This window comes from Lissotriton helveticus, assembly GCF_964261635.1.
Source record: "Lissotriton helveticus chromosome 1_1 unlocalized genomic scaffold, aLisHel1.1 SUPER_1_unloc_47, whole genome shotgun sequence".
NCBI classification, from domain to species: Eukaryota; Metazoa; Chordata; class Amphibia; order Caudata; family Salamandridae; genus Lissotriton; species Lissotriton helveticus.
This window is the reverse complement of record NW_027611689.1, coordinates 1,091,399-1,235,577: the sequence shown is the minus strand read 5'-3', so window position 1 is coordinate 1,235,577 and position 144,179 is coordinate 1,091,399. Positions and strand designations below refer to the sequence as shown.

General features: G+C 48.7%; 1 protein-coding gene and 1 pseudogene across 2 annotated transcripts; one reads left to right on the top strand and one right to left on the bottom strand.

Moving 5' to 3' along the window:
* Positions 1-14,846: 14,846 nt before the first annotated feature.
* Positions 14,847-18,089, bottom strand: LOC144806126 (uncharacterized). The gene has a single exon (XM_078672556.1). It carries the CDS (start codon positions 17,802-17,804, stop codon positions 16,122-16,124), a length of 1,683 nt encoding a protein of 560 aa, XP_078528682.1. The 5' UTR covers positions 17,805-18,089; the 3' UTR covers positions 14,847-16,121.
* Positions 18,090-51,443: 33,354 nt separating this feature from the next.
* Positions 51,444-133,832, top strand: LOC144806116 (uncharacterized; annotated as a pseudogene). Its single transcript, XR_013605697.1, has 3 exons — positions 51,444-51,530; positions 81,707-81,798; positions 130,695-133,832. The product of XR_013605697.1 is annotated as an uncharacterized LOC144806116 (transcript).
* The last annotated feature ends 10,347 nt before the right edge of the window (positions 133,833-144,179 follow it).

Sequence of the window (144,179 nt, the reverse complement as noted above, 5' to 3'; positions counted from 1 at the left end):
GCAATGTGGCCCCAGGAAGGCACCGGAGAGGGAATCAACCGGAAACACATAAGGCGGGCTCCGAAGAATGGAATGTGGGCCCCAGGAAGGCACCGGAGAGGGAATCAACCGGAAACACATAAGGCGGGCTCCGAAGAATGCAATGTGGCCCCAGGAAGGCACCGGAGAGGGAATCAACCGGAAACACATAAGGCGGGCTCCGAAGAATGCAACGTGGCCCCAGGAAGGCACCGGAGAGGAAATCAACCAGAAACACATAAGGCGGGCTCCGAAGAATGCAACGTGGCCCCAGGAAGGCACCGGAGAGGGAATCAACCGGAAAACACATAAGGCGGGCTCGGAAGAATGCAACGTGGGCCCCAGGAAGGCAACTGGGAGGGAATCAACCGGAAACACATAAGGTGGGCTCCGAAGAATGCAATGTGGGCCCAGGAAGGCACCGGAGAGGGAATCAACCGGAAACACATGAGGCGGGTCTCCGAAGAATGCAATGTGGGCCCAGGAAGGCACCTGAGAGGGAATCAACCAGAAACACATAAGGCGGGCTCCGAAGAATGCAACTTGTCCCCAGGAAGGCACCGGAGAGGGAATCAACCGGGAAACACATAAGGCGGGCTCGGAAGAATGCAACGTGGGCCCCAGGAAGGCACCTGGGAGGGAATCAACCGGAAACACATAAGGCGGGCTCCGATGAATGCAATGTGGCCCCAAGAAAGCACCGGAGAGGGAATCAACCGGGAAACACATAAGGCGGGCTCCAAAGAATGCAATGTGGGCCCCAGGAAGGCACCGGAGAGGGAATCAACCGGGAAACACATGAGGCGGGCTCCGAAGAATGCAATGTGGGCCCCAAGATGTCCCAAGGCACAGACAGCACAGAAATAGGATCCCAGAGTCACGACATCAACACAGTGACCGATGGGAGCGGTCTGACGGGACTCCAACCTCCACAAGGCGCTTTATGTAACTCCTCAATAAAAGTGTTGTTTCTTAGCTCAGTTATATATCATTCCTTTAGATTCTGATTGAGGTGCTCATGCTGACTCTGGGTGTCCTCTACTCAAAGACGCCCCTCCCCATTCTGGGAGGGGGAGGGGCTTCGCCTCATCTCATCTGCTGTGTCTGTTAATTTCCTTCATCCAAAGTCACACCGTGTCTCCTATAAGGCACAAACCTGTGAGAACATTGACACTACGAAAAGAAGAATAAAAAGCTTGTGGTGGGGAAAAGGCAGATAAGAGGAGAGCTGGAGCAGCCCCCTCCGCTCTCTCTCTGCGTGCTTTCAAACTGTTTATTTCCTTTGTTGGATTGTTCAGAAGTTATACATTCACTCATCTTCCTACATACTCTGACCCATGGGTGAAGAACAAGAATAAAGTTGTGGCGGATCTGGATAATGCAATATTATTAAAAATTGGAGGAAGCGCAACACACCATAGAAAACAATTTGTAAAATATAAAGAATCATTGTTTAAAAATCATATAGAGGAGTCCAGCTCCTTTGATGTTTACAAACTACAGGGGCGATCTCCAACTGCACATGAAGGATATTAAACCCAGACATTTTAAAAGATGGATGCTAAAGCAAAGACTAGGCCAAGTTCCCAATCATATAAACTGGGGGAAGGATAATACCTTAGGAATGGAGGGGTCTGAGACGGCCGTTTGTCCTTTCTGCAAGACTAGCATTCTGACAGTTTCCCTTGTGAATGTATTTTTTTTTTTTTTAAAAGACCTTTATTTTGTTTCTGCACATTCACACAGCTTTTGGCCTACAACCTCAGGGGCCGGCCGCCATCGTATCTCACGTATTTTTCATGTTTAGACCTAACACAGCCCATAAGCCACCAACCCGGAGGTGGGGCGGCGATACCGTACACTTATGCAGACGTGTCATTATCAGAGTACATAATCAAATAGGTCTAGTTTTATATATAATAACGATGAACAACATGAACATGGAGTCATTTCACACGGTTAGTGATATTACAAGCAACGGTTGTGATAGTCCTAGTCCGGTTTAGGGTACCTTATGTCTAATGTATGCACTCAGCTACCCTACCATGTGGCTTGCTGCTCCTGCAGTCATATACATTAGAGTAGTCCCTCACCGTGCTCACTAGTACGGAGTTACCGCCCCTTCGTCACCCATCCCTCTATCTGTGCCAAGGCGCAATCTAGAGTCTCTACCACCTCCACCCCTCTCCACCACGTTAGTCTTCCTCCCCCTCTTCATCTGATGTCAACTGTTCTTCCTCATCTAATGGTTCACATATGTCCCCTCTGAATTTATTCCATGGGGTCCATATTTTGTTCAATTTGCGTGGGCAGGCTCTAACAGTGTATACTGTCCTTTCTATTACCATGATCTTGTCCATATTTGTGCACCATTGTGTTAGCGTCGGGATAGTCGGCGCTCCCCAATTCTGCGCTATGTCGCGTTTGGCTATTGACATTCCTATCACTGCCCACTGCCGTCCGTGTCTGGAGAGGTCGTTAGGCCCCCATACGTTAAGTAAGCATTGTCGTGGGTCGGGAACCAAGGACAATTCTAGTGTTTGTGATACAGTACGCATGACCTGCCTCCAGAATTCCTGAATGTGTGCGCAGTCCCATATAGTGTGAAACAGAGTCCCTACTTCTCCGCATCCCATCAAGCAATACGGGTGTTGTATCTTGTGTATTGTGTGAAGCATCTGTCTCGTATAATACACCCTATGCAGGATTTTTAATTGCACAAGTTTGAATTTTGCTGACATTCCCACCTCTTTAGGTGAGGCTAGGGCCTCATTCCATTCAGAGTTGTCTAGTTCTCCAACATCTTCCTCCCATTTGGCTTTCAGTTTTAGGGTGGGATCTACCAAATTATTTAAGAGTTTGCGATATGTAAGCAATGTCGCTCTTTCCTGCATAAAGTCTGTGAGGAGGCGGTCTTCCATGGGCGACGCCTCCGGGACTTTCGTGCCTCTAGGGATGGCCGACAGCAGGGCGTGCTGCACTTGTATATATCTGTATAGCTCTGTGGGCCTAAGCTCGTATTGTTGTTGCAGCTGTTCGAAGGGGATCACCGTATCTTTGTCCCACAGGTCTCCCACTGTGGACAGCCCTATGTTGTCCCATGATGTGAACCCTTTGCTACACCGCAGGGTACCCAGGGCCTTTGTGTCCCACAGAGGGGTGAGTCGTGTGAGTTTCCCCTTCCACCCCAGTTTCGCCTGTGCCCTGTGCCACAATGACACGGTAAGTTTCGTGGGCCCCACGAGTGAGCGCATCTTCCCTTGATCGTACAAAGGCACCAGTAAAGTAGTGGTGCCTATTTGTTCCCCTCCGCCCTATAGGCTGGGTCCTCCTGGTGCACATGTAGCCATTGATTGATGGGTTTTAGCTGGGCGGCCCAATAGTAAAGTTCCAGGTTCGGTAGAGCAATCCCGCCGTCATATCACCCCCTTTGCAATTTGGCCTGCGCTATCCATGCTGGTCGGTTATTCCACATAAGGCCTGCTATCAGGGCGGATACTTTTCCAAAGTATCTCGTGTCTACCGGGTACGGTGTATTTTCCAGTTCATACAAGAACCGGGGCAAGGACACCATCTTATAGAGTGCCGCTCTGCCCAAGAGTGTCAGCGGTAGCGCCGCCCAGAACTTGACGTCCTGTTTCAGGCGGTCAAGCAGCGGTAGTAGGTTTTTCTGAAAGAATTCCGCTGGATTTCTCATGACGTGTATCCCCAAGTATCGAAAAGCGGATCCCGCTAGTTTAAGAGGGCAGTTGGCATCCAGAGTGGGATTCGGACCGTGCAGCGCATACATTTCAGATTTGCTCCAGTTCAAAGTATACTCTGATATTCTCCCCTGTTCGTCACATAGTGTCAATAGAGCGGGTATACTCCGTTCCGGGTCCGTCAAGTACACCAGCATGTCATCTGCGTACAGCTACAAACGGTCTTCCCATCCTTCCGACCAGGTGATTCCTTTCAGCAGTGGGGTGGAGCGTATTCGGGTCGCCAGTGATTCCAGTGCGATCGCAAATAGAAATGGCGACAGGGGGCATCCTTGACGGGTACCTCTCCCCAGCCGGAATGCTCGGGATATGTGGCCATTGGCCACCACCCGTGCCATTGGGTCAGTATATAGTAGCCGAACCCAGGCCACGAATTTCGGGCCAACCCCCATATGTGCGAGGACTTCGAACAGGTACGGCCATTCTACCATATCGAACGCCATTTTGGCGTCGAGTGCCAGTATTACCGCCTTGTCCTTCAATTTGTCCGCTCTAGCCAACACGTTATGCACCCTACGTAAATTGAGGGCGGTATTTCTATGTGACATGAAGCCAGACTGATCTGGGTGAATAATGTTCGGTAGGCAGGCCATTAGCCGGGTGGCGAGGAGTTTAGCTAAGATTTTAACCTCTGCGTTGAGGAGAGAGATAGGTCGATATGACGCACAGTCTCCTGGGTCTTTCCCAGGCTTGGGGATTGCAACAATGGTCGCCTCCCTTTGATCAAGCGGAAGTACGCCCCGGTCGAGGCTTTCTACGTACATGGCTAACATGGGACCACCAAGTCCCTCCGCCGCTGCCTGGTACCACTCTATCGGAATACCATTCAGTCCAGACGCCTTTCCCGGCTTGATGTCATGGATCGCCCTTTGTATTTCTTCTTCTGATAGATCCGCCTCCAGCTCTTCAGCCGCTTCTGGTGAGAGCGTCTGAAGTGGGATGTTTCTCAGCGCCACACGTGCCGACTCCGCTGATACTATAGTGTCAGGCGTGTACACCCCTTCAAAGTGGTCTGCTAGGGCCTTCAATATCTCCTCTGGGCTTGTGAGTACCGTTCCTTGGCTGTCGCTAATAAGTTGAATTCCCCTGGCGCTACCTCCCCTCCTATCCAGCTAGGCCAGCATTTTCCCTGCTTTATCTCCGACATCGTAAACCCTGTGTGCCGTGTCTATCACCTGAGACACCGTCCGTTGTTTTACGTGTTCCCTAAGTAGCTGCTGCTTTAGAAGCAGGGCCTGTGCCGTATCAGGTGTAGGGTTCGCCTCGTGTTCTACAGTAGCATTTTCTCGGTGAGTCCGTTCATGCCTATTTGTGTGTCGAGGGCGGCCAGCGGGTCGCCATCCCTCCAACCAGTCTGGGCCATCTCCGGTGTGTCAAAAAACATAGTGTGGTTTGATCAGATCAATTGAGACAAACCTTTTCTCTTGACAGCCAGCAAGGGGTGGAAGAAGTACAGATCTGGTACCTTCGACAGCCAGGACAGGTACAGATGTAAGATGGCCCATATTCTTTGTTTTCCACTATTCCCTGACCAGGTCCCCAATCTTTGGGACCCAGCCGGTTCTTGCCGGTACGACCTTCATTTCTCTAATGGCCGTGTGTTTTACGTGGATGTTGCTTTGTGCGCCCCAGAATTCATTGAGTTCCTGTAAAACAGCCAAGATTTCATTGGTGTCAAATGGTGTTTTTGCTGCCACTGCGCTGACATTATCGAGGTTGGCTACCCACATTCTCACACCAAATAGGATTTCATATGAAGGACGACACCCCCGGGATTTTCTTGACATGTTGTTGAGTGCCCTCTGGGCCCTATATAGGTGATTGACCCAACTATTTCCCGAGCCTAATACCCTTGCTGTTAAGGACTGATTTAAGTCACAGTTCATCCTCTCGACAATCGAATTTCCCTTGTAACGATAGGGGGAGGAGTAACGCAAGGCTATGCCCAAACTTCCCATGGCATCTTTGTAAGCCAAAGAGTTAAACACCGGGCCCTGGTCGGAATGTAGTATGTCAATTGCGTATGTCGAGATGAGGACTCGCAAATCTTTTATAACAGTTTGAGCGTCAGCCCAGCACTGCGGCCAAACCCACAGGAATCTGGACCTTGAATCCACTGGCACCAAGATGTACTTGTAAGCCCCATCTGAGAGTAGGGGGCCACAGTGGTCCAAATAGACACAAACCAGAGGCCTGACTGACATCAATAGAGGTGGCTGAGGTGGACGTGATACTGTTGAGCCCTTCATCTGCTGGCAGATGTCACATTTCAGGACAAAATCATTGGTCTGTTTAGTTAGACCTGGTCACCAATAGCGCAGCTTCAGTCGTGAAACTGTAGCAGCAACCCATCCGTGTGCTGAACCCAGACCCTCAGGTGCAGCTAGTATTAGTCTCAATCTGTGATCAGTGTTTGGTTTAACTCTATCCCCCATTCCTGGAATCAGTGCATTTGAAATGTTTTGTGCATCTCACTTGTAGGAGTACTTGAGTGGAAAGCCTTTCAGCAGGTGTGTCACGGCGCACAGCATTGACAGCCACCATGATGTTTCTGTCTAATCTCGCACTTGAACGAGAGATTGCAGCAATGACAGCAGTGCGGATGGTTGCCTTAGCGGCTTCATTAACCATGGAATTCCCGTCAACGTTAACACTAAAACAATGATGAATAAATGGTGGATAACATGAGCCCGCAGTAAGCATTCTTTCAGCTTTGCCATCTGTTCCCAAAGCAACTTGTGCATGATTATGCAACCCTTGGAATCTCAAAATTCATTTTGGGCTCAATAGTGAAGATATTCATTAGAGTACTGGACACAGTAATACGAATCACACACTATAAGCATGGGTAATGCATAATCTGTACTCTGTAGTGCCAGTATCAGGGCTTTTAGTTCTGCCAGCTGCGCTGTCTAGTCCCTAAGGGACTGCGTGCATGTTTTTTTTTTTAGGACGGAAGTTTGTAACACGCATACGCCCATTTACTATGGCACATGCAACGAAGTATTGATGTTTCGGCCCTACTGCAGGTTCAGCAGATTCATCAGTATAACTGATGTTTTATATCGATCTAGAGGCATTATTTCATTCGGCAGAGGATATTCTTGATTATACTGCAGGAATGCTTGTGTAATGTAGAATCAAATCTGTAATCTGTTGCAGTGAGAGAATTAGCCCATTGTATCAATTTGGGTGTAATGCTTTGGTATTTTGAACATTTGCTTTGGTAACAGTCTCTAAGGTTGGTACCGGGGTAACAACAATTATGTGTTTTCCCTGTGCTAGTGCTCTCTCTCTCTCACTACAGCAGTCTGTCCACTATGAGAATTTTCTTAGAAGGTGCAAAATGCATTTCCGAGTTTGTATACAAATGTGATTTGTATGCTATGGGTACCGTATCACCTTAATTGAAAGTGATATCGGTGTACCCAGTCGGTACAGCAACTACGAGGATCACCAAAGTTAGTTTGGAAGCTATCTTGTAAACTGTTTGTATGTTCCTGTGTCCAATGGCAACCAAGCTACACTACGGAAACCCTCCTGGGTAGGGCATTATTGGATAGAACTGAGAGTCAGGTCCTGGTCCTTGGTGCTGCACGACAACCAGGAGTAGTGGTCTGGTGGTCTGGGCTACCACTAGCCCTTAGCAGACCTCTTCAGCTTTTGTAGCCCTGTGCTACGAACAGTAGGTCAGCCAGCTGATGCTTGGAATCTCTTGCTTCAGCTGAGCCTGAGGAACAACTTCTCTATTTACAGGACACAGCGGGACCAGTCCCTTCTCCTTTGCTACCCACCAGAAAACCTGGTGCAGCAGAGCAGTCCTTTTCCAGTCTAGTTGAAATCGGAATTCAGGGTGCCCTATTTAACTTCAGAAAATGCCTTCACGGTAGTATGCGGTTGGTAGCCAATGGGCTACCAGGTTCCCTCCCAACTTGGCATCAAGAGCTCCCAAGCCCAACACAGAGCTGTGGGGACTAGGGGGGCTACATGCCCCTGGAAAACCAGTTTGGCAACTGGTTTCTCCTTTTCTGACTCTTGTGCCAGTCTGTCTACACAGACAATGCAGCAACCCCTCTCCCAAGTCAAAGCCTTTCAAAGGCAGATACTACTTTGAAGCTTGCCTTTTGGGCCAACACCAGTGTGGCTTCCTGCAGGAGAGAGATAACACCTCCTTCCAGTGAAGGCCCTAACTGGACCATTTCCTGGGAGTTGTTGGCATGTCTCCCCAGGAGGGCAGAAAGCTCTTGGCGACAAGACCCCATGTGCAACTGTTAAAGGCAAAGAGGATTAAAGCAACACTGGCAACTTTGTAAAAGTTGCACACCACAACTGGTTACATTAATTTCCACTTGAGACTCAATTCGAGCTCAATGTGATGATAGTTCGATACCTTGGAATATCAACTTTGGTTGTACCGTTCCAGAGTTAGCACAGCTGAGGGTCAGCGTGTAACTCTGCACTCATCATTTGGGTGACCAAGATTTTCCACAGTAAAAATGACAGGTTCACGTTTGTACTGTGAGAACATATAAAACAAAACCAAAGGGTATTAAGGACCGAGTGTTAAACATTGCAAGCACACCCCCCCAGTCAACTGATCTGGGTTTAATCCATCATAATTCTTTAGCTCACTCCACCACCCCAGTTCAGACATGGCCATTTGCAAATCAGTCTGACCCTGTGCCTCATGGGAACAGTCCATTCCGAACTGCCAAGCCATGTCTTCCCTGGACCGGAAACAAGCATCCTGGGACCGGTTTTGGGTTCATAACCTTCATCACCCATGAAATATGCTGTACCCTGCTTTAGGGCTCGTTAGGCCTGTTATAAAGGTTACTTACACCTATTACAGGGGGAGACTTGGCTTTGACTATGCTTTAAATGGTAGAATCGGGCCAGTAATTTAAAACTGCTACCACAGTCCGCAATGTCATAATTGGAGACTGGAAGGGTGGTACAACCAGGGCTGCAATCTCTGGAGTGACCCTCTGACTTACATGACGCGGGGACCATATACTAAAGACTTATAGGTAAGATAGCTTATGCAAATTCAGTACAAGCCAATTCGACATATACATTTTGGCGTCAGGGCACTGACAATGAGGTCTGGTTAGCAGGCCTCAGTGTACTCTCAGAATCAAAAAAGCACCTGCACCAGTCCAAAAACTTGGGGGTGGCCAAAAAAGCATTTGCAATGCAATCGGTCTCACTTTTGTGAGAGTTTAACCTATTAGCATTGTAAATGACAATGCCTTTTATTTATGTTTTAAAAAACAAAACATCAATAAAAGGCATTGTCATTTACAATGCCAATAGCTCAAACTCGCGTAAATGCCAGACCTATTGCATTGAAAATGCTTGTTTCAGCTTTGCTCCTGGGTTACAAAACTGATAGATTTGTTTAAGATTATGATATAATTAAAATAGGTTTTTGGTCATGTCTAAAAAAAACTTACGCACTTAAAATTCTCACAGCGCTTTGATACTAGATGATGTTGTCACTGTTAGGTTACACGAAGAGGCCAGCAGCAAGCGCTTTACCCACTGTGCTATTGTTCTGAATGCTAACAATGTGTACCCGGGTGGAACGATACAAGCGTTTTATTTCGTTAGCATTTTTTTCTGGTGAAACAAGCAAGATACACGTCCAAGAGTGCCATAGAGCTATGCAAAGCGCAGTATTACGAAAGCCTGATCTGTGACATCATGCGCAATTCGTTTTAGATGGTTCTGATTTACATAATCAATATGATACATACAAGTGCCAAGGACATAAACCACGCAGAAGAAGGACACGTGACTTATGCCTATCACCTGAACCCCGAAACGGCATTACTAGACCCTAAAACACGTTCCACCCGCGTATTTTTTTATACGTGAAAAAATTACATATGAAATACGTGTGGATTTCTTTAAATAAAACATTAGTTACAATCATTTTTTTCAGAGGAATTATGCGCGTTTACTGCTCTTGCATATTTATATATTCGTGTAGCGCTAAGTGTTGCTGTGAAACAGCTTCTGTGCTCTGTATGGTAGGTGATGTCCTGTTTGTGAAGAGCAACCTGTGGCGCTCATGCAGCCTCACCCTGCTGAATGAGTCATCTTCCCTGAATTATATATTTTGAAACCATTATCTGTGCAGTAACACCAGCCAAAGACGTAAAATAGATTTGCTGCTATAATATGATGACGTAGATGGTGGCATAGCTAGAGTAAGTGCCCAGTGCACTAAAACAACATTTTCTGTTAGGATTTTTAACATAAAGCCCAAACATGCACACTTGGCGAGGCAACACGTCTACCCAAAAACGGAATGCGATGTTATGAGAAAGAGTGCCTAAGCCTCATATCGAACAGAGGGAACTATAGCATCCTGACCCAGGACCCAACTCCTGAAATAAGAATAGAAATAGCTACCTTAGTGGAAGAAGCAGTGAACAATGACTGGATTTCAGAACAGGAAGGGCTCTTCTTTTGTAAAGATTACACGGTTTCTATACATTGCCCGAAGTACATAAACCCACCAGACTTGCACCAGGGAGACCAATAGTATCCGGTATCGGTTCATTTCTTGAACCGTTATCACAATTTTGTGATTTCTTCTTTAAACCGTTGGTACAAAAAATTGAGGCATATTTGAAGGACACAAGAGATGTACTGAATCTCGTAAAAGACATAGAATTTGACTCTACAAAAGAATTCCTGGTAGGCTAGATATCGATTCACGCTATACAAATATCCCTCAAAGGGAAACATTGAGGGTGGTAGAGGATTTACTGTATGCCCAGGATTGGACTCCGAGATCACTCATATTAAACCTAGCAGAAATTGCACTGACCAAAAACGTTTTTGAGTTTCAGGGAACCATTTACCTGCAAACCCATGGGACATCCAAGGGGAGTGCTTTAGATCCTAGCCTGGCTGTATGTGACAGCCTTTGAACAGGAATATATCTTTGCCCATGACAGCCCCTGGGTGGGCCATATAAAACTATGTCGCCGGTTCATAGATGATGTTCAGCTGATCTGCAAAGGAGATGAACAATCGATCAATGATTTCCTACACTGGCTAAAGAGTCGTAACCAATGCTCCCTCTAATTTTTCTTTCTTATGTGCGGCAATAGAATGTTGGTGTGCACTCTTTTATTGCCTGTGTGCGCAATGGAGTGATAAGATGTGCAACAAGGCAAGTCGATCCGCTACCACTTATAGGTAAATAACAAGTATTGACACTGTCAATAAGCCTTGCTTTTAATTTAAAGGGATTTCTTGGTCACTGATTGGTTTAAGCACTGAATAAGTCATCACACATGCACCCTGTCAATCATCCTTGCACTTGTGCATCTATAAATCACTTCTTGCATTCATCAACTTACACAACCACAATACAGAACATACACTAGTTGAAGCACATTTGAAAGATAAATTGAAAGAATAAAAGTAGAAAAAATACAACATGCTATCGGCTAAAAATGGCAGACATGTGTGCAATAATAAAGTTAAACAAAGCAGCTCATTTCTTGCCCTCTGTTTGTGCCTTCTCCTCTCATTTCTTGCCCTCTGTTTGTGCCTTCTCTGCTCATTTCTTGCCCTCTGTTTGTGCCTTCTCTGCTCGTTTCTTGCCCTCTTTTTGCCTTCTCTGCTCATTTCTTGCTCACTTTTTGCCTTTTCTGGTCAATTCTTGACCTCTGTTTGTGCCTTCTCTGCTTGTTTCTTGCCCTCTGTTTGTGCCTTCTCTGCTTGTTTCTTGCCCTCTTTTTGTCTGTTCTGCTAGTTTCTTGCCCTCTTTTTGCCTTTTCTGTTCACTTCTTACCCTGTTTCTGCCTTTTCTGCTCATTTCTCACCCTCTGTTTGCCTTTTCTGCTTACTTCTTGCTCTCTGTTTTGCTTTTTTCTGCTTGTCTCTTGCCCTCTTCCTGCCATTGTGCTCCTCCCACTGCCCAGCGCCCCTCCTTCCCCCAGGACACCTTCCCTGGTGGAGTTTAGACACAAACTCTAAACTTGGCTTTTTGACGGGGGCTTTGCATCCCAGCCCCATATATCCTTAGGGGTGCCAGCGCTGCACACTAAAAATGCTGAGTGATTGATTGATTCAAATAAAGATACTTTACAAAAGGGTTATGATTGTTTGAAAAATGTTGATTTGCAACGTTTCTAATGGAGGTGAGTGGGAGAACTGTGTGAACTGGTTTGTGGGCAAAAGCAAGGCCTATTGTTTGGGAAGTCCACTGCTAGTCCTTGCTTTCTGGCTCACGCTCAGAAGTACTCGACGTTTATTTTTATAATCTGATAAGTAATATTACGAAATCATTCCCCAAATGCCCCTTAATGCCTGATGACCTTAGTGCCTGGGCAAGTATTTTCAGTGGCCACTTAGAGTGTACTCTCTGCTAAGCCTAAAATGTTTGCACTATTTGTTCATCTTTTGCTTTGTCATGTTTATACAGTTTGCAATAACCTGTTTCACTAATAAAAGATATGAAAAGGGCACTCACTTGTTCCTGATCTGTGTGGGGCCCCAAAAACCCTAGCACTAGCCCTGCTGCTGTGTGTCATCGCTGCCTAAGTGTCAACGGCACATACTGTAGAGCTCCTGGCAGTTTCGAGAAGTGGAATGAAGAACTAACATATTGAGCAGTTTGAGGCGGGAGACACAAATGTGAATAGCAGCATGCAGTAGGGAGCATTTTAGGAGTCACTGCATATGTAACTGACTAACAATAACAGCAGAAGGTGTCACCAGGAGAGCCACTCTGGAGCCGGAAAGCTGCCCGATCCTCCTAGGAAGCGGATCCCGGATTCACTGAGGCTGCTCCATTCCCCCGAGAGGCACCACCAAGAAGGGAAACCACACAGGACAAGGGAGCGCACTGAAGTGGACTGCAGTTCCTGACCAGCCCCCAGGTAACCGTCACTTGAACTCGCGCTGCCGCTTGGGTGTGACTGGGCCGGCTGGGGGGGAATCACGGAGCTGCCGACCATGAGGCTGGAGCCGGGCTCTGGGAGGGCCTCACTTTTGTTGCACCACCACGCGTCGTACAAGGGGGTACCCTGAGGGAAGGGTTCCCCTGAGTTATAACGTGCATCTAGGAGAGCGTGGGCCATATTAAACTGGGCACGGGAACTCCCCCAAGGCAGAGCTTCAGCTGATTTAACAGTCGGAATTCAGCAACATCCTTTCGGACGGTGGGAGGTCCTGCGCGCTGGGAGGGCCGTGCCCAAGCTCAAGTGCTTCATTAACCTCCACTCACAACCTGTGGCACTTCCCCTGTAGATTCTGAGACTGGGGTAATTTCCACCCACACTGGAGACTGAACTGGCAATTGCATGAGCATTGTTCCCCTAATAGAAACTGCCAGAAGTTGCAGGATTATTGCCTCTTGCTAAGAACACTACCAACAGACTCATTTCCCCTGCAAGATTGTCCCCCAAAGACACTGACAACAAAATAGTACCAGTTCAGAGCTCATGATTCCTGTGGAATGTTTCTTTTATTGTTGATCGTGCCTGAAATATAGATAAAGGTTTTCATATTTTTATACCCTGGTGCAGTGTCTATTTGGGGTTTTTTACTGTGTTACGGTGGGTGGGTGTTGCACAAGTACTTTACACAGTGTCTCCTGAGCTAAGCCTACCTGCTCTGCACTAATCTACCAGAGGGTGGTCTAGGGTACTTTGAGACTCACCCAGACGGTACCGGTGGTCCCTACTTGGGCTAGGGTACATACCCTGCCAACCAGAGACCCCGGTTCCAACACTCCTAGGTGGACTATATAAAACTCTGACGCTGGTTTATAGATGATGTTCAGCTGATCTAGAAAGGAGATGAACAATCGATCAATGATTTCCTACACTGATTGAACTGTTGTAACCCCTTACTAAACTTTACATCTACCACAGGAACCAGACTACCGTTTTTAGATTTGGTGATTGTACCAAGGGAAGGAAAGCGGACTACACAGTTTTTTCATAAACCTACGGACAGAAATGAACCTTGTAGAACAACTTTCCCATAACTGAGTAAAAAGGCAGAGGCAGGTATCATCATTAGGTAGCCAAAATAGTCCTTATGCCACAGTAGGTTGGGAACAGGAAAAGAAATCTATCTGTTGCTATATGTAACATTTGAGTTCTGTTGAAGTTTGCTGCTCTCAGGAGTTTGCACATTGTCACCTCTGTGGAAAGGTCGAAGTTGTCCTGGGACCTATGCTTGACTAATCCTTCTGCACCCTCAATGACTGCCACTATTTCTGTTCCTTTGTTCCATATTTTTTCAGGTATTTCCTCCCCTATGTTGTGTGCAAATGTGGATTTTTTGACATAGCAAATGACTGTTTCAGATGAAAGACTTCACCATGAGTACATCTTAAATATGGGCAAACGTTTGATGTTTCATCAGCGAGTGCTTGGTAGGAAATGCTCTTTCATGTTTATAATGTTCAAATAGCTTTTCCCCAGTGTATAATTTCCGATCAACATTTAGCTATTACTTTGTAATGAATGTCTTGTCATTCTAAAGACAGATATGGTTTCTCCCGGAATCATGTTGACACATAGGTTCTTCCTATGAAGAAAAGTTTGAAAAAACAAGTTTCTTGTGCCAATATGGACTATCTGATCAGCATAAGATCACATTTATGGCTTCAGTTACTTCCCACTGTGGATTTTCAGATTCTTGAATTTATAGGCCCTTTGTAATGATGGCTTTGTCAAAAACCTCAGGAAATCATAAAAGTTTTACCAGACCTGCAGGTCTGATGACTTGATTAATTTACTTGATCTAATTGGAATGCTCTTGACCTATAAACTACTTTCAAATATGATCCTAAGCAAATATTTAAATTCACTGAGCTGCCATTTTCTTCCTTGTTAAATATGAGAACATCTTCAAATATGTTAGTTCAACATGTCTACTGTACAAAAACTATTTTGTATGCTTTAATAGACTAAACATTTCTCCACAAACAATGCAAATCTAGCTGCATACAGCATACCCCTGACTTGCCTCTTTGTTCATTAACAGCATTGTCATCAGAGCGAGGGCAGGAAGGTTTCTCAAATCATATTGAAAAATTATCACTTTTAATAAATACATAACTAAAGCATGAAGTGGCAGTACAGTGTCATTTTTAGTGAGCAGATTTCCATTGAAATGGTCACAAGATTTCCCACTGACATGCAGTTTTACTGATAACACTATATAGTGTTCAAACAATGTTTTGAAATGGAGTTTCTGCAAACATTTGTCATTTGCACATCACCAAGTAAAGTGTTCTGGTTTATTTTGCTTCTATTAAAATCTGTTTGCATCACTCTTCTGAATATTAAAAAATGTGATTTCATAATTCCTGACATTTTGAATATTTGTACTATTCATTTGCAAGTTATTTAAATAGTGTTAGAAAAAAACAACAGGCATCCTACCACCCTTTGTTTCACAATGATTGTTCAACAGCTACATTGACAAAAAACTCTGACTGTAGTAAGAGAAATGAAAGCAAACACAATTTTTCAAGATAAGCAGCTATTAGTAAAAAGACAAACTGACATTTGACCTCTGTCCTTGAACAGACAGTAAATATATCAAGATAAAAACAAGATTTAAAGGCACCTTTATAACTAATTCCCTTTCTGAATAAACAGAAGATTTGTACCTTTCCAGCGTAAGTTCTCTCGCCAGAACGAAGCAGTAGGTCCAAAAAATTGCCGCAACTGATAAAATCTGACTCGCCGTAGCGAGTGGGTGAGTATATTTTTCGGGGTCTGCTATGTAGTCGTTCTTGTTTGGAGGACAGGTGTCCAACTAGCAATGACTTTCTGATGTTGCATTAGCTTTGCCTTTGTAAAGAATGCCTTGCCACATTTAGAGCAATGATATACATACTTAACCATCATTACTTAATCCTCTGTGTTGACACTGTTATTGTATCAGCTGAGCCCTGCCAATAAATGAACTGTCACATTCAGTACATTTATTTGCTTTCTCTCCGGGGTGGATTGTTGATGCTGCTTTAGATTGGTCTTCCGTCAGAACATTTTATTACATTCTGTGCATTGATATGGTTTCTCTCCTGTGTAAACTTTCTGATGTTACATTAAACTGTGCTTTATAATAAATGCCTTGTCACATTCAGCACATTGATGATTAATTTTTGCTTTTCAATAAATATTTTGTCTCAATCTGTGCATTTGTACAGTTTCTCGCCTGTTAGGACTTTCTGATTCAGGGCTAACATTTGATTTGTAATAGAGCCCTTGTCACATTCTGTAGACCCCTGTTGCGGACACTCTAATGTTGCATTAATTGTGACTTTCTAATAAATGCCTTTTCACATTCAGTTCAGTTGAATGGTCTCTCCCCAATGTGAACTTTCAGATGGTGTGTGAAATTTTGCTTTGCAATAAATGTTTTGCCACATTCTGTACATTTATATGGTTTCTCCCCAGTATGGACTATCTGATGTACTATTAACCTTTGCTTTGTAATAAATGCCTTGTTGCATTCTCTACATTCATATGGTTTCTCCCCTGTGTGGACTCTCTGATGTACAATTAAACTATGCCTTGTAATAAATGCCTTATCACATTCAGTACATTCATATGGTTTCTCTCCTGTGTGAACTTTCAGGTGGTGTATTAATGTTTGCTGTACAATAAATCCCTTGTCACATTCCGTACATTTATACGGTTTCTCCCCAGTGTGGATTTTCAGATGTTTTGTTAGGTTTCCATGGGTAATAAATGCCTTGTCACATTCAGTGCATTCATATGGTTTCTCCCCAGTATGTACTTTCTGATGTCGCATTAGATGTGACTTTCTAATAAATGCCTTCTCACATTCTGTACACTCATAGGGTTTCTCTCCAGTGTGGACTTTCTGATGCTCCGTTAGATGTGCCTTTCTACTAAATGCCTTCTCGCAATCAGTGCAGTTGAATGGTCTCTCTCCAGTGTGGACTTTCTGATGTTGCCTCAGCTTTTCATTTGTTATAAATGCCTTGTCACACTCAGCACATTGATATGGTTTCTCTCCTGTGTGGACTTTCTGATGTTGTGCTAGGTATCCATTGGTAATATATGCTTTGTCGCATTCAGTACATTTATAGGGTTTCTCACAAGTGTGGATTTTTTTATGCTGTTTTAGATGCTTCTTTCTTTGGAACATTTTATTACATTCTGTACATTGATATGGTCTCTCTCCACTGTGGGCTATTTGATGTCGCTTCAGCTCTCCATTTGTAATAAATGCCTTGTCACATTCAGCACATTGATATTGTCTCTCTCCTGTGTGAACTTTCAGGTGGTGTATTAATGTTTGCTGTGCAATAAATCCCTTATCACATTCAGTGCATTTATACGGTTTCTCCCCAGTGTGGATTTGTTTATGCTGCTTGAGGGTTGTCTTGCTTTGGAACACTTTATTACATTCTGTACATTCATACAGATCCTCCCCAGTATGGAGTTTCCTATGTAGCTTTAGATAATCGTTCCATTTGAACGCTTTATTACATTCAGTACATTTATATGGTTTCTCGCCACTATGGACTTTCTGATGTTGCTTCAGCTCTGCATTTGTTATAAATGCTTTGTCACACATCATACATGGATATGGCTTCTCCCCAGAGTGAACTTTCTGATGTCGTTTGAGCTGTCTATTTGTTTTAAATGCTTTGTCACATTCATTGCATTTATATCGTTTCTCCCCAGTGTGGACTTTCTGATGTTGTGTTAGGTGCCCATTGGTGAAAAATGCCTTGTCACATTGTGTACATTTGTACCGCTTCTCACCAGAGTGGATTTTTTTATGCTGCCTTAGATTCTTCTTCCTATGGAACACTTTATCACATTCTGTACATTGAAATGGTTTCTCCTCTACAGGGACACTCTGATGCTGCATTAGGTCTTCCATTGCAAAGAATATTTTTCCACAGTCAGTCCAACTGTATGGTTTTTCTCTTGAATGAAGTTTCTGATGTTGCACTTGCTCTTTCTCTGCCGGTGTTGCCACATTCCAAATATTCATACGGGTTCTCTTCTGTGGGTTCTGATACCAGGTAAGCTCTTGCTTCGTAATGAACACCTCACCAGACTTAGTAAGTCAGTGTGTTAGGTCTTCAATAACTATCATCTGATGCCCAAGAGCCAAGTATAGACCTCATTGAACTATTTGGGTTTTCTATTGTAGAAAACTACTTTGTCGAGGCATTAGCCTCCAAGGAAAGTGATTTTGAGATATACTGTTTTTACATCACTTCCTACATGAGTAGTGTTTAATGGCTTCACCTTGTTCATTTATCACTGCATTCATTTCACCTGTTAGATTGAGAAAAAGAAACACTGAGTAAACTGAAATGCACAATCCATCACCAAACTCTATTAGCATTCAATAAGACATTTATTTGTCCATTTAGACCGGTGTGTTGAAGAACTTCTAAAATTACACTTTCAAAGTAAAGATGCAGTCTGCCGAGTAAGGGCAAATGATCCTTCCGTGATCTCCTTCTATCGAGGAGTGTGGACTAAAGTAGCAACCAAGACACCAGAGAAGGTCCCTTGTTCAGTGAGTGAGACACTCTCCCCACGACAGACTCCAATGTTAAATCCATATCAACAAAATGCCGCCCTTCTTAGCCAGGGAATGCTTCCTAATATCACACAGCCTAACACATAATACAAGATGGAGCCTTTACCAGTGAATGGACCATGCAACACAGAGCATCACAATAACAGCGGGAAGCATAAGCAACTGCTGCAAGGGAGTCCTTTATACTATCAGAGAGGCTGGGAAAGGACCCTGACAGGTCATCTGAGCAGCTTCCACGCTATGCAACTCCAGAGATAGAGGATCTGAACAGATCTACACAAGGAACATGAGGTCTACAACTATTATGATCACACTTTGGTGAAGTCAAGAAGTCTCACCTTTAAGATGTTTATGCTTTTCCACTGCTGCACATGATAAAATAGGAGAACAAAAAAGGTGCAATGATGTGGCTACTGTTGCATTATTCTGCAGGCATGCAGGTGTTTCTTCACAAATGTGCACACCTACAGAAGGACACATGCTTAATTTTCCGTTTTAGATCTGGTGTTAACCAAGATATTTTATTTGACTTAAATTACAAGTATATATGTACTTTAAGGGGCTTTAACCTCTCCATCCATTGGTAGGTTGTTGTGTCATTCAAATGTTGCTTTCACCCACTAAAGAATACAGAAAGGGGTGCAGTGGGTCTGCCTACTTTAGGCCCACTGGCTAACTTCACTTTGAGTGACAGCATTTTACTCTTTCACAAGGAGATAATTTCCAGTGTTTATTTTGTACTTCATATTTACGTTAGGGTTGCCTATGTGTTTAAGCCTTATGTGATAGCAGGAAGCTTTCTATCAGCTCTTCATAGAACAGGACACATTCCAGCTTCATCTGTCCTGACTCTTGCTACTGATGTTGTAAATTCATCTGGGGCTGCTTTAGTTTACCTGACTGCTGCTAAATCGGAGTATACCAGAAGTTGTTCTTTATAAAGTAATTCACTTTTTAGAATGTATGCAATGAAATGCATTTATACCTGCACTCTTGTATGTATTTTAATTGAGGACTACACCTATGCTTGCAAATCAGCTTAGTCTGCAGGTTTAGCTTGTATGTCTTCCTAGTTTGTTACCAGGGCTCTTGTTTGTCGTGCTTATATAAATATTTAACTATTACATTAATTTAATATGCGCTTTGCAGTCTATCTTTGAAATCCTATCTACCGCTGTGTGTGTGTGTTGATCTACGCCTCTACTGTTCATCTATATATGCATCTGCCGGTCTAACAATCTACGGTCCCTCTATCTTCATGACCCTCTATCTATTCAACTTCTATCTTTGCAACTTCATCATTCTATATATCAATGTATCTCCCTTTTCAAGTGTATCTATCTCCAGCAGCAGGGTTTCCCCTGTCAATCTATCTATCCAACCCAGAGGTGTGAAGTTTAATACAATCTCTACTTGACCCTGGGACAGGTTGCTTCATTAATCTGCTTGTCCCGTAACAAAATCCACGTGTCCCTTTGGTGCCATGTATTGTGACGACAAATTATGGCAATAATCTTATGACATAAGAGCTCTGATAATCGCCTCTCTGATTACGCCAGAGCTTGTACCATAGTAGTGTTTGAATGCTAGCAATTCCCTTATTATGCCACCTTTTCAGAGCTCTACATACTGGGCCTGGAGGTATCGGTTGCAGTAGTTCCCCACAGTTGGCATGCAGTAGTTCCCCACAGTTGACATGCCCATTTCAGTCTATGCAAACCTACTAACTTGCATATTTTATGGGTTTTATTCAGCTTGTCTCTAACATTTTCCCAAATAAAGAAAAGTTGGAAATTTTCTCCGGACAAGGGTAAACGTAAAACTTCTTCCAGGTTTGTGGAAAAAGTGATTGGTGTGATTTTGAACCTGTTACCGCTCAAGAGATTTTCGCATGAGAAAATTGACACAAGCATATTTGCTTGTGCTAACATGCAGTTCACAAATATTTTCTAGGAGTACGATTTCCTAATCTACTTCTGTAAATTCTTGTGAATTCATGAACAACATAATACAAGGACGTATAACATGGGTGCACTTTTGAGACCTTTTTAAGAATTGGGCCCACTATTTAGGTTGGGTGTTAACCAAGGCTTTATCATTTAATTAAAATTGTAGGTATCTCTCTCTGCTTACAGGCTGGCTTCTCTGTGAGTGGCAGCAGTCTGCTCTTTCACAAAGAGCGCATCAGCATGCAAAGTAGTTTTTTTCCAGTGCCAGGAACCACATTGGCAATGTGTGGTTTGAGACCAAAATTATTTTGGCTTTTGCCAATGTTTGCTATAATGATGGGCCTAGCGGCTCACACAACAGTTTTACAAAAACCATGTCAAAACAAGATAGGCTGACCACCAATGTCATACCCATTGGCTTTGCCAATGCTTATTTTCATGTTTGCTATACTTTTGTTGAAACTGGTTACATTGATTTTCCATTATGAATATTTTTGGGAAATACTAGCATGCATGAACACATTTTACTAAATGATGCTACAAAGAAATGACACCTACAATCTCACAGTAGTTTAGGAAAAAACTTTTTAACCCAGTTGCATTTTGTTAATAAACATTTTATTTTGAAATGAAAGAATCATGGTGGCCGACCACACTGGGAACAGCACCAACACCCACCGACCATGCACGCAACCTAGGATTCATCCTCGACTCCTCCCTTTCCATGTCTAAGCAGGTCAACGCCGTCTCCTCCTCCTGCTACAACACCCTCCGCATGCTCTGCACGGATCTACAAGTGGATCCCGACCGAAACAAGAAGAACGGTGACACAGGCCCTCGTCAGCAGCAGACTGGACTTCGGCAACGCACTGTACGCAGGAATCCCAGTCAAACACCTACGACACCTACAACGCATCCAAAACACCTCCGCCGACTGATCGTCGACGTCCCCCGCCACAGCCACATCACCCCCCACCTGAGAGACCTACACTGGCTCCCCTTCGACAAGAGGATCACCTTCAAGCTCCTCACCCACGCACACAAAGCACTCCACAACGCCGGACCAGCCTACCAGAACAGCAGACTCAGCTTCTACACCCCCACCTGCCAGGTCCGCTCCACCGGCCTCGCCCTCACCGCTGTCCCCCGCATCCAACGAACGACTCCGAAGGCAGATCCTTCTCCTACCTCTCCGCCAAGACCTGGAACACCCTCCCTACCCACATACGGCAGACCCAAGACCTAATTGCCTTCAGAAGACTCCTCAAGACCTGGCTCTTCGAGCATTGCAGCACCCCCTCCCCTCAGCGCCTTGAGACCCTCACGGGTAAGTAGCGCGCTCTACAAGTACTCTGATTGATTGATTGAATCATCAATCTTGCTTTAAGGCTTTTACATATATTTGCATTCTGGGAGTATTATACGTAGCCTCATATTGTTACTTTGCAAACGTGTGTACACATTTTTATATTGGAACCACTCTCAGGGCAGGAGATGGCGCTAGTGTGAGCACTCTTCCTCCAAGTCGCCATGCCATACGCGCAGGAGCTCTGACTAACAGCATTCGGTGATCAGCTAGCTGACCTGACCTGGAAGGATTCACACCTGGCAGATGTCCGCAGCGCTCTCGGCGGCATTCAAACCCGAGTTCCGGACATTTCTCCACGCTTGGAGCGGAAGTAGAAGGGCAAAAACCAGAGCCTGGATTTCTGTGACATTACTTTTTTTCTGCAGCGCGAGACTCGCTGCAGACAAGGGCCAGACGGCTGCCATTATCGCTGGTTGGACCCGAGAGTGCTTTAAGCTGCTGGGTAGTGGTAGCAGAAATGGTCAGGAGGCGCCCGAAGTATCGTCCTGGAGTGCACGGAATGACTACCCGCGGACAGAAGACTTATAAATTGAAGTCAGCAGTAACCCATGAGGAGCCGGAGAAGGACAAAATGGAGCAAACAGCTGATAAAATATACCCTCCTCCCAAAGGAAAAAGGGATGCAGGGACCACTAAAAAAAATATGGCGAGGTTAGGAGAGGTGGAGAAGTGTGGCTCACTGGTTAGAAGCGGCAGACCCTGAAGCAGAGGTCGACCCGGGACCAGGGTTCAATTCCCGACGCGGCAGGGTCTTGGGTCAATGTCCGCGGACTCGATAATTCTCGCTTAGGTGCTTACGCTAACCATGGGTCCCACTCTGCAACTCTGGGCAATAGCTTGCTTAATCTCCACAACGGCCCCAGCAACGCCGGGGATGCCTGGCTACACCTTGTGGTACCCTCTCACAGGGAAAGCCAGGACGGGTTCCCCAGCGGTATACAGCGCCAGGACACCACGTAACGAGGTAACAGTGCGCTTTACAAGTATACATACATTACATTACATTACAGGAGGGGCAAACATTATAAAAGAGAATGCAGCGGGAGGTGCTGGGGGTTCTCCATCTATCGCCATGCATTTTACTGTTCTTAAAGTGCCGTCAGCACCTACCTCCACCTCCACCTTTTTCTGACTTAAGCCCACCTGCTGGGGGTAACTTAGATAACCCAAAGCTACCTGACCCACAGCTACCTGACTGGCTGAATCTAGAACAAGGGGCCACATAACCAATCTCGCAGGCAGTCACGGATGATTCTAGTGGAGGGCCTCTAGCGCGTGAGACAGAGCGGGTTCTGGAAACTATTACCTGTGACCAAGATACTCCCACTGCTACTGCCACCGCTGCCCCGGACTGCGAAGTTGCAGGAAAGATTCCCTGGGGGGAAAGAGAGGCTGAGGAAAGAGGCTCCGACCACCTGAGCCCCAGACCGACAGATCCACAGACCCCAGATCGAATGGTCGAGAATTTCTTTTCTGTTTCAAATGGGTCTTTGTCTTTGTCTGGTACAGGAAATTAGTCCCTCAGCTCAACAGAAAGCAGCAAGTCTGAAGGAAAAGGATCCGACCCCACATCTAGAACCATCCAAAAGAAAAAGGCTAGGAGTAAAAGACATAGCCAATTGAAGTGGGACTATTCTGATTCATTTGGCCCACTGCCTGTGGGGGCCTCCAATCTTCAACATGAAGCAAGCCCGCAGCTAACCACTGAAACCCCGACTGAGCCCTCCTTGTCCTCCATTCTTGATTCCATCAAACAGTTCCAGGAAGAAGTAAGATCGGACAGTCTTGCCGGCAAAAAAACCTTCATGGCGGCATCAGGAAATTAAACAAAATAAGTACTGATATTGGCTATTGGGTCTCAATGGTCGAAGGGCGAAATGAGACCCTTGAAACTGATGTATCCCAAGTAAAGGAACAAGGAGCTTCTCACGAGGCCTGCCTCACGGACTTAATGTCTAAATTAGAGGAACAAGAAAATAGGGTACGGAGAAACACCCTGAGGCTGTTGGGGACACCGGAAGGCGTGGAGGGTGAGGACCCCAGAGGATACATCGTCAAATTACTCCGGGCCGCTTTGGCATCACAAACTAGTTGGAACTGAGATCAGGAGGTCCAAAGGGCACACCGTTTCCCTTTTAATTTGAAACAAAGGTGTGATGGCAGTAACTTTGGAAATAAGAAACCTAGGGTATTTTTGTTTTTTGGGGGAATTTTCTTTTAAGGCAACTGGTATATGACCAGGCCAGACCTAACTCTCAGAAAGAAGTAGATGGAATAAAAGTTTTCTCCAAACCAGACTTCTGCCATGCAACAGTCGAACGAAGATGGCGACTGTGCCAAATGATAACTCCCCTACAACAACAAGGGGCTCAAGCATTTCTAATGACCCCAGCAAGACTGAAAGTAATACATGAAGGATCGACCAGGGTTTTTCTATCATAAATTAAAGCTGGAGAGTACATATAAGATATTGTGGGGAGGAAGAAAAAATGAGGCACAAAGCTAAACACCCTGATATGGACTACTCAAATTTAATGCGATGGGGTTCTAACTGTTTTTTCTTACATTTTTTTTTGCATGCTTCCTTCTTTTCCTTTTTATGATTATTTTCATTTTTTTCTCTTCACTTGGAGGTCAGACTAGATTAATCTCGTTGACCAGCGGACCAAAAACTGAGTGGGTTGGCGGCTGAGGTCTCACACTTGTTCACCATCATTCAGGGTCCCCTGACTGCTTTTTCTTGGGGTGGGGTGGAGGGAGGGAAGAGGGGTCCGTATTGAATACAGTGGGGCTAAAAGTTAAAATGTTGGTCTTGTTAAAAAATTTCTGTTCGATATCTTAGGAAAAATTACACTTGCAGCAATCTGCAGGAGAGCGGGATGTGGAGGTGGGGTGTGGGGCTGGGGGCGCTAGGGGGCCAGGGGGGAGTGGGCGGGGGAGTCAATTATGAGTGGTTCAATCAGAGGGAAAAACAACTTTACAAAAAATACCTCTTTTGCTCTTTTGAGGAGATCGAAACAAACAGTAGAAGTGGGCTATGGTCCCTAAGAGCCATATGTAGACTATGCTTAAAATAAGACCATGAATACACCAAACAAACTTAGAATTGTATTAATAAATATCTGCGGCCTGAACGACTCTCTGAAGAGACAAAAAACTGCTCAGGCACTGCGATTAATGGGGGGCTGACATAGTGTGTCTTCAAGAGTACCTCAATCCCTGGGACCAGCGGTGGGGGCTAGGAGGGGCAACAGTACCTCAATGCCCGGGAGCAGCGGGCGGGGAGGGAAAATAGTACCTCAATCCACCAGGGGGCTGTGGAGAAGGGCAATAATACCTCAATACCCGGAGCAGCGGTGGGGCCAAGTACCTCAATCCCCGGGAGCAGCGGGCGGGAGGGGCAATTAGGATAACCAACCGTGCTTAAATTTCACAGACCGTCTGATTTTGATCTCACGCGCGTTGTTCGTGATGATTCCATTTACGGATGCCTTTTGTCTGTAATTTGGGAGTTTAAAGGGAGCAGGACTGTTCCCCTGAGAGATGCCTCAGCTCCCTGATGGGGTCACTTCGCACTCATCCTTGGAGCACAAGAGCAGCCTCACTCCACCCATTATTCGGTATGCCGGCTGATTGCCACATACAGAATGACAGTGGGCCAGTTTTAGCTGTTACAGCATGTGGTGGCCTCTTCCTGCTGCAGACCAGGGCTGGGCATTATGTTAGGGTTAGATGGAAGAAAGGTACATAAACGCCCATGCTGCTACATGAGAATCAAGTTCATCAAAAGAAGGCGGTGAGACACGTTAAAAAGAAGGAGTCATAGTTATTTCAAACTCGTCATTTTAGAACGGACACATTTTCAATATTATATTCAACTAAGCCATGGTTGCAGCTTTTAATTTTATGCAACTAACAACCATTGACATAGCTAATAATTCTGGCTTGTTGTAGGTGTAACGTTACTTGTTGTATTATATATGTATGCAAGGTGCCGAAGGCATGATTATGATGCCTCTGGTGCGAGCGTTTTGATGTCAAAGCCCTGGTGTTAAAGCTGATCTGTGCTGCATGGGAAATATGCACTTTTAAAAATCGCCGGTTTTTAATATTTTACTTTCATTACCACTGCTTTCAGACTTGTACTGTACTGTTTATTAGCCTCCTTACCTGATTTACGCTACCCCTGCCTAGTGCCCCGGTCCACCACGGGTGTTCCCGTTTGTGTGGAGGGCATGTTTGGCAAACAGCTGGTGTTCCCGCTCCCATTGGCCGGACTTGGTCAGGAGGGGCTAGAGACCTGGGATCAACCCTATTTAGTTAGGATGATTTTCTCAGTGCACAGCGGATGCGCACAGAGTTCGCGCGCCGAAGTCGCGCCTAAGTCTAGCCCGTCTGCGCCCGTCCGCGCTGAGGACGAGGTGGACGGGGAAACTATACATCTGGTTGGCTCTCTGGTAAGCTTGACTAATGCCTATCATGACCTTGGACTAGGATGAATCATGACATTAACGACCTAAGATGGACGGTGATATCTAGGGTTGAAAAAGACCCACGAGGCGGTGACTGGGACCTCAAGTTATCTAAAAGAGAGGCTTTTCTAATAGTCAAATTTGATACCGCGACATCAGGTCTGAAAGAACTTAGTGAGATCTACAGACTCTAATATAATGCGCGGTTCACCCGCTTTTGTGCTGTCACAAATTACGTTTATCCCCCCGTTTCTGTGTGTGTGTGCTGTCACAAATCTTGTTTACCTTGGCTGCCATAATTGATGCTCTAGTGCTGTCAGCCAACCTCTTTTTTCGAAGTGTCACGTTAAGTTATCCTTATGTCTCAGGTACAAGTCTGTACAACCGTAGCCCTTCCCTACTTTGCTACGTCAGACACAGTATCGTGAAGGGATCCTGTGATTGGTGAACTAGATCTTCCAATCCCTGTAAAAAGGAACTTGACTACGAGAAAGTTAGTTCACGCATGCGTGAAAGATCAGTGCTAAGGAGAAGGCCACCGGGATTACGAGCAGGAGTACAAGAAAGTAAGTCTATTCCCCCGCGCCTTTTGTTAGAACTGCCCTCACCGTTTTGCCAACGGTCCACATTACAAACATGGACTTCATTGTTTCCATTTTTTGCTTTTTAGAATGCGGCGACACCGAGATTAAACACAACGGTCCGCCTTCCCCGCTTTAGCAGTGAACGGGTGTTGAACAATCTCTACATCGCCCGGTAAGAGGGTTTCCGATTCTAACCGGCTAGCCTAGTAATCTTTTCTAAACCGAGACTATGTAGCGGTGCTGACGCCACCCTTAATTTATCTCCTGGTAGGCAAATAGCGACAGTCAAATGAGGACAAGCATGAAGATTCTTCCCTCCCGGTAAGAATGCCAACACTACAAGTTGGTTTCTTTTTTGTTCATAACCCCCCTGTATGGATGTGGAATGGGGTCCGAGTATACTCCTTAGCTTTACAACATCATACACTGCCTTGACAATGAGCCGTCCCCTAATTTTTCGCAAGTCGTACAACCCTTTGTTTTGTGCATCTCGGCGTGATAACGGTTCTAAAGTAAATTGTATACCCCTAGGTAATCTCCAGCAACTCTTATCTGCAACGAGCATCCCTTCTGCTGTAAACGGCCTCTCTGCTGAAAAATAAGTAAGTTGATAGCCCCAGCTTTTTTATTCAACATCCTTTAGTATAGCGAGTCCAGCCACTTAATTAAACACAGCCCAAGGTTTAAACTAGTTTTTCTTTTGCTCCAGCTTTTTGGAACAGGACCCTCTGTGTTTCCTTGTTCCCCACAACACACACGAAGTTTTTCACCTACATACTAATGAGAAGATATTGGTAAGCCCATGTGTTGACTTGTTGTGCTATTGCAATGCGGTGCTCCTGATGTGCCCAGTAGTGGTTTTTTAAATACTCTTTGATAATTGAAATAATTGACAGTGCTGATGCATCCTTCTTTTTCTTTTCCTTTCTCTGTATCTCTCCAGAGTTCTACATTAGGCCCTGAGGAGAATCCGTACCAACTGTTTCGGGATTCGAAACGCGTAGGCCCCGCCACTATGATCTACTAGACTATCCAGGCATTCAAGCAGTCTAACCTGGTGGTCCTAAATTTGTACATTACCTTTTTCTTGGTTATTGTAAATAATTTCACAAAAGTGATTTGAAATCCAGGAATGTACGTTGTATATATATAGAAAAAGTGTTTCACTGTATATAACTATTTGTAGATAGTGGCCTTCTCTCGCTAGTAGTTTCTTTGGATATTTTCTTTTGTGTAATTGTTTGACTCGAATCTGGCTATATGAGATATGTCTGTGGAACTGAATGAATGAGTGGGTGTATGTTGATTGTATTTATATTTATATTTATGTCTTGTTTAAAGAAGCAAAAATCGTTTTCACTATGCATTAAAAATGTGAAATCTGTTTAAAAAATACTTAAAATAAAAAACTATTAATTAGTCAATACCCTCTCATGAAGTTCTTCTCGTGCTTAGGATGTATATTTAGTATTTCAGAAAGTAATTTTGTTCAGTACTGGCACTCCCTTGTTATTTGATTATCATGACCTTGTGGCATTGAAGCCCACTACCTTACCGTGCCATCACAGATTCCCCCCAGAGGCTTTCTCTGGGTCACCTATTTGTTGTTGTTATACTGCAATCATGGAGCCCATATCACCTGATCATTCGGATGTGCGGGCCTCTGTTAAAATCTCCATCACCCCAGTCACAAACTCGGAAAGGGGCTTCCTTATTAATGCAAGATCCTTGGTAAAAAACAACATTGCATTTAGTAACTTTGTCACCGCCAAGAAGCCTACATGGGTTTTCGTTACTGAAACCTGGGCATCAGACTCCTCCGGTCCCGAACTAGTGAACGCTGTTCCAGAGGGCTATGCGTTAGCTAGACCGGACAGAGTGGGTCGCAGGGGAGGAGGACTAGCTATCCTATATAGGACTTCCTCCATCTGTCGTACTAAAACCCTTTCTTACCCCGCAGACCCCTTTCAGGCCACCCACTTCTCTATAACCTCCTCGCCCTCAGTGTCTTTCTATGGTCTCCTTATTTACAGACCTCCGGGTCCCAGATCCGGTTTTAGCCAAAATCTTCTTAAAATCCTAGAACCCTATTTTGGTAGACCCAATCTGTCAATTATGGGCGACCTGAATTTTCACTTAGAAGACCTAGCCTCTAGCGACACCCTCTCCCTGGTGGACCCCCTGGCCGCATGCGGCCTCCGCCAATTGGTGGATAGCCCCACCCATCTGGCCGGTCACACATTGGACGGGGTCTTTTCGAATGACCCCAGACTAACGACATGCCCCCCATTCCTCTGGTCTGGTCCGACCACTTTGCGGTCCCCTTGGAACTTAAACTCCCCGTCCACCTTGTCACGTGACCCTAGAAATAGGGAACTCAAGCGGAACTATAGGAATATCTCGAATGATACCCTGGCCCCCCTCATAGCCAATGTCAGGATATCTCCTGCGGGCGATGCCAGCGCTGCTGCGCTGGAGCTCTCTAACTCTATTGCAGGAGCAGTAGACGTCATGGCCCCCGCCTCGTATCGCTATTCAGCTAGGCTGAGACCCTCAGCTCCCTGGTTTTCAGAAACACTTAGGCTCCAAAGGCAGGGATGTAGGAAACAGGAGAGGCTCTGGCGAACGACCTGGGATCCGAGGGATAGAGAAAAACACAAACTCCTGCTCAGAGATTATAAAGTGATGGTCATTAAGGAAAAACAGGCCCATTTCACCAACCTAACGGCCTCCCTCACTTCCTCCAGGGAACTGTTTAAGATCGTGGATTCCCTGTGCACTCTGCAAACTCCCGACCCCATAGTAGGCTCTCAAGAGCTATGTAATAAGATCTCTCTTTTCTTCCATTCAAAAATACCTGATATCTACGCCGACCTTGAATCACAAAGAGACCTACGGAGCTCCCATCCCCTTCTGGTCCAGCCTCCCTTAGAATGTCGGCCAAAGGACCCCCCCCCTGAATCTGCCTAGTTTTCCTCCCCTTACCTTGCAGCAATTAGACCTGCTCCTGAATAAAACTAAATCGGGTTCTCCGTTGGACCCTTGTCCTTTGAAGATCCTGAAGGAGTGTAGGGAAGTCCTGCTGCCTCCCCTCCTTGAGGTGATGAATCGTGCTTTGGCAGAGGGCATTTTTCCATTATCTTGGAAAAAGGCAGTTGTAAAGCCTCTGCTGAAAAAGCCGACTCTTGATACGGAGACTCTAAAGAATTTCCGCCCAATATCCTTGTTACCAGCCCCGGCAAAAATGCTTGAAACCTACCTCAACCAACACCTTACTGCCTTCCTCGATACCTCTGGGTTTCTGGACCTGTCACAAAATGGTTTCCGGAAGTTCCATAGTACCGAGTCGGCTCTCACTATGGTTGTAGATAACATCCGTGCGAAGGTCGACCTGGGCCAGACCACCCTTCTGGTCCTGCTCGACCTGACAGCAGCCTTTGACACCCTGTCTCCCTCTATTTTAACAGCTCGCCTTAGGGAGATAGGAGTGGAGGGCTCAGCACTGAGTCTACTAACCTCTTTCCTTAATCAGAGAGAGCAGAAGGTTACACTAGGAGAGTACCTCTCCCCTGCCACACCTGTGCAATGTGGGGTCCCGCAGGGGTCGGCCTTGAGCCCCACCCTTTTTAACATCTATGTGGCCCCACTTGCCAGGCTGGTAATATCGTATGGGATCGAGGCGTGTCATATGCCGATGACACCCAAATTATGGTGTCTCTCTCCCACTCTGTGAGTTCCTCCGCTATCAGCTTCAGGAACTGCATGGAAGCAGTTTCAGAGTGGATGATTCTGAACTCACTGAAGCTGAACGGAGAGAAAACCGAGGTCCTGATTTTTGGCAGAGATCAGGACATATGGTCAAACGACTGGTGGCCCTCTTCTCTCGGAGCCTGCCCGCTACCGACGAAATCCGCCTGGAATTTGGGCGTGATGATTGACACCTCGCTTGATATGGCCCAGCAGGTTAATAGAACGGTCTCTACCTGCTGGGGGGTTATCAGGATTCTAAGGAAAATCTCCCACTATCTCTCCCTGCAAGCCCGCAAACAGATCGTGGTTGCTTTAGTCGCCTCCCGGCTAGACTATTGCAACGCGCTCTATGCAGGCATTAATAAAGGCCTGATACAGCGCCTGCAGACCGTTCAAAATGCGGCAGCGAGGTTTGTCCTTGAGGTCCCCAGGCTCTCCTCAGCTATATCAGCCAGGAAGAGCCTACATTGGCTCCCGATCCAGGCCAGGATCTTTTTTAACATCCTGTGCCTGGTTTATGGGACCTTGTTCGGCGACTGTGAGGAAAGCATAAGATCCCTGGTGGTCCCATACACCCCTAGCAGAAACCTGCGTTCCTCCAGTAAGAATCTCCTCTCTGTTCCTCGAGTTAACAGAGTCAGGTGGGGAGGAAGGGCCTTTTCTTTTGTGGCCCCTAAGTTGTGGAATACCCTCTGTTAGACCTGTCAGCCCTAGGGTGGTCTTTCCTTGTTTTTTTCGCCCTTGCCTCATTTTTCCCACCTTCTTTTTGTTGGCCCTTAGGTCTTCGGGCAATTTTTCATGGCTAATCCATGTTAGGGTGCAGGTGCTCTCTACTACAAACATGGCTGCCACTGGCCCCTGCTACTGCAGCGTGGTCTTTTAGTGTAGCACCCTAGTTGCCAGGAGCTGGCTGGATTCCCATACAATGTTGCAATGCCAGCCTCCCATCCCCTATCCATAGGTAGAGTGGGGAAGCTCCTGGAACCTTCCAGAAGAAAGGCGGAGCTGATTTTTGCCGCCTTAGAGAGTGGTCACCTGACCTGGGCATACTTAAGCAAGGGAGGGAACTTTTTCTAGTCAGTTGGGGCATCACTGACCTGGGGAACCCACGCAGGAGTTTTAGGCGGGAGGGCCTACTTAGGAACTTATGCCACTGGGTGTGACAGGATTTAGGTGCTGCCTCTTAAGCTGAGTGAGGTGTCCTAGACTAGCCCCCTGATCTGGCCCAGCGGTAGGGAACCCCAGGGTCCATTTCCAGTGACTGAGGAAAACTCATCCAGCCTCCAACTCAACCCCCCCCTCTTCAAGAAACCATCACCTAACGGCACAGAACCATCCAAGCGCCAAGAAGACTACTTGCTTTAACCAGCGACTGCTGGGGGATCGACCAGGTACTGGACTGTGCTGCCCTGCGCACTCCCTGCCTTCAATTGGGCCCACCTGGCCCTACCTGTCTCCTCCTGACTGGCTTGCTTTGCACCCCAACCTGCCTGCAGTCCCTGCTGAACTGAGTGAAAAGCGCTATCTCCTGCCCCCCTGTCCAGCGCTGGATCTGGGACTGCCTGTACTGTATAGCGCTATTGCCTCAAGCCCTGCCGTGCCACTGGGAGCGCCCCCACATCGAGTGCCCTCAAGCGCTTCACGGCGCTGTTCTGGCCCACGCGCTATATAGCCCGCGCGTTTGCCCCCGTAGCGCTCTGGGAATTAAGCGCACTGCTCAGGGTGACTCACCGCCACGGCCCGGAGCCGTTTGCGCCTTCCTGAGGCGCCGAGGAATCCCCTCTGAGGCGGCGGCATCAACGCCGGTATTGTGTACCCCCCTCGGCGGCCCCCGTGTGCCAGGAGAGGGCCGCCGAAATCCTCTGCAGGCCGAGCTGGGCCGGAAATCACCCTGCTTCTAGTCCCCCGGGGGCCCCTGGGAAGTGTCGCCTCGTCTTGTGTCCCCCGGCGGCCCCCGTAGGCCAGGAGAGGGCCGCCGCATCAAGCGCACCAGGCCGCGTTAGGCCTGAAGCCTCTGTGGCCCACATCACGTGACGGGGAGCGCCGCCGCATCACCGGCCGCGCCCCCGCCACAGCCGCGCAGCCATTGGCTGCCTGCACTGGGCCTTCGTCTGCGAGCCCCGGCGCCCGGGGAGCCCCATCTCGTCACGGAGGGGGCCGTGGAGCCAGGAAGCCCCTTCCGGTTTGCCCCGAATGCTGGTCCCGCCTCGCCCCCGGCGCTGGTGCCCCAGAGCTGCACCTGCACCGCGCCGGGTCGAGTGAGGCCCCAGGAGGGCTGAAACCCTTCCCCTCACTGTGAGTCTGCGCAAGGGCCCCGGAGGGCTGAAGTTCACAGGTAAGGGCGGAAGGACGGACCGGGCCTTGAGTTCGCCCGTCCCCTGGGGAACATTGAGACTGGGCCCCGTTGGCCCCAATGAGCCTCCCATGACCAAGAGGCCTCAGTTAAACCCCCCAGATGCCTCAATACCGGTTGACTCTGCATGCCTGAAGCCAGGCTCATACTAAAGTAACTGTGCATGCCTGGCTATCTGTTTTAAGCCTGCTGATGAAGTGGTATAATATTTCCCTGTACTGAATTTCTTTCAGGGGCGGGCTTCTACGAATCCTGATGGGGTCATGTTATGATACTGACTGATTTACTCCAGTACTATTTTGCTGACCTGGTTTCTGGTCTTGAACTGTTGATATTGACAAGAGGAAATGTTTATAACTGCTTCTTGAATGCTAGTCCATGGTTTATGAAAGTACCCTCTTAGCCTGCTGAAGAGTATAATGCGACAGGATGTGTTATTTGATGTTTTCTACTTTACTGAAAATACTTAATGAAATGCTTTAATGAAGTACTTTAATGAGATGCTAATGAAATGCTAACGCCTGAATTGCCTTGATCTAAAGCCTATATAAAAGATCTTGATTTTCAATCACAAACACTGGTGTGGTCTCCATTATTGCGCCCACTTCGTGTCTCAGTGGATGAGTGTGTTAAGTAGCTGCTTTACACGTAAGCCCCTGGTTGCCTCCCTGCTCGAGCCAAGCTACCCCCCGGAGAACTGGCGGTCCCAGTTCTTACACCCTCCCTCCTGAATTAAAACTGCAACCTTCTACTGTGCTGTTTAGGAAAGCTTTAAAGACATGGCTCTTTATCGAGGCATACCAGTAAACTCGCACCTGACTCCTTCTTTATATTTTTGTTAGGCGCCTTGACGCCTGTTGGGCTAAGTTCGCGCGGTATAAGTTGATTTTCATTCATTCATTCATTCATTCATTCATTCATTCATTCATTCAATGACAGAAGCAGCAAAATTCCAGTCAGGCAGCACACTATGCTAAGCACAGATTTTAGTTTAGGTTTTTTATCCCACTTAAAACCTTGGAAACAACATCATGTCACAGTCTTCTCACATCCTGCCACTGTGCATCATGCATGCCTCATGCCTTTCACATTTTCTGAATGCCTATGTGCAAGGGCATAGTGGAAGGGTGGAAGGACGGATAAGAAAAGATGGATGAGTGTACAGATGTATTGGGGAAATGGTGGAAGGATGGATAATGGATGGCTGAGTTAAAGGGTGGATGGATGGATGGGTGGGTGGACGAGTGTGCGGATGGATAGGGTGAAAGGGTAGAAGGATGGATAAGGGATGGATGAGTTAAATGGTGGATGGAGGGATGGATGAGTGAAATGATGGATTGAAGGATTCATGATGGACAGGTTTGCCAATGTTTGAATATGTTTGGATATGGATGGGCACACAGATGGAAGGACAGAATCAATGATGACAGACAAAATGATGGATGAAAGAATGATTACACCTTGTAGCCCCCGTTATCTTAAGTAACATTTCCTATACATTGACTTTCACATTTATATGTGCCATTGTCTCTATATAATATGTGTGCGATGTAAGCCACTCCAACACCCTGCCCTACATACTTGGGATAAGTAGCACTATAAAAGAAATGAAATGCACATGAGAGAGGGTCTATGTGAAGATGAGGGGCACTGTTGGAGGGTGGTAGAAAGGCCAGACTGGCAGGACCAGGTATCAGGCGTTTCCCTGGGAGGCTGGAAAGATGGGGGTGATTTTGTTAGTTGGGGCTGGCACTGCAAAGTTCCTTGTATATACAGCAGTTTTTAAGCAACAATAAAAGTGGCCTCACTTATATTCAGGTGGGGTTCACCAGGGTCTGGTGACTAAACTTCCTTCTGGAGATAGCTTGAATCAGCTAAGGTAGCATAGAGGGTTAATATTCCTGCAGCAAAGAATGCGTACCATGCATATCAAAGAATAGTATTTTACTTGCAGATCTCAGTGGGTTACTACTTTTGTCACTGCGATTCTTTTATTACTGTGCAGTTCAAAAATCCATACATAATCTAGCACAGTGAGCTATGAACTGCCATCAAAGAGCTGCATGGTACAGGCAACAAAATTATGTTTCTTCCCAGTCATTCATTATCCTGATGTTGCTAAAAAAAAAGGTTTGTTAGGGTAGGAATAACTTATCATTAAAGTTAACCCTGACCACAGTGTTATGTTCTGAATACTGAGTTTGTGCTTCTTCAGACCAAGCACTCTTAAACAAGCATTGGCATTGCCAATAGGTCTCGCTTGTGGGACCTTATAAGTATTTAGTTTTGCAGCACAATATCCTTGGTGCAACAAGGATATTGTGCTGCAAAACTAAATACTTATAAGGTCCCACAAGCGAGACCTATTGGCAATGCCAATGCTTGTTGAAAATTTTCTGAGAGGGAAACGAGAGCGCCGTGGGTGAATACATTTTCTTGATTTATTCTGACCGCAGGAGTTAATCATACAAGTCACATTGCTTGCAGGTAGTCTGTGAGAATAACTGTGAATTGAATTCCGACTATGCCTTTCGTTGAAAATGACGTTATACATAGGAACAACAGATGTCTAGTATGTAGGGTTTATCCGGCTGACAATCTTTGGTTATTAACCAAGCTGGCGAGTGTTAAATACCCTTCATTTTTTCTTTCGCAACCTTTTATTTACATTTTACTGAGTGTTTGTTATACGGAGCTATCGGCGCTTAATTGTCCCTATTTTTGAATTGATCTGTGCAAACTGGGCTTCCGAAAGGTGATGTCTCCACGTAAGCGTGTCTGGCTGTGGATCACAACATTTGAAGCCATAAAAGAGAAAACATGAATGAATGCAACGCACTAGTTGAATGTGCTGGCTACGACTGAATGTTTTCCAAACTTAAAATGAGGCAGTCGGACTTTGTTTCAACTTCAGAATAATAACTAATGCCTAGTTTATGAGCGTCTGTGTAAATTAAGATGCCTTGGGAGGTTTTAAGAAGTAACAAACAAATGCGTGCGCCGGGAAAGGAAGGCAGCTGTGTAAATTAAGATGCCTTGGGAGGTTTTAAGAAGTAACAAACAAATGCGTGCGCCGGGAAAGGAAGGCAGAGAAGAAGGGGGGAGGAGAAATGCGACACGGCGGGCAGGGGAGGGGGCCCGAGTGGGGAGATCGGCGAAAATGACTAATTAGGGGAGGAGAAGCCGAGAAGCCGCAGAGCGCACGCTGGGCGAAGCCCTTTGATGTGCTGTGCGGCAAATGCAATTAGGAGGGAGGGAGGCTGATGCGCGTTCGTGTTTGATCACGTGGTTCACGTGAACTTCATGAAAACGCCAGCAAAAAGCTGGTGGTTTCATGAGGATTTTGGCTACTTGAATTCTCGCTCCGCTCGATGCGCTTGCGCGCATCGATAGGTCGCGAGACCTAAAAATGCCTACCAGTATAGGTGACAGGCATCCTACACCTTGTAGTGCACTTTACCTATGCACTGATGTATATAAGTATGATTAATTGTCTCTGTGTGTGTGTGTGATGTAAAATGCTCTGATATCTTATACCGGTACGAGAAGGGCTATAAAATAAATTAAATACATGTGAGAGGGGCTGAGGAGAGATGGGAAGCCCTGCTGGTGATAGTGAGGGAATCATTGAAGAACCCCATCAGAGATTATCGAATCCTGCTGCACAGTAAAGTCAGTATTTACTATTCTTTAGAAGCTCATACAATTAAAATATAATGACAAATGTGTTGTAGAATGCACCAGTGTATTCCCAAATTTTCTCAAGTGCAAAAACAAAGGCTGTTTTATTAGCTGTCAATAAACAATACAAATGTTTCAAAACATATCAGCAGTTAGGAAACCACAAATGGGCCACTTGTTTGTAATTCTAAGTGTGCTGGAAACAAGAGTTTTAATAGAATCAAAACCATCAAGACACTGCGCTGCAGGTCCCAATTAGCTGCATCCTATGAGCGGGTCACTCGGAGGATGCACTTGAGTCCAGCACTGCAGGTCCCAGTTAGCTGCATCCTATGAGTGGGTCACTCGGAGGATGCACTCGAGTCCAGCGCTGCAGGTCCCAGGTAGCTGCATCCTATGAGCGGGTCACTAGGAGGACTGCACTCGACTCCAGCGCTGCAGGTCCCAGTTAGCTGCATCCTATGCACAGGTCACTAGGAGGATGCACTCGAGTCCAGCGCTGCAGGTCCCAGTTAGCTGCATCCTATGAGTGGGTCACTCGGAGGACTGCACTCGAGTCCAGCACTGCAGGTCCCAGGTAGCTGCATCCTATGAGAGCGTCACTCGGAGGACTGCACTCGAGTCCAGCGCTGCAGTTCCCAGGTAGCTGCATCCTATGAGTGGGTCACTCGGAGAATGCACTTGAGTCCAGCGCTGCAGGTCCCAGTGAGTTGCATCCTATGAGAGGGTCACTCGGAGGACTGCACTCGAGTCCAGCGCTGCAGGTTCCAGGTAGCTGCATTCTATGTGCGGGTCACTCGGAGGATGCACTCGAGTCCAGCGCTGCAGGTCCCAGTTAGCTGCATCCTATGAGTTGGTCACTCGGAGAATGCACTTGAGTCCAGCGCTGCAGGTCCCAGTGAGTTGCATCCTATGAGAGGGTCACTCGGAGGACTGCACTCGAGTCCAGCGCTGCAGGTCCCAGGTAGCTGCATCCTATGTGCAGGTCCCTCAGAGGATGCACTCGAGTCCAGCGCTGCAGGTCCCAGTTAGCTGCATCCTATGAGTGGGTCACTCGGAGGATGCACTTGAGTCCAGCGCAGCAGGTCCCAGTGAGTTGCATCCTATGAGCGGGTCACTAGGAGGTCTGTACTCGAGTCCTGCACTGCAGGTCCTAGTTAGCTGCATGCTATGCGCGCCGCTCTACATCTCACAATGTCCATCTGAGCAGAACTTCCCAGCCACTTCTCTCACCAAACTCGCCTGCTCAGTACCATGAACTGTAAACAAAATATCATCCTGGACACCCCAGTGCAGTAACAATATAATAGATTATTTCCATATGAAGTACCACAGAAGGACCTGCATAGTTGCTCCAAGCGGTGTGTGACTACTTAGCGAGCGTTCGAACCTTGAGAGTTTTTTCGTTACAAATACAGAATCCATGTTCCTTTACTGGCTGACAGCACCCGTTTCCATTGGGGTCTTTTAAACATAATTGGAACAGCCATTTTTTGCAGAGTAAGTCGATTGGTGGACTATTTGCCTCAATCATTGACTTTCCATAGTGCAAAAAGGTCATTTCTATCAACAAAAGCAAAGTCCTGAGGATGGTCTAACGGATAAAGACAATAATAGACCGAAACGTCGACTTTTACACCTATTCCCCACGTTATTGTACTAGAGGCAGTTTTGGCATTGTGTAAACTTTTCAGATTGCCTAGAAATACCTTGTGAAAGGGTTTTCACAACTGTGACAGTGAAGAATATTTAACTCTATGTATTGCTTTACTTCTGGTTACATTGTGTTGATTTCTTGATGTCTGTACTCTTTATAACCAATGATTTTATATAAATACAAAATTTGGTTTTAGAATACAAACACCTGTGATGTTCTTTCTTCCATGATAATGTTTTGATTCATTGACTAAGTAACTGAATTGTTTGTGGAGTAAACTAACCGTAAGCGACTTTGATAGAGCTTACTAAATCGTAATTGCCCAATTACTATAAATATACACTATTGAACAATTCCCTTTAGGCACACATACCTGTTCATTTAATTGCCCAAACCTCCAGTAGTTTATTGGGTTTCCCATTGTTTGAGATACAGAAGGAGAAGATGACACCAACTGCCTGGGCCGTATCCATACCGGCCTGTCCGGTACGACCTGCCTACAGCAAGGACCCCGGCGAATACAGCAGCTAGCAATTCCCAGAGCCCGGAAGACCTGCCCAGCGACCTTCCCACAGACTCTGTCTCCAGAGAGCACCAGATTTGCTCAACCAAAGACTCACCTCCACAATCCAGATTATGGTGATTCTGCAGTTCTGCACCACTCTGCACCAAAATACACTGGCGAGTTTGAGTGGCCCAACACCTCAAGGAGGTCTCTCGAGCCATCCTGACCGGGGATCTGGTGATACTCAATCCTCAAGACAACATCTGCAGCCTCAACCTGAATGGTCCCCCTGACCGTGTCCGGAGCTGGTAAGAAAGCCAGACGCCAGAAGACACCCCTGCACCCAACGCCTCACAGCCTTGGGTGGCCCAACTGACGGTGTCCAGACTTCCCCCAAGATCCCAACTTACCTCTCCAGCCCCTGGTCACCTTCAGGAAGTCTCCCTGCCCGAGCCTGCAGCAACTTTGTGAAACCGAAGATCTCCATTGGGAAAAACAGGGTCTCCGAACTCCGTTTCAAACCCTGCACCCGGATACCCCAGTGCCGCTTGTGGTACAGCTCCTGTGCTGGTGGTTGGCCCCTGCAGTGCTGACCTTAACTCCAGGAGCCTTGCTCCCTCACCCGAGTGGCCTGCTCATCAGCAATCCCTAAGTGAAGGCCCCCTTAGCCCCACAGGCTAACATTGGGCCCCTGCACTCTGCACTTGGCTGCCCCAGTGCCGCTGGTGGTGCAACTTAACTGCCCATCTAGACCTTGGGGAACCTTGGTCCTAACTCCCAAAATTCACCCTCGTAAGTTGAGTACTTACCTTCCAAAAGGATAACCCATTTTATAATATTTTGGGCCTAAAAGTGTTCCAAGTGTGGAACTGTTAATGTATGGAGAAAAGTGAACTCAGTTGCAAAGTATAAAAAGTTGTACTTACCTAGTATTGCACAAACGTACGGTGTAGTATCTAGGCCATACCACCCCTGGAACTCAAAGTAATCAAAAAGTAATCTGAAAGTAATTAACGTGTAATTCAAAGTAATACAAACCTGTAACAACTGCAAATTCAACCACAACTGCATGAACAGTCTTGCATTTGCGGTGTATGTTACTTTACCTGTGCCAAGTCGCGCTTGGTTCTAAAATAAAACATAAGTATACCTTATTTTGTACTTACCTAATTGGTCTGGATTCGGTCCCGGAGTGTGTGTAATCTTTCCTTGATTGAGTGAATACAATAAATGCTTAACACACCCTCTGGATAAGCCTAACTACTGGCCCATACTACTACAAAGAGAGCTGTTGGTACTTACCTAATTTGAGCCTCTGCTATACCTCTGGGGACTCACTGTACTCTGTGCACACTATACCTTAGTTTGGTAGCGTATATATTGAGTCAGCTTCCTCCCCCAAAAATGTTCAAATCTATTAAGGACATGAGGTGAGGATTATTGCTTCTTTTTCTTTACAGCAAAAAACATAGCAGCCAATAAAAAACGTTATAACATTACAAAAAAACCGACATTTCTCATGATACTTTGCTTACACCCACCAATCATGGTACAGCCTACCACATAAGAGTCACCATCATAAGAGCCTCATTCTTTGCTCTGAACAGTATATTAATCCAACAGCACTCGAGGGCCGAGTCCAACAGACATCCAACAAGTGAGCAACAGCTCATCCAGAAACCGGAACATGATATGTCACCATCAACATGAATATGGGAGAGAATCATTTCTGGTCTGAACCTAGAAGAAAAAGACGACCCGTAAAATCCACATAACACTGACTAAATGTACGGTAGGGTCAAATCATACACTCATACAATGACAAGTTGGGCGAGATAATCCTCGCCTCAACGTCCTTAATAGAATTGATAATTCTTGCTGTGAATGGCAGCAAATTTTTTATTTTATTTTAGGACCGGAGGCTCAGGTTATTGTTAGTTTAATGCTTATCAAATACCACAATAGTAATATCGCCCACAGGTTTAGAATAAAATTGTGTAAATGTAGACTAAGATGACCAATCAGCAGACTTCATAATATCTGGGATGGTTTAATGATTTAGAGGCCATTACCCAAACAGAATGAGCACCAAAGACTTGCGTATCAATACCAACTTCCACCATGATTGATCTTAACCATCTAGCAGTTGTGGCAGAGGAAACAGGTTTGAATGGTTTTTGCAAAGCAATCAACAATTGCGTAGAACCTTCAGGTCGCAAATAACGAGTACATTCTTCGTACGTTTTCAAACACTGAACCACACACAATTTAACATGATCAGAAAATGCATTATACTCTGTACAACAAGAAAAGGTTTTAGTCTTGCCAGTGAGGGTAAAGGAAACTCCTTCCGAAGAAAAATACTCTACTTGTTAAGTCCAGAACTCCTACATCCAAAGTACACCTATAGATAGATAAACATAAGAGCATAGCCAATTTAGCTGACAACTGCTTTTTGGACAAATTTGGATTGTCCACCCATCTTTTAAAGAGAGCCAGGACCAAAGATACATCCCACAAAAACGAATACTTAGCCTTTGGAGGATTAGCCACCAGGATGCTCTTAAGCAGTTTACAAACCACCGGGGGCACATCTACCGGCTCACCATCCACATAGGTATGGCCCGCAGAAATGGCTGATCAAAAATTATTCACCAACTCGTAAAACAAACCAATTGAAGCTTTGTCAGACAGAAAATTCACAACGTGGGATCATTCTGCCCCACAGGATCCATGTGTCGTTCCAAGCACCAACATATCCAGCAGCACCATGCTGGTGTATATCTTTTCCTGGTAGAAGGGGCCCAGGCCTTTTATATGAAATTTGAAGCTGTGTTTGAAATGCCTGGCAATTCCCTCTGTTGTCTGAAAGCCTCCAGACCATCAGGGACAGCTGTCCCAATAGTGTAATTAATGGAGAAAGTCTGTATGTTTCAATGCAAACCTTAGCTGGAAAATGTGTACAAATATATACATTAAGAAATCAGTACAGGCTTGCCTTGCTACAATAGCAGAGTGAAAAGCAATACCAACAGGGTTAACATTAGAAGGGAGAAAATAAATGTATGTTTTTGTAGACTAGAGAAACACAGTTAGGCAGCCATCACAGCTGTGAAGGCCACCGGCCTGCTTTGTAGGGAACACCTGTTAATAAAATATGTTGATAAGAGTAGAATAGACGTGCATGGCAGCCAATTTATTAGGCTTTATAGAACCCCAGACATATAGGAGTGGTAGCTCACGCATCAGACTCAGACAAGCCAAGGACACCAAGCTAGTTTCAGACCCCAGGTGCAGACTTTTATAATCACGTTACAGTTACTTTTGTAGAATAGAATTGCCTTTGTTAACAAAGACTTCTGCTGGAAGTTTCCATCAATAATGATTAAGCATTGGACGTATTTACCTTTGAACTGAAACAGTATAAATTTCACAGCGTGCTCTTGTGCCACGGGAAGTTTTGGGTCACATCTGATCAGTGATTTATATTCTTCCCCCTTGATCAAGAGAATTAACTCTGTGCTTTTTTGCTGAAATGAATGTGTATTTTGTTCCCTTTCCTCCCGAGAACAATAGTATCATCGGATGAGACAAAGGCAGGAACCAGGGATAATCGCCCGCCATTTCCAATAGGATCGGAAACCAAGGCTGGGATTTCCTAAGTTCCAACCAATTGCACAAAGTTCCCCTGGGGGTGGTATACACGTAATGTAGAGTGGACTATCTTCCTCTCTCTGAAAAATGGTTGTATGTGGAAGACAGGGGCGGGTGTCCCTTGTCGGAATTAAGGAAACTTCACACAACAGGTTGGTTCTATGGCTACTGTCACATTACCAACCGATTGCTTCGTGTCATCATCGGCTTCCTGCTCCTGCGTCAAGCCGGCGCTGCAATGCCTGACGGGTAGCACACAGTGATACACTTTGTTGGAGATCTTTTATTCCAAAGCCGATGTTTGAGTGAGTGTGAGGGGCCCTAGTAGTGAAGTAGTGAGCGTGGCGTGTGGTGATTCTAAAAAAAGTTAGTGTAGTCTACTCTGGGTATTTTATTCCTGTAGCTACCTACTTTGTTAAAATTCAGAGGGGTATGGGATTTCAACCAACCTATGTGTGGGAGGCCCGTTCAACCCTCATAAGTGATCTGGTCGACATGTTTCATGCCATCACGGCAATTCATCAGGACCAAAAAAGTGCTCATAAACTTAAAAAGGAGCCCATAGTGGGCTACAGGGTTAAGTGAATACAACCTGAGGGGTCCGGATCTGGAACAGGAGGAGTTCCTGTATCGTTGTCCGCCCCTCAGTCGCTGTTGAAGGTTTTCCCAGGCAGCTTGAGTAGGACCTGCGTAATCATTTTGTGATCTTGATCACGCGTGGAAGTTACCTCTCAACCTAGGTCCGTATGGCCGGCAAGGCTCGGTCATGAAGCAGCTGGTGTTTCCGAAGAGCAGTTACAAACACTATCTGTGTCGATTGATTTGGGTTGCCACCCTGGGAATGAGAATAAACGGGGGAAATGCATAGTTCAGATTTGTTGACCAGTCCTGTGAAAAGACATCCGTCGCCCTCGCTAGCGGATACGGCCTCTAACTGAGGAACAACTTTAACTGGTATTTCAACCTGGAGGCGAACAGATCTGTCGCACAAGGTCCCCAAATCACCTGTATCTATTGGAACATACACGGCTGGAGCTGCCAGTTGCTGTAGTCTGTCAGGTAACTGGAATTCCAGTCCGCGACAGCGGAGTCTTTAGCTATCTCCAACAGGGACGGCCTTGTATCCCCAACCAACAATGTATCTCACTGCAGATAATTTGTCCATCCTGAGAGGGATGCAACAAGACACCTGCTTGGGGAGAGGTTCTGTATCACAAAGGACCCCGCCAACAACTCTATACAGTTGAAGTGAAAAGACAATTCCTGGAGAGAACACCTGGCGCCGATGGCCATCTCTCCCCAACATGCACCCCAGCCCCAACGGTAGGCACTTGCGGTTGGGACCCGAAGATGGCCCTGCCATTCTAAACATCCACATGACCCAACCACCAGCGAATTTCTTTCCATACTTCCTCTGTCAAAGGAATCTGATCTGTATATTAAAGACTCTTCTGGAGATGTTGGAGTTTTAACCACCGCTTGAGAGCCCGGTAATGAAGTGGACCTGAAAAATGACTTGGATTGAAGAAGCCAACAGGCCCATCAAATGGGCAATCACTCATATAGAAACCACCTGTTGAGAGCGCACCGAAGTCGGTTCCTTCTTCAGATTTCGTTTTGGAAAGCTTCAGCTGTGCCGACTGAGTCGAACGCACAAGAAAGTCTATTGTCTGGGACGGTAAGAGAATCGACTTGGTTCCATTGATGATGAAACCCAAATCTTACAAGAGAAATGTTGTCATCTGTAAATGAAGACTGGCCAAGAACTGTGATTGGGCCATGATGAGAATATTGTCCAAGTACACTATCATGCATATTCCCTGTTCCCTAAGATTGGCTATCACCAGCTTCATCACCTGGTTAAACACCATAGGGCCGAAGAAAGTCCAACAGGAAGGACCAAATATTCCAACCGCCTGTTCTTCCACCGGAATTGAAGAAATTGCAGGTGAGAAGGACAGATGGGAATGGTCAGATATGCATCCTTGAGGTCCAGACTGAACATCCAATCCCTTTCCGTAGCAGTTCTGTTAACAGATCGATGCCCTCCATCTTGAAATATTTGTACACTATGAAATGATTGAAATCTCTCAAATTTAACACCAATCTCAGAGCACTGCTCCATTTCTGAACCAAGAAACGTTGCCACAGAAACTGCAGGTGCTGTTGTTGCAATTCGTCACTGCATGTTTCTGCAGCAGATCCTCTATTTCGGCATCTATGAAAGAGCACTCTTGTTGGGAAAAAGTAACTGCCAAGGAGGAAACTCTTGTTGAGGAGTCTGATAAAACTTCAGATTAAATTCCAGAACTGTCTGCAAAACTCATGCATCTTGAGGCAGAGTCCTCCATATGTGGAAGAAAAACTTAACCCGACTCACCCCCAAAGGCATATCTGAGGTATCGAGAATTCTTGCCTACTGAACTCTGGGACTGAAATTAAGCTCCATGTCTGCCTCAGTTGAAGTGGCATCTGGAGAAAATTTGCTGGGTTGGGTAGAAGGTGCCACCCCTGATGCAGTCCCAATCATCTATACTGTGACCATATCCACCTCTGGGTGACCTGGATGATAGTAATGGCCTAGTGAGTGGCCCCTGCCTCGCCCAGCCCGGTTAAGGAGGCCAGCCTGGAAGATCCTTTTGACATTGGATTTGGCTTTATCCAGTGATGTAAAAGTACCCACATATTTAGACACGTCTTTGACAAATTTATCTCAAAAGAGATTGCCTTCAGCCAAGGGACCCACTTCGGCCAAAGCAAGCTCAGTAAGGTTAGAGTCCATTCAAACAAAGAACGATTTACACCATTCAGTTAACAGGGTGCAATTTGCGTTCCCCAATAAACATATCGCTTGTTTGGTCTAGTCAGCTAATATATCAGGATTCACAGAAGTAGCTGTTTCCTTCGCCATAAAGGCCATTTCCAAAATCTTAGTCAAAGGCCCAGCCAAGTCCAGTCACTTATCTGTCAGCTGCTTCAGGCGCAGTCAGTACCCTTCTTCTGATTCTTTGCAAATGTTTTCAAGAATGTTAGCATGCCTTAGTTTACTTCTATGGTCTCAGTACCTGAAGGGGGTTACACACTTCCTTATTAAAACTCTTTCTCAGATTCTCATGTAGGTACTCTGACACTTCAGGAACAGGGGCTCAATCAGATGAATGGTGTTGGACTTGGGCCTTCTGGCAGGGTCACCCCTGAACTTTTTGCCTTGAAATTATAGTGATTTCTGGTCTTTGCGCACTTTGACACTGTGGCGCAGTGTAAAGTGCGTGCTCTCCCTGAGTGCGTGTGTGAGATTGGCCTGCCCTCCCATAGGAATGCATGGGGAATGTCTGTGTCCCTGGTAGTTCCTGGTGCGTGAGGTGTGCATGGTCAAGTTTGGTATGTGTGAACTCGGGGGAGTGAATGCTGCGAGATGGTGTGTGCAGCATGTATGTGTCTAGTAGGGAAGCGCCATTTCTAGACATGGCTGTACGTGTGCTGTGAGGGTGCTGGCGTGTGATTGGCTGGAGCTGGCTGGGATGCCAGGCTCCAGGAAGTCTGTGTGGGTCTGCCCCGGTGGTGAGTGGGAGATTAGCATGAGTGATGTGTGGGAGGAGTGTACCTGTGTCCTGGATGGGCTGGGTTTTCCCCACACAATGCTGGCTCCGCCCCCCTGTGGTGTGTCTGATGACCCTAGCCCTGCCTGTGAATAGAATGGGTGGTTGGGCCATCAACAGTACTCCCAGACCAGCTGCGACTGGTTCCGCCCCCACCCTGCCCTTAGACAAAGGATTTGTCTGTATAAAAGGAGGCTGTGACCTCTTGAAAAATGTTCTTGTTTTGCTGCTTGAATCTGCCAGGGGCGTGCTGCTGCTTGGGCCCAGGGGGAAGGCTTGCCTCCCCTGGGCCCTGCCCAGCCCCTGGCTTACTGATGGACCCTGAAGGACTTGCTACTGCTGCTTTTTGGGACCCTAGCGCCTGGGAGCGCTTTAATTGAGCTTGGCAGCGTGGAGCTGCTCTCTGTCCTGCTCGTGCTCCTCGCAGGTGCTACCCTGCCCTATGCCCGTATTTTCATTGGATTTATTCACGGGTGCCACCCCATTTATTTTTCAATGCCCCAAGTGCGCAGGAGCCTACTCTGCGACTTTGTCCGCCTTCGAGGGTGCCACCCCTCAGAAATGCCCCCGAGATTCACCGCCGCGGCCCGAGCGCCGCAAAACCGGAAGTCAGGCGGCCGGGTGCCTGGAGTGGGGCGGGACTTCCGCTTGCTTCAGGAAGTCCCGCCCGCCGCCGCGCCGTGATTGGCTGCCTGCCCGGATGAGGAGCCCCGGAGGAAGAAGCCGGCAGAGAAGATGGCGAGATGCTGCCCGGGGCTCCCTTGAGCTGTTGGGAGCCCCGGTGGTCCTGCGGAGAGCTGGAGTCCTCGAGAAGAGGAGAGGACCCCCGCGGGAACCGCCGCCTGGGAGAGCCCCGCAAGCCTGCCGCTTCCGACGAGCAGCCGCCCCAGATGAAGAGGAGTTCCCCCGAGAAGCCCGGTGAGTGAGGAAGGGCTGGGGGGGGAAGCTCCGTGAGGGCCAGTGTTGACTGTGCCAGTGCAGGCACAGAGTGAGAGCGGCCCCGTGTGCTCAGTGGGCCGCTCCAACGATTGAACCTCTCTATCAGGGGCCCCATGGAGGAGAGTGATCCTAGAGCCTGAGTGGCTCCCACCTGTTGTTGGCCCCATTCTTCCTAGAGCCAGAGGGCTCCATTGTTGGGGGAGAGTTCCTTATTGGAGGAGCCAGAGTGCTCCAGGGGACACATGAATATGTTTAGAGCCTAGAGGGCTCCAACCTATTGCGCAGTTTGGATGTAGTTTTGTTCCTGAGGGGCCAGTGAGGGCCCCTGGCGCAGATTTGTTTCCAGTTGCCCAGCAAGTAGTGGGCAGCTGCACCGTGTAGGTCTTTCTTTTCTAGGGACATGTACTATGGACTTAGGAGTGAGACGCACTCCTTCATCCCTGGCCTTTCCCCAGCTGCGCAGCACTTAGTGCCAGCTGCAGCGTTTAGGCCCCCCTGTCCTGTCCCTCAGCTGCCCAGCACTTTGTGGGCAGCTGCTACGTTTAGGTCTTGGCGCAGTGGCGCAACCTGGACTTTGTGAGTTCTACGCTAAAGGTTTAGATGCTGTTATGATCTATGTCCTATTGCTTTTGGGGTGTTAGGAAATGTACAATGTGTAGTATGTTTTGCGCACCCTGTGTTCTGCACCTCTGAATGTGTTGTTGATACATTATGTGCCCTGTTCCTTACACCGCTGAACGTGTGTTGATGCGTCATGTGTTCCTTACACCGCTGAATGTAGGTTCTGCATCATGTGTTTTGTCCCCAGGTCTATGCCCCTATGTGTATTGTGATACTGAGGTGGTTGTTCTTGCTAGTGCAGGTGGTGCTAGTAAGGTCCTGGTTCCCTGCGTGACCTGTTCCTAGGGTGGTTAGGATTGCGTAGGGGGGACTTACCAGTTACCAGTGGGTACTGGTTTTGTGCTTTATGTCCTATTTTGTGTTACAGTGATCTTCTGTTATAAGTGATATTCCAAGGGCTTGATACTAAGCTTGCCCCCTGACCAGAGTCCCAGGACCAGTGGACTCTATGGTGCCTTCCCTGCCAAATTGATGGGACTTGTCTGATCTCCCTGGGCCCCTGGGGCCTCGCTGAAGTGTGCCTCGCTCGTTCCCCTCGGCAGCTCGTGCCGGCAGCCCGTCCAAGCCTCGAGCAGCGCCGCTCTCCCCTGAGCCGCGCCGCTTCGCTGGGTCGCCCGCATCCTGCCTCCCCCTCCTCTCCTGAGCCGCACACATTGGTCGCCCCAGAGAAACGCTTGTACCATGCCGGCAGCCCGTCCAAGCCTCGAGCAGCGCCGCTCTCCCCTGAGCCGCGCCGCTTCGCTGGGTCGCCCGCTCAAGCTTACTAAGGAGGTCACTCGCATTATCCCGTGCAACCAGGACGGAAGGTACTGTCTGATAGGCTATGTTCTAAGTTCTAGGCCTACAAGTATTGTATTGTTACTTCTAAAAGTGCTGATTCCTGACAGTGTTCCAGGTGGCCCTGTCTTGTAAATAATCCCTTGTAAATTCTGCCCGTGCCTCTGGCACATTGTAAAGTGTGTGTTTTATCTACTGTGTTTTGGTGTAATACAAAGGCTATTTTTATATAACCTTGTGTGGAGTTTCCTTTGTGGTGGGCCTTTGGTTGTTGTTGCTGGGGTGCGTGCGCAAATACTTAGCCTACATCGCCTCCAAGTTTAGCCTTGCTGCTCGCGCCACGTTACCTAGAGGGTGAGTAGGGGTTATCTTGGCGTGTAACTCCCTTGCCCTGACTTGGGAGTGGTGGTCTCTGACTGACTTTGGCGAAAGCCCTGGCCAGCCGGGGATCCCATTTCCAACAAATGGGGATTGACTATATACAGAGGGTTGAAAGTAAAGGGATTGGAGGTACTCAGAACGGGAACAGGGGGCTTAGCTGAGGCAGATTTCTTTGCCTTTTTCTTCTTAGGTGGTTCACCATAATCTGATTGGGTAGAATCCATATCCGTAATGTTCGTGTCAGTATGATTCGTATCTTTGCGATGGACTGTGCAACTACGGAAGACGAGGGCACTGAATAACCATTGTTACCCATATGACCCTGAAGTAGATTCATCATAACGCCTCCGTGAAGCCACTCTGAAGACTTGGCTTTAGCTTTACTGGGCGCCTCTAAAGAACATGCTTGGGGATCTGGTGCTGGTGGATTTTGAAAGACATGTTGTTTCACAAAACGGTCTAATTACAGAGTGATAGGTTTAAGGGCAGTATCCAGAGCCTGAATCACTGTGATGGGGACAGCAGTCTCAATAGCCCTGTTGACTGACTGCTGTACAGAAGCATCCACAGTGTCAACTCAATTATCTTTCGAAAGGGGTCCCTGTTGTTCCTCATAATATCACTCTTACTCCTCCTCCTCAAAGGGAACCCAATCTTCCATTATTAATTATATTTATTAATAAATGAAGGGTAAATGCTAAGTCTATCCAACCAACGAGCCATCCAACATGCACACGGATCAACAATTATTCCAGCACTTAGCTCCTCAGCACCAGCTGTAGTCACAAATTATATCAGCCCCAGAAGTCCAGAACGTCACGACCCAAGGATTTAAAGGAGAGGGCACTCGCTCCACAGGACAGCCTCATCATTGCTACCAAGCGTGCACCAGGATCACACTGCATTCAGTTGTGCAGCGGTAAGCCGAGCGCCGAAAACCGCTATGGCTACTTTTAGAAGGATCGTGCATAGCCCAAAAACATCCAAAACCAGCCCATTTGGGCTATGCACGTTCGTCTACTCAGGGATCTGTTTTAATATCGGGTCTGATATCAGGAAAGGCACCGATGCGTGTTACACGGGAGACCACTATAATAAAAGACACTCTGAAGAGTGATAGAAAAAGCAAAACAAAAAAAAGGCGATTTTAGACCTCTCCTTAAAGCGGGAGGGCATGAGACACCAGTGAGACAGAGGCCGCAACGTGAAGCGGGTGCACAAAGGAAAACCTCAAGAAGGGGAGACAAGAAAAGGGCAGGCAAGCTAGGGCGCGGGGAAAGCGCTTGCCAGGGACAATTATGCAAAGTACAATAAAAAGTATACCACATACACATCAATCATTATCAGAAAAGAAGTGCCACTTATCTCAGCTGCGAGTAGCAAAGAAAGAGGCTTTTATGATGTTTATGATGACTCTCATATGGTCTCCTAGACCATGATTGGTGGCTGTATGCAAAATATAATGAGAAATGTCGTTTTGTGTTTAATGTTAAAATGTTTTTCATTGGCTGCTATGTTTTTTCCAGTAAAAAAAGAAGCAATAATCTGAGCCTCCAGTCCTGAAGTAGAATTGTATAACTAGCGCCCCTGACGAGGTGCTGAAGCGCTTTGGTTATATAAACTGTGGGATTCTAAGCAACTTATATGCTTCCTGTTCTTCTGTTCACTGATATAACAGTACATCAGAACTTTTTCAACAGGCTTAATAAAAGCAATAAACACACAGGGAAAATGCTCCTAAAAGGTACACAGCGCAGTATTTATTCACACATTCAGGGCTGGTTAACGGCAGGTGGCTGGATTTCCAACTGTCTGCATGTAAACACGCTCCTGATGCTGCATTGTGCAGGACCCTCCTGAGCTGCAGCTACTCACTCCCAGCCACCAACAGACACAACTTTTATAGCTGCGCCTGCTCTCCAGTCTCTTCAGAGGAGCCCAGAGACAACTTTACCTTTTTGCCACCCCCGCCTGTTCCCGATCACCCCCTGCCCTTCCCCACTCCTGATGATCCTACACAGGTTTACCTCTGCAACATCCTGCCTGCTCCACTGATCACCCGCTGCTCCTTCCCACCCTAGGGGACTCATACACAGCTTCACCTCTGCACCACCCAGCCTGTTTCCTCCACACCCCCTGCTCCTCTCCAACCTGAGGACCCATACACAGCTTAGCTTCCCAGATCACTCCCTCTGAGGACTCCATAAACGATTTACCTCTGCACCACCCTGCGTGCTTAGCAGATCACCCCCTGCCCTTCCCCACTCCTGATGATCCTACACAGGTTTACCTCTGCAACATCCTGCCTGCTCCACTGATCACCCCAGGGGACACCATGCACAGCTTCACCTCTGCACTACCCCCACCTGTTCCTTCAGGGTAGCACACTGGTCCCTGATCAACTCCTGCCCATAGAATCCTTCACCTCTCCCCCCCCCCCCCGGTGTCCAGTGACTCCCCTCAGCCTGGGTCTGGTCCACCGCTCTCTGGTGCTGTGAAATCCCATCAGCACAAACAGTGATGACGCTGCACTCTCCCCTGCCCCGGGGATCCTGCTCCGCCTGCAGCAAACACTGGGGTTAGCTGTCTGTGCAGCACACCGGCCGCACTGCGCATGCGCAGACCCCACCGTCCGTGGAGAGCACAACTAGTAGCCGAAGGTCTGCGCATGCGCCGTTATTAACATTCGCTCTTTTTGCAAACCCGTAACCCGAGTTCAGCGCATGCGCAGATCTCCATTTAGAACCTCCGGAAGTGACGTCCGCTAAGACCACAACCAGGAAGTGTGACCCGCAGACCGCTGAGCTGCAGCCCCGGGGGCGCCTCGAAGCTGAGGCTTCATTTGCAGGCGCTGTGAGGCCTGGTGAGTCAGAGGTGAAGCTGAGGAGGGGGGTGAGAGGCCTGGAGAGACAGAGGGGAGGGGAGGGGGGGTGAGAGGCCTGGAGAGACAGAGGGGAGGGAGGGGGGTGAGAGGCCTGGAGAGACAGAGGGGAGGGAGGGGTTGAGAGGCCTGGAGAGACAGAGGGGAGGGAGGGGGTGAGAGGCCTGGAGAGTCAGAGGGGAGGGGAGGGGGGGTGAGAGGCCTGGAGAGTCAGAGGGGAGGGGAGGGGGGGTGAGAGGCCTGGAGAGTCAGAGGGGAGGGGAGGGGGGGTGAGAGGCCTGGAGAGACAGAGGGGAGGGAGGGGGGTGAGAGGCCTGGAGAGACAGAGGGGAGGGAGGGGATGAGAGGCCTGGAGAGACAGAGGGGAGGGAGGGGGGTGAGAGGCCTGGAGAGACAGAGGGGAGGGAGGGGGGTGAGAGGCCTGGAGAGTCAGAGGGGAGGGGAGGGGGGGTGAGAGGCCTGGAGAGTCAGAGGGGAGGGGAGGGGAGGGGGGGTGAGAGGCCTGGAGAGTCAGAGGGGAGGGGAGGGGGGGTGAGAGGCCTGGAGAGACAGAGGGGAGGGAGGGGGGTGAGAGGCCTGGAGAGACAGAGGGGAGGGAGGGGGTGAGAGGCCTGGAGAGTCAGAGGGGAGGGGAGGGGGGGTGAGAGGCCTGGAGAGACAGAGGGGAGGGAGGGGGGTGAGAGGCCTGGAGAGACAGAGGGGAGGGAGGGGGTGAGAGGCCTGGTGAGACAGAGGGGAGGGGGTGAGAGGCCTGGAGAGACAGAGGGGGGGTGAGAGGCCTGGAGAGACAGAGGGGAGGGAGGGGGGTGAGAGGCCTGGAGAGACAGAGGGGAGGGAGGGGGTGAGAGGCCTGGAGAGTCAGAGGGGAGGGGAGGGGGGGTGAGAGGCCTGGAGAGTCAGAGGGGAGGGGAGGGGGAGTGAGAGGCCTGGAGAGACAGAGGGGAGGGGGTGAGAGGCCTGGAGAGACAGAGGGGAGGGGAGGGGGGGTGAGAGGCCTGGAGAGACAGAGGGGAGGGGAGGAGGGTGAGAGGCCTGGAGAGTCAGAGGGGAGGGAGGGGGTGAGAGGCCTGGTGAGACAGAGGGGAGGGAGGGGGGTGAGAGGCCTGGAGAGACAGAGGGGAGGGAGGGGGGTGAGAGGCCTGGAGAGACAGAGGGGAGGGAGGGGGGTGAGAGGCCTGGAGAGACAGAGGGGAGGGGAGGGGGGGTGAGAGGCCTGGAGAGACAGAGGGGAGGGAGGGGGGTGAGAGGCCTGGAGAGACAGAGGGGAGGGAGGGGGGTGAGAGGCCTGGAGAGACAGAGGGGAGGGAGGGGGTGAGAGGCCTGGAGAGTCAGAGGGGAGGGGAGGGGGGGTGAGAGGCCTGGAGAGACAGAGGGGAGGGGAGGAGGGTGAGAGGCCTGGAGAGTCAGAGGGGAGGGAGGGGGTGAGAGGCCTGGTGAGACAGAGGGGAGGGAGGGGGGTGAGAGGCCTGGAGAGACAGAGGGGAGGGAGGGGGGTGAGAGGCCTGGAGAGACAGAGGGGAGGGAGGGGGGTGAGAGGCCTGGAGAGACAGAGGGGAGGGGAGGGGGGGGTGAGAGGCCTGGAGAGACAGAGGGGAGGGAGGGGGGTGAGAGGCCTGGAGAGACAGAGGGGAGGGAGGGGGGTGAGAGGCCTGGAGAGACAGAGGGGAGGGAGGGGGTGAGAGGCCTGGAGAGTCAGAGGGGAGGGGAGGGGGGGTGAGAGGCCTGGAGAGACAGAGGGGAGGGAGGGGGGTGAGAGGCCTGGAGAGACAGAGGGGAGGGAGGGGGTGAGAGGCCTGGTGAGACGGAGGGGAGGGAGGGGGGTGAGAGGCCTGGAGAGACAGAGGGGAGGGAGGGGGTGAGAGGCCTGGAGAGACAGAGGGAGGGAGGGAGGGGGGTGAGAGGCCTGGAGAGACAGAGGGGAGGAAGGGAGGGGGTGAGAGGCCTGGAGAGACAGAGGGGAGGGGAGGGGAGGGGGGTTGAGAGGCCTGGAGAGTCAGAGGGGAGGGAGGGGGTGAGAGGCCTGGAGAGACAGAGGGGAGGGGAGGAGAGGGGGGTGAGAGGCCTGGAGAGACAGAGGGGAGGGGAGGAGGGTGAGAGGCCTGGAGAGTCAGAGGGGAGGGAGGGGGTGAGAGGCCTGGTGAGACAGAGGGGAGGGGGTGAGAGGCCTGGAGAGACAGAGGGGAGGGGGGGTGAGAGGCCTGGAGAGACAGAGGGGAGGGGAGGAGGGTGAGAGGCCTGGAGAGTCAGAGGGGAGGGAGGGGGGTGAGAGGCCTGGAGAGACAGAGGGGAGGGAGGGGGTGAGAGGCCTGGAGAGACAGAGGGGAGGGAGGGGGCTGAGAGGCCTGGAGAGTCAGAGGGGAGGGAGGGGGTGAGAGGCCTGGTGGGAGGGAGGGGGGGTGAGAGGCCTGGAGAGACAGAGGGGAGGGAGGGGTTGAGAGGCCTGGAGAGACAGAGGGGAGGGAGGGGGGTGAGAGGCCTGGAGAGACAGAGGGGAGGGAGGGGGGTGAGAGGCCTGGAGAGACAGAGGGGAGGGAGGGGGGTGAGAGGCCTGGAGAGACAGAGGGGAGGGAGGGGGGTGAGAGGCCTGGAGAGACAGAGGGGAGGGAGGGGGGTGAGAGGCCTGGAGAGACAGAGGGGAGGGAGGGGGTGAGAGGCCTGGTGAGACAGAGGGGAGGGGGTGAGAGGCCTGGAGAGACAGAGGGGAGGGAGGGGTTGAGAGGCCTGGAGAGACAGAGGGGAGGGAGGGGGGTGAGAGGCCTGGAGAGACAGAGGGGAGGGAGGGGGGTGAGAGGCCTGGAGAGACAGAGGGGAGGGAGGGGGGTGAGAGGCCTGGAGAGACAGAGGGGAGGGGGTTGAGAGGCCTGGAGAGACAGAGGGGAGGGAGGGGGGTGAGAGGCCTGGAGAGACAGAGGGGAGGGAGGGGTTGAGAGGCCTGGAGAGTCAGAAGGGAGGGAGGGGGCTGAGAGGCCTGGAGAGTCAGAGGGGAGGGAGGGGGTGAGAGGCCTGGTGGGAGGGAGGGGGGTTGAGAGGCCTGGAGAGTCAGAAGGGAGGGAGGGGGTGAGAGGCCTGGAGAGACAGAGGGGAGGGGAGGGGGGGTGAGAGGCCTGGAGAGACAGAGGGGAGGGAGGGGGGTGAGAGGCCTGGAGAGACAGAGGGGAGGTGGGTGAGAGGCCTGGAGAGACAGAGGGGAGGGAGGGGGGTGAGAGGCCTGGAGAGACAGAGGGGAGGGAGGGGGGTGAGAGGCCTGGAGAGACAGAGGGGAGGGAGGGGTTGAGAGGCCTGGAGAGACAGAGGGGAGGGAGGGGTTGAGAGGCCTGGAGAGTCAGAAGGGAGGGAGGGGGTGAGAGGCCTGGTGAGACAGAGGGGAGGGGAGGGGTTGAGAGGCCTGGAGAGACAGAGGGGAGGGGGGTTGAGAGGCCTGGAGAGACAGAGGGGAGGGAGGGGGGTGAGAGGCCTGGAGAGACAGAGGGGAGGGAGGGGTTGAGAGGCCTGGAGAGTCAGAAGGGAGGGAGGGGGTGAGAGGCCTGGTGAGACAGAGGGGAGGGGAGGGGATGAGAGGCCTGGAGAGACAGAGGGGAGGGGGGTTGAGAGGCCTGGAGAGACAGAGGGGAGGGAGGGGGGGTGAGAGGCCTGGAGAGACAGAGGGGAGGTGGGTGAGAGGCCTGGAGAGACAGAGGGGAGGGAGGGTGGTGAGAGGCCTGGAGAGACAGAGGGGAGGGAGGGGTTGAGAGGCCTGGAGAGTCAGAAGGGAGGGAGGGGGTGAGAGGCCTGGTGAGACAGAGGGGAGGGGAGGGGGTGAGAGGCCTGGAGAGACAGAGGGGAGGGGGGTTGAGAGGCCTGGAGAGACAGAGGGGAGGGAGGGGGGGTGAGAGGCCTGGAGAGACAGAGGGGAGGTGGGTGAGAGGCCTGGAGAGACAGAGGGGAGGGGGAGGGAGGGGGGTGAGAGGCCTGGAGAGACAGAGGGGAGGGAGGGGTTGAGAGGCCTGGAGAGTCAGAAGGGAGGGAGGGGGTGAGAGGCCTGGAGAGACAGAGGGGAGGGGAGGGGAGGGGGGGTGAGAGGCCTGGAGAGACAGAGGGGAGGGGGGTTGAGAGGCCTGGAGAGACAGAGGGGAGGTGGGTGAGAGGCCTGGAGAGACAGAGGGGAGGTGGGTGAGAGGCCTGGAGAGACAGAGGGGAGGGGAGGGGGGGGTGAGAGGCCTGGAGAGACAGAGGGGAGGTGGGTGAGAGGCCTGGAGAGACAGAGGGGAGGTGGGTGAGAGGCCTGGAGAGACAGAGGGGAGGGAGGGGGGTGAGAGGCCTGGAGAGACAGAGGGGAGGTGGGTGAGAGGCCTGGAGAGACAGAGGGGAGGGGAGGAGAGGGGGGTGAGAGGCCTGGAGAGACAGAGGGGAGGGGAGGAGGGTGAGAGGCCTGGAGAGACAGAGGGGAGGGAGGGGTTGAGAGGCCTGGAGAGTCAGAAGGGAGGGAGGGGGTGAGAGGCCTGGTGAGACGGAGGGGAGGGAGGGGGGTGAGAGGCCTGGAGAGACAGAGGGGAGGGAGGGGGTGAGAGTCCTGGAGAGACAGAGGGGAGGGGGGGTGAGAGGCCTGGAGAGACAGAGGGGAGGGAGGGAGGGGGTGAGAGGCCTGGAGAGACAGAGGGGAGGGAGGTGGTGAGAGGCCTGGAGAGACAGAGGGGAGGGGGGGTGAGAGGCCTGGAGAGACAGAGGGGAGGGAGGGAGGGGGTGAGAGGCCTGGAGAGACAGAGGGGAGGGAGGGGGTGAGAGGCCTGGAGAGACAGAGGGGAGGGAGGGGGTGAGAGGCCTGGTGGGAGGGAGGGGGGGTGAGAGGCCTGGAGAGACAGAGGGGAGGGAGGGGGGTGAGAGGCCTGGAGAGACAGAGGGGAGGGAGGGGGGTGAGAGGCCTGGAGAGACAGAGGGGAGGGAGGGGGTGAGAGGCCTGGTGAGACGGAGGGGAGGGAGGGGGGTGAGAGGCCTGGAGAGACAGAGGGGAGGGAGGGGGTGAGAGGCCTGGAGAGACAGAGGGAGGGAGGGAGGGGGGTGAGAGGCCTGGAGAGACAGAGGGGAGGGAGGGAGGGGGTGAGAGGCCTGGAGAGACAGAGGGGAGGGGAGGGGGGTTGAGAGGCCTGGAGAGTCAGAGGGGAGGGAGGGGGTGAGAGGCCTGGAGAGACAGAGGGGAGGGGAGGAGAGGGGGGTGAGAGGCCTGGAGAGACAGAGGGGAGGGGAGGAGGGTGAGAGGCCTGGAGAGTCAGAGGGGAGGGAGGGGGTGAGAGGCCTGGTGAGACAGAGGGGAGGGGGTGAGAGGCCTGGAGAGACAGAGGGGAGGGGAGGGGGGGTGAGAGGCCTGGAGAGACAGAGGGGAGGGGAGGAGGGTGAGAGGCCTGGAGAGTCAGAGGGGAGGGAGGGGGGTGAGAGGCCTGGAGAGACAGAGGGGAGGGAGGGGGTGAGAGGCCTGGAGAGACAGAGGGGAGGGAGGGGGCTGAGAGGCCTGGAGAGTCAGAGGGGAGGGAGGGGGTGAGAGGCCTGGTGGGAGGGAGGGGGGGTGAGAGGCCTGGAGAGACAGAGGGGAGGGAGGGGGGTGAGAGGCCTGGAGAGACAGAGGGGAGGGAGGGGGGTGAGAGGCCTGGAGAGACAGAGGGGAGGGAGGGGGTGAGAGGCCTGGTGAGACGGAGGGGAGGGAGGGGGGTGAGAGGCCTGGAGAGACAGAGGGGAGGGAGGGGGTGAGAGGCCTGGAGAGACAGAGGGAGGGAGGGAGGGGGTGAGAGGCTTGGAGAGTCAGAGGGGAGGGGAGGGGGTGAGAGGCCTGGAGAGACAGAGGGGAGGGAGGGGGTGAGAGGCCTGGAGAGACAGAGGGGAGGGAGGGGGGTGAGAGGCCTGGAGAGACAGAGGGGAGGGAGGGGGTGAGAGGCTTGGAGAGTCAGAGGGGAGGGGAGGGGGTGAGAGGCCTGGAGAGACAGAGGGGAGGGAGGGGGCTGAGAGGCTTGGAGAGACAGAGGGGTGGGAGGGGGTGAGAGGCTTGGAGAGACAGAGGGGAGGGAGGGGTGAGAGGCCTGGAGAGACAGAGGGGAGGGAGGGGGGTTGAGAGGCCTGGAGAGACAGAGGGGAGGGAGGGGGGTGAGAGGCCTGGAGAGACAGAGGGGAGGGGGGGGTGAGAGGCCTGGAGAGACAGAGGGGAGGGAGGGGTTGAGAGGCCTGGAGAGTCAGAAGGGAGGGAGGGGGTGAGAGGCCTGGAGAGACAGAGGGGAGGGGAGGGGAGGGGGGTTGAGAGGCCTGGAGAGACAGAGAGGAGGGAGGGGGTGAGAGCCCTGGAGAGACAGAGGGGAGGGGAGGGGAGGGGGGGTGAGAGGCCTGGAGAGACAGAGGGGAGGGGGGTGAGAGGCCTGGAGAGACAGAGGGGAGGGGAGGGGGTGAGAGGCCTGGAGAGTCAGAGGGGAGGGAGGGGGTGAGAAGCCTGGAGAGACAGAGGGGAGGGGAGGAGAGGGGGTGAGAGGCCTGGAGAGACAGAGGGGAGGGGAGGAGGGTGAGAGGCCTGGAGAGTCAGAGGGGAGGGAGGGGGTGAGAGGCCTGGTGAGACAGAGGGGAGGGGGTGAGAGGCCTGGAGAGACAGAGGGGAGGGGAGGGGGGGTGAGAGGCCTGGAGAGACAGAGGGGAGGGGAGGAGGGTGAGAGGCCTGGAGAGTCAGAGGGGAGGGAGGGGGTGAGAGGCCTGGTGAGACAGAGGGGAGGGGAGGGGGTGAGAGGCCTGGAGAGACAGAGGGGAGGGGAGGGGAGGGAGGGTGAGAGGCCTGGAGAGACAGAGGGGAGGGGAGGGAGGGTGAGAGGCCTGGATAAACTTCTGCGCTCCGGTTCGGCACCATATCTCCGAACCTTTTTGATGCGCCAACCATCATAAAACTCGACGGTGTTGTTTCTTGATTGTGTGATCTTCGACGCGCTCCTCACATATCCCATTCCGGTGGTCGCCGTGGGCCGCTGAGCCTATCAACGCCATTCGGGCCTACGGCTCATGGAAAGGACTCTGTTTAAAAAATGCCCCCAGTGTGGAGCTAAATTCCCACACAGTGACCACCACAAGGTCTGTAACCTGATTCTCTCAACAGAGTACGACAAGAATGATTGCCAGACCTGCGCCTCCTTTTGATCCAAAAAGACCATCCGTGATCGCCAGATTGTGTGGGGGGGTGGGCTTCCGATGGCGGGGGGCCTCCGGGTGTCGTTCCAGGTATCTGGGCCCATGATGAGTACTCCTGTTGTGTTTTTGTGCCAGCTGTTTTTCATCCATTTGGCGACGCTTCCATGCCTTCTTGAAAGTTGTGTCTGGCGGTATTGGGTTCGTTGGATAGGGAGAGGATGAGTTGGGTGTATGACACAATATTGGAGTCCGTAGGTTCTGACGATGGGGGGCGTGCGGAGCCATGTAGACGTTGAAGAGCGTAGGATTGTGAGTAGTCGAGGATGTTTGTTCTCTTCGATGAATGTGGTGAGTTGGCTGTTGATGGCTTTCTCAAATGCTGCTAAGTGTGGCTCTATGTTGAGTCCTGGCTGCGACAGTGGGCTAAGCTGGTATATTCCTTGATTTTAAGGCGCAAAGCCTGTTGTAACTCTTCAGAGTTTTGCACCCAAAGTTTCCCCTCTAACTGCAATATCTTACCTATCCACCTTCTCTTTTCATGATCCCGTAATTTGAGCCAGGGCCTCCCCCCGAATTACCGCCTTTTAGGCCTCCCAAAGTGTCCTACAGATCCCTCATGCTCTTAGTAATAGAAATCGGAGTTGTTAGATTTGGGGGTCTCTAGTTGGCACAGGTAGGTACTTCTGATAAGTAGGGACCCTCTCCTCTAGTCAGGATAAGGGGGATTACGCTTCTAAAATAACCCCTGCTCACCCCCATGGCAGCTTGGCACGAGCAGTCGAGACTTATTTCAGAGGCGTTGTAAGTTAAGCAGTTGTGACCACATACAGTAACTCAGTGACAACACTACAAATGGACACCACACAGGTTTTATATAAAAAATAAGTAGGCTTTATATAGAGTTACCACAAGACCATAAATGACAGAAATACACACTATGATTACTTTAAGATGGTAGATTTAAGCTTAGCTCAGTTCAGTTCTTAGATGCAGCACTCTGCGTCAATGTACCTTAAGTTGCATTGCGCTTCCACGACAAGCAATGTCGCAGCGATGGGAATGTGGCATAGTACTGATACAAAGACATAAAGACTTGAAGATCTTCCAGATGCGGCACGCTTCTCGGGGATGCGAGGTGCTCTTGATCGATGTGGTGCAATGCGACAGTTCCAGCAGCGACACCCTCTTCGGAGTTGTGACAGCAGGCATAGCGACGGCGACACGCTCCGACCTCGTTGCGTGATTCTTCTCCTGATGCGGTGCAGTGCGACAACTACAGGGGCGACACCCTCCTTCGGAGGTGCGACGGCAGCAGCAGCGACGGCGACACGCTTGCTCTTCGTTGCGGCACGCTTCTCTCCGATGCGGTGCAGTGTGACAGTTCCAGCGGCGACACCCTCCTTCGGAGTTGCGACGGCAGGCACAGCGACGGTGACACGCTTCTTCTCGTTGAGTCGCGCTTCCAGCTCTTTGCCTCACACAGTTCCTCAGAAGGCCCAAAACAGCAGCAGGCACTTCCACAAGAACTCTGGGGAGCTGGGGGTGAAGTCTGTTGTCGCTGATACTTCAGCAGGAGGCAAGCTCTTTTCCAAGCCCTTGGAGATCCTTCACAAGTTGAAAGCAAAGTACACAAAGTTCCTTTCTCCTTCCTTTGGTAGTTAGGCAACCACTGCAGGCCAATCCCCCAAGCAGCACTTCAGCTTGGGAATAGTCTCTCCTCAGTTTCTTCAGGTTCCTCTCCTCAGTAAAGGTTTCTTCTTGTAGTCCAAAGTGATCTAATTTCATGGGATCAGGGTCCCAATATTTATACCCCAAAATCCTTTGTTCTCTGAGGGGAGAGGGGCTTTTGCCCAGTCCAAACCAGTTCTGAAGTACTCTGTTTACCAAACTTCTCCTTTCCTTTCACAGTGCAGGGCAGAGACATCAGACGCCCCACAGAAGGGCAACTCCTTCCTCCCATCTAGATGCAGATCTCTCTATTCACCACTGGGTTACTCAGCCTGTCTCTTGGAATTCCCCAGCCCTGTCACTCACAAAACCAGACAAGGGAATACACAACCTAGCAGAGGCAGGTTTGAATGGTTAGACAAGCAAATACCTACTTCCTAAAAGTGGTATTTGCAAACACAGAATATTACAATAAACTTCACTAAAAGATGTATTTTATTATTCTGAGTTCAGGAATAGTAAACTCGAATTTCTACCATGTTCTCTGAGCCTTTTAGGATTATAAAATGTAACAATTCTAACAGCCCATTTTGGCCTATGGAGAACAGGTAGCCTTGCAATAGTGAAAAACGGAAATGCCTGTAAATCACTATTAGGACATGCCACACACATCAGGGCTTGTCCTACCTTATACTTACAATGCACCCTGCCCTTGGGCCTACCATAGGGGTGACTGATATGAAGAAAAGGGAAGGTTTAGGGACTGGGAAGTGGGTGCACTTACCCAGTCAGCATGACAGTACCAGACTGCACACAGGCTCTGCAATGGCAGACCGTAAACACATTTTACAAGGCTGCTTCGGTGGGTGGCACAACCAGTGCTGCAAGCCCACCAGCAGTATTTGGATTTACACGCCCTGGGCACACTCAATGCACTAGACTAGGGTCTGACAAGTAAACCAAATAGCCAAACATGGAATCACTGATTAATACATCAATTTACAATAGGGAGCACCTGCACTGTGGCACTGGACATCAGTGGCACAGTGCCCAAAGCATCTAACACAGCAGAAATACATGAGGCAACAGCAAAAATGGAAGGGAGACCCACGCCAATGGTGCCAGGTCTAACAGGAGTCACTCGTGATATTGTCCCTTATTGGTGAACCTTAAGATACCAAGGGTTAATCAGGGCCGTTCTTCCTGTAGTAGGCTTTCCCACCTCCAGTCGGCACCAAATGGGCGAGAGATCTGAAATACCCCTGGCTAAATTATGTATTTCATTAATACATTAATACTATCCATCTGGTGTGCCATCGTTAATATATAGTCAATCTGGGACATGCTATGTTGTGCCCCTGAGTAGAAAGTGTACTGCTGTTCCACAGGATGTAGTCTCCTCCAAACTTCCACCAGGCCCAGTGCCCCCAGGAAGCTATGGATCTGCATTCGGGAGTGAGGCAGGACCTTTTGGGGCCAGCGATCAGGGAGTCAGAGACAATGGAGTTAAAGTCGCCTCCGATCAGTAGTCTGCCCTCCGGCAACTCCAGAAGGAGACTCCCAAGGTCTGCAAATGCTTGGACGTGCAAACCCTGTGGCACATAGACAGAAACCAGGTTAATATTTTGCTCCTCCCATGTCCCTGAGGTCGCTACAAACCTGCCTAGGCTATCTGTTCGAATATGAACAATCATCATGGGAAAGGATTTCTGCATCATTATTCCCACTCCCCTAGAGCCCGACCCAAATACGGAATACCACCAGCTTAAATCCCCACCTCAGCATTGCTTTGCAGGCATTTCTGAGCAAGTGTGCTTCCTGTAATAAAATCACGTCGTTGAATGACTCTTTAAAAATTGGGCACCTTGCTTACTGTGCCACTGGATTCAAGCTAGCCTGGCTGAAGAAGGGTGACATACCCTGAAACTGGTCCCAGGATGCTTGTTTCCGGTCCAGCGAGGACCTGGCCTGGCAGTTCGGTCTGGACAGTTCCCATTGGGCACAGGGTCAAGACTGATTTGCAAATGGCTGTGTCCAAACTGGGGTGGCCTAGTGGGCTAAAGAACAATAGAGTTTACCCAGATCTTTTGACTGGGGGAGAATGTTTGCATTTCAGCATTTCGTTCAGCCTTTGTTTGCTGTAACACTTTTTGCCCTATGTGGGGTGGGTATGCCCAGACGGGGGCCCCTTGCTCACTGTGCCACTGGATTCAAGCTAGCCTGGCTGAAGAAGGGTGACATACCCTGAAACTGGTCCCAGGATGCTTGTTTCCGGTCCAGTGAGGACCTGGCCTGGCAGTTCGGTCTGGACTGTTCCCATGGGGCACAGGTTCAAGACTGATTTGCATATGGCTGGGTCCAAACTGGGGTGGCCTAGTGGGCAAAAGAATGATGGGTTTAACCCAGATCTTTTGACTGGGGAAGAATATTTGCATTGTCAGCATTCCGTCCATCATTTGTTTGCTGTAATGCTTTAATAATTGGAGAATTACTCCCCTCTTGATCTTGTCCCCCAGTCCGTTCACATTCCAAGGCAGCAATTTGAGCCCTTGCCTTACAGTAACCGTCATTGTCTGGGGTGTAATTCTGTGGACGCGAGAGGAGCTCCCCGTCTGCCCCACCGGTATACACTGTGCCCACTACACAACCCACCCTGTTGTACATCAGTGCATCGTTGCTAAGCATGCCAAGTAAAATGTCACTGGTATCACCTATTTTATCGTCCCTGTATATAACATAACTGAACTGAATTAAACTTCCCTTCCCCCCCTCCCGGCACGAGAATGTGGTGATCTCTTGTTAGCCCTCAGGTTATGTCTTGCAACTGAGAGTCTATGTGCACAGGATCCCACCCCCTTGAACATGTACAACGTATCCCCCTCCCTGCCTCCCTGCAAGCGGATCTGGAACCTCCCGACACCCCAAACTTGCAGAGTGTCTATCGCCCCCCCCCCTAGAACTTTGAGGTGCAGGTGGCCAACCGGTCACCCATTCAGCACACTAAAAGCAAGTGTTGGAGCTATGAATCAATCTACCCATAATTACATCATTACATAATGAATTGTCAGTCTCTCAACAGCGTATCATTCACTAGATCGTGGTCTGGCTGCGGGTATGTTCACTGAGAGGATCCAACCACTGCCCATCCCCAAAGAAGTGTGGTTGTGGGGCCTTCACTTTTACAACAGTGTATACAGACCAGTTCTCAATCGTCTCCTGTTGCTGCTTCACTTTCTCCCAGTGGGGAACTATCCTCTGGATCTCTCTGTGCCTTCTCTCATCCATTTTGTTGGTTTTGGTTTCCTTTTTGCCCTGCCAGGCACCAGCCGTCCAGCCAGTCCCAAGCCTCTTCGGGAGTGGCGAAGAACCAAACCTTCCCTTCTGACTCCACTCTCAATTTGGCCCAAAAAAGCATTACGTATTTAACATTCTTGTCTCATAGCGCTTTCTTTACTTCTAAAAAACTGCATCTCTGTTGTTGCACTCTGAGGGTGAAGTCCGAGAAGAAAGTCACCTTCCTATTCAGAAATTCAATTGAGGGTGCTGCAGGAGCTGTCTGCAGGATGATGTCTCTATCTCTATAGTTAAATATTCTTGCAAATATAGGTCTCGGTGGGGGGGGGCACAGTTTTCGGTCTGCCCCCGGGCACCCTGTGCGCTCTCTCGACCATGAAGAATTTTGACAGTCTTGTTGGTTTCAGGTAGGTAGTGACTAGGTTCTCAACAAACACGTCCGTAGATGGTTCCTCTGCTCTTTCCAGGACCCCCAGTATGTGGACATTATTACGCTGTGAGTGTCCCTCATACACGTCCAGTTGCGCCTCCAACCTCACACTCAGGGTCTGGAGGTAGTCCACCCTCCGCTGCAGGGCGGTCGTATCAGTAACAAGAGAGCACTCTGTTGATTCCATGTTCTTAAGTCTGGAATTCATGGAACGCATGTCTGCCCTGATAAAGGAGACCTTGACAACACCTAATAATGGTCAATCCTGGACTCCAACGACTTCCTGACCGTCGTTATGGCTGTAAGGATATCCTGCAGTGTTGGTTCTTCTGACCCCTCCGCTGATTGCTGCTTCTCAGTTGAGGCTTCACTACCCTTGTGGGTGGGGCCGGTGCCCTTGTCCCAGGCATATTTTTTCAGTTTAGCCTGCACGGAGGCCTTAGAGTTATGACCCAGCCGTGACCAGGCCTCGCAAGACCAAATGTAAGTAAAAGGAAAGGCAGTCAGACAATTCCTCTGTGGCGCATGGTACAACTCTGCTGGCTGGTACCCTCCCTTTAGTGTTGTGCGTGGTTCAGTTGAAGTATTTATTTCTGCCCCTGTGTCCAAGTAAGTATATTGGTACCGGAGGGTGTGCAGGTGCAGGATTCCCGGCGGGGTTGTAGGCGTTCTCCTAAATCTCTGGCAAGCACGCCAGCCGCAGGACAGGTTAGTCCAGTGTCAATGCCCACCTCTCCCTGCCGCTCACAGATCAAATAGGCCCAATCTCCCTCACTGTGCTGTCTTCAAAAGGCTTACGTCTGCTGTTGCCTTTGGCGGGCAGTAGTGGCAAGGCCAGGCAGCAGGAGACTCTCAACTTTGCAACTGCCTCTACGACTCACCGGTGTCCGGATCCCCTTGCTGCATCCGGATCATCGACGCTCCTCAGTGCGCAGTGTTTCGGTGGACGCAGGGCTTCTGGAAAGGTCCGAATCTGCAATGGCCACCTCCCGAACCTCCTGGGATGGCCTCGGCTGTAGTCTGAAGGATCACGGCACCTCTGCTACGGGAGAAGCCTACAGGGTGCGCCGGCCTCGCACTATTTTCCGATACGCCGGCCCGGGAGTTTAAGACAGACCCAGTGCCAGGATTACACATCCCCCTCACTCCAGCAGGCAGGCCTCAACAATGGTGGACTCCACCCTTCGCCTCCACTTTTGGGCTGAGCAGTCTCGGGGCCACTCACGTTCTTGGCGACCTGCCGGGCGATGTCGCGGCTTCTCCAACGTCTCACCGGAGCCTGTAGGCGCTCCGCTCCGATCCTCCAGTAAGGTGATTAGCTGCGGGCTCCACTTGTCTCACAGGATTTCCACGCTGGCGGAATGAGTGTGAATGTGGACCGGGGCCTGCGCGCCCCTCCCCCACCATCGAAGCGACTGCCACAGTCTGAACACGTCATCGAGTCTATCTCGGCCAATTCGCACAATCAAAAGACTCATGCTGGGTTCATGTGCACGAATCTGTGACTTATCCCTCTTCATGTACAGATAATTGAGCGGATAGTCACCAGAACGGGTACGCTCGGACGGAGCCATCTCAAGGTGCGGCCATGCTTCTCGGTGGTAGGCCACGCCCCGGCTTATAGTTTTTAAGTATAGTGACCTCAGAAGTAGGAAAATGTATATCTGTCGGAAGTGGTGCTAGCACCAGCTTACACAGTCTGCAATCGCAGGCCTGTAGTCACACTTTGAGTGGGCTGTCATGGTTGTCATAGTACATACTGCAGCCCATGGGAGACCCGTGGTGTACCTACGCCCTGGGTATCTCAGTACTATATACTAGGGAAAAATAGGGGTACACCAGTAGCTAATTGTGGCAGTACAGAAGTACTTGCCTTGTTCGAATTAGGGAAGAAGCACAGTGACTGGGGTCCTGATTAGCACGATCCAAGTCTGACTAGGCAAAAACTCACTGACACCAGGCAAAAATTGGGCATAACATGCTAGAAGGATTGTTCTTTCCTACACTGATGCACTGTGCTTTGCATTGCTTTACCACCATTTACTTCCTGTATAACATGTCTGGTCAGAGGGCTGTCTTTTCCCTGAAGCTGGTCGCCAATTCTTGCAAAGTGAATGCTCTGAAACGTTTTTCTTGAAGGTAAATCTTTATTGCAGCATTGCTGTGGGCAAGCCACTGAAAGCTCGAGCCACGCTCGAGCTTGAAGCCTGTCTCTGGTTCAGGTTCAGGTCCTGTTATAACCTCGAGCCTATAACAAGTCGAGCTTTCAAATGGCTTCTGCCTGCCACCCTCGTACTACCCAGGGTGTGACGTAACATCAGACCTGCTGACTGTGGAAGTGGGGGAACCAGATTTGAGTCTCTGCATCGGCTTAACAGCCTGTGATTCTGGCCAATCACTTTTCCTTCCTGTGGCAACAAACCATGCGCAAGTAAGAAATCCTTGATGAAGCTCAACATGGTGTCAGATTGAACCATAGTACTGAAATGGCTCTGGAGGTCGCATCAGAAGAGATCGGAACTATCTTGGATAATGATGCAAAGGAGGTTATGGTTCTCCGCGGTCCGTCTGAGGCCTTCAATACAGTGAGTCATTCATGGTGTCCTCATCAATTGCTTGGTCCAAATTGGGATTCACGGACCAGCTGTCTGTGACCTTTGTCTCTTTTCTTTCCAACAGGGAATAGTTTGTTGGTCTTGGGTAGTTCAGGTCAATCTTTCTCGTTTCTGGAAGCAAGGGAAAAAGCAGACCCGGAGTTTAAAGCTGCATCACTGCCTGAACTAGTCCCTTCAATAAATTCAGAAAGGGGTGCTGTCCACCTCAGGGTGCTGCCCATCTCAATGGACAGCTGCCTATTGACCATCCAATAAAAGATAGATGTACACACGATTGTTGAGAAGCAACACATATATCTCATTTAAAACAGTCAGTAATACATATTCCACATTTAGATGGTACTCTTGAGCTTTATTTTATGTTTGTTCAGAAGCGTTTCTCCTAACAAGGCTTCATCTGGCCAAATAAATATAATATATATCAAAGGAAGGTGGTAAGAAGAGTAATTCGTCAGAATAGGTAGTAATAGTCTGCAGTATCCTCATCAATTATTCTTGGAAAAAGTACTTCCACTTTGTGTCTTCCCTAAGCCCAAAGACAAATATTATCAATCCTGGCACAGTTATCACATGAGTACGAGTGCACCATACATCTTAAACATGTAATCCCCTCCTGATATTTCAAAGAGAGTATGTGCCAAGTACACCATGCCATTCCAGAGGGGTTATCTAGGTGCGTCGCCTGCCATTTCTGTTCGGTACTCTCGACCAAATTGATGAGAATACTGTTGACTACTACTACCTGCTCTGAAGAATTACTCTTCTTACCACGTGGGGTCCCCATGCCTGCTTTCCATTGCTGCTGTGACTTCACCCTTGTATGGTATATTGGAACTCGTGCTCTTTTATTTTCCTCATCACTGTTGTAACTTGTGATGTTTTACTTTTCTCATTACTATTTGTTTTCCTCTGTTGTTGTTATTTCCTGTATTTATTCAGCCACTCTGCCCACTCGCCTTCCCACCATTTTGCTTTCCCTCTCGCTTCCCGCCCCTAGCAGAGCCCAGCCCACTGCCTAAGACCTACATATGGAGGCGGTAGCATTCCACAGGCAAGCACGTCCGTGCACGTCCATGCCTGGACTGTGCCCAGCACCAACACCTCTGCCCCTTCACCCCGTACTGCTACAATGCCGCAGACCTCCGAACTATGGATCCCGGACTCGTCGACAACAGCCACTGCTGCAGGAAAGGACTCATGACCTGGTCGTTCGAATAATGAGATCACCACACAGCACTCCAGTGGCATGAGAGTCTCACCGACCAACTCAGACCCACACCAACTGACCACACACGCAACCTAGGCATCGCCCTAAACAGCGAACTGACCATGAAACAACAAATCAACGCAGTCTCCTCCTCCTGCTTCCACACCCTTCACATGCTCCGCAGAATTATCAGATGGATTCCAGTCAACACTAGCCCTGAGCGAAGTTGGCGTAGTGCCACTACGCGGAGTTCCTCGGAGTTATGAAAAAAATCTGTGGAAGAGGATCCCACATCCTGCGGACAGCAGAGGGCTCCGTGTGCCCGGGACGGGGGGTCTCTCGTGCCCGTGCAGGCTCCCAGATACCCCCAGCCTGGCTGCATTCAGAAGCAGGGACCGGTTCCTGGGCTTGGCCTCCGGCAGACCGTGGGGTGCTGGAGCCCATGTCCTGTGGCCAGCCGAGGGCCTGGGTATCCGTCACAGGGGACCATCGGGCCAGGGCAGGCCTCTTCCTCTTCGTCTGCATGTCAAGGTGCCTGCGGGCCCCAAATCAGAGTTCCCTCGGGGAGGCCCCCCCTTGCAGCTCGTGCCCGAGATCCAGCTAAGGGCTCTGAAAAGCCCCCGGGATGCAGAGTCCTTGAGCCCTTCAAAGGGCAGGCATGAACCCATCTGGTCGCGCCTTTCCCCTCGGTCATCTGGTCGCACGCAATGATTTCCAATGGGGCGACCAGATGGCCGATCCGGGCTGGAAGTCCTGATGAGGGCTCATCCCTGATCCCAGCCAGGGCTCCAGGAGGTCGGGCTCCTCCGTGCCCTGGGTCCCCTCCGTCACTTGCTGCGTCCGGGTTACCAGAAAGAAGGGTAGTTTTCCTCCGGATTACTAGAGACAGGGTACTCGGAAACCCTTCTCGGCCAGGTGGTCGTCAGCTGGTGACCTGATGGGCTAGGGCATGGTGAAAACCTCCCCCCCCCCACCCTAGGCTCCGTCCTCTGTTCCACCATGGGCTCGGGCCCATCGGGCCTTCCCCAGCTCTGGTGAGTTCAGGAGCCCTGGCCGGGGCCCTTGGTGGCCCTGGGGTGGAGGGTGCCCTCTCCACCCTGGGGTCCATCCTCGGGCCTGCCGCGTGGCATGGTGCCCAGGACGCAGGCCAGTGGATGCCTCCCTTGCTCGTGCCAGCCCGGGACCTCCAGCCAGACCCAAGGGACCAGGCTCCGTCCCCCTGCTGTGCCATAGTCCCAGGACTGGGTTCCATAGTGCCCAGGCAGGCCTCCCTCATGCTTGGCCTGCCTGTCAAGGTGCCTGGGGTACCCTCGGGTTGGAGGTCCATCGGGGACCCCCATCCGCAGCCCCGGGCACCAGGCCAAGTCCGGGTCTCTGAGCCCTCGGGACGCAAAGGTCCTCAGCCTGCCAATGGGCAGGTGAGAGCCCTCCTGTGAAGGCTCAGGGTGGGCAGATCGCATCCTTTGGGCCCAGCCATCTGGTCGCGTTTTTCCCCTCGGCCATCTGGTCCCGAACAATGCTTTTCAATGGGCCGACTAGATGGCCGGGTTGCCCAGTTCTGATGATGGTTCATTTGCCTCCCTAATCCCAGCCAGGGCTCCAGGAGGTCGGGCACATCTGCGCCTTGGGTCCCCACAGTCTTGCGGTGCGTACAGGTTACCAGGAAGGTGGGTACCCTTCCTCCGGATTACAAGGGTCAGGGTACTCCAGACCCCACTCGGTCAGGCGGTCCTCAGCCGGCAACCGGAAAGGCTAGGGCCGGGCGAAAACCTCCCCCTTGCCCAGGGCGCCGTCCTCCAGGCCCCCAGCGTGGCAAAGTGCCCGGGACAGGCTCCATCGGGGGGTCCTCCCATGGGTGTCCGGGCCTGAGAGCAAAGACCTGGGCACCCTCCCCCGGCTCCGACCTCCCCTTCGCCATGGGCACGGGCTCGTCGGGGCTTCCTCAGCTTGGCTGGGCTCAGGAGCCCTGACCGGGGCCCTTGGTGGCCCTGGGGTGGAGAGGCCTGTGGAAGCCTCCCCTCCGCGTGCCGGCCCGGAACCTCAGGCCAGGCCATGGGGACTGGGTTCCACCCCCCTGATCAGCCATGGTCCCAGGACGGGGTCCGTCGGGCCCGGGCAGGCCTCCCTCCTGCTTTGCCTGCCTGTCAAGGTCCCTATGGGGGCCCCGGGTTGGAGGTCCGTCGGGGACTCCCATCCGCAGCCCTGGGCCCAAGGCCCAGCCGGGGTCTCCGAGCCACCGGGATGCAGAGCCCACAAGCCTTCCAAAGGGCAGACGGAAGCCTTCCTGCGATGGCTCGGGCAGGCAGATTGTCGTCCTTCGGGCCCGGCCATCTGCTTTCCAATGGGGCGACCAGATGGCCGGGCTGCCCTGGAAGTCCAGATGAGGGCTCATTTACCTCCCCGATCCCAGCAGGGCTCCAGGAAGTCGGGCACATCCGTGCCTTCAGTCCCCTCAGTCTCGCGGTGCTCACAAGTTACCAGAAAGGGGGGTACCCTTCCTCCGGATTATTAGGGACAGGGTACTCCGGAATCCCTCTCAGCCAGACGGTCCTCAGCAGGCATCTGGATGGGCCAGGACGTCACTCAGGCCGGGGCTCCATCCCTTGGACCAACGTATGGTGTGATGCTCAGGAATGGGGCCCCATGGACCCAAGGAGGCATCTCCTGGGCGCGGGAGCCCTGATGGGGTCCAGGGGCCCTGGGCTCAGTCTCCCAGCCGGCCACTCCATCAGGGGGCATGAAACAGTGTTTCGCTAGGCCCAGGGACCCCCCCTCGCTTGGCTGGGTTCAGGAGCTCAAGGACCCCCTGACACCGGGCTTCGTCCTCTGGCTTGCTGCGTGGCAGGGCACCCGCCACGGTGTCCCACGGGCCGGGGTAGGCTTCCCCTGTGCCTCTGGGCCCGGGAGCCCCAGCAGGGCTTCTGGAACCAGCCGACTCCCGGCATCTTACTGCACTGTGAAGGATCTGTGCACACTTCACTTTATCTTACTGCACTCGGAGGAGTCTGGGCACACTGCCCTTCATGTTACTGCATTGAGGAATCTGTTCTAGTGCATTGCATGAGCAATCTCTGCTCCTGCACTGCATCTTACGGCACAATGATGAATCTGTGCACACTGGATTTCTGTCTGCTGCAGTATGATAAGTCTGTGCATTGCACTGTATCTTACTATACTGGTAACAGTCTGTGCCACTGCACTGTGAGGTATCTGTGCACGCTGTACTGCAGCTTATAGCACTGTGAGGAATCTGTACTCACCTTTTGCTCAGCTCTTGCTGTTTTTTTGTTGACTTGGCCACGGCTACCCCTATTTTCGAAGCATGTCCCGAGGCAGTTGACGTCAAGGCTACCCATGCTGCCTGGTGCTCCTTTTCTCTCTTTGTCCTGTTTCCATCTCTCAAACTAGGCATAAGCTTCAGTCATTGCATTTGTTTCTTGTGCCTTAGGTTGGCTTATGGCATTATCTGCTAAAGAGGTTGGGTGCCTGCTGCAAGGATTGTGTGTGTGTGCACAGACCTTGGGTGTGGAGGCCTGTCAAGCAGTGGAACGTATGTGACTGTGTTTTTAATGTATCTCCCCAAGGGAATGTGTGTGTGTAGGTTGGACGTGTGTGCATGTGAACAGGGTAGGGTTGTCTTTGTAGGCTGTATGTGCGCCTGTATGAGGCATGTCTGCGTGTGTCTCCTTGCAGGGTGTCTGTCTTAGCAGATGTTGGTGCGGCTGTCAGACACTCTTCTTGGCCTCCCTTCTCTGTACAGAGATCTTTAGGATCTCTGGCTGAAAAGAAGGTCTTCTCTGTGCAGAATAGTCGGGTACTCCTCGGCACACAGCAGACGTCTGAGCAATGTCACATGTGACGTTCTAGTTCTTCGCCATAGTTTAAATAATTAGCCAGATTTGAGTGAGACTTCAGCCCGACCTCCAAATGTGTGATTTCCCCGAAGCCCCCAGGATCACATGTGTGACAATGCTACAGAGGGTTGCTGCACTCTCCCATCATGCATCGATGAGGAGTGTACTATGATATAGGAGCCTATGTGAAGTCATTCTGCTCTGCTTGTCACTTCAGCAGGAAGGGGAGAACAAGATGAGTGAGCAGAAAAAGCAAGACGAGGCAAGAGAAGAGAGAGAACAGCACAAAGGGTACAGTACATAACAGATATCACCCAATGAAAGAAATAGGTATGAAGGGGAGGGAACCAGAGTTCAAAAAGAAGAGCAGAAAAAGAAATGGAATTAAGATTATTTATACATTGTAAAAAGTTGAATTGTATGTTGTGAGCTAAAAATGAGATTTAAGTGCCATGTGAATGTGATTCTTCAAGAGTTATAGGTGCCATTTCCTGTTGAGTGGTACCAATACTTGAACCAAATTTAGTGCTATGAATCTGAGATTTAATTCCAGTCACCAAACAGTGTAAATGCATCAACTGGAGGGATCCATGTATTTTCCTTCGGGGTACAAATTTCAACTCTACTGAGATAGCTAAGGGGTCCCAGGTTCCAAGTGTCGTCCTGTACAAGTGAGTTAATGCTCAGACTGCACAGATCTGTTACCTTTGCATCACAAGTACCAATACTAATGCAAATTAAATCAAAAAGTACTGCACTAGTTTTGCACCCAAGACCCTCTCACGCTGTCCCAACTCTAGACATGTTTTTACTAATAAAAAATAGCTAGAAATGTTTCTTATGGTCCAGCTAATATTTAGGTAGTATATTGAACAAGTGGATTTCTTTAAAGGGCAAGCTGATTCCTGTATCAATCTGCCCTTAAAACAAGCAGATTTTTAAAATAATTCCACACCCCTGTAAGGGGTTTTGACAGACCTGTACGGTGCACTGATTAAGAAATCTGTGCGCTCTGCACTGATGTTTGCTCACACTGCGAGGGGCATTTACTTTTTGTGTAAACTTTCACACTCTGCACCACTTATTACTAGCACTCTGAGTGGTTTTAAATAAATGAGGGAGTCTGTGACCATTGCACTGTGTTGTACTCTTGCTGTATGCAGTGCTACCAGAAGAGGAAACCTCTAAACTGCACTACTTTTTACTTCACTGCAGACTTAATCTATGCACCTGGAACTGATATTTACCACAACAGGGGTAACGAAATTAGGCTATGCATTGTTATGTTAAGTGTATTTATAGAGCGCACTATCACCTGGGAAGGTGTCCTGGAGCTGTGCAGGTGTGGAAGTCTAGCCTCGAGGACAGAATCATTCAAAGAGCCAGGTCTTCAGCTTCTTGCTTAACTCAAGAAGCGAGGAGGAGGCTCTGATGCATTGAGGGAGGTTGTTCCATGCTGTAGGAGCGATGTATGAGAAGGCGTGGCCTCCGGATCTGTGTCTGTGTATGTCTGTGATGTGTCCGAGTATGAGTCCTAGTGTGTTGTTGATAGGAGTTGCAGTTGTTAATGTAGGCAGGGCCTTTTTTGTGTAGTGCTGTGAATGTGTGGGTGAGTAGTTTGAACTGTGGGTGCTTATGTATCTGGAGCCAATGGAGCTTTCTGGTGAGCTGTTTGATGATTTCTGCATAAAGTGAGTTCCCGTTGTCCAGACTACTTGCGATGAGTGTATGAATGATGAGCTTTGGTGTTGTTTGGGAGTCATTTGAAGATTTTCTTCGGCATTATCAGTGTGTGAAAGCAGTGACCACATTGACCTGGGCGGACATGTCCAGGCTTTTGTTGATAATGATCCCTAGGGTACCGGAGCGCAAGCTTGAGGGTGGGAGTAGATCCTAGGGTGGATGACCATCAGGTAGACTCCCAGGTGTTGTTTCCAAAGATCAACACATCTGTCTTGTCAGTGTTGAGTTTGAGGCAGTTGGATTTCATTAATGTCATGCAGGGGGTAAGCGTGTTCCTTGTTTTGTGGGTTTTATTCATAGAGGTACAATATTAGTTGCATGTCGTCAGTGTAGAAGAGGATGGTGATGTGGTAGGCATGGATGATGTTGGCCAGTTTTGAAGAGGGTCCAGGTGAGAGATGAACCTTGAGGTGCTTCGCAGATGAGATTTCCGGTTTCCAAGGACGATGATGTCAGGTTCACTGTCTGAGTTTTTTTGGCAGGAAGGTGCAAATCTATCATAGGCAGGTCCTTGAGTCCCATCTCGTGAAGGTGTCCGATGAGGAGGAGGTGTGATGCCATGTGAAACGCCGCCGAGAGGTCCAATAGGATTAAGGCCCCACTCTCTCCTCTGTCTATGATCATGTGTGTAGCATAGATGGGTGTGTGAGTGCTGTTTCCATGCTGTGGTTGGGCCTCAATCCAGGATTGGTGCTTTGAGGAGTTGGTTGTTAAGGAGCTAGTTGGTCAAACGCCTGTTGATTGTGTTCTGTAGGACTTTGGCCCTGTATGGTAGTAGAGAGCTCGGTCAGTAGTTGTAGAGTTTGGTGAGGTCCATGGAGGGTTTATTTAACAGGGCTGCAACAGCTGCCTCTTTTAAGGCTCCTGGGAAGAGGGCTGCATTGATGGAATCGTTCAGGATGGGAGGGAGGACTTCACTGATAGTGTTTAGGCCTTTTTAAAAGTGTGGCCGGGTTGGTCTAATGGGGCACCAAAGTGGATGGTCTTCATGGTTGTGACAGCGTCGTTTGTGGTGATGGCCTTCAGCCAAAGTCCATTCTTTGGCTGAGATTGGAAGACGGGCTGCAAGGTTGATGAGGGTTGAAGTTGTCGTACATGGATGTGATATCTTGTTCCAAAAGCATTTACAGAGATTGATGCAGAGGTCTTGTAATGGGGGATGTTGCTGGTAGTGGCTGCAGGCACCATGAATTCTCTGATGATGGTGAAGATTTCTTTGCTGCCGTTGTTGTTGGCTTAGATGCGGTTGGCATGGACTGTTCATTTGGCATTTCAGACTTACTAATGTCTCGGCTCATTCCCCACTTGCTTTCCAGTTGCTTACAGTGCTCAATCGCCATCCTGAGTTCTTCTGTGTGCTACTTGACTTGTGTTCGTGATCTTGAATAGTTTTGCTGTGCTTGAAGGGGTCCAGGGTGTTGCTGCAGGTGGTGATCCATTCATTGCAGTTCTTGATGTCTTACGTTAGGTTGCAGCTGTGCTTGAGGGGTCCAGGATCTTGCTTCAGGTTGTAATCCATTCATTGCAGTTCTTGACGTCATCCGTTAGGCTGCTGTTGTGCATGAGGGGGTCCAGGGGGTCGGTGCAGGTGGTGATCCATTCATTGAAGTTCTTGATGTCTTCCGTTAGCGTGCTGCTGTGCTTGGGGGTTCCAGGGTGTTGGTGCTGGTGGTGATCCATTCATTGCAGTTCTTGATGTCTTCCGTTAGATTGCTGCTGTGCTTGGGGGTTCCAGGGTGTTGGTGCTGGTGGTGATTCATTCATTGCAGTTCTTGATGTCTTCCATTTGGTTGCTGCTGTGCTTCAGGGGTCCAGGGTGTTGCTGCAGGTGGTGATCCATTCATTGCAGTTCTTGATGTCTTCCGTTAGGTTGCTGCTGTGCTTGGGGGTTCCAGGGTGTCGGTGCAGGTGGTGATCCATTCATTGCAGTTCTTGATGTCTTCCGTTAGGTTGCTGCTGTGCTTGGGGGTTCCAGGGTGTCGGTGCAGGTGGTGATCCATTAATTGAAGTTCTTGACATATTCCGTTAGGTTGTTGCTGTGCTTGAGGGTGCCATGGTGTTGGTGCAGGTGGTGATCCATTCATTGCAGTTCTCGGTGTCTTCTGTTATGCTTCTGGTATGCTTGGGGCAGTGTGTGTAGGGGGCAGAAGCCCAGTCTTGTGGTCCAGGATGGTGATCTTGAACCTCATAATGGCGTGGTAAGTTCAGGTGATAGGCGTTGTTTTGTTGACCCTGGTGTTACTTAGTGTGAAGAAGATAGCATCCAGGAAGTGTTCGGCAGTGTGTGTGGGTCTGGTGATGCACTGAGTAAGGTCGAGGTTCCCAAGGCTTTTGAGGGGGGGCATTTGAGTTGCAGTCATTACGGTCCTCGAGGTGAATATCCATGTCCCCACGGAGCATGAAAGTGCTGGAGTTGATGTTAATCCCAGATCTAGATTAATTCCAATTTCCAGTCTTTGTGTTACACAGACCTATATCTCTGTATTGCAAATGTCAAGAGAAGCCTCTTCCCATCTTTCTTCTGTATTTTACTTTGGGACCGCTGGCTTCTTGTAATTTACCTTGTCTTTACCTACAAAGACATAGTAAAAACCTTAATCCTTTCAGCTACAACCGGTGTGAACCAATGCTCCAACTTCCCGGCTAATGCCATTCCACCAACAACGTGAAATTCTGTTTTATCTCTGTTCATCTGAATATATTTAGTAGTCAACAACAAAAATTCTCCAGGCACATAGAGATCGAAGTGAGGTTGTGGTTTCAATATTTCTTTTATTTTTCTTCAAGTTATATGCACCCTTTTGCCAACAGGTGTTTCGTCTCAGCCTGTTCTTGTTATAACAGACTTAATCGGGGCTTAATATCTACAATAAAGTCATAATTCAATTAAGGAGGAGTATTTGTGTTCAAAAGAATATCCCAAAACCTGGGTCAGGTGACCCTAGACATGCCATGTAATTTTTAGGTAATGAATGGCGTGGTTACACTGGTTAGTGCATGGCGAGATGTAGATTGGGTCACCACGTGTCATAGTTGAGAAATTCGCCAAGCAGTGTCTTTATATTGTGATAGGTCCGTTGATATCAAGTGTCCTAGTTCTCAAAGTGCTGTTATAGGCTAGGTATAGATGCGCTAATCGCTCAGACTCTGTCCCTGAGTGACACAGGTGAAACATAGCAAATAGATTCTGGATAGGCACACAAGCAACAATATATTCATAGGCCTGGGTGTAGTTTGCATAGCAGCACTACACATAGCTTCACGTTGTATACTTTGTACTTCACGTAGTACACATAGTCTGCGTAATGTAGTGGTACTTGTATAGTGCACGAATCACCATGAGGCATCTCGGCGCTTGTACGAATACCGCTGAGTAACCCTTCCAGGCCTTTCCCTGTGAAGTGCCCACTCCTGGGCACCCCCAAGGTGAAGCCAGGCATCCTAGCGTTGTTGGGGCCGTTGTGGAGATTAAGCAAGCTATTGCCCAGAGTTGCAGCGTGGGACCCATGATTAGAATAGGCACCAAGGCAAGACTTATCAGGTCCCGGGCCAGACCACTGCATCAGGGTCTGCCGCTCTAACCATTGAGCCACACTTCTCTACAATAGCGTAGCTGATGACACTGTGTACTTGTCTGCACTGTGAAAGAATTGCAAAATAATTGCAAATGGCATACTGCACAGTGCCAGTTATGATAAAATAAGTATCTCTATTTTTATATGCTAAAGAGCATATAGTACTTTCACAAAAGTGAAACGGAAAAATTAGCAAGCAGTGAGACAGGTGGTGATTTTTGGATCCTCCCTAACCCAGAGGGAGTACCTTGAATGATTTGGTGGTGGTCCCATCCTCTTAGGACCACCCCAAGATCAGTTATTGGCAAAAAAACAATCCCAACCAAAGGCCCTGCAAAGCATTGTGGGATGAGATTAGCAGTGGGCAGTGAATATTATATAATATCCAATATCAAAATAATTCTACAAACAGCTGCAGTTCAACTGGTGGTTACTAGATGTCCCTCACGAGTCAAATGCAAATGCTTGATGAAATGGTTTCAATGGTTTTGCATTTGACACGTGAGGGACATCTAGTAACGACCAGTGGAACTGTGGCTTGATGTAAGAATCATTTCAATGCTTTGCATTTGACCACCACGGAAGTTCAACAAAATGTGCTTTTTGTTTATGCTCTTTGTGTTCAAGGCATCTGTTTGGTCCTCCCCCTAGGATAGGGGGGACCCCAAAATCATCAGCTCTCTCATTGCCTAATGTTTTCATTGAAAAAGTTCACTTTTGTGAATTGGTTATATGCTTTTTGTCCGCTTGGCTCCTGTCTGTTGCAACAGAGAGGAGCCAAGCGGACGTACGGCGCTGTGTCCCGGACCGCATTGACGGTGGTTGAGCCCCGTTCACAAATAGAACCAACAAACGACTTGAGTAAACAAATGATTGGCCAAAAAACGGGAGAAATAAAAGACGACCTCCGTACAAGTGAAATTTTTTTCTCCTATTTGGAAGGAGATCTTTAATACTTGGAATGCCTCAGTGAACCAAGCGATAGAGGTGCCAAATATAGACTTAAGCCTGAAACCAAATTTGATTGGAATACGAGCATACTTACAACGCCTTGCCTATACCTAATTGGGATAGAAGTGCCACATGAACAATTAACCGTTTGTTCTAAAGGTGGACATTTGATACAAATATTTAAAGCGAGCTATACTGGTCTTGATAAATATGGAATAAACTAAATGTGTGTGTTGGGATTTGTAAAGCGCACTGTTGCCCGGGGGCGTCCTGGCGCTGAAGACCGCTGGGGAACCCGCCCTGGGTTTCCCTGTGAGATGGTCCCTTCTGGGTATCTCCAAGGTGAAACCAGGCATCCCCGGCGTCTGTGTGAGGCCGTTGTAGAGATGAGGCAAGCTCAATGCCCAGAGTTGCCGAGTGTGATCCCTGGTTAGAGTAGGCACCGAGGCGAGAATTATCAAGTCCGTTGACCCTGGTCCACGACCCTGCCGCGTCGGGAATTGAACCCTGGTCCCGGGCCGTTCCCTGCTTCCGGGTCTGCCGCCTCTAACCAGTGAGCCACACCACTCCAAACTAAGAAACCATCGAAACGCGTAGACGCCCCAACAACATACACAATCCATCTATTCAGCATTGTTTGAATAAGGAGAAATGCGGTTATCTCTCAATGCCAGTAATATCTTTTTGATAATAGATGTGTAAATTCTTCAAGACTAATTGTATTGGTCTGTTGCTGCAACTCTTTAATATTGCATTGTTTTTTTATTGTATTGAATTTAACTGTTTTATCTTGTGTTGACTTTTTAAACTTTTGACATGTTGAGCTGAGTGTTCAGCTCTTTTAATCTGATAAATTCAACATTGCGTGTAATCAAATAAATGTGGTGCAACTTTTATTCTCTATAGTTGTTTTCCAGTTATACGTGGCACAATTTGTCCTCCAGTTATAAATGCACAAATACTTTCTGGGTGAATTCAGAGTGAAAGTGGTGAACGTGATAGTGTATAGATTGTAAACTAGAGGTTGATATCTACTAGATACTAGAAATTTACCCCATGGGATTTCTTTTATTTCACTGTTAAATTCTTTTGCCAGCCTGGAGAGTTAGTACTTGTGAGGTTCTTTTGTGTGTCGTCTTGCAGCCGCATGTTGGTGCTGAGGGGTAGTAAGGCTGGTGTCAATGATTGCAGAAACTGGTCTTGGCCAACATTAGGGGCATATAATTAGATCAGTGCTATTGGCTGGCCGTCCTGTATCCCCTCTAGTATCGCATAGTGTCCTTTTGGGTCAGTGCAGGTGTGTTGTACCTCCATTGCAGTTCTGTGTGCCACCCATTTCAAGGCACTTCTTGCGTATGTGGAGTATGTGGTCCCCACTATCGTGCCTCTCCATCTCTTGCACATGGAGGCGAGTGTTTGTGTGTTCAGATGATGAGATAGTAATCCCTCTCCTCCATAGGTATTGGTATACCTGGTGGCGCTGAGTACATCCCGCCAGCCCACGTACATTCCATATACATCAATAGTGTGATAGGGGCGCTCTGTGCATTCATTTAAGTAGGGCTGGTGTGGAGTAAGCGTCCGTGTCCCTCTGCATCGATGTTGTGCCCACCGTCCACCCATGAATGTGTGTGCCCTTCCTTATGTAGGGGTGATAGTGTCCGTTCGTAGTAATGGGCATCGTTGCAACGGATAATATTCCCCAACTCCCACTCCCACTCCCAGGCCTCAGCGCCAATTAGTAGCCGGCCATCTGCACCTAGCTGCAACACAGTTAAACTTTAGCTTGAGTGAATATAAGCAATACAAGGAGAAATACAGTGAAAAACTTCAGATAATAGCTCTGTAACAGTCACACAGTGTGAGTGGGAGGGCAAGGACTGCGAGATAGTCTTGGTGTGCCTCCCAGTATAGACATTCATGGCCCCGGTGTGATATATATGATAGCTGTGAGGCAGGGACGGTGGGTCTACCCTGGCTGGTGCTCACATGGCTGTATACATCATGTAGCAAACCTGTATGTAGCATGTCGCAGCAGGACGTCAGACATCTGAAGGGTGTCACATCCGGGCCTCCATACCCAACCGCTGCCTGCTGGGAGGCCGTCAGAGAAGGGGTGTCTTCTGCCGGGTTTTCGACTTTAGACCCGGATGAGGAGAGAGAGTGAGGTGTCACGTGTCTTTCGGCATTCCTCGCCACCTGGGCTCTTTCCTTCGCCACTTGGGCCTTGGTAAGTCCCTTAAGTTGCAGTTTGGGCCATTGCACTCATCTCTGCGTATGCCACCATTGTTGTTGTGCAGACACTGATTCCCTACTGGGTGATTCTACCTCTTCAGAATGTGGAGAGGGCACATCCTACACACTGTCCTGGCTTTGCAGACTGTTGGGGACCTTTTTCCGCCAGGTTCAAGCCTCCTCGCCCCTCCTCGGCAATGACTCTTCGAGTATCTTGGGGTGTTGGGTATTCAGCGTCCCTGTGTGTTGTGAGGACTTGTTTCTTCCGGTCACCTTTACCAATTAATAAAATATTGGTGAGGGTACATACAGTCAAGCATGCTGTGGCTCAGGCCTGTGCATGCACATGCTGGTGCAGTTCATGAGCTATTTTCAAGTAGCTGCCTCCAGTATTGGCGCCCCGGTATAGATATGAGGGGTTGTGTTCTTGTTATCTGGCGCTGGTTATGTTGGACTGGTGGTGTGTCTCCCTCTGTGGGCCTCCAGCTTGCTGAACGGCTGCTTTGCACGCATAGAATGTGCAGGGGATAAGGGGGGAATTATTTGCTTTCTCTCCGATTGCGCAGTTGTTTCTCGCATCGGGTATTGTCTGAGTGTCCCCCCCTCAGTGAGGGGCGCTGTCTCACAGTATGAAAGTGGTGGGGAGGCATTTGGCAGTGTTGCAGGGCCGAGGCCTGGGCCTATTCCTGTATTTTGGTGGGCCTCACCCTAGACCATGTCTGGTAGGCCATTGACTTTGGCGGCCCACCCCCGCGGTAGCTGTTCCCCTTCTTGCCGGGGGTTTGTGGTGTTTTTGCTGCAGAAGGGGCTGTGTTGTGGAGCCCCCATTCCTCTAATTTGGATCATGGTCCCGCCGGTGGAAAAGCAGCCTCAGACGCCTGAGTCCCGGGTCCCAGCGCGGGGCACCTTCCAGCCAGTCTCTACTGCCGGATCCAGATACGGCAGCTCAGGCGGCCTCGAAACGCTTTGAGAAGTCTTTCAGGGTCCCCAATGATGGTCATAGTGCCGTTGCTGGAGCGAATCGCTCCTGTGCATCTTGAAATTTCAGCATCTTGTGGTTGGTCGCGACAGAGCATCTTAATGCACATCTACTTAGGTGACCATCTTGGCCACACCCCTCAGCATCCACGTTAAACGCAGTTACAAACAGACTGGACTTCCTAGAGCCCATTGGAATGCATGAGTAAAGAACACTGCACCTGGTGCACCATCATGGCACACTAAGTCTCATAATTAGTCCTCTTCTCTTATAATGCACATTGAAAACAAAGTGCAGAGGCTTTTCTGCTTTCAGTTTCTATGAGTTCTAAATTGTGGTGTTATTTTTCAGTTTTTTACGAATTTTTACTTTTTTTGCTCTGTAAAAATTCACAGAATGTTGAGTTTATTTCCTTCTCCTGTTTGTCCCTATTGCCATTTCTAATATCCATCTATCTTCTCCTAACTCTCTTTTTTTGAATTTGCTCTTTCAGGTAATGTTTCAGTGTTTTGCTCACCTCCAAACCTGTCTCAATTCCCATTGATCTCTTTCCAACAGTCTAATCCCAGCATGTGCAGGATGGAGGTATGTTTGCAACTCATTATCTCATAAAATTTTGATTGATGCTGGCGAAAGGTTAATGGTCTGCATTTAACACACATTTCCCTATTGCTTTATTCTTCAAACAAAGTTAAAGATTGCCTGAAATGGTGTTCAGTGCTGTGTTATTGGAAGCCAGTGTCCTACTACTCTGTTCTTTATCTCAAAATACGCCTGGCTATAATTGTATTATATCTGTCTGTTTCCGGTCTGTACGTGCTCTACCTGGTCATAGAAGAGAAGCTGCTGAGGGATTAGCACATATGCTATTACAGACTCTTCGGACACAATGCAGTAACAATCCACTATCTAGCTACCTCACCTATCACTCGTTGACTCTAGCACCTTTGTAAAGATAGAACACGTTGGTGCCACCAAGCTGGAAGGACCAGCTGAAATAGTCAAGAAATTTATTGGCCTGCAGCACGCTTTAGATAATTTTCCGGTGTGTTTCACTCCATAAATTGATTTTATTCTTGTTGGACTTGGCCCTTCTGGCAGGTTCACCTCTGAACTTTTTGCATTTGAACTCTGTTGGACAGGCCACATGAAGGGCCGCTCTCCCCCGGCCCAACCAGGCCCGAACCAGCCACGCAAGTACCACACACCACCATTGCACGTCCACCGTCCCCGCGGGGACCCCTACACTCGAACCTGTTGACCGCGTAGGCCGACCCACTACCGGCCTGCGCGCCCATCCTGGGCGCCATCTTGGACACTCCACCACGAGGCCGCCTGGCCCCCGATCGACCTCAACCCTGGGCCCGGCCAGGTCTCAGACATTCCGGCACCAACATCCACCCAGGAGGTGAGCGGGCTACTTGGTCAGTCAATGGGAGCAGGAGGTGTCGATGGCTCTCCCCCGCCAAGTGCCGCTCGCCCATCGCCTCTCCGGGCGCTGGCTCCACCCCCCTGCTGGGTGTCTGAACCCCCTCATCCCGGACCTCCCGACCTCCAAGTGCGAGGGTCCGGACATCAAAGCACACCAGCCCTATAACTGGGGCAGCTCCAGAGCAGGACGGCAGTTGTATCTTGGAGTCGAGAGACGCAAAGAAGAACTCATCCTTGACGGACTACTGGCGCTGCCGTAGCTCTGTCTTGTGCACCCTCGTCTTGCCTGCTGGCGCTGCCGCGGCTTTGGGAACCACCCTATCCTTCATCATCGTCGGGACCTGCTGGCGTGGCCGCGGACCGTTTGTAACGACCACCTTCATCGGGACCTGCTGGCTCTGCCGCGGACCGTCGTCTTCCTTCATCCATCTCGGGACCTGCTGGCTCCGCCGCGGCCCGTTCATCTACACCACCGAGCTCGAGGATTGAGAGCTATTTTCCATCTTTTTGGTAACAAGACTGTCCCGCTACCCTTTTCCCAAACAGAGACCAGAATAGAGGGGACCCCTGAGTCCAGACCTCCTTGTACCATTCTACCGTACTTGAAGAATTATCTATAAAGTATCGTTGAACTTTATCATTGTGTGGTGTCCGTCTGTGGGGGGGAAGTTACTTGTCTGTACGATTCACTGGAGACGGCTCTCCCCGGAGACCTCTCCCCGTATCCTCGGCCGACCCTCCCGGTCCGTCTAACATTGGTGGCCAGCGACGGGATCCGAATCACCGCATAAACCGTACAGAGAGTAGCTCACCCCACGACGAATCACGATGTCAACTAAAGACAGCGGATCAACGGAGAAATTCCAGATGGAGAAATTGGGCGAGTACAGCCATCGTGAACTTAAACAGTTCTGTATCGAATTAGGTATCGCTACCACCGGACTAAATACCAAAGATGACTTTAAGCAGGCCCTGGAATCTTGGGCGGAAACCGGGGCTGCCGGAACCCCCGATCCAGACATCGCAGCACAAACCCCCATGGCCCCTGAAGAACGAAGAACGGGTCTCTCGCCAGACGAGATCCAGGAACGAGAAAGAACCCGACTACACGAGCTGGAAATGGCCCGGCTCAAAATGGACGTTGAACTAAAGTTGGCCGAACAGAAAATCAACTTAGAGCACCTGCGTCTCCGAGAAGAAAGAGAGGAGAAACAGAGACAAAGGGAGCTCGAGGAAAAGAAACTGGCATATGAACATGAGCGGAAATTAGCTGAAATCGACCTACGCAAACAGAATAAAGAAACAGGGGTGCCCGAGCAACCCCACACTCCAGGGGCAACAGAGAAGAAGGTACACATCCCCAAGGATGTCGTTCGAGAATACTTCCGAGAGGACGACATCCAGCAATGGTTTAAGGCCTATGAAATCGCTATGACTGCGCACCGGATCGATAGAAGCGATTGGGGGGCCGGTCTGTGGGGGAGATTCCTCAATGAGGGCCGCGACGCCCTGCTGCAACTCCCGGACCAGCAGATGACCTCCTATGACCATATGAAAGCTGCACTCCTCACTCGCTATGGCCTCACACCCGAGATGTACCGTCAGAGGTTCCGAGACTGCACCCGCATCCCAGGTACAACTTGGGTGGACTATGTCAATTACTTTAGCCGAGCCTTCGAGGGCTGGATCAAAGGAAGCAAGGTCACAACCTACGAACAACTGTTCAATCTTATGGTATGGGAGCATCTGTCGAACAATTGCTTCATTGAACTTCGCCAGCACCTCCTCGACAGCAAGTTAACGGATCCCCGGCAGCTCGCAGCTGAAGCAGACCGGTGGGAGATCACCAGAGTGAGTCGAAATGGGTCCTCCGAACAGAACCGGAACAACAATGGTCAGCACCGTCCCCGAGGAGGTGGAGGCCAAGGACGCGGAAGAAGCAACGCTCCGGTCACCCCCACTACCAGCCCCACCCCCCCGGCCAACCGGGGCAGCACCCCAGCGCGACCGGGACATCGAACCAATGTTACCTGCCATCGATGTCAACGAGTCGGACACTATGCAAACGACCCAAACTGCCCCCAGTACCAGAGCCCAAGACCCCGCCAAGTAGCCGCTGCTGCTCTGGGGGAGGAACGGATCTCAGAGGAACAAGAAGAATATGAACAGGAACACCAAGAATGGGAGCCAGCCGCCATGGCTCTCGCCTGCCTAGGGGGGAGAGACATGGTCCCGCGGGTCCCCCTACCCGCTAATACCCAGAAGTACAGCCAATGGGTGGGCATCAATGGACGCCGGGCTGAAGCCCTTCGTGACACTGGGGCCAGTGTAACAGCCGTCCGCTGTCACCTGGTGACCCCCGAACAATACTTACCAAACATTCTCTGCCCTGTACGTTCAGCCGATAACTCAGAAAGTCTGTGTCGGATGGCCTGCGTCCCCTTCGAATGGGGAGGGGTCTCCGGCATGTTGAAGGTGACGGTCCGAGATGATGCCCCCGTAGACTGCCTCCTGGGTAATGACCTGGAAAGCTCTCCATGGGCAGCAGTCGAACGAAAAGAGCACCTGGGGATGCTGGGCGTCCCGGACTGGGCGTGCGTCACCACCCGGTCCATGACCGCCCGTGCCAACACCCGCCCAGAGGAACTCGAATGGCCGGCGCCACCGCCTCCGGTCGCCCCCGCCGAAACCACCGACCGTGACGTCCCCCCCGAACCAGCTCAACCTCCAGACCTCGCTAACCTCGACCAGTGGCCTCAAGAGGGGGGGCCCACGCAAGAACAATTTCGCCAAGAACAAAAGACCTGTCCCTCCCTCGAGGGACTCCGCCAGCAAGCGCTAGCCCAAAGCGCAGGGGATACCTCCGGAACTCACTGGGTCTACTGGGACAATGATCTGCTGTACAGTGAGCAAAGAATCGCGGAGCTAGGGGCCAGCCGAGTCCTAGTGGTGCCCCTCCGTTTTAGAGACTTTCTGCTAAACCTGGCCCACGATGTCCCCCTGGCAGGACACTTGGGTCAAGACAAAACCTATAGCCGCCTGGTGACCCACTTCTTCTGGCCCAAAATGAGGGACAATGTACACCAGCATTGCCGATCTTGCCCCACGTGCCAAGCCAGTGGGAAGAGCGGCCGCAAACTGAAAGCCCCCCTGCAACCTTTTCCCGTGGTCACCACCCCGTTCGAGAGGGTCGGAATCGATATCGTAGGGCCCCTGGACCCGCGCACAAAACAAGGCCATCGATTCATCCTGGTGCTAGTGGACCACGCCACCCGCTACCCGGAGGCTGTTCCCCTGCGGACTGTGACGGCCCCGGTAGTCGGCCGGGCTCTGATGGGGATCTTCTCCCGGGTGGGCTTCCCCCGGGAGGTCGTCAGTGACAGAGGCACGAACTTTATTTCGAAATATATGAAATCTCTCTGGCAACAGTGCGGGGTTACCTACCGGTTCACGACCCCCTATCACCCTCAAGGAAACGGACTCGTTGAGCGGTTCAACCGCACGCTCAAAGGGATGATCGGGGGGTTGGAAGAGCCCCTCCGTCGCCAGTGGGATGTACTGTTGCCGTGCCTTCTCTTCGCATATCGAGAGGTTCCCCAGAAGTCCCTGGGCTTCAGCCCATTTGAACTGCTATATGGACACCCCGTGCGCGGGCCGCTCAGCCTAGTTAAGGAAGGCTGGGAGATGCCCCCTCTAAAGAACCCACCAGATGTTTTCCGCTACCTCCTAACACTCCGCAACCAGACCCGGCGATTCCGAGAACTAGCAAAAGCCAACCTAGAGGCCAGTCAGGAGGACATGAAAAGGTGGTATGACCGGAATGCCTCCTCCATCGAATTTGAACCTGGGCAACAGGTATGGGTGATGTCCCCCACCGAGCCCTGCGCCCTACAAGACAAGTGGACAGGGCCCTTCAAAGTGGTCGAGCGCAAGGGTCCGGCTACCTATCTCATCGACTTGGAATCCTCCCGGAACCCCCTCCGGGTCCTCCACGCTAACAGACTGAAACCGCACTTTGTACGGACAGAACTCAGCCTCCTGATGGCCACAGACAATGGGGCTGAAGAGGACTCCGAGCCCCTCCCGGACCTCCTACGAACGCGGGAGAAAGACGGTTCCGTAGATGGGGTCCGACTCTCAGAGGCCCTCACCCGAGAGCAACACCAGGAGTGCCAAGTTCTCCTGTCACAATTCGCCAGCCTGTTCTCCCTCACCCCAGGTGTCACTTCCTGGTGTACGCACGATGTGGACACGGGGGACAGCCCCCCTATCCGCCACCGGGCCTACCGCGTGCCAGATCGGGTACGGGCCTGCATCCAGGAGGAAGTAGCCAAAATGCTCACGCTCGGGGTCATCGAGCCCTCAGACAGCCCCTGGGCCAGCCCTGTAGTACTGGTCCCCAAAGCAGCTGCCCCCGGCACCACACCAGAACTCCGGTTCTGTGTCGACTACCGGGGCTTGAATGCGGTCACCAGGACAGACGCACATCCCATCCCCCGGGCCGATGAACTAATCGACCGCATGGGAGCTGCCCGCTACCTCAGTATCTTCGACCTGACGGCGGGCTACTGGCAAATCGGCCTCACACCCCGGGCACAAGAACGTTCTGCCTTTTCCACGCCCGATGGCCATTACCATTTCACCGTCATGCCCTTCGGCATGAAGAATGCCCCAGCAACGTTCCAACGGCTCGTCAATCAGGTCCTGGCGGGGCTCGAAGGATTCAGCGCCGCCTACTTAGACGACATCGCTGTATACAGCAACCAGTGGTCCGAGCACCTCCACCACCTCCGAGCAGTACTGCACGCCCTTCAGCAAGCTGGCCTCACGATCAAGGCCAGCAAATGTCAAATTGGGCAAGGGTCTGTAACCTACCTCGGGCACCAGGTGGGAAGCGGCCTGGTGGCCCCTCTGCAGCTAAAAATTGCCGCCATCCAGTCCTGGCAGCCCCCCACTACCCAGACCGAGGTGCGAGCCTTCCTGGGCCTCACGGGCTATTACCGAAGGTTCGTGAAAGACTATGGTACTATCGTGAGGCCCCTCACAGAGCTCACGTCAAAAAATCAGCCCCAGAAAGTCAACTGGACCCCAGAGTGTCAAGCTGCATTTGAACAATTGAAAGCCGCCATGTGCTCCGCCCCTGTGCTCCAGGCCCCCGACTACAGCCGGGAGTTCATCGTCCAGACGGATGCCTCCGACCATGGCATTGGGGCAGTCCTGTCCCAAGTGAACACCGAAGGCCATGACCAGCCGGTGGCCTTCATCAGCCGGCGACTCCTACCACGGGAACAACGCTGGAGCACCATAGAGAGGGAGGCCTTCGCGGTGGTATGGGCCCTCAAGAAGCTCCGGCCCTACCTTTTTGGCACACCCTTTCGGGTACAGACCGACCACCGACCCCTGCAGTGGCTGATGCAGATGCGGGGGGAAAACCCGAAGTTACTACGCTGGTCCATCTCCCTACAAGGGATGGACTTCACAGTTGAACATCGGCCTGGGCCCGATCACGCCAACGCAGATGGCCTGTCCCGGTTCTTCCGCCTCGACGAGAAGAGTCCCCAAGAGAATGGGTAACTCTCCCCGCCTTCAGCTGGGGGGGACGCATGTTGGACAGGCCACATGAAGGGCCGCTCTCCCCCGGCCCAACCAGGCCCGAACCAGCCACGCAAGTACCACACACCACCATTGCACGTCCACCGTCCCCGCGGGGACCCCTACACTCGAACCTGTTGACCGCGTAGGCCGACCCACTACCGGCCTGCGCGCCCATCCTGGGCGCCATCTTGGACACTCCACCACGAGGCCGCCTGGCCCCCGATCGACCTCAACCCTGGGCCCGGCCAGGCCTCAGACATTCCGGCACCAACATCCACCCAGGAGGTGAGCGGGCTACTTGGTCAGTCAATGGGAGCAGGAGGTGTCGATGGCTCTCCCCCACCAAGTGCCGCTCGCCCATCGCCTCTCCGGGCGCTGGCTCCACCCCCCTGCTGGGTGTCTGAACCGCCTCATCCCGGACCTCCCGACCTCCAAGTGCGAGGGTCCGGACATCAAAGCACACCAGCCCTATAACTGGGGCAGCTCCAGAGCAGGACGGCAGTTGTATCTTGGAGTCGAGAGACGCAAAGAAGAACTCATCCTTGACGGACTACTGGCGCTGCCGTAGCTCTGTCTTGTGCACCCTCGTCTTGCCTGCTGGCGCTGCCGCGGCTTTGGGAACCACCCTATCCTTCATCATCGTCGGGACCTGCTGGCGTGGCCGCGGACCGTTTGTAACGACCACCTTCATCGGGACCTGCTGGCTCTGCCGCGGACCGTCGTCTTCCTTCATCCATCTCGGGACCTGCTGGCTCCGCCGCGGCCCGTTCATCTACACCACCGAGCTCGAGGATTGAGAGCTATTTTCCATCTTTTTGGTAACAAGACTGTCCCGCTACCCTTTTCCCAAACAGAGACCAGAATAGAGGGGACCCCTGAGTCCAGACCTCCTTGTACCATTCTACCGTACTTGAAGAATTATCTATAAAGTATCGTTGAACTTTATCATTGTGTGGTGTCCGTCTGTGGGGGGGAAGTTACTTGTCTGTACGATTCACTGGAGACGGCTCTCCCCGGAGACCTCTCCCCGTATCCTCGGCCGACCCTCCCGGTCCGTCTAACAAACTCTGAAATAAGTATAGTGATTTCTGGTCTTTGCGCACTTTAGCACTGTGGCGCAGTGTAAAGTGTGTGCGCTCTCTGAGTGCGTGTGTGAGGATGGCCTGCCCTCCCATAGGAATGCATGGGGAATATGTGTGTCCATGGTAATTCCTGATGCGTGGGGAGTGCAAGGTTGAGTTTGGTATGTGCGGACTCGTGTGATTAAATGCTGCGCGATGATGTGTGCGACGTGAATGTGACTAGTGTGGAAATGTCACTTCTAAAAGTTGGCCTGTCTGAGTAAAATATGTGAATTGGCTGTTTGGCTTGTGATTGGCTGGAGCTGGCTGGGGTGCCAGGCTCCAGGAGTCAGGATCGGTCTGCCCCACTGGTGAATGGGAGATCTGCATGTTGATGGCCGGGGAGGAGTGCACCTGGGACCTGAATAGGGGTGGGCTTTCCCCACACAATGCTGGCTCCGCCCCCTGTGGTGCGACTGATGACCGAAGCCTGACTAGTGAATAGTGAGAGGGGCTGAGCACATCAGAGTGCTCCAGAACCAGCTGTGACTGGTTTTCCCTCCACCCTGCACCTAAGGACAAAGGGATTGAATGTTTAAAAAGAGGCTGTGACCTCATGAAAAAGGTTCTTCTCCTGATCCTAATTTGAGGGGGGGCCTGCTTCTGCTGGGCGCCAGGAGGACCGCCACTGGGACTGTCTTCCTGCCTGGAGGTCCCTGTGAGCTGAATCCTGGGTCCAGCCTTTGCCCCTCTGCCCGCCTAAGGACCTTGCTGGACTTCTTTTTGCCTTGGAAACTTTGTCCCTAAAGCGCCTGGGCAGCGCTGGATTTCCCTGCCCAGGAGCGCTGCTGGTCTCATCTGCAGCCCAACGCTGCAATCCCTAAATCGAGGGATTCCCCGGCATGGGGATCTCCCTGTTTTGGCCATTTCAGAGTACATGCCCACCCTGCATTTTACCCCGTGTGGTGCCGCTTTTGTTTCGCAGCTGCCCACGCCGCATTTTGCCGATTCCGGCGCAGGTACCCACCCCGCTCATTGCCGTGTTGTCTTCTGCTTAGGTAGCGGGGGCCTTCCCCGCGTATTTGTACCCATTTAACCCCTGACGGGTTCCCACCCCACCAGGGACTTGCACATTCAAACAGGAGCCTACCCCGTATTTTTCTGAAGGGATTCACCGCCGCAACCCGGAATTGTTCCTGCCCGAGGTCGGAGCTACACGCCCCCGAGCCGGCCGTTGCCGCCAAAGAGAAGAGGTCACCGTGGAGAGGGAGTACGGGAGCCTACCCCGCCTCCCAAGACGTCCTGAGGTCAGAGAAGAGGTGCCGCCGGCCAGCGAGGCTCCGGTAAAGGAGCGCCCCGCCCGCGGCACCAGGGAAGCTGTCAAGAGCCCCCCCCGGGGCAGAAGACCGGCGAGGAGCGCACCGAGGAGCAACCTGGTGAGTGAGGGCTCCTTCTCCTGCTTCTACTTTCCGGTACAGACACGCGGGTCGCTCCAACCTCACGGGAGGCCATTGTTCGCTGAGTCCCCCAGACTCCAACGGAGTTGGGCAGCATTTCTCTCGAGCCTGTTGAGGCACCAATGACCGGGGGCATTCTTTCTTCTAGCCTGAAAGGCTCAGGGGGGATTTTGGAATCCAGAGCCCACGAGAGGCTCCAACATCCCGGGCACATTTGTTTAGAGCCCCGTGGCTCCAACGAAGGGGGCAGTTGAGTTCTCGAGCCCACGAGGCTCCAAGGTTACATGTGGTTACTTAGAGCCCACGAGGCTCAGCGTGCATTGGGGGCATTTTGGAGGGTAGAGCGGCCCCGGTTGGCAGCGGGCCGCTCACCCCAGTAAGGTGGCATTTGTTCTTAGAGCCACAAGGCTCCTGAGGCCCAGGGGAGTTCTACAGCTGCCCAGCACTTAGTGGGCAGCTGCTACTTTTAGGCCCCTGGTGCATCTTCTTTGGCTGCCTGTGCAGCTTGCCCTGACTTTCTGGACTTGCGTGGGGTACATGTTTATGCCCTATGGGATCTTTGCGCTATCTGTGATTACTTACCTACACCGCTGAATGTTTTTATGCCTCAAGTGTCTTATATACCTCCGAATGTGTTTTTATGCATCATGCACCAAGCTGCTTGCCTATACCCCTAAATGTATGTTGATGCTTAGGGGGTTGTTTTTCCTAGTATAGTGATACTAGTGAGTTCCTGGTTCCCTGCGTGATATTTTCCTAAGGTGGTTAGGGTTGTGTAGGTGGTACTTACTTTTTACCAGTGGTTACTGGTTGTGTGCGCTATTTTCTATTTTGTGCTACAGTTATTATTGTTCTATGTGCTATCCCTACAAGTATTATTTTTCCTACAAAGTGCTAATTCTAACAAGTATTCTAGTTCTAAAAGTGCTTATTCCTGACAGTGGTCCATGTGGCCCTGTCCTGTACATAATCCCCCTGTAAATTCTGCCCGTGCCTGTTGGCACATTGTAAAGTGTGTGTTTTTATCTAATGTGTTGGTTATAATACAAAGGCTATTTCTATACATAACCTTGTGTGGAGTTCCTTTTGTGGGGGGCCTGTGATCTTGTGGCTGGTGGGTGCGTGCGAAAATACTTAACTTACATTGCCTCCTGGGTACGCCTTACTGCTCTTGTCACGCTACCAAAAGGGGATGAGCAGGGGTTATCTTGGCGTGTAACTCCCTTGCCCTGACTAGAGTGGTGGTTTCTGCCTGGTATTGGCGCCAGACTTAGCCAACCAGAAATCCCATTTCTAACAATTCTACATTGTTGAGCTGTACCTATGGGATTTTGTGTGTATTTGAAAAGCAGTGCTAAGCATGTGGGCCTTTGCAAAAGCTGTGTAGAGACTGTGTACTTATCGGGAATGTGTGAGTGTTGCAGAAGGCATTTTAATCTTCGTGCACTGTTATGGTGCATTCTCCAACTTGTATAAACAATGAGCACTCCTCAGTATTGTTCCATTATATGTGGCCACGCTTGTTTGTACAGGTGATATTTCAAAGTGTGAGTAGGGGGAGAGACCTATGGAAAGTCATGGGAAATACATGGTTCGAAAATCTTGTTCATAGGCTTTGGGCCCGGAAAAGGACTGTTGAAAGCAGGAATATGCTAGGAAGCTGCAGATGAATAAATGTAAGAACCGGTCCTACCTTTATGGATGAAAGAGTGGAGGGCAGCCGAGGTGTAGGACTTCTGGAAAGAGCCATTTGACGTAAGAGATATTTTTAAGAGAGTGTTTTGCGTGCTGGGCTTGGTCCAGGAGTGAAAGGATGCTAACAGGCTTTGGCGCCCCATCCATGCACTCGCTACTCAGACGCACCACCGCTTTCAACTAGTAGGCAGCCAGGCTGGTGTGCTATCTCACAAAGCATTAACCCTTTCGCTGCTAGCCCTTTTCCCCTCCTGTGCTAAGCCTTTTTTTGGCTATTTGGGGTAGTGCGTGCTTAGGCCCTTGTAACTTTTTGACCACATAAGGGATCCACGTCATTTTTGCGTCCTTTTCTTCCAACATCATGGGGATTCTAAAGGTACCCAGGGTTTGTGGATTCCCTTGGAGGGGTCCCAGAAATTAAGCAAAATACAGTGATTTATTTTGTTTTTTTCATAAAATGGGAAAAACGGGCTGCAAATAAAAGCATCTGGGTTTTTCCCTGCAATTGTTATCAAAAAAGGGTTTGTGGGGCTGAAATCACCATTTTCTCAGCTTTTAGGGAATGACAGTCTTTTGTCAGAGAACCAAAATTTTTCACACAGTTTTAGCATTTTTCTGGGACATAGCCTATTTTTGCTATTTTTAGTGCTTTCAACCTCCTTCCAGGTAATGGTAGAAATGAGTTTGAAAGCAATAGTGGATCCTGGAAAGCTATACATTTTTGAAAAGTAGACAAAATTCTGAATTCAGAAAGGTGTCATTTGTCTACATCCATGAAGGTTTCTTTATAGAAACTAAGTTAAATATTGGAATAATTGAAAAATCGTTGAAAAAAACAGCCTTTTGTCGCAACGTTTTCACCTGTAACTTCTTGTAATTTTGACAGCTCTTTGACGGCAATATACCGTTACATCCGTTGGACCTTCCTGGTTGTGGGGATATATATTACTTGTAGCTTGACCAAGAACCCGACGAACCCAGAGCCAAAAACTGAGCAGCAACTTGCAGTGGTTTTTTTTTTTTACCGGGTATAGAGCACTTATTCTTGGAAAATGTATACATGGAAAAATCGGTATGAAAGACACCTATGTATTTCTGAATTGGGTACAAATTGTAGAGTTTAGAAACAGTACATATTTGCACATTTTCAAAATAGGGAATACTCATACTAGCATGAGAAATATTGGTCATTTTTCAAAAAGTCTTCTTTTTTACACAATGTCTTTCATTTGAAAGGCAGAAATGCATCAAAACTCAACAGGAAATAACAGTTTCTGTACAAATCTGAATTACCCCAAGTCTCCCGATAAAAATGGTACCTCACTTGTGTGGGTTGGCCTTGTGCCTGCGACAGGAAACGGCGCAAAACGCAAGGTGCTCGCACCTCAATTTTGCACTAAATGTTGATGCCTTTTTTGGCAGAGTGCCTAGCTGTAGTTTTTGTACCCTAGCTCGGCCGGCACGTAGGGAAACCTAGCAAACCTATACATTTTTGAAAACTGGACACCCAGATGAATTCCGGATGGGGTGACTTGACTGCCTCCCACCAGGTTCTGTTACCTAGAATCACTTGCAAACCTAAAAAATGGGGAAACAAAACGCATTTTCCTCACATTTCTGTGGTGGAAAGTTCTGGAATCTGCGTGGATCAACAAAATTCCACCCACCCCGCGTTCCCCAAAGTCTTATGAGAAAAATGATACCTCACTTGCCTGGGTCTGCCTAGTGCCTGCGACATGAAACGGCGCAAAACGCAACGTGGTTAAACCTCAATTTCGCAGTGAAAACTGGCCCTTTTTTGGCAAAGTACCTACCTGTAGTTTTTTAACCTTAGCTCTGCCGGCACCTAGGGAAACCTAGCAAACCTATACATTTCTGAAAACTAGACACCCAGGGGATTTCAGGATGGGGTGACTCGACTGCCTCCCACCAGGTTCTGTTACCCAGAATCCCTTGCAAACCTAAAAAATGTGGGAAAAATGCATTTTCCTTACATTTCTGTGGTGGAAAGTTCTGGAATCTGTGTGGATCAACAAAATTCCACCCACCCTGCGTTCCCCAAAGTCTTATGAGAAAAATGATACCTCACTTGCCTGGGTCTGCCTAGTGCCTGAGACAGGAAACGGCGCAAAACGCTACATGGTCGCAACTCAATTTCGCAGTGAAAACTGGCCCTTTTTTGGCAAAGTGCCTACCTGTCGTTTTTGAACCCTAGCTCTGCCGGCACCTAGGGAAACCAAGCAAACCTATACATTTATGAAAACAAGACACCCAGGGGAATTCAAGATGGGATGACTCAACTGACTCCCACAAGGTTCTGTTACCCAGAATGCCTTGCAAAGTAAAGAAATTTGAAAAAAATATGCATTTTTCTCACATTTCTGTGGTGGAAAGTTGTGGAATCTATGTGGATCAACAAATGTGCACCCACCCAGCGTTCCCCCTGGTCTCCCGAAAAAAATGGTACCTCACTTGCGTGGGTGGCTCAAGGACCCGCGACAGGCAAGGGCCCCAAACCTAAGGAGGCGACATCAAAATAACCTATCATTAACCAACCTGGTTTTGCAAGGGGGTTCCCATGAACTTTTGGCCCGGGGCTCGGCGGCCATCTAGGGAAACCTACCTTACCCACACATTTCTGGAAACTAGACACCCGGGGGAGTCCTGCAAGGTATGGCATGCGTGGGTCTCCCACGATTTTCATACCCAGAATACCCTGCAAACCTTAAAATTAGGTTAAAAAACGCTTTTTCATACATTTTTGCGTGGGATCTCCGTGCCGGCACAAATGCCCTACAGCCCAGTGTTCCCCTTGTTCTCCCGAGTAAAATGATACCTCACTTGTGTGGGTACCCCAAAGCAGAACAGGCTAAAAATGAATTTTTAAAAATGGTAAGGTTTGGGTTTGACAAATTAAGCACGTCACCTTAGTCACAGGCCTTTGGCCCACCCACACAAATGAGGTATCAGTTTACTCGGGTGAACAAGGGGAACGCTGGGCGGTAGGACATTTGTGCCGGCACGGAGATCCCACGCAAAAATGTATGAAAAAGTGGTTTTTTAACATAAATTTAAGGTTTGCAAGGAATTCTGGGTAGGAAAACCTTGGGGGACCCACGCATGCCATACCTTGATGGACTCCCCCGGGTGTCTAGTTTTCAGAAATATGTGGGTTAGGTAGGTTTCCCTAGATGGCCGCCGAGCCCCGGGCCAAAACCTCATGGGAACCCCCTTGCAAAACCAGGTTGGTTAGTGATTGGTTATTTTGATGTCGCCTCCTTGGGTTTGGGGCCCTTGCCTGTCGCGGGTCCTTGAGCCACCCACGCATGTGAGGTACCATTTTTATCGGGAGACCTGGGGTAACATTGGGTGGGAGGAATTTTGTGTGAGCCCAGTGGTGCTACGCATTCCCACACAAAAATGTGTAAAAAAAATGATTTTCTTCTGGAAAAAAATGAGGTTTGCAAGGGATTCTGGGTAAGAGAACGTTGGAGGATCCACGCAAGCCATAGCTCCTTGGAAGCCCCCGGGTGTCTACTTTGTAGAAATGTGTGGGTTTGGTAGGTTTCCCTAGATGGCCGTCTAGCACGGGGCCAAAAACCCAGATGTCCCCACTTGCAGAAGCTGGTGCAAAACCACCAACTTCTGCAAGTGGGGACATCTGGGTTTTTGGCCCTGTGCTAGACAGCCATCTAGGGAAACCTACCAAACCCACACATTTCTACAAAGAAGACACCCGGGGGCTTCCAAGGAGCTATGGCTTGCGTGGATCCCCCAACGTTCTCTTACCCAGAATCTCTTGCAAACCTAAATTTTTCCTGAAAAAAATCATATTTTTCACACATTTTTATGTGGGAATGCGTAGCACCACTGGGCTCACACAAAATTCCTCCCACCCAATGTTCCCCCAGGTCTCCCGATAAAAATGGTACCTCACTTGCGTGGGTGGCTCAAGGACCCGGAACAGGCAAGGGCCCCAAACCTAAGGAGGCGACATCAAAATAACCTATCACTAACCAACCTGGTTTTGCAAGGGGGTTCCCATGAGTTTTTGGCCCGGGGCTCGGCGGCCATCTAGGGAAACCTACTTAACCCACACATTTCTGAAAACTAGAGGGGTGAGGTACCATTTTTATCGGGAGACCTGGGGGAGCACTGGGTGGGAGGGAATTTGTTGATCCACGCAGAATCCAGAAATTTCCACCACAGAAATGTGAGGAAAATGCGTTTTTTTTGTCGATTTTTTTCGCTTACCAAAGGATTCTGGGTAACAGAACCTGATGGGAGGTAGTTGAGTCACCCCACCCTAAATTACCCTGGGTGTCTAGTTTTAAAAAAATTATACGTTTGCTAGGTTTCCCTAGGTGCCGGCAGTGCTAGGGTTCAGAAACGAATGGAAAGCACTTTGCCAAAAAAAGAACCAATTTTCACTGTGAAATTGAGGCGCAACCACGTTGCGTTTTGCGCTGTTTCCTGTCGCAGGCACTAGGCAGACTCGGGCAAGTGAGGTACTATTTTTTTCAGAAGACATGGAGGAACGCTGGGTAGGTTGAAATTTGTGTGAGCCCAGGGATGCCACACTTTTACATTCAAAAATGTTTGAAAAAACAAATTTATTCAACTACATTCAAAGTTTGCAAGAGATTCAGAAAAAAAGAACGTTGGAGTATCCACGCAAGCCATACCCCCTTTATAGCCCCAGGGTGTCAACTTTCCAAAAAAATGTGGGTTTGCAAAGTTTCCCTAGATGGCAACCGTGAAAGGAGAGAAAAACCCATGTGACCCCCCCAGGTAAACCAATTACTTTTGACGAATTTAGTTGTTTACTTGTGCAGCGTAATAATTTGGTCACAATATTGCAAGGAAAATAAGACGGAAATTGTCAGTTTTGCAGAATATTATGGATAACCTTATTTTTAAAATTTCACCAGATAGACATCACCATGTTGTCCCTTAGGTTTTCAACAAAATATAAAAATTGGCAGGATTTTCGTAGGTGAAATGTACACCTTGGCACATAGACAAAAAAAAAAGATCCTGAAACAGCCATCTATTCCTCAAACACACACACATACTGGTTGGATTTGGCACGAGGGCGAGTGATAGTTCAGTATATCTAATTTTATTAACAAGAGATTTCACAAAAATGAAATGCACTGTCAATTACATGGACAAAAAAACTGAACCAATGACTCGCAGCTCGTGAGCTGTAAAGCCACGACAAGGCACCAACCGCTTTACAGGCCATTCACACACCTTTCATACCTGACACACAGAAGACCATTCACACAACCAGGCATAAAAGCAACACATCACAACAATTACAAAAAAAATGACAAGGTTCGTCCTGCTTAAAAAAAAAAAAAAAAACAGACTTCAAGTTTTGAAACACACACACATACTGGTTGGATTTGGCACGAGGGTGAGTGATGGTTCAGTATATACCATTGTATTAGCGAGTGATTTCACAAAAAATGAAATACACTGTTAATAATAGAAAGGACCAGAAACTGAACCATCGACTCACAGCTCGTGAGCTGTAAACCCACGACAAGGCACCAACCACTTTACAGGCCATTCATGCGCCTTTCATACATGTGACACATACAAAACTTTCACACTGCCAGCCGCGGACCCATCACATTACTACACGTTCGAGGCATGTGGGCCACTAAATTCATATCTTGTGCATAGATCGCCGCCTAGTGTTGGGTCCGGATGATTGCACCTTGTTGTCCTGGAAGAGTCTTTGGACTACAGTGCGCATGGGCATCCTCTCCATCCTCAGATTGTTTTTTTCCGCCATTGGGTTCGGATGTGTTCCGTGACTCGTGTTCGGAACCTAAGGAAAAACTTTAGTTTCTACAGGCCAAAAGGCCTCTGAAGCGTCGGTATTGTTCTTCGTTCGGTGCTGTGTTATATTGTCCGGTTCCCGGACACCTAAGCACGTGAGCTTTTGATTAAGTTTTTAGGCCCGACCGAAGTTCTGACATCGGCGATGGAAACTGGGACCCCGTTCAAACGTTGTCCACTTTGTGACTCGAAGTACCCTTCATCAGACGTGCACCCGGTGTGCAGCGATTGTCTATCTCCAGACCACGACGAGGAGAGTTGCCGGGCCTGTGCGAAATTCAGGTCGGAAGAGGCGCTCGCTCTTCGGCGTGAGGCGAGACCACCGGCGCGTGAGGCGTAAGAAGCGGAGAATATCTTCGAGGCTGGGGACGGCGAGGGCGTCCAAGAGGAGGAACCGGAACAACTCTCCGATCCGGCCTCCTATCAAGACTCTTACTATGGAGAGGTAGAAGATGTAGAAGACAATGAAGACGTCGAGGTAAGAGACGTCGTTATGGATATCGGAGTCGCGGAGGGCGACTCGAGTGATGAACAAGACCCTACCGACGTGTCGGGGGTCGAAAGTGACACTGTCTGGTCAAAGGCTCAGGTCGAAGCATCGCCGCAAGGCCTTAGCCAAGATCTTTGTACTCATTCTAAAGCCCCGCTATCTTGCCCGGCTAAGAATATATCAGAGCCATCGGTGGTTGCGCCTTCGAAAACGAAACTGACTAAGGACAAATCGAAACTGAAACTGGTTCCACCAGGATTCGTTTCTCAAAGCCTCGATCCTCCGGATTGTACTAAGGCTCAGAGTCTCATTGACCTTTCGAGGTCACATAGGGGTGCCAACCCGAAGATCGGCATGCCCAAGAGGGTGTCGAAAGCCGAAAGAGACGGATCGTCGTCATCTAAGGCAGCCCTGAGGGGCATGAACACTGAAGACGGACTAGAGTCGCAGCAGCCCCTCAGTCCGGAGGCATAGAGGGATATGCTGGTGAAGTTTCTCGACGAGAAGGAGAAAATGGCCGCGTTGGAACGTGACGCATCAAGCCACCGCCATTTTGGGACACAAGGTGCCCCAACTAGATAGAAGTTGGAGACGGCCGCAAAGAAGGTCAAACAGACATCGGGGCACCCACCGATAGTATTTGGGTTGCCTCCGACCGCAAGACCCAGGATGTAATGTAAATGTAAATGTGCTGGATTTGTAAAGCGCACGGCTGCCCGTGAGCGTCCCGGCGCTTGCTTAGGGAACCCGTCCTGGTATTCCCCTGTGAGAAACCCCTGCAGGGTGTCCACAAGGTGAAAGCCAGGCATCCCGCCGCGAGGGGCCGTAGTGGAGATTAAGCAAGCTATTGCCCAGAGTCGCAGAGTGTGACCCCGTGAGTTGAGTAGGCACCAGAGCGAGAATTGTCGAGTCGTGGAATTTTGAGCCCGAGACCCGCCGAGTCGGGGAATCGAACCCTGGTCCACGGTCGATCTCAGCTTCCGGGTCTGCCGCCTCTAACCACTGAGCCACGCCGACCCTGCGAAAACGATGTCCAGCTTTAAGGAACGGTACTCCACTCCTGAAAGCGCCAGTCTTACCCAACCCCCCTCCGAGGGGTCGAAGAGTTTGTACATTGACTCTGCAACCGGAAGACTCACCCTCGTGAAACGGAAGATCTTACCGGAAAAGGCGATCGAATCATATCGAATTCCGCTCAAAAAGAAACGAGACTCTGCTGCCTCGCCAGTACTTTTCGAGCCTGTAAGGCCTTACGAGCAGGCCTTTACGCATTCCCCCGCACGCACAGAAGATGGTGGGGGTGATGGACAAAATGATGAACAATTTAATTACCCTGATGCATCTCAGGATGTGGGCGACGACCAAGGCACGTCGGACACACAGCAGTTCCAAGTGAAGACAGCACCCACGGAGGATACTGTGGCCTTCAACGCCCTTATTGAAAGGGCGGCGTTGAATCACGATGTGGTCATGCATGCAGACCCGATTGAAGAGGACTTCTTGTTTGACACTTTCGCTACATCGGAAAGATCAGTGAAGACACTACCGATGCTCGAGGGTGTCCTCAAGCATGCCACTGACATTTTCAAGGACACAACCAGAGCAAGGGTGGTGAACCCCCGTATTGAGAGGAAATACAGGCCTGCCCCTGTGGACCCTACGTACATAAAGGGTCAACTGCCGTTGGACTCGCTGGTGGTGTCCAATGCCCGGAAGAGGGCGAACTCGCAGACGAATGGTGATGCTCCTCCCCCCGACAAAGAGTCTAAAGTGTTGGAGGCTTCTGGGAAGCGGGTTGCTGCGCAGGCGGCTACCATTTGGAGGATAGCTAACACACAGGCCCTACTGGCCAGATATGACAGGGCACACTATGACACTCTAGAGCAACTATTGCAACACTTGCCTGACGAGTATAAGGATGGGGCAGACATGTTGATTCAGGAAGGGAAACTGATTTCAAATGCGTCCATCAAGTGTGCGCTAGATGCAGCAGACACTGCAGCCAGGGCTATCAACACTAGCGTAATGTTGAGGAGACATGATAAAGATCAGCCCATATCGCACCCGATGCCCAGGCTGCTGGTGCAGGGCGACTCTTTGTTTCCATTTTGAATAATTACCAAATAAAGAGACGGGCACTGGAAGCAGGAAGAAAAGAAAAAAGGTTTATTTCTCATGAGGAGAGCCTGTCATTTGGGACACTCGCATAGTGTCTTCGGGAGGTGCTCTAACAAGTATATCTGAGGCTTTGTCTTTTATACACAGGTTTGACACACACACAACCTTCATTACAATCAAGACATTGTGAAGCATGAAGATATTTCAACACGTGGCTATGGTAGGGGCCCTTATCCTCCATACAATAGGAGGGGGCTGTCACGCAGCTGAGTGTTCTGCTGATTCCTTTGGAATGTGTGCGCCTGATCGGATCTCAAGGGGTGGGGAGGTCGTGATCAATAGTAGCTCCTTTAGAAAATGGGCGAGTGCATACAGTAGTGGGCAATGAACTGTATCCTCGGGCTAAGGGATGACCAGCGGTCCGTGCAGACAATCGGGCTCAGAGGAAGGGGTCATCAATGGAGGGATATTCATGAAAGGAAGGATCGGTGTGGACAATCGAGCGTAGAGGAAGGGTTTATCGAAAGAGGGGTATTCATGGACGGGAAGGAGGTGTTGGTCAGGCGCGGGGTGTGATTCCCAGTGACAGAGTCATGCAGAAGGAGGGGAGGGCTCATGACTTGTGCACGAGAGAGCGGGGGCAGTCAGGGTGCATGGGGGATGCTTGCAGGGTCAGGGAAGGGCTGATGAGCGATCATGAACAGGGAGACCAAGGTACCTAAAATGGCTGTTGTGTACATGTGTGCATGGGTCTATGCTGGCGGGATGACGCAGTCAATGCTTCGCGATATCTGTTTTGTTTACACCAAGGGGTACAGTGAACACAAATGAACGCCGCTTATGTACACATTTATGGCTATTTTCGACAGTCGCCGCTTTTTACATAAGTTAAGTTCTTTGTGTTTTCCCTGACAGACAGAGTGTACATACATTCATAGGTCACCAATGAAATAGCGTTTGTAAATACTAGCAGCGTGTAACTATATGTAGTCGATACGAATGGTGGAAATGCTATACATATTATAGAATCAGTTTCTGACTTTTTCTTCGGTGACACCAACATACAGTAAAATGCTCTTATACCTTCGCGTCCTGCTAGTGCCATATGAGACTTGTGGAAAACTAGATACATGAGTGATCGATAAAACATTTTTGAGGGCAATACAAAAGTTGTTGAGGGAGGAATTTAGTTCGATACGAGCAATTAGTCCAAGGGTGGGTAGAAAGTTCAGGTTTGAGTGAAAATGTCTTTTCAACGACGAGCCACCACTGGTAGACTCCGGTAGTCCGTTTTTCCTTTCGTTGGCGCTTTTGAGCACCGGCGGTGGAGCTATAAGTCCAGCTCGGGATCGTCCTTACACGTTGCAGGGTGCGATCAGTCCTCTGCTGTTAGATCACAGTCCTGTTTCCTAACTGATCTTCCTAGGGGTGCCTTATGCTGGGCACCTGCGTGTATTTCTTCTTCCGTGGCAAAACCTTAGTCTATAGTCAAAACTTATGTGGAAAAGGGTGAGTTCGTTGAATAATCGAGGGAAGAGAGGGCGGAGTGGGGCCAGATCTTTAAACACACCAGGGGACCAAGGGAGCAAAGGACAGCGAGCAGGCATGCCCATCAGTCGGACTCAAAAAGGGGACGGGGACTTCAGGCACGAGTGGGTCAGCAAGTCGAGGGCTTCAAGGCAGCCCTTCATTCCTTCATCTGCCGAGATTGAGAGTTGTGCCTCGTCCCGCGTCTCGTTGCTCTGTGGCTCCACCATTGGTTGAGGTCCCACGTGCTTCATGATCTGTGGCCAGGCTGTGCGTCACGTCCAGCTCCTCTCCTCCGATCATTGTATCTTTGAATGGGTGAAAAACAAGTTTTAGAAACACTGGTCGGGAGAACAGTTATACATCTCAATTCCATCCCCATTCCTGAGTAGGTGGGGGATAGGTTCATCGGTCACAGTCAGAAGTCATCACTTTATGGCAACAGCAGGAGGGCATTTCCACCAATTCGTAAGCCTATTTGGTGTTTATTTGTGTCGTACGTGGAGAGTATATTCTAGCGAAACTCAAAATCGAGTTCTTAGATAGGGACTCGTCTTTTTAACCTACATACTGACAACCTTACATTTCCCTTTGGGGTCAGTTAACTCTTGTAGGCAGGGGTGCTATCATCATAAGAGAGGGGGGGGCAGAGACTAAACATGCTTTTCTTGGGGAGCGACGGTTAATCAAGGTTATTTATTGTGTGCGGTGATAGCTGGTATGGAGCCGGGATCAATCGGGGAAAACGAGGACACTTTGGACATCCGCACTTAAGTGCAGAGGGGCGGGGTAATCTGGGCATTGGAGATCGCATTTCTAATGAACTGAAAAACAGAAGACCATTGACGTTATAGTCCCCCTAAAAAGGCCAGATTAGGGGACGTCAGTCGTCTGACCTGTCCTTTCTTTTATTACCAACTCGGGTTCTATCGTTTTGCAGAAAGGAGAGGTAGTAATATGGCAAGTTTATAGTCGTTTAGTTCCTGTCAATTTGCCGAACACCTTTGTGCTCGAAGAGACCCAATCGGGTTCGTGCCGGGGAGGCACGCCGTTACCGTTCAAGGAAGGAGGGAACAGGAGGACCCTCAGAGAGATAGAGAGAGAGAGAGAGAGAGAGAGAGAGAGAGAGAGAGAGTCGTTCGCCCTCAAATCGAACCAGTCTGTACACGTTTGACATGGAGAAAGAGGGAGAGGGAGAGAGAGAGAAAAGAGTGAGACGTGTACAATAATGGGCCATTTGGTGCGCACACAACACTGAACAGTAGGGGTGAAGAAATACGAAAAACATAGGCAGAGGGACGACGTAGATCCATAAATTACGTACACACAAACTCAGACGGGGGAGACAGTACACGTGTTATATATAAATATATATATATATATATAAATCCGAGACAAAACATAGAACAGTTATTGGCCAAAATTATCTTTTCCTGTATGCCGTGCGTCTTTTAACATCCTAAGCTCTTTTTACCTTTTGTTCTTTTCCTTTATCGTCTGCTGCCTTCACTAATGGCTTTCTTTGTACGCACTTACGCCTTTGGCAATTGGTCATAAACTAACCTAGTCGGGCTAATGCTAATGGTGATATTTCCAAGTCATTTTAGCAAACGTGCTTCCAGGCTAAGACAGCAGTTGGTGTCAATCGGAGAACAACGGGGCAATTTTTAGTTACATGTCTATGAGGATGCGAGAAAGGAAAATATTGGCAATATTCCTAGTCCTCCCGGCGGAGGATACATGTTTAAACCTTACCTCGGAATATTCCTCAAACTTTCCCTATTTTAGTTAAACATAGGAATGCATTCGTGATTGTACGTTATTATTTTCTTAGTTGCATTATTCGGGGTTTGCCGCGGTTAGGTACCGTAATCGAACCCTCTTTCCCGTCTCTTCGTCCGCAAGATCACCATTTTCGTATATTAATCGACATTCCGATGTGACCTGCAGAGGGAGAGGGAAAAAGAAGGGGCGGGGGCTACATTGATAGACACATTTGGCGTGCATGAATCCAGAAAGGTTTTTACTTACTGCGTATTCGGCCTATATCCACGGAATGCAGTCACTGCCAACTGGGCGTTCAAGCCCAGGGGGACCGTTAGTGTGATTTTTTTTTTATACAGGTAGCATATAAAGTATAGGCTAAATACCAGGATCTTTAATGGTTGCTTTTTGGCTGTATAAATAGGAAAAATGCACAACTAAAACTTGGGCCCTTCATATCTCTATATATTATATCTTTCAACTCTTAACTAATCGAGCTGAGTCATTTCACCTGTATTTCAGTTATATCGGAAAACAGTGATCATTCATTCAAGACTTATCAATTCACGCAGACAACTATAGTTGCTTTCTCAAAAAATCTTTAATAAGAATGTCGGTGCACAAATACGGACCTACAACCCCGTGGACCGGCCACGGAGTAGGCTGGAACTGTAGATGTGGGGATACTTTATTAGTGAAAAAACTTTAATGGAGTCAGTGGTCATTAATTTCATAATAAAAAGTGCGCCAAGTGCAAATAAAAAATCATATTGAATCTTTGGTGTGAGTGAATATCATAAGCATCGAAATTTCGAACTTTCAATAATCATGATGCGCAAAACTCAACAGCAATTCATTGTCCGAATGTTCAATCGGTACCCATCTTATGCCAATTCATTGTCCTTCATTGTCCGAACGCCTAATCAGTACCCATCTCATATCAATTCATTGTCCGAGCTGACAGTATACATCCTATATCAATCCATTGTCCGAACTCATAATCAGTACACATCCTATATCAATCTATATGTTTAAGAACTTCATACATATCCTATGACACCAAGACCGAGCAATCGGGGTACAATAAGGAGTTGAGAGTTTCATTTGCATCGGCGCCATTTTGGGTGCAGTCAGGCAGAACCAGGCATAGTCTAAATCTCTACTAACTCGTGGTTGGCCCAGAGCTTCCTTTGGTAGTCCAAAGTTCCGTTAAAGGGTAAAAGAAGGGATCGGTGGTTTGAACCATCAGTCAAAGGGGGGAGGGGTGCAACAATTTTCCTACCGGGTCATACTGTGTTTTCACCGGAACTGATCCGAACTGTGGTCTGGAGGATTCTAGTCATTCAAACTGAGGCTGGAGACAGCATGGGAGCGCCAACGTCCCGCGGCTACAGTTTCATCGTTCTGCTGGCAGTCATGGCAGTCGTTCCCCATCGGGGGTGTCTGCGGGGGTCGGGGACTCCCGCGGCTCCTCTAGAATCTTCAAGGTCGTGGAGAACTCGCCTGTCGGTGGAGCCAACAAGCGACCAGGCCATTTCCGCATGCTGGGCCCGCTCTTACAGGATCGACCGCCATCTTGTGAGTTCGGCAGCCACCGGCCATCGCGGGGTCAAATGAGCTGGCGGGCTCCAACCTGCTGGGTGAGGCGTTGCAGCATTGCCACAGTGGACGAACCCTTTGCTGGGTGCGAGGGGTGTTGGGGGTGCAGCTGGGGAGCCTCCACCTGGGGAGGTGGGAGAGACTTGTTCGCGCCATCTCTCCCTTCCAGCGCACCCCACGGCGTTCTCCTTGACATTTGTTATGGCCGGACCAGGCGATGAGGACGGGGGGGGGGGTCGGAGGCATGTGCAAGACATCCCCCCTCAGGGTTGTCGCAGGAATTATATATGACAGAAGAAGAAGCGTCCGGTGCGTCATTTTGGGCCGGGCCTCTGGTTGATGGTGGCCGGACACTCCTTGCCGTGGCCCCAGGAACGGGTCCCTTAGTCCATCCTTGGGACAGACCTTGGCGCGTGGCGCCTCTACTGGGCCTTTCGTGTAGTGGCCTCTCCACTCCCAGGCCCTCCATGGATGTTGGTCCAGACCCGGAGAGAGAGGGAAAACCTGCAACTCTCCAGTGTTACCGCCACCGTGGCCGGACCCCGTTGGCCTCGGCCTCTCCTCCGGCTACACCCTACGTGATGATCTCCTGGCCGACGGTTGGCAGCAGGACCCGCCCTATATGTGCTGCTTCCTGCTGGGCGTAGCCGTAAGCCTGTTGCACTTTGGAAGTTTCCAGAAAGGGGGGGGCGGATGTCTGCTGACTCGTATCTTTCCCAGTTTGCTGTTATTTGGGCGTGGCAGGCGGTGGGACAGACATGTTTGGGGCAGTGAGGGGCGATGAAGCCTCGCTGCCTCGTGGCCACCGTACTGTCAAGCTTGGCTTCTCTTATCATTTTCAGGTTTCTCATTACGGGTTTATTTCTAACGTTTCTTGTTTCTACTTGTTTCTAAGACAATCATGTGTTTTATCGTTATGCGTTGTTGTTGTTTCCTTATTTGTTATTTAATAAAAATTTCATCAGTGGCCTACTGATTTCGTTTTCCTTATTTCTTTCTTTCTAGTTTGTTTCATGCTAAAGTTTCTGTTAACCGGTTACAGTGATCACTTCGCTATTATTGCATATGTCCTTCTCACTAGGGGGGTGCCCTATGGTCGGGCCAGATGACCTACGTCTAGTAAATGGTCCGGGTGGAATTAAGTTATCAATCAGTGGGGAGTAGATAGGCATGACAGATTTACAACGGGGGGGGACAAAGGTCCGCATTACCTACCCTTCCTTATTTGCAAAGACTAGACAGAATATTCCTATTCCACGTTATTTGCAAACAGAGAATACCTCCAAAAAGAACCAATTCCAAACAATCCAATGTTTGGACAAACAATCAATCAATGAGGAATAAAAATAGGTACGACGGGTTAAAAGCTTGCGTTACCTACCCTTCACTATCGGCAAAGGGAGAGAGAATATTCCTATTCTTCCCCGTTTGCAGGCAGAGAAGATCCTTAAGAGAACCAACTTCGAACAATTCAATGCTCGATTCAATCAATCAATCAATGGGGAGAAAAATAGGTATGACGGATTACAATGGGGACAAAAGTCTGCATTACCTATCCTTCACTATCTGCAAAGACTAAACAGAGTATGGCGATTCTGTGCTTGTTTGCAAATAGAGAATCTCTCAGAGACAATAAAACGAGTAATACTAGTATTTTCAAAAACAATCAATCAATCGATTTCGCAATTCGTCGTGTGTCACGACCTTACCCGGACCGTATGGACAGTTTCTCGTCTTCCCCTTCCAGCGCCCGATCGTCCTCTACTCTCTGTTGCTATCGCGGCACTCCTTGTGGTTCCCAGTCAGGACCGTAGATCACTCGGGAGAGGTCTGCTCGGAATCAGTGAAGTTCAGATGATCAGCTGTCAGACTAGGGTCTATCGGACAGGAGCTCTTCCGATCGTTGCAGTCATTCACTCTGTCGTCTGGACCTCTCCCACTGGATCCACGTGTCGCTGATGGGCCCCGCGTTTGGGACGCCAATTGATAAAGATCAGCCCATATCGCACCCGATGCCCAGGCTGCTGGTGCAGGGCGACTCTTTGTTTCCATCTTGAATAATTACCAAATAAAGAGACGGGCACTGGAAGCAGGAAGAAAAGAAAAAAGGTTTATTTCTCATGAGGAGAGCCTGTCATTTGGGACACTCGCATAGTGTCTTCGGGAGGTGCTCTAACAAGTATCTCTGAGGCTTCGTCTTTTATACACAGGTTTGACACACACACAACCTTCATTACAATCAAGACATTGTGAAGCATGAAGATATTTCAACACGTGGCTATAGTAGGGGCCCTTATCCTCCATACAATAGGAGGGGGATGTCACGCAGCTGAGTGTTCTGCTGATTCCTTTGGAATGTGTGCGCCTGATCGGATCTCAAGGGGTGGGGAGGTCGTGATCAATAGTAGCTCCTTTAGAAAAGGGCGAGTGCATACAGTAGTGGGCAATGAACTGTATCCTCGGGCTAAGGGATGACCAGCGGTCCTTGCAGACAATCGGGCTCAGAGGAAGGGGTCATCAATGGAGGGATATTCATGAAAGGAAGGATCGGTGTGGACAATCGAGCGTAGAGGAAGGGTTTATCGAAAGAGGGGTATTCATGGACGGGAAGGAGGTGTTGGTCAGGCGCGGGGTGTGATTCCCAGTGACAGAGTCATGCAGAAGGAGGGGAGGGCTCATGACTTGTGCACGAGAGAGCGGGGGCAGTCAGGGTGCATGGGGGATGCTTGCAGGGTCAGGGAAGGGCTGATGAGCGATCATGAACAGGGAGACCAAGGTACCTAAAATGGCTGTCGTGTACATGTGTGCATGGGTCTATGCTGGCGGGATGACGCAGTCAATGCTTCGCGATATCTGTTTTGTTTACACCAAGGGGTACAGTGAACACAAATGAACGCCGCTTATGTACACATTTATGGCTATTTTCGACAGACAGGCATGGTTGAGGATTTCAGGTTTTAAGCCAGAAATACAAACAAGTCTACTGAATCACCCCGTAAACCCAGATTCCCTATTTGGGCCTGACGTGTATACCATCCTTGAAAAAATAAAGAAAGATAATGAGACGGCTAAGTCTATGGGAGCTTTACAGTCTCAGCAGTTCAGGGGTGGTTCCTTTCGTCGCTCAAATAACAGGGGAACCTCGAGGGGGCGAACGTCTCAGCAGACACAGTTCAATAAAGGCGCTACACAGAACACCTTCAATAAAAACAACAGGGGTGGATACCGTGGTAACAGCACCAAGGGCAGAGGACGCGGTAACAATAATGCCAGGTCCTCAGCAAATAACAAACAGTGACGTCTTGTCACTGCCCCCGGACCACATAACACCGGTCGGGGGACAACTTCAACAGTTCCTGCCAGTCTGGGAAGGCATTACCACAGACAGGTGGGTATTGTTTAGAACTGACATCCACTCCACCCGACATACCACCAAGACACCATCCTATGTCCGCAGAGCACATACTCTTATTACAGCAGGAGGTGGACAGCATGCTGCAAAAAGGGGCCATAGAGCTGGTGCCTTTAGAGGAGCACGGAACAGGGGTGTACTCTCTCTATTTCTTAGTCCCGAAGAAGGACGGGTCTCTCAGACCCATTTTAGACCTGAGACCCCTGAACCTGTACATCCTCTCAGAGCATTTTCATATGCTGACCCTGCTCAGTCAAGGGGATTTTCTGGCAACCTTGGATCTGAAGGATGCATATTTCCATATACCTATACATCAGGCACACAGGAAATACCTCAGGTTCACTATACAAAACAAACACTACCAGTTCAAGGTACTGCCTTTCGGAGTGACCACTGCTCCCCGAGTGTTCACCAAGTGCTTGGCGACGGTGGCGGCACACCTTCGGAGACAACATATTCATGTTTAACCCTATCTGGACGATTGGCTTGTTCAAGCAAAGTCGCCCGAACAGTGTGTCGACCACGTGTCACGTACAATTCATCTTCTGCACAGCTTGGGATTTTCTCTAAACTATCCCAAGTCGCATCTGCAGCCCTCTCAAGTGCAACAGTACTTGGGAGCGACACTGGACACTGTGACAGCGTCAGCCCAGCCAAATCAGGTGCGGATCAACAGCATGCAAATGCTGATTCGTAGATTCAGACCTCAGCACTCACTTCAAGAAGCGCGAGTGTTTTTGCAGTTGATAGGCATGATGGCCTCCTGCATATTCATAGTTCCGCACGCGAGACTGCACATGCGTCCGCTCCAAGAGTGTCTAGCATGGCAGTGGAACCAGGCTCAAGGACATTTGAAAGACCTAGTGTTGGTGACCGGTCGTGCATACAACTCTCTGCATTGGTGAAACCCACACAACCTTTGCAAGGGACGACCGTTCCAGGAGCCTGTACCACAAATAGTGCTCACGACGGACGCATCCCTCCTGGGATGGGGGGTGCATCTCCTTCATTACACAGTGCAGGGACTATGGTCGGACCAACAGAAGAAGATGCATATCAACCTGTTGGAACTGATGGCGATCTTCATGGCGATGAAGGCTTTCAAGATGCATCTGTGCAACAAGGTCGTGTTGATCCGGACGGACAACATGACGGCAATGTATTACATTCAGAAGCAGGGAGGCACTCACTCTCCACAGTTGTCTCACCTGGCTCTGAGCATGTGAAAGTGGGCCATTCCGAGGAACATTTTCCTCATGGCGGAGCACCTCCCGGGACAGGACAACCAGATGGCGGATCTGCTCAGCAGGCACAGCCATCAGGTGCACGAGTGGGAGATTCATCCCTCGGTACTGCAGCCGTTCTTCCAGCAGTGGGGGCGACCAGAGATAGACCTGTTCGCCACAAACGAGAACGCAAAATGCCCAAGCTTCGCCGCCAGGTTCCCACACCCACGGTCTCAGGGCAATGCGATATGGATGAACTGGTCAGGCAGATTTGCGTACGCTTTTCCGCCAGCCCCACTCATACCTCTGGTGGCGCAGAAACTGAGACAACGCTCGATGACCCTCATCCTGGTTGCTCCAACGTGGGCGAGGCAAGAATGGTACACCACGTTCCTAGAACTTTCCGTGGTGCCTCATCAAAGACTGCGTCTTACACCCAGTCTTCTCACCCAGAGCCATGGCGAGGTTCAGCACCCAGATCAGCAACAGTTAAACCTTGCGATATGGCTCCTGAAGTCATAGAATTTGGGTATCTGAATCTGCCTCCTGATTGTATGGACATCATTAAGGAGGCGAGGAGGCCTACGACTCGAGCATGCTATGCCGCCAAATGGAAATGTTTTGTCATTTATTCTTCCAACCATGACATTAACCCGCTAGATGCATCCACGCAGAACATCATTTGTTACCTGTTACACTTGTACAGATGCAATCTTGCGTACAGTTCCATCTGTACACATTTGGCGGCAATAGCGGCTTACTTGCAGAACAGACAACACCTGTCACTGTTCAGAGTTCCTGCCATAAAGGCTTTCATGGAAGGATTCAAAAGAGTCATTCCTCCCAGAAGACCACCTTCTCCAGTCTGGAACCTTAACTTAGTTCTGACCAGACTAATGGGACCTCCTTTCGAGCCCCTCCACTCTTGTGAGATTCAGTTCTTAACGTGGAAGGTGGCTTTCTTAATAGCGATTACGTCACTAAGACGGGTTAGCGAGCTGCAAGCCCTAAACGTTCAGGAACCTTTTATTCAAGTTCATGCGAATAGGGTAGTTCTACGCACCAACCCTAAATTCATGCCCAAGGTAGTCTCTCAGTTCCATATCAATCAGACCATAGAGCTACCGGTTTTCTTCCCTAATCCAGACTCAGTTGCAGAAAGATCACTGCACACGCTAGACGTGAAAAGAGCTCTCCTGTATTACATAGACAGGACAAAGGATTTTAGGAAGACTAAACTCCTCTTTGTAGCTTTCTCACCACAGCACAAAGGCAAACCAATTTCCAAGGCAGGAATAGCCAGATGGATTGTGAAGTGTATTCAGATTTGTTATCAGAAAGCTAAACGCACACTGACAATCCCCCCGAGAGCGCATTCAACACGCAAGCTAGGGGCATTCATGGCTTTCCTGGGGAACATTCCATTAGAGGACATATGCAGAGCAGGCACATGGAATAACATACATACATTTACGAAACACTACTGTGTAGATGTGCATTCCAAGCAGCAAGCTGCTGTAGGACAGGCTGTTCTGAAGTCCCTTTTTCAGGCTGCTGCAGCTGGCTCGGGCAACCACCGCTAGGGGAGAAACTGCTATTCATTCTATGCACAAGATATGAATTTAGCGGCCCACATGCCTCGAACGGAATATGCGACTTACCAGTATGCATCTGTTCTTGGCATGTAGGGCCGCTAACATTCATATCGCCCTCCCATCCTCCCCGGTGTCTGTCGCAGCTGTAGCAGTCAGAATTATTTGCAAGCATGGTCATCAATTATGATATTTAAAACTCCATCCCTGCCAAAATGGCGAAAAACAATCTGAGGATGGAGAGGATGCCCATGCGCACTGTAGTCCAGGGGAGGAGCCACCCATCTCGTGATACTCAAAAGACTCTTCTAGGACAACAAGGTGCAATCATCCGGACCCAACACTAGGCGGCGATCTATGCACAAGATATGAATGCTAGCGGCCCTACATGCCAAGAACAGATGCATACTGGTAAGTAGCATATTCCTTCCACCAGCAGACACCGCCAATCAAGGGCCCAACACTTTCATACGCCCACATTCCTCACACAGCAACTACAAAAACTCATGGATTACATGGAGTGGCGCTCAACTAGCACTGTGTGTAGTAATCAGCATTAAGTTCAAGTTCAAGTTCAGGAATTTGTATAGCACACTACTCACCCAGAGGGTCTCAAGGCGCTTGAGGGAGGGTGGGTGTATTACTTATCGAAAAGCCAGGTTTTTAGCTGTTTTCTGAAGGAGAGGTGGTTCTGTGTAAGGCGGAGATGAGTGGGGAGAGAATTCCAGGTTTTGGCCGCTAAGTAGGAGAAGGATCTTCCTCCCATGGTGGATCTGTGGATGCGCGGAATTGCGGCGAGGGCCTGATTGGATGATCGTAGTTGGCGGGTGGCTGTGTAGAAGGACAGTCGTGTGTTGAGACATTCGGGTCCTAGGTCGTAGAGGGCATTGTGTGCGTAGGTGAGGAGAAGGAACGTTATTCTCTTGTTGACGGGGAGCCAGTGGAGGTCTTTCAGGTGACCGGAAATGTGAGCTTGACGGGGGATGTCCAGTATGAGTCTGGCTGATGCGTTTTGGATGCGTTGGTGTTTTTTCTGTAGTTTGACTGTGGTTCCGGCATAAAGGTTATTTCCATAATCCAGTCGGCTAGTGACCAGTGCGTGGGTGACTGTCTTTCTTGTTTCGGTGGGGATCCAACGGAATTTTTTTTGAGCATGTGGAGGATGTTGAAGCATGAAGATGAGACGGCGTTGACTTGTCTGGTCATCGAGAGGGAGAAGTCTAGGATGAAGAACAGGTTACGTGCGTGATCTGTAGGTATGGGAGCTGTACCCAGAGCCGGTGGCCACCATGAGTCATCCCAGGCAGAGGGGGATGATCGTAAGATGAGGACTTCCGTTTTGTCCGAGTTTAGTTTTAAACGGCTGTTCTTCATCCATTCGGCTACTTCTTTCATTCCTTCGTGTAGATTGGTTTTGGCGGTGTTTGGGTCTTTGGTGAGGGAGAGGATCAGCTGGGTGTCGTCTGCGTAGGAGATGATGTTGATGTTGAGGTTGTGTTGTCGCGCGATGGATGTGAGGGGACTCATGTAAACGTTGAGGAGGGTGGGACTGAGTGATGATCCTTGTGGTACGCCGCAGATGACTTCGGTGGCCTCTGATTTGAATGGGGGGAGGCGGACTCTCTGGGTTCTTCCGGCGAGGAACGAGATGATCCAGTCCAAAGCTTTTCCTTGTATTCCGACGTTGCTAAGGCGTTGTATGAGAGTGCTATGGCAGACTGTGTCGAAGGCGGCGGAGAGGTCAAGTAGGATGAGGGCAACTGTTTCTCCACCGTCGGATGTCGTCTGTAGCAGCGATGAGGGCGGTTTCGGTGCTGTGTTTGGCTCGGAAGCCGGACTGTGAGGGGTCGAGGGAGTTGTTGGATTCAAGGAAGGCGGCGAGTTGACTATTGACGGCTTTTTCGATGACTTTGGCGGGGAATGGGAGGAGTGAGATGGGGCGGTAGTTCTTGAGTTCAGAGGGGTCTGCTGTAGGTTTCTTCAGGAGGGCGCTGAGTTTGGCATGTTTCCAGCTTTCCGGGAAGGTAGCGGAGTTGAGGGAACAGTTGATGACATCGCGGAGATGGGGTGCGATGATGTAGTCTGCTTTGTTGAAGATGTGGTGGGGACATGGGTCGGTTGGTGAACCTGAGTGGATGGAGTTCATCAGGCGGATGGTGTCTTCAGTAGTGATTGGGTTCCAGGCGCAAAGGTTGTGAGAGTGCTGTTTTGGTTCGGAGGTGGGTGGAATGGTCTGTTCTTTGGACTGGTTTTCAAAGCTGTTATGTATGTCGGCGATTTTGTTGTGGAAGAAAGAGGATAAAAAGTTGCATAGGTCTTGGGAGGGAGTGATGTCGTTGGTGCCGGCGGTGGGGTTGGTAAATTCTTTGACGATGTTGAATAGTTCCTTGCTGTTGTGGGCGTTGTTGTCGAGTCGATCCCTGAATTCTGATTTCTTGGTGGATCGAATCAATTGGTGGTGTTTGCGGGTGGCGTCCTTGAAGGTGGTCAGGTTGTCAGTGGTTGGGTATTTTCTCCAGGTTTTCTCAAGGGTGCGACATAGCTTTTTTGATTTCTTACGGTCATCGTTGAACCAGGGGGCCTTTTTGCTGCCTTGTTTGATCTGGTGGTTTTTCAAGGGTGCTAATTCGTCAGCGCTGTGGGTGATCCATTGTGTGAGTTTGGTGGCAGCTTGGTTAGGGTCCGATGGTATGGCAGGAGGGTTTTGGTTAAGCGCTGTGAAGAGTTGGTCGGTGGTGATTTTGTTCCAGTTTCTTCGGGGAATAGGCTGTGGGGGGTTGTGGATCGTGATTTTTTGTAGTTGAAGTGAACGCAGCTGTGGTCCGTCCAATGGAGAGCTGTGGTGTGATCGAAGGAGATGTGTTTGCTGGAGGTGAAGATAGGGTCGAGCGTGTGTCCGGCTAAGTGGGTGGGGGTGTCAACAAGTTGTTTGAGTCCGAGATTGGCCAGATTGTCCAGAAGGGTGGTGGTGTTGCTGTCGTTTTTCTTTTCCAGGTGGAAGTTGAGGTCTCCCAGTAGAATGTAGTTCTCGGATGTGAGGGCATGTGGGCTGATGAAGTCAGTGATGTCTTCGTTGAATTGTGTGCGTGTTCCTGGTGGTCCGTAGATGAGGGTGCCTCTAAGTGTGGTCCTGGGGTCGGTGTGGATCTGGAAGTGAAGGTGTTCGGCGGTCGCGAGGTTATCGTCGGAGCAGGTCGTGATTCGGATGGTGTTCTTATGGACGATGGCGATGCCTCCTCCTGTTTGGTTGGTGCGATCTTTTCAGATGATCTTGTAAGCGTCCGGGATGGCTATGGCGATGTCAGGCGCTGATGAGGCGTTCATCCAGGTTTCTGTAAAGAAGGCGACGTCCGGTGATGTAGTGTCGAGTAGGTACCAGAGTTCAGTGACGTGTCTGTGGACCGAGCGGGTGTTCAGCAGGATGCACTTTAGGTGGTTAGAGTCGGAGCTGTGTCTGGAGGAAGTGGATTTGGTGTGGTTCCTGATGCAGGTAAACTTGCAGGAGTGGCAGGCGAATGGTCCATGGGTGTGTCCTGGGGCAGCTTCGCAGCATTGGGTTGTGCGTCCGGGGTTAAGGGCAAAGAGGGTAGCGGCGTCATACGTTATGCGGGTGGAGTGGGTTTTGCGAGGACCAGGGGGTCTGGCGCTGGGCGCGGTCCAGGCGCAAACGGGCGTAGACGGGATTACCTTTTGCGCACCTTCGGCGCGCATAGGGTGCGTCCGCTGCGCGTGAACGCTGCGCGCAAAAGCATCTGTCATATGTGGATAGTGGAAGGGGAGGGGCGAGGGAGGGTCAGCTGGGAGGCGGGAGCGGGGTGGTGTAGGAGAGTAGGGTCTGCTATCCTATGGTCACCCCAAATTTTTGCTTTTTGCTTCACTGGTTTTCGACTACTGAGGCTGTGGGCCTGCTGATCAGACCCCCAGCCTGCTGTTCTCTCACTAAATTGATAATACATGTGCTATAGGTACATAACCCAATTGAAAATGGACTCCTTGTCAGCCCCTGTATAATGCACTATAGGTGCCCAGGGCATAGGGGCCACCAAGGCCTACCAGGGGCTGCAGCATATCTTTTGCCACCCCTGGCTGGTTCTTAAATTGACACAACTGGCTGATCACTCAGCTGGGGTAAGGTGGTGTAAGCACCCCTTACTTAGATATAGTATACCTATGTCTAAACCTATATCTGGACACATATAAACCTATAAGCCACTCCTATGGAAGGCCTCATCAATCCTGGAGGCAGAGTGCGTGGTTTCATGTGAGATGGAGCTCTAGCGTGAGCTGAGCCTGTCTGCAGCTGTCGGCAACCACTCCCTAAGCTGTTTCAGGATAATGCCATACCATATACTCTTAAGTGCCTTATAATCCTCGCGGTTATATAGCAACTTTGGTTTGGCTTTATCAAAACATGTCGTGTAAGGTGTCATACGATTTGGAATACTATCCCCTCGCCAGTTCTGGCGACGGGGATAGCATTCCACCCCTCTAGAGGGGTAAGACATGTTACTTTACTTAAATGCGGTTAATTTCTAAAAGGGCCTTAGATCCACAAAATGGATGCCTCTGCCACAGACACGGGTCTGGACCCCTGCAGCGGACCGAAACTCCGCCAAATGGGGCCTGGACAAAGGGTTCCTGTCGCAGGGGGGGTTTACCACCCTCCAGACAGGAGATAGTGGATTGTAGCAGGGAGGTCTGAAAGAAACCAGACACTGCTTGGGGCGCACAAGGCTGCCCCTTGCATAATCCGGCCAAACCGGTTCTGGGGCACTCCAGCCCTCGTGCCAGGGCGGCCTGGATCAAAGGAAAGGGGTGTAACCACCCCCTTCCTGGGTCCCACCCATAGGAGGGGACCTAGCAGGTAATCACGCCCCCCAGATTCGAATAAGAGTGGGAGCAGTGCCAATGCACTTTAGATTTCCTGAAAGAAACATAAGAAACAAAACTCTGGACCCTTGGACCTCCATCTCAACGTGGAAGCCCGAAGAATCTCCCTTGTGGTCAAGGAGTGACCACCCTGTGTAAACAGGCACCATCCAGCCCTCGACGTCTACTTTGTCGCAGTTCCCGCCGGAACTCGAGCGACTGAGATCGACGAGATCAAGCTTGCCTGCCTTCCTACAGCCTGATCCACAGTCCCTGCAGAGCTGAGACCCGTGGAGGTGACCGGAAGCGTGGGGCACGCCATCTTGAATTGACCACGAGACGCTGACCGTGCAGCCCACGAGTGACCCTCGAAGCTGTACACCGGGGTTTGAGAAGCCCCCACCCTGAGCCACTCTTGCAACGAAGTTCAGCCCTCCACACTCGACGAGTGCTGCGTGGGGCCCTTCTGCTCCATTTGGCTCAACGCGTTGGCCCGGTCACTTGCCAGCCGGCTAGTGGTCCCTGTGCCGACGAAACGACAAAAACGACTTGTGAATCTGGTTGCTCCAGATTTGCACCAGCTCCCCTGAAAAGGAGCCCCCACTCTGACCTTCCTGGTTCGAGTGAGAAGCAATCTCCCGGTTCCGCGTGGATTGCTTTTGCCAAGTGTTGTTTGCTCCAATCTTGAAGCCGACAGTTCCGACGGCGAGAGCCTGCGTGGGACAGATCGTGACCTGCTCCTGGACGTCGCAGATGCCCCAGAGCACCACGTGACAGCGGAGAGAAGCTCCTCGACGACCACCTGATTGCGCCCGACATTGCCTGGTTCCATCCTGGTTCCACCCTGGTCACTGCTGAGTGACCCAGACTCTGTCCCCTCTGCTTTCAGGTACTTCTCGACTTGAGTCCACCCTTGGACTCCACCGGACACTTCTCCTTCACACCGCCTGCAGCCCTTTCAGCTTCAAGCACCAAGAGCCTGCGTGACGAAACCCGACTCGACTTCGACCCTATGCACCCGCTTCCTGTGGGTGAGGTAACTTTGCTCCGCCGGTGTTCCCACACTGGTGCACACCTCTAGGGTCTGTGTCTTAAGTTTTGTTCCTCTAGGTTCAGCAGAAGTGTCCTTAAACTTTAACTTTACAACTTTTACGCACCATTGGTTAACATTGGTGCATGCGTGCGCTTTCCGCACTGCACCCGAATCCCGTGGGACGTTCCCGACTTCAGCATTGCTTGTCCTGACTGCTCCCAGCGATTCCCTAGGCCCTAGGCCTAACCACTGTTCGATTGGTATTTCTTATACCACTTGTTTAGTATATGGTTTGAGTGGCCCCTGCCCTCATCCATAATCGTGCAACTTTATATGTTTAAACAGTGCTTTTGATTTAACGCTTGTGCCCCTTTATTCATAAAGAATACTGGGGATTGTTTTTAGTAATAAACACATATATTTTTATAATATATACTTGTGTGGTGTCCTTTCATTTGATATTACAGGATTGTATGTGGTAAAACAGCTCGCTTAACACGACCTCTTAAGTTAAGCCTTTAGGCTGCTTAGTCCATGCTACCCCTAGGATAGCTTGTCTAATAAGGTTGACTTACAACCAGACACCATAAGGGATTGTTTGGTCTGATAATCGGTGGTTCCAGAATTGGAAACATCACCTATCAGGCCAACTTCTCACAGGTGGAGATCAGGGCAGGGAGGCACAAACAACAACAACAAAATGGCAGCGAGCCAATAACAAAACCGGACTAGGGCACGATCGGCAATAGCGCGATGCAAATGGCAGTGGCGCCGGCACAATCAGGCAAAATAAAACTGCAGGCAGCACAGCAGCACAAGTTAAAAAGTTGTACAAGCGCACCTTGGCAATCAAGCGCTACGATCAAATATACCTCAGCAATTTATTAATTAGTAATAGGCAGGCGGGGCAATCTATCGCTACGAATTAAAATGAAATAATTATACAGGCTGAAGCAGTGCAAGGCAAGATCGCTACGATACCAGGTGAGGCAGGGAGCAGCGTGTGGAGCGACCGCTTCTACTGGGAGCAGGACTTCCCACACACCGCCAGCCAAGCACCAGTCCACGCACACCACCAGCCAAGCACCAATCCAAACACACCACCAGGCAAGCACAAGACCACGCACACCGCCAACCAAACAGAAGACCACGCGCACCACCAGCCAAACACCAGTCCGCACACACCACCAAGCAAGCGCAACTTCACACACAACGCCAGCCAAGCTCCAGCCCAGGCACACCACCAGCCAAGCACCAATCCCAACACACCACCAGGCAAGCGCAAGACGACGCACACCGCCAACCAATGACCAGACCACGCACACCGCCAGCCAAGCACCAGTCCACACACACACCGCCAGAAAAGCATCAGTCCTCAGGCACCGCCAGCCAAGCACCAGTCCAGGCACACCACCATCCAAGAAGCAATCCAAACACAACACCAGGCAAGCGCAAGACCACGCACTCCGCCAGGCAAGCACCAGTCCACAGACACCGCCAGCCAAGCACCAGTCCACAGACACCGCCAGCCAAGTGCCAAACCATGCACACCGTTAGACAATGGACACTACATGAGTAATTTTGCTGCATTTTTTTATTGTAGACACTGTTTAGTTCTGTTGGTGTCTTTTTATCTTATAAAGAGTGTACATTGTGTCATTGTGTCATTTTATGTAATTGTTTGTCATATAACTTGAACACCCTGTTCTTTATATGATTTTTAATATGTTAATTAAAATCATAATTCATTTTTAATGTTCTCTTATGATTGTTTGCCTACTCCTAGTCTTACTTGGTCCAATTATCTGTGGTCTGCCACTCAGATTGCCTAGGAAGTTTTTGTACACACAGCTTGTTTACCCTGCCCTAGGAGTCTCTAGCTATCACTACCCAGGGGGTCCTTGTTCTTTCACATACTCCAACTACATGCAAACCAACATCATACTTTAGTTTTTTTTCAATACAAATAAAAAACAAAAACAAATTGATACAAATCTACTAACACAACAACTAAATCTAAATACACTACACAAATGCCAACTTAGAAACTGAACAATACGTTTTGAAGAATAGAGACCAGCCAGTTCACTTTACCACTCATGGATAATCCCAAAAATTCTTTTGCGTGTGGTAACTTCTAAAACAAGCAGGTACACACAGTGCAGGGTTTGAAGGACAGTCGGGCAGTACATACGAACCTCCTTCCGATCACCTCTTCGCCAACAGACTCTACATCTCCGACTGGGAAAGTCTTTTGAGGTTGTAGGAGGAATTACATCAGGAAAGTGGCGATCTTTCAATCTGGCAAAATTCCTCCACCACTCCAACTCTAGGAACACTTGCCTGATCCACTAAAACAAGGCTGCCTATTACAGACTCCTGAAACTTTACAAAAGTCAACTTTGACTGAGGACAAGACTGCTTGAATACAGTAAAAGCATTAAACATTGCCAAGTGGAAAAGATGGATAGCCAACTTCTTGTACCAAATGTAAGACTTACGAAGAGCAGTATACGGTTCCAACCTCTGATCTACTCTGTCAACACCACCCATGTGCCTATTATAGTCTAAAATGCACACAGGTTTGCGCACTTCTGCCACCTCACCCCAAACTTCCACCTGTTCAGTGCTTTCATCATGCATGGAAGTCAACATGTACACATCTCTCCTGTCTACAAACTTCACAGCTAGAAGCTCCTCGCAACGCAATGCTCTGCACTGACCCCGGGCAAGCTTTTGACAAACAAGGTCTTTTGGGAAACCTTTACGATTAGAGCGGATTGTGCCACAAGCAACAGTGTCCACTTTGGCCAATTCCCTGAACAACCTCACACCAGTGTAAAAGTTATCAACATATAAATGATGGCCTTTGTTAAATAATCCTCTACCAAGTTCCCACACAATTTTCTCAGTCACTCCAAAAGTGGACGGACAAGCCTGGGGGTTAATACTGGATTCCTTACCGGTGTACACCCTGAAATTAAAGACATATCCAGTCCGACTGTCACACAGCATATACAGCTTAATTCCATAGCGTGCCCTCTTACTAGGAATGTATTGCCTAAAAACCAAGCGGCCCTTGAACAACACCAAAGACTCATCCACTGCAATTTGTTTCCCAGGAGCAAAGATCGGAGGAAACCGATCAACAAATTGATCAATGACAGGCCGAATCTTGAAAAGACGGTCACAATCAGGGTGATCTCGTGGCAAAGCTAAACCATTGTCAACAAAATGCATCATCCGAAGCAGAAGCAAATATCTATCACGACTCATGACTGCCGGAAATATAGCTGTTGCCATCAAGGGACTCGTAGACCAATATGAAGCAATTGATGGTTTCCTAAGCAAGCCCATCAAAAAAGTTAAACCCAAAAACTTTTTCATCTCCTCCAAATTTGTGGGAGACCACCAGCTAGCTCTAGCGTGGGGCTTAAGGCTGGCACTGTTGTCCCTCAAAAACTGTTCTGCATACAAATTAGTCTGCTCTACAATCTCCGCCAAAAACACATCATCCATAAACAACTTGAAAAAATCAATTGGCAAAAAGTTTTCAGTGTTCACCATACACCCTGGAACACCAGTAAATTCAGGCAATACCGGCTGCACCATGCCTGGGGCAACCCAGAGGTCAGAAGTTTCATCTGGAAGACTAGCAACTCCCCTCTGCCGCCCAGCTGCCTCTTGCCTCACTGTACCAACGTGAAGTCTAGCAGCCCCAGGCTGCACCCCAGATGCCTCTTGCCACACTATCGGCACAGCAATGTTCTCCTCTAACACAGGCACTTCATCCACACCAAAAGAAGCTTCATCAGCACTCCGAGTATCTTCATCATCAGACGATGACATGTTGAGAGAAAACTCACTACCAGAATCTTCACCTCCCACCTCTACCTCAGAATCAGAGTCAGACTCAGCACCATGGTCAGAGGAAGAATCAAAAAGCATTCCAACAACTTGCTGAGCGGTAAGCCGGCGGCTAGCCATTATCCTCACTAAGAAAGGACACTGCACAAACAACTCAACAACCAACACTGTGCAAAGTAGGTAAACTAATGTAAGCCTTTATCACAAAGATCTATAAACTGAATACCTATACAATTCACTTACACAATACAGCAAAACTCACCAGCACCTACTCTGCAAAGACACAGCAAATAGGCAACGATATCCCACTAGAAAGAAGAAAAAAAACTTACATCTACAGAAGGACACATCAAAAACAAATGCAAAACATGTTTTACAATCACTAAAAACAGAAACCAAACCTACTCGAATTACTACACACTTTGCAAAATAAACAATTACATTACAATTGAACAAAAAAGAGGTCTCTTACCAAACACAAGCAACTACAGAAACAGCAGAACAACAGAACCACCAGTAACGGAACAGCACACTGCAACAATCTAAAGAGAAAAAAAAAACAATACACATTAGAAGAAAGAAAAACAACACACATTACAACAGGATATGTCACAGGGTATGTCACAAATGGGGTGTCTGTCCCCAAGGGGGGCTAGAATATAAATCATTATAAACGTGGGCCCCCTGGAAGCAACCCTACGGACGGCACAGAGAGGCCAAATAAAGACACGGCAGAACATACTTTTGAAAACAAATGGGCCCAAGGAAGCAACCATTGGCCAAGGGGTCACTCCCTATAAAAAAAAAACTGGAGTCTAGTGGGCTTTTCTATCCCCCCCTGGGTCCAGAAACGGTAAAAAAAAACAGCCGATCTGCCCCCAGGGGGGCAGAACAGTCTACAATATTTATAATGCCCCCTGGAAGCGATCCTTGCCCAAGGGCTCGCTTCCTTTATAAATACAATAAAATCCCTGGTGTCTAGTGGGCTTTTCTGCCCCCCTTGGGTCCAGATGCGGCCCAAAAAAACGGCTGATCTGCCCCCAGGCGGGGCAGACAAGTCTAAAAAAAACTATGGGCCACTAGGAAGCGACCCTTCCCCAAGGGGTCGCTTCCTTTATTATTATAATCAAATCCCTGGTGTCCAGTGGGCTTTTCTGCCCCCCCCCCCCTGGGTGCAGTTCGGCCAAAAAAAACGGCTGATCTGCCCCAGGGGGGGGGCAGAAAAGTCTGAAAAATAATTTGTGCCCCTAAGGAAGCAACCCTTGCCCAAGGGGTCGCTTCCTTTATAAATATAATAAAATCCCTGGTGGCTAGTGGGCTTTTCTGCCCCCCCCTGGGTCCAGATCCGGCCCAAAAAACGGCTGATGGGGCAGAAAAGTCTAAAAATAATTATTGGCCACGAGGAAGCGACCCTTCCCCAAGGGGTCGCTTCCTTTGCAATTCTGTGACAATCCCTGGTGTCTAGTGTGCTTTTCTGCCCCCCCTGGGTGCAGATCGGCCGAAAAAACGGCCGATCTTCTCCACGGAGGGCAGAAAAGTCTGAAAAAATATGTGGCCCAACAAAGGAAGCGACCCTTGCCCAAGGGGTCACTTCCTGCACAATCTAAATGCCCAAACAAACATCCCTGGTGTCTAGTGGGGCATTCCTGGTGCACGATCGGGACGCTGTGCGCGATCGTGCACCAGGAATGCCCAGCATTGGGACATGATCGGACAGGAAACACAGTTTCCTCCCCCCGATGCCTCAAGGCACGGATAAACGCCCCCCCCGCCTCTCCGGAGCAGCAAACGCGCACCTTTCTCCTGGATGCGCTGGAATGAAATGGATTCCAGCGCGTCCAGCGCCTCCTGATGACATCGGCGCGCGCTGTGCGCGCTGACGTCACCAGGAAGCGTGGGGGGGCCTGGGGGTGGCAGCGGAAAGTCTTCCGCTGCCACCCCGACAACAAGCACCACGATCGATGCCCCAGCCCCCCTGCCAGCGCTCCCCCCCACGGCTGTACTGATGACGGAACGGTTCCGTCATCAGCACAGCCCAACCGACGCTGATGACGGAACCATTCCGTCATCAGCGTCGAAGGGGTTAAAGTTAGAAGTGGGACAAGTCAACAACAGACCAGCTTAGCTCAGCCTCCTAGTCCAGCCAGTGATCTCCCACTCTGGTTGATAATACTGGCAAACTAAAAAAGCTAAAAATAATTTGAGAAAAGTAAAACCACAAAGTAAATAAAATCAATAAACTGCTGCAATACAGCATAATGTGCGAGTCATTTATTTATTGAAAGATTTACGTAGGCGAACATGACTTGAGAGAGTATCGGAGTGCTTTACAAATGATCAGGGTGCGAGAAAGAGGCAAGGCCGACAATCATAACCAATAGTAGCAATCACAGGAACAATACAGGAAGTAGAAATATCCAAGCAGGGAGAACTCCTATTAGTCCAAAATAGCAAAACATAAACGATTAGGGCGTGAGAAACCGGTGGTTGCTGGCAAGTTTCTCCGATTGGAGGGGTGGGCAAATGGGTGGGCCATAAAATATATAGAAAACATTAATACATTAAATAAATTTTTGAAAAAAACAACTGCTTGCGCTGGCAGGTCCTCCTCACACCTGTCCTCTTCTTTTCCAACGTCCCATCCAGGGCCCCAGCTAACCAATCCAGGCACTGCTTTCAGCATGAGAGAAGCTCCAGGATTGGAGGGAGCAGCGCCTCTCGGCACTCCTGAGGACAGTAAAGGCATGTGCAGCCTCTCAATCCATCTGTCTAAGAAGTCTGAGTTGAGAGGTTTATAGTGCTCATTTCAGGCTGCCCGTCGGAAGACGGCCGGCCAAAGGGACGTGCGCACTATAAACTAGTGCACAGGAAACCCACCACTGCTGCCACTCACCAAGCCCCACCCCTTTCTGAGTCAGTCCGGGGGAACGAAAAATTTAATGGTAATTAATTATCTTCATTATCATGGTATTTTTCGTCTCTGGGGCTTTTCTGGGGGCATTTAAGTGTGGTGACCCACTCTCCCTCCAATGGAGGAGCCGCCCGCAGAGACACAGGTAAGACAGGCAATAATAATCAATATTAACCATCGAAACAACAGTATCAAGGGACTTAAAGCAAGAATTTGTTCATCAGTAGAACTTTCTCTTATTTTTTTAAGGATGCAGGTGAAGAGTTAATTCGGATTTCAGATGGTAGCGAATTCCAGATTCTCGGGGCAATGCCAGAGAAGGCTCGATTGTATGTTTTCTTCTTGAATTTCTGCAGTTTCAACAGTAAAGACAACATGTATTTGCAATATACATCAGGTGTTGGGGTGTGTGGCTTTGTGTGTCATGCAGGCAATTGAAAATGTAATTCTTGCCTCGTAAGGGGGCCAGTTTAGTGATTTCAAATAAGGTGTGATGTGGTTATTACATTGAAATCCAGTAATAAGCCTTGCAGCTGAGTTAAGGGAGGAGCTTTGAAAGAGTTGGGATGCTAGAGACAGGGCAGAAGTTATTTAGATCAGTGTGGTCTGCTGTGGGTTTTTTAAGAATGGAGGTTATCTGTCTAGACTTGAGGCAGTCTGGTATACTGCTATGAATTAATGACTCATTTACTATTTTGATCCAGAGTGGGAGAAGAAAGAGAAGAGATTTGAAGGAAGCGGATCGCTGAAGTGGTTTGAAGGTTTAAGTGTTGACAGGAGTTGTAGTATGGTCATTTCTTCAAAGGATTTGAATGAACTCCACACATCAATATTTTTGGGGGGGTGTGCAGGACACTCAGGCCACAATGGTGGGTGGGGGCTGATATGTGAAGGTGTCGGGGGGAGATCCAATGCAGTTTTTAAGTCACTTTTAATTTTGTCATCTTTCCCAGGAAGAAGGTGGCAAATTCTTAGCGGGTAGGCTGCAGATTAGACCTGGAAAGCAGGTTGGGTTTCCTGTTAGATTGCAATTTAACAAGTTCAAACAGTTTTTTAGGTCGAGTCCTGCCATTGGTTAGCTGTTTCCTTCACAAGTTTGCTTTTGAGCTGTTTATGCGTTTGTTGTAAATGATTCTTAGAGACCTCAGGTACTGGAGGTGTTCAAGCGAGGAGGAGAATCTCCATGACCATTCAGCCAATCTTAGATTGCATCTTTCAGTGTTTAGACTACCATTGTACCAAGACTCTGAGTCTTTGGTGGATACTCTTTTTAGTTGTGGGGTGCCATAGAGTCTGGAATGTTTGTTATTGAATTAGTGTAATGTTCAGTAAGGTCCTGGACATCTGACATGTCCTTGGGAGGGGCTAGGATGTAATTGCTGATAGATGTCAGTTCATTCAGGTTTATGTTTCGAGGGTTCCTTTTCCAGTGTCTGTTTTTTTTATTTGAACCCTTTTTTAGGACAGTGATTCGGTGATGAGCAAAGTGATGTTGTGGTGGTCTCTCCAGTCACATGGAATGATGGATTGAAGTTGAATGGAATGAGCTTTAGAGATAATTAGATCTAAGGTCGCTCCCAGGTTGTGGGCTGGACTTTTGCATATTTGGATCAAGTTTATGTCAGCTCGGAAGGTTTTTAGACTAATCACTGATTGGTTCTTTGGGTCATTCCAGTAGATGTTGAAGTCACCAAGGAAGATTTGGGCGCAGTATACACCGGAGTTGTGATGATTTCTATAATTTGTTCAATGGATGGGAGGTTATCTCCTGGAGGGTGGTAAAATGCATGCAGTTTGTATCGAGGCCTATCTTTACTCAGGATATCGATGCCTAGATATTCACACGAGATGAGAGTAACGTTTTGTGCTCGCTTCACACAGAGATTATTGCAGCGAGTACAGGGTTTACCTCCACCAGGTCTGTTAGGTCTATCTAATCTGATGATGTCGTAGCTGGGCGGTCCTAGAATGTCGAGCGTTGGTGTGGAGGAGTCATTTAGCCAAGTTTCTTTCAGGACTATAAGGTCAAGATCATGAGTAAGGATAAGGTCAGCAATATCCACCGCTTGATTTGACGCCGATATGAAATTGAGTGGTATACATGTATACATTTCAGGTGGGGTATGAAGACAGAGAAGGTAGCCTGAGTGATGGGAATTTGCTTGAAGTTGGAATTGTTAACTGCTCTGGGATTGGGCCTAGGATGTCTATGTGGATTCGACTGAAGGAGGAGGGAGTAAACATTGTTGTCCAATTGAGAATCTTTCATCCTGATGGGTCGGATGGAGGCGTGGGGGTAGAGAATTGTCTTCCAGCTCAAATGAGGAGACGTTGAGATTGCTGATATCCCATTGGATGTGCGGGGTGACATCCGTCTAACGTGATTTGTATTGGATAATTAAAGGGAGTGTCTACTCTTACCCATCGGCCTGGTGGGACACCAACAATTAGCGAGCTCAGAGGTGAGGGATATTAGGCTCCGAACCTCAGCCTTAAGTTGAGGCTCCTGAGAGATCTAAGTGAGTTTGGCGTCATTAGTAAAGCGAGAACAGGAGATCGTGATATGGGTCAGGGGGCCAGGAGAGACAGTACTCCGGTTTATGGCATTAGGGAGCAGCTGAGCTTAGAGACCAGGGGAGGGGGGAATAGAGATGGAGTCATGATTGAGGAGTGGGGGTGTGGGACTCATAAAGTGATTGATTAGTAGATAGGCGCCATGTTATTGGTCAAGTTAGAGGGTTCCAAGATAGCAAGTGTCATGGTTTGGTCCAGAAAGGGTGGCACAGACGCACCAGTGTTGACAGCGGGGGCATGTTTAGAGGTAAGGGGCAGATTTGAGGTGAAGGTGTTAGTATTGAGTCAGTGTATTTAAGTGGTTGCTGCTCTAGGGGTGTGATGAGGGCTCAGACTATTATGACAAAGAATGTCGGTTGAAACAAGCTGCAAGGGTAATGATGAATGAATGCTATTGGGTAATTTGATGAAGATAGATAGGAAGGAGGAGAAGGGGTGGAGTATACTGGATGCCAGAGGAAAGGCCGCCTTGATTCTATTAGATCTCTCGGCGGCCTTTTACACAGTGAACCACAATATCCTACTCTGTTGCCTCAGAGATGAGTCAGCTCAAACTCTAATAGCCTCCTACCTATCAAACAGGATGTTCATGGTGGAGCAGGGAGAGGCAAAATCCAAACCTTTCAGTTCCCCGTGCGGTGTTCCCCAGGGGTCGTCACTAAGTCCCACTCTATTCAACTTTTATGTGGTACCCCTGGCGGCAATAATAAGGGATTACGGCTGTACCCCAGTCTCTTACGCCGACGACACACAAATCGTGGTGTCTATCACTAATAACATTAAAGAGACGGCCGAGAAATTTAAGAAATGCATGGAACACATTTTCAAGTGGATGCAGGGCAACTGCTTGAAACTAAATGGAAATAAAAGTGAAGTAATGCTGATGGGGACAGACATGCAAGCCTGGTCTCAGGAACGGTGGCCGGACAGCTTGGGCCAACGTCCCCCCCCAGTTAACAAAGTCAGAAATCTGGGAGTCCTCCTGGACGATAAGCTCACATATGAGGCACAAACAAACAAGTTAGGCTCCTCCATCTGGTACATTCTTAAAACAATCAGAAAACTCTTACCATTCATTCTCCAAGATTCGCGCAAGACAGTGGTTACAGCACTGGCGCTGTCTAGGTTGGACTTTGGAAACGCACTTTATGCGGGCATTCAGGCCAAGCAGCTAGCAACATTACGTCTACAAAATGCAGCAGCCAGGCTGGTGCTAGAGATTCCAAAGTTTGAACCAGTAGCGCACAGATTGAAAGGTCTTCACTGGCTGCCAATTGGTAAAAGAGTTCAATTCAAATCCCTGTGTCTGACATATAAAGCCCTTCATGGAACTGGTTGTTAGTTCCTGAAACATAATTTGAAATGGTACGAGCCCTCCAGATCCTTGAGATCCAGCCATCAAAAAATGATTCAGGTGCCTAGATTTAATCAGGTTCAGTGGGGTGGGAGAACTTTCAAACTGCATGAAGCCAGGATTTTGAACTTGCTCCCAATGTCAATTAGAAACAGCCCCTCATTGCTCTCTTTTAGAAAAGAGATAAAAACTTGGTTGTTCTCTACAAGTTTTTATCCCCAAATGGAAGCTAACTGGTCTACTATGTCACATAGTGCCAAGACGCCCATGGCCAATTGTGCGCTTTATAAATCAAAAAATCAAATTAATACAAGCAGTGGTGAGAGGGGAGGATACAGAACGAGGTAGCTGTGTAATGGCTAAAGGGCTAGGATGAGCTTGGGTCACAGAGGAAACTTTCTTCGCCACGGAGAGTTTCATGAGTGAGATAAATGTCATCAAGTGATTCTCAGTCGCACTCAGATGCTTGGATGAAGATAATTCCATTATTATAAAGGGAGATGGTTGTCTCTGCTTGACAACCGATACAGGGAGTTACCAAGAATCTGAGATGGTTGGGGGTTTTAGTGGATGCAGTAATCCGGAGCAGAGAGCAACGGGCTTTCCTCCAGTTTTCTGGTCTTGTAGTCTAGAAGATAAGGTCACTTATGGTATCTCCTTTATTCGTGCATATGTAGGAGACGGAGATAAGGGTTTTTGGGTAAAATTTGAGAAGCCTGTTTTTTAATTTCTTGAACATGCTTTTAGATAGTTTAGGGGGGTACATGATAGTGTAGGAATTACTGCCTTATGGAACCAGTTTGCAGTCTTAGTGATCTTCGAGAAAGGGAATCCATGGCTAAGGGCACCACATTTCTAGAGTTGAACAAGGGGAGGGACCTTGGTACTAAATGCTCACATGTGGGGGGGAGCTGAGGGGAGGAGAGGGGAAGGGGGTATGATCAGATGAAAGAAGGAAGGGATCAGGCAAACCATGGGGTGGTTGGAGGAAAGTTTCATGACTCTGTTCTACAAAGGCAGCCCATTAAACAGCAGAATCATGACAGAAGATATTTAGAGAGAAGAAGGTACTCTTTCTGTTTTGGGCTTCCCAGCATTATATGCATGCGATTACTATGTGTAAAACAGCAAATCCTGAAGAGAGGGCCCAACTGTGAATATAAGAAAGGGAAGTTGGAATACATTACGGCAAACTAGAATATGCAATTAGGAAGATAGAATCCGGATTAGAGGGATAGGGGGGATGAGGTGAACAGTGGCCTAGGATGAGGGGCTGAGAGGTGAGTAGAAATGCACTTATAAATTCGATGGACTGAGCCACTCTGGGAAGCCAAGCAGAATTAGTAAACAACATCATTCTAAGATGGCTGCCATCTTGGAAACACTCAGAAGCTATAGAACATGATAGTCCTTTTTTTTATGTCCTTAGGAAGGACATGCCGAGTCCTATGATGATATCTAGATTCCGAGAATCCATTTTAGATTGGACAGGCACCTTATACGGGGGGGCTCAATACATCATGCAGGGCTGCAAGGCCCAGATAAAGCCCCTTAATGCCAAAAGGACCCAAACACAATCAGCCCACAAAAGGCCCTCATGATCATGCCTTGAGAAAACAGCTAGGGGAATCCTCCTGAAAAAAGAGTTAGTATTGAATGAAACAATGCACATGAACAATAATATTTGATGTATGGCACAACATCCTGATGTCTATCCTACTGTCTTGAGTCTTCCTGATCCATCTCTTACTCCAAGACTTGTTCTTGTTTTGACAAAACCTTGACCATATGCATCTACCTAAAACTGTAACTAGTGAATGAGTGCAATGCGAGCGCACTTTTTTTTTACTAAGTCACGAACACCTTTGCTGAAATAAATAAGATGTGGCATGTTCAAAGGAATTTTTATGTAAATATCTGTGTATGGTTAAATATGCCTTCATAATTTTTAACAATAGTAATAAGCAAGATGGTTTTTTAATCAATTAAAAATTGTGTATGCACATGCCTGTATTTTTCATGTAAGTAATTTAAATCTCTTTCCATCCAACAGAAAACAATCCTTGATTGTACAAAATGTTTAAGAATAATGAAGATAATACTGTAAATCTGCAAAAGCAAAGTCTGAAATATTGAGTTCCAGTATTCAGGAAAACATAAGTGCCAACAGAGACAGCGGTACCTGAACATAAACTGACAGATCTTGGAAGTACCGTCAAGGAAAATTAGGTGGTTCTACGAGTCTCAGATGGCACCTCTGTGCCTCAAGATGAAAAAATGACCTCTATAAAATTAAGACAACACTGATCAACCACTTCTTGTGTAAACATGTCCAATACCAGCTCTGATCATGAGGTGGTTACAGCAGTGTTCAACTTCCTAAAGTGATATTAGACCACCATTCAATGATAGAGGTGTATTTTAAACTCTTTCAGACCATTCCAAAGCAACCAGCAAAAAGCACAGTTAACTGAAAGTTAAAAGAAATGGGGGTCCTGCTATATAAAATACAGAGCACTGTCCCAGTGTGCACCTCCCAGAAGGACGATGGATCTTTACTCCCAAGCTTGCAGAACCATTATCCACTCTAAAGACACAATCGCCCACGAAGAAGCCTTATACACGTTATGAGGGTGGCAAGTATTTGGTGAACTTTGCACTCTAGTGTTTAATCGGACAGTAAGTGTGCAAAATACCACACACATACAGGGTGTGAGAGAATAACACAAGTGCTTTACCAGTCATGTTGGCCCTTCAGGAAGTACAGTCAAGAGATGTAGAAAAATACATACCCGACTCAGAGACACTAACCAAGAAAGAAAAAACATACGCTTGCAGTGAATGTGGAAGTAGTTTTACTGAATCGTCTAAACTCAGGAGTCACCAGCGCACACACACAGGTGAAAAGCCATTCAAGTGCAGTGAATGTGGGAAGAGCTTTATATATTTACCAAGCCTAAAATGGCATCAGCTAACACACACAGGGGAAAAGCCATACCATTGCAGTGAATGTGTGAAGAGCTTTAGTCAACCTGCACACCTAAAACGGCATAGGGAAACACACACGGGGGAAAACCTGTTCAAGTGCAATGAATGTGGGAAGAGCTTTATGTATTTATCAGGCCTAAAACTCCATCAGAGTATACACACTGGAGAAAAATCATATCATTGCAGTGAATGTGTGAAGAGCTTTTGTCAATTAGCACACCTAAAACAGCACCAGAAAACACACACCGGGGAAAAACCATACCATTGCAGTGATTGTGGAAGTAGCTTTAGTCAATCTGCACACCTAAAACTCCATCAGAGAACACACACAGGGGAAAAACCATATCATTGCAGTGAATGTGGAAGTAGTTTTAGTAACTCATCAACATTAAAGTTACATCAACGAACACACACTGGAGAAAAACCATACCATTGCAGTGAATGTGGAAGTAGCTTTAATCAATATGCACACCTACAACTCCATCAGAGAACACACACAGGGGAAAAACCATATCATTGCAGTGAATGTGGAAATAGTTTTAGTAACTCATCAACATTAAAGTTACATCAACGAACACACACTGGAGAAAAACCATACCATTGCAGTGAATGTGGAAGTAGCTTTAGTCAATCTGCAAACCTAAAACGGCATCAGAGAACACACGTTGGGGAAAAACTATATCATTGCAGTGAATGTGGAAGTAGTTTTAGTAATTCATCAACATTAAAGTTTCATCAACATACACACACTGGAGAAAAACCATACCATTGCAGTGAATGTGGAAGTAGTTTTAGTTCAGCTTCAGGATTTATGTATCATCAAAAAACACACACAGGGGAAAAACCATATCATTGCAATGAATGCGGAAGTAGTTTTAGGAATTCGGTAACATTAAGGAATCATCAGCGAACACACACAGGGGAAAAACCATTTAAGTGCAGTGAATGCATGAAGAGCTTTAGTCGATTAACAGACTTAAAATACCATCAGAGAAATCACACGGGAAAAACCATACAAGTGCAGTGAATGTGTGAAGAGCTTTTGTCAATCATATCACCTAAAACAGCATCTGAAAACGCACACCGGGGAAAAACCATACCACTGCAGAGAATGTGGAAGTAGCTTTAGTGAATCTTCAACATTAAGGAAACATCAGCGAACACACACTGGGGAAAAACCATACCATTGCAGTGAATGTGGAAGTAGTTTTACGGAATCATCTCACCTCAGACGTCATCAGCGAACACACACAGGGGAAAAGCCATTCAAGTGCAGTAACTGTGGGAAGAGCTTTAGTCAATCTGCAGAGCTAAAACAACATAATCGAACACACACTGGCGAAAAACCATATCATTGCAGTGAATGTCTGAAGAGCTTTCGTCAATTATCACACCTAAAAAAGCACCAGAGAACACACACAGGGAAAAACCATATCATTGCAGTGAATGCTGAAGTAGTTTTAGTTCCTCTGCAGGATTAATGTATCATAAACAAACACGCTCAGGGGGAAAACTATATCATTGCAGTGAATGTCTGAAGAGCTTTTGTAAATTATCGTACCTAAAGCGGCATCAGAAAACACACTCTGGGGAAAAACCATTCCAGTGCAGTGATTGTGTCAAGAGATTTTGTTAGCTTATCAGAACTACATCAACATCAGTGAACACACACAGGAGAAAAGCCAGTGCAGTGAATGTGTGAAGAGCTTAAGTTAATCTGCAAACCTACAAAGACATCAGCGAGCACACCACCATCCCTGAACCAACATAGAAATAAACATAGAACTGAATGAATTTGGTAATAATTTAATTACATCACCAATAATACTGACCCATCCGTGCGTGTGCACTGAAGCTAAAAAGTGCAGTTATTGTAAGATGAAGGAATTATAGAAACTGATAAAATTATAACAATGCGGGACATTCAAATACCAGCTGATAAAAAGCAGGGGATAGAAAACTGAACTAGTAGGAAAGAAGAAAAATACATATATTTGAAAAATTATAAAAGTGCCTATTCTCTGCTATTGTTTATTTCCCCACAGCTAGGAAAAACATGAATTATCAGAATACCCATTAGGAGACTAGCACAAAGTGGACTAAAAGTGAAGAAACATTGTTGGTTTTTATTCTGTGAGAGAGATATAACGAAAGAAATCCAAGCACACCTGACCATGCTGCCAGTAAAATCAACACCATGAAACAATGCTTGGACTAACAAGTGTATTTTTAGCTAATTCTGGAGATTAATGCTAAAACTTATAAACCCAACACACTCAAAGCAATTTAACAAGCACAAAATGAAGATTCTTCAGAGCTGACTGTGGTTTTGGTCATTTTATGCATCATTAATGGTTCTATGACAGTGGCTAGAGAACTGTTTTGAAAAGCAGAAGTGAAAGCAGGAGAATGTGAGCTGTAGCTTTCTGGGTTAACCCTTTGCAGTTCTGACATTTACCTCTGAAGCAGGAGAATGTGAGCTGCAGCTCTCTGGTTTAACCCTCACAGTGCATGAAATTTACCTCTGAAGCAGGAGAATGTGAGCTGCAGCTCTGGGTTAACCCTCGCAGTGGATGACATTTACCTCTGAAGCAGGAGAATGTGAGCTGCAGCTCTCCGGGTTAACCCTCACAGCGCATGTCATTTACCTCTGTATCAGGAGAATGTGAGCTGCAGCTCTCCGGGTTAACCCTCGCAGAGCATGCCATTTACCTCTGAAGCTCTAATATAGAACAAATGATGCTAATTTCCATCATCATTCAAGCAAATCCGAGGAGACAGAGAAGTTGAAACATTTAGGGCCTGATTTTGATCTCGGCGGACGGGTTACTCCATCACAATGGTTACAGATATTCCAACCGTCTAAATATGAATTCCATTATAACTTTCTTCGTCACGGAGAGTTTCATGAGTGAGGAAAATGTCCTCAAGTGATTCTAAATTGCACTCAGATGCTTGGATGAAGATAATCCCATTATTATAACGGGAGATGGTTGTCTCTGCTTGACAACTGATACAGGGAGTTTCCTAAGAATCTGAGACCGTTGAGGGTTTTAGTGGATGCAGTAATCCGGAGCAGAGAGCAACGGGCTTTCCTCCAGTTTTCTGGTCTTGTAGTGTAGAAGATAAGGTCACTTATGGTAGCTCCTTTATTCGTGCATATGTAGGAGATGGAGATAAGGGTTTCTGGGTGAAATTTGAGAAGCCTGTTTTTGAATTTCTTGAACATGCTTTTAGATAGTTTAGGGGGGTATATCATAGTGTAGGAATTACTCCCTTCTGGAACCAGTTTGGAGTCTAGTGATCTTTGAGAAAGGGAATCCATGGCTAAGGGCACGACATTTCTAGAGTTGAACAAGGGGAGGGACCTTGGTACTAAATGCTCACATGTGGTGGGGGGGCTGAGGGGAGGAGAGGGGAAGGGGGTATGATCAGATGAAAGAAGGAAGGCATGGGGCAAACCATGCGGTGGGTGGAGAAAAGTTTCATGACTGTTCTACAAAGGCAGCCCATTAAACAGCAGAATCATGACAGAAGATATCTTTTTTTTTTTTGCAGAGTTTTATATAGCGCGAACTAGACCCGAACTGAACCGGGTATCAGAGCGCTTTACATAGCACCAGTTACGTTACACAAGGACACACATTCATTTTGTTAGGCACGAGGAGATTAAGTGATTTGCCCAGAATCACAGGAGGTTTTGGCGACATTACCGAGACTGAAACCGGGTTCCCCAGGTCCAGGTCCCTTTCTGTTTTGGGCTTCCCAGCATAATATGCATGCAATTACTATGTGTAAAGCAGCAAATCCTGAAGAGAGGGCCCAACTGTGAATATTAGAAAGGGAAGTTGGAGTACATTACGGCAAACTAGAAAATGCAATTAGGAAGATAGAATCCGGATTAGAGGGATAGGGGGGATGAGGTGAACAGTGGCCTAGGATGAGGGGCTGAGAGGTGAGTAGAGATGCACTTGGAAATTCAATAGATTGAGCTAGTCTGGGAAGCCAAGCAGAATTAGTAAACAACATCATTCTAAGATGGCTGCCATCTTGGAAAGACTCAGAAGCTATAGAAAATAATTGTCCTTTTTTCATGTCCTTAGGAAGGACATGCCGAGTCCTATGATGATATCTAGATTCCGAGAGTCTTAGAGGCGCCGCCATTTTAGATTGGACAGGCACCTTATATGGGGGGGGCTCAATATATGATGCAGGGCTACAAGGCCCAGATAAAGCCCCTTAACGCCACAAGGGCCCCAAACACAGTCAGCACACAAAAGGCCCTCATGATCATGCCTTGAGATAACAGCGAGTCACGAACACCTTTGCTGAAATAAATAAGATGTGGCATGTTCATAGGAATTTTTATGTAAATATCTGTGTATGGTTAAATATGCCTTCATAATTTTCAACAATAGTAATAAACAAGATGTTTTTTTAATCAATTAAAAATTGTGTATGCACATTCCTGTATTTTTCATGTAATTTAAATCTCTTTACATCCAACAGAAAACAATCCTTGATTGTACAAAATGTTTAAGAATAATGAAGATAATACTGTAAATCTGCAAAAGCAAAGTCTAAAATATTGAGTTCCAGTATTCAGGAAAACATAAGTGCCGACAGAGACAGCGGTACCTGAGCATAAATTGACAGATTTTGGAATTACCGTCAAGGAAAATTAGGTGGTTCTACGAGTCTCAGATGTGCACCTCTGTGCCTCAAGATGAAGAAATGACCTCTAGAAAATTAAGACAACACTGATCAACCACTTCTTGTGTAAACATATCCAATACCAGCTCTGATCATGAGGTGGTTACAGCAGTGTTCAACTTCCTAAAGTGATATTAGACCACCATTCAATGATAGAGGTGTATTGTAAACTCTTTCAGACCATTCCAAAGCAACCAGCAAAAAAGCACAGTTAACTGAAAGTTAAAAGAAATGGGGGTCCTGCTATATAAAATACAGAGCACTGTCCCAGTGTGCACCTCCCAGTAGGATGATGGATCTTTACTCCCAAGCTTGCAGAACCATTATCCACTCTAAAGACAAAATCGCCCACGAAGAAGCCTTATACACGTTATGAGGGTGGCGAGTATTTGGTGAACTTTGCACTCTAGTATTTAATCGGAAAATAAGTGTGCAAAATACCACACACATACAGGGTGTGAGAGAACAACACAAGTGCTTTACCAGTCATGTTGGCCCTTCAGGAGCCACAGTCAAGAGATGTAGAAAAATAAATTTCTGACTCGGAGACACTAACCAAGAAAGAAAAAACATGCACTTGCAGTGAATGTGGAAGTAGTTTTACTGAATCGTCTAAACTCAGGAGTCACCAGCGCACACGCACGGGTGAAAAGCCATTCAAGTGCAGTGAATGTGGGAAGAGCTTTATATATTTACCAAGCCTAAAATGGCTTCAGCTAACACACACAGGGGAAAAGCCCTACCATTGCAGTGAATGTGTGCAGAGCTTTAGTCAACCTGCACACCTAAAACGGCATAAGGGAACACACACGGGGGAAATCCTTTTCAAGTGCAATAAATGTGGGAAGAGCTTTATGTATTTATCAGACCTAAAACTCCATCAGAGAATACACACTGGAGAAAAATCATATCATTGCAGTGAATGTGTGAAGAGCTTTAGTCAACCTGCACACCTAAAACGGCATAAGGGAACACACACGGGGAAAAACCTGTTCAAGTGCAATGAATGTGGGAAGAGCTTTATATATTTATCAGACCTAAAACTCCTTCAGAGAACACACACAGGGGAAAAACCATATCATTGCAGCGAATGTGGAATTAGTTTTAGTAACTCATCAACATTAAAGTTACATCACGAACACACACTGGAGAAAAACCATACCATTGCAGTCAATGTGGAAGTAGTTTTAATCAATCTGCACACCTAAAACGGCATCAGGGAACACACGTTGGGGAAAACCTGTTCAAGTGCAATGAATGTGGAAAGAGCTTTATATATTTGTCAGACCTAAAACTCCATCAGAGAACACACACAGGGGAAAAACTTTATCATTGCAGTGAATGTGGAAGTAGTTTTAGTAACTCATCAACATTAAAGTTTCATCAAAAAACACACTGGAGAAAAACCATACCATTGCAGTCAATGTGGAAGTAGTTTTAGTTCAGCTTCAGAATTTATGTATCATCAAAAAACACACACAGGGGAAAAACCATATCATTGCAATGAATGCGGAAGTAGTTTTAGGAATTCGGTAACATTAAGGAATCATCAGCGAACACACACAGGGGAAAAACCATTTAAGTGCAGTGAATGTATGAAGAGCTTTAGTCGATTAACAGACTTAAAATACCATCAGAGAAATCACACAGGGGAAAAACCATACAAGTGCAGTGAATGTGTGAAGAGCTTTTGTCAATCATATCACCTAAAACAGCATCAGAAAACACACACCGGGGAAAAACCATACCACTGCAGAGAATGTGGAAGTAGCTTTAGTGAATCTTCAACATTAAGGAAACATCAGCGAACACACACTGGGGAAAAACCATACCATTGCAGTGAATGTGGAAGTAGTTTTACGGAATCATCTCACCTCAGACGTCATCAGCGAACACACACAGGGGAAAAGCCATTCAAGTGCAGTAACTGTGGGAAGAGCTTTAGTCAATCTGCAGAGCTAAAACAACATAATCGAACACACACTGGCGAAAAACCATATCATTGCAGTGAATGTCTGAAGAGCTTTAGTCAATTATCACACCTAAAAAAGCACCAGAGAACACACACAGGAAAAAACCATATCATTGCAGTGAATGCTGAAGTAGTTTTAGTTCCTCTGCAGGATTAATGTATCATAAACAAACACGCTCGGGGGAAAAACTATATCATTGCAGTGAATGTCATGCAGCTCTCCGTGTTACCCTCACAGCGCATGACATTTACCTCTGAAGCAGGAGAATGTGAGCTGCAGCTCTCCGGGTTAACCCTCGCAGCGCATGCCATTTACCTCTGAAGCTCTAATATAGAACAAATGATGCTCATTTCCATCATCATTCAAGCAAATCCGAGGAGACAGAGAAGTTGAAACATTTAGGGCCTAATTTCGATCTCGGCGGACGGGTTACTCCATCACAATGGTTACAGATATTCCAACCGTCTAAATATGAATTCCATTATATTCAGTTGGATTAATATTTCGGCCGACGGGATATTTGCCACTGTTGTGACGGAGTAACCTGTCCGCCGAGATCTAAATCAGGCCCTTGGTTATTAACAGGTTTCTGAAAGCTAGAGCTGCAGCTGTGTGATAGCCAGACTGAGCACAAGGCTTCACTCCAGAAGACTACAGGATCAATAATGAAGGTCACAGAGCTTTGTGCGATAGCCAGGCTGAGCATGAGGCTTCACTCCAGAAGAGTGCAGGATCAATAATGAAGGCCACAGAGGTGCAGCTGTGTGATAGCCAGGCCGAGTACTTCACTTCAGAAGAGTGCAGGAGATAGGGTGCTCCTGGTCTACGGTGTTAGGGAGAAGCTAAGTTGGGAGAACAAGGGGAGGGGAGAATTGAGATGGAGTCCTGATTGAGGAGTGGGTGCGTGGGATTTATAAACTGGTTGATGAGGAGATAGGAGCCATGTTATTGGTCAAGTTAGGGGGTTCCGAGATTGCAAGTATCATGGTTTGTTTCAAAGGGGGTCACAGACGCATCAGTGGTAAGAGTGGGGGAATGTTAAGAGGTAAGGGGCAGAGATGAGGTGAAGGTGTTAGTTTTGAGTCTTGTATGTATTTCAGTGGGCGCTGCTCTAGGGGTATAGGGAGGGCTCAGACTATTATGGCGACAGCTGTTGGTTGATTCAAGCAGCAAAGGTAATGGTGAATGAATGCTGTTGGGTAATCTGATAAAGATGGATGATGAGGAGGGGAAGAAGTTGAGTAATACAAGGAGAGGGGAGGATATAGAACGAGGTACCTGTGGGATGACTAAAGGGCTGTGATGAGCTTGGGTCAGTGAGGAAACTTTCTTAATCACAGAGAGTTTGATGAGTGAGGAAAATGTAATCCAGTAATTCTAGGTTACATTCAGATGATTAGATGAGGATAATCCCATTATTATAAAGTGAGATGTTTGCCACTGCTCGACAAAGGATAGAGGTAGTTACCGAGAGTCTGAGATCATGGAGGGTGTTAGTGGATGCAGTGATCCGGAGCAGAGAGCAAAGGAGTGTCCTCCATTTTGTCTGGTCTTTTAGTGTAGAAGATAAGGTCACTTATGGTAGCTCCTTTATTCTTCCAGACGTAGGGGGGATAAGGATTTCTGGTTGAAATTTGAGAAGCCTGTGTTTGAAGTTCTTGAAAATGCTTTTAGATAGATTAGGGGTTTATATATTAGTGTATGAATTCCGGCCGTCTGGAACAAGTTACTAACTAGATTATACAGTTAGGAAGATAGAATCCAGAGTAGAAGGATAGGGGGATTGGGGTGAACAGTAGCCTAGGATGAAGTGCTGAGAGGTGAGTAGAGATGCACTTGGAAATTCGATAGACCGAGCCAGTCTGGGAATCTAAGCAGAATTAGTAAACAACATTATTCTAAGATGGCCACCAGGGTAATCCTCCTGAAAAAAAGGGTTAGTAGTGAATGAAACCAGGCACCTCCATAAAGAATACAATTTGGTGTATGGCGTAGCATTATGATGTCCAATCTACTGTCTTGGGTCTTCCTGGTCAATCTCTTACTCCAAGAGCTGTTCTTTTTTTGACAAAACCATGACCATATGCATCTACCTTAAACTGTAACTAGTATATGAGTGCTATGTGTGTGTCCTTTTCTTTTTTACTAAGTTACTCTATGAACATCTTTGCTAAAATAAAGAAGATGTGGCATGTTCAAAGGAACTTTTATGTAAATATCTGTGTATGGTAACATTTACCATCATAAATTTCAACAATAGTAATAAACATAAGTGCCGGCAGAGACAGCCGTACCTGAACATAAACTGACAGATCTTGGAAATACCGTCAAGGGCAATTCTGTGATTTTACGAGTCAGCTGTGCACCTCGGTGCCTCAAGATGAAGAAATTACCACTGATAAACACCTTCTTGTGTAAACATGTCCAATACCAGCTCTGCTCATGAGGTGGTTACGGCAGTACTCTGCTTCCTAAAATGATATCAGACCACCATTTAGTGCTAGAGGTGTATTGTAAACTCTTTCAGGCCATTCCATAGCAACCAGCAAAAAGCACAGTGGAGTGGAGCTTGACAACTGAAAATTAAAAGTAATAGGGGATCTGCAGTATAAAATACAGAGTACTATCCCAGTGTGCACCGACCAAAAGACGATGGATCTTTACCCGCAAGCATGCAGATCCATTATTCAGTCTAAAGACACAATCACCCACAAAGAAACCTTGTACACATAATGAGTGTGGCGAGTATTTGATGACCTTTGCACGTTATTGTTTTATCAGGAAGCAAACAAGAGCCCCAAACACAATCAGTGCACACAAGGCCCTCATAATCTGGCCTTGAGACCACAGCAAGGGGGATCCTGAAAGAAAGAGTTAGTAGAGAATGAAACCAGGCACCTCCATGAACAATAACATTTGGTGTATGGCACAGCATTCTGATGTCCAATCTACTGTCTTGGGTCTTCCTGATCCATCTCTTACTCCAAGAGCTTTTCTAGTTTTGACAAAACCTTGACCATATGAAGTTACCTTAAGCTGTAACTAGTATATGAGTGCTATGCGAGCGCTCTCTTTTTGCTAAATTAGTCTATGAACACCTTTGCTGAAATAAATAAGATGTGGCATGTTCAAAGGAACGTTTATGTAAATATCTGTGTATGGTTAAATTTGCCATCATAAGTTTCAACAATAGTAATACATTAGATGCTTTTACAATCAATTAAAAATTGTGTATGCACATTCCTGTATTTTCCATTTAAGTAATTAAAATCTCTTTACCTCCAACAGAAAAAAATCCTAGGTTGTACTAAATGTTTAAGAATAATGAAGATAATACTGGAAATCTGAAAAAGCGAAGTCTGAAATATTGAGTTTCTGTATTCAGGAAAACATAAGTGCCGACAGAGGCAGCGGTACCTGAACAAAAACTGACAGATCTTGGAAGTACCATCAAGGGCTATTCTGTGATTCTAAGAGTCTCATCTGTGCAACTCGGTGCCTCAAGATGAAGAAATGACCTCTAGAAAATGAAAACAACACTGATAAACCACTTCTTGTGTAAACATGTCCAATACCAGCTCGGACCATGAGGTGATTACAGCAGTACTCACCTTCCTAAAATGATATCCGACCACCATTCAGTGCCAGAGGTGTATCGTAAACTCTTTCAGGTCATTCCATGTCAACCAGCGAAAAGCACAATGGAGTGGAGCTAAAAAACTGAAATTTAAAAGAAATAGGGGTTCTGCTGTAAAATACAGAGTACTGTCCCAGTGTTCACCGACCAAAAGGACGATGGATCTTTACCCGCAAGCTTGCAGAACCATTATCCAGTCTAAAGACACAATCACCCACAAAGAAGCCTTATACGCATTATGAGTGTGGCGAGTATTTGGTGACCTTTGCACTGTATTCTTTAATCAGAAAGCAAATGTGCAAAATACCACACGCATACAGTGTATGTGAGAATAACAAATGTTTTTTATCAGTCATGTTGGCCCTTTAGGAAGCACAAGAGATTTAGCAAAATACATACCCAACTCAGAGACACTAACCAAGAAAGAAAAATCATACCCTTGCAGTGAATGTGAAAGTAGTTTTACGGAATCATCTAAACTCAGGTGTTATCACCGAACACACACAGGGAAAAAGCCATTCAAGTGCAATGAATGCAGAAGTAGATTTAGTGATTACTCAAATCTCATGATTCATCTACGAACACACACAGGTGAAAAACCATTCAAGTGCAGCGAATGTGGGAAGAGCTTCATAGATGTACCTAGCCTAAAATGACATCAGCGAACACACACAGGGGAAAAGCCATTCAGGTGCAGTGAATGTGGAAGTACTTTTAGTGGATCTTCAGCATTAAGGAATCATCTGCAAACACACACGGGTGAAAAACCATTCGAGTGCAGTGAATGTGCAAGTAGTTTTAGTGATCCGTCAGCATTAAGGAATCATCTGCGAAAACACACGGGTGAAAAACCATTCGAGTGCAGTGACTGTTTGAAGAGGTTTAGTAAATATAAACACCTAAATCGGCATCAGGGAATACACAGAGGGGAAAAACCATATCATTGCGGTGAATGTGTGAAGAAGTTTAGTCGATTATCACACCTAAAACCGCATCAGGGAACACACACAGGGAAAAAAACATATCATTGCAGTGAATGTGGAAGTAGTTTTAGTGAATCTTCAACATTAAGGAATCATATGCAAACACACACTGGAGATAAACCATTCAGGTGCAGTGAATGTGGGAAGAGCTTTATATATTTATCAGGAGTAAAACAGCATCAGAGAACACACACAGTGGAGAAACCATTCATGTGTAGTGAATGCGGAAGTCGTTTTTGTGACTCTTCAGCATTACAGATTCATTAGCAAACACACACAAGGGAAAAACCATACCACTGCAGTAAATGTGGAAGTTGTTTTAGGTACTCTTCACAATTAATGTATCATCAGCAAACACACACGGGAAAAACCATTCCAGTGCAGTGAATGTGTGGAGATATTTGGTCATTTATCAAACCTACATAGACATCAGAGAACCCACACAGGGGAAAAGCCATTCCTGTGCAGTGAGTGTGTGAAGAGCTTCAGTCAATCTTCAACCTTACAAAAACATCAGCGAGCAACCAACAATCCCTGAACACACCTTGAAGCTCTTAATCACTCTGCATTCTGGTAACATCACAAGAATCAGATACAGCACAAGAGGGGAATATACAAGCGAAATGCCAATCGAGTGAAGAATCAAACAGTGCCAAGTTTTAGCCTGACACTTTTTAGCAGCTACATAAATGAAATCGTTGCAGCTCCGAAAAATCTTAATTTGGATGTACCAAAGCAGGCAACGATCACATTCCAATTTTGTTTTAAGTGGATGATGCGGTACTGTTGGCAAGAACGGAGATAGCAATGCATCGACTATTAGAAGACTTTGAGTCCTACTGTGTATCAAGGAAATTGTCCATTAATGTCGATAAAACGAAATATATGGTTTTCAATCAAAAACAAGAATTGCGGGCTACTTTTAATGTTTGTAAAACATTATTGAAAGAAGTATCAAATCAAATCAAGCTTTATTCGGATCATACATAATGTCCATAAAAGAATACTATAAAAAATGCAATAAAATCCATTTACAGACATTAATTTCAGTTGTCAACATTATAAAATGAACATAATCATTATTCAATTATACATTTAATAGAAAAGTATACAGTTTAGATAATTTCATAATTCAACTTTTCCAGGTGAACGAGTTAATTCCTTTATTTAGTTACCGACTTTATGTAGCAAATTACTGCAATACAGACTGATACTTTCTCCAAATTTCATATATAGTTAAAACC

What these genes read in the sequence shown, in the direction of transcription:
- LOC144806126 (XM_078672556.1), bottom strand. Translation starts at nt 17,804, where the DNA reads ATGAATATTTGGAATGTGGCAACACCGGCAGAGAAAGAGCAAGTGCAA.